The 141185-nt window shown below is 40.8% G+C and overlaps 7 protein-coding genes and 3 pseudogenes across 61 annotated transcripts; 5 read left to right on the forward strand and 5 right to left on the reverse strand.

Moving 5' to 3' along the window:
• Positions 1-9211: 9211 nt before the first annotated feature.
• Positions 9212-17216, reverse strand: LOC145525267 (tripartite motif-containing protein 6-like; annotated as a pseudogene).
• Positions 17217-25372: 8156 nt separating this feature from the next.
• LOC145525645 (small ubiquitin-related modifier 2-like) lies at positions 25373-28874 on the forward strand (annotated as a pseudogene). Its single transcript, XR_014068354.1, has 2 exons — positions 25373-28281; positions 28696-28874. The product of XR_014068354.1 is annotated as a small ubiquitin-related modifier 2-like (transcript).
• Positions 28875-31749: 2875 nt separating this feature from the next.
• Positions 31750-45848, reverse strand: TRIM34 (tripartite motif containing 34). 8 transcript variants are annotated; one of them, XM_081539159.1, is made up of 8 exons: positions 45806-45848; positions 38110-38589; positions 37402-37497; positions 36282-36512; positions 35165-35187; positions 33607-33707; positions 33293-33319; positions 31750-33028 (listed from the first exon to the last, which is right to left on the reverse strand). In XM_081539159.1, the coding sequence occupies exons 2-8, from the start codon at positions 38527-38529 to the stop codon at positions 32457-32459; spliced, it is 1470 nt and encodes a 489-aa protein (XP_081395285.1). In that variant the 5' UTR covers positions 38530-38589; positions 45806-45848; the 3' UTR covers positions 31750-32456. The 8 variants fall into 8 exon arrangements, with proteins under 8 accessions (XP_081395285.1, XP_081395286.1, XP_081395288.1 ...); XM_081539160.1 differs by having other exon boundaries at positions 45731-45848; XM_081539162.1 differs by having other exon boundaries at positions 45543-45848.
• Positions 45849-50010: 4162 nt separating this feature from the next.
• LOC145525644 (TIR domain-containing adapter molecule 2-like) lies at positions 50011-50692 on the forward strand (annotated as a pseudogene).
• Positions 50693-55356: 4664 nt separating this feature from the next.
• LOC145525643 (olfactory receptor 52B4-like) lies at positions 55357-56301 on the reverse strand. Its single transcript, XM_081539168.1, has one exon. The coding sequence runs from the start codon at positions 56299-56301 to the stop codon at positions 55357-55359; it is 945 nt and encodes a 314-aa protein (XP_081395294.1).
• Positions 56302-61968: 5667 nt separating this feature from the next.
• LOC145525641 (tripartite motif-containing protein 6-like) lies at positions 61969-83358 on the reverse strand. 47 transcript variants are annotated; one of them, XM_081539135.1, is made up of 8 exons: positions 82938-83358; positions 71370-71859; positions 70784-70879; positions 69877-70107; positions 65693-65715; positions 63471-63571; positions 63183-63209; positions 61969-62991 (listed from the first exon to the last, which is right to left on the reverse strand). In XM_081539135.1, exons 2-8 carry the CDS (start codon positions 71790-71792, stop codon positions 62429-62431), a joined length of 1464 nt encoding a protein of 487 aa, XP_081395261.1. In that variant the 5' UTR covers positions 71793-71859; positions 82938-83358; the 3' UTR covers positions 61969-62428. The 47 variants fall into 47 exon arrangements, 31 of the variants coding, with proteins under 31 accessions (XP_081395261.1, XP_081395252.1, XP_081395259.1 ...); XM_081539126.1 differs by lacking the exon at positions 82938-83358 and adding an exon at positions 82776-82846; XM_081539133.1 differs by lacking the exon at positions 82938-83358 and adding an exon at positions 82702-82846.
• Positions 83359-93481: 10123 nt separating this feature from the next.
• Positions 93482-94492, reverse strand: OR52B6 (olfactory receptor family 52 subfamily B member 6). Its single transcript, XM_081541317.1, has one exon. The coding sequence runs from the start codon at positions 94490-94492 to the stop codon at positions 93482-93484; it is 1011 nt and encodes a 336-aa protein (XP_081397443.1).
• A 14808-nt stretch (positions 94493-109300) lies between these two features.
• Positions 109301-110248, forward strand: LOC145525646 (olfactory receptor 52H1-like). The gene has a single exon (XM_081539170.1). The coding sequence runs from the start codon at positions 109301-109303 to the stop codon at positions 110246-110248; it is 948 nt and encodes a 315-aa protein (XP_081395296.1).
• An 11246-nt stretch (positions 110249-121494) lies between these two features.
• On the forward strand, positions 121495-122442 carry LOC145526338 (olfactory receptor 52H1). Its single transcript, XM_081541779.1, has one exon. The coding sequence runs from the start codon at positions 121495-121497 to the stop codon at positions 122440-122442; it is 948 nt and encodes a 315-aa protein (XP_081397905.1).
• A 3058-nt stretch (positions 122443-125500) lies between these two features.
• LOC145525647 (olfactory receptor 52B2-like) lies at positions 125501-130493 on the forward strand. The gene has a single exon (XM_081539171.1). It carries the CDS (start codon positions 129969-129971, stop codon positions 130491-130493), a length of 525 nt encoding a protein of 174 aa, XP_081395297.1. The 5' UTR covers positions 125501-129968.
• Positions 130494-141185: the final 10692 nt, after the last annotated feature.

A 141185-nucleotide genomic window follows, 5' to 3' on the forward strand; every position in this document is an offset into this window, starting at 1 on the left:
ATGTCCTGTTCCATATTAAGGAGCTGTCAGGAGGAGGGATTAAAGTACCCCCTTTTCTCCAGTGAAGACCCACACGGAGGGCTCCCTTGAGGCAATAACACTAGCATGTTCTCCCCTGGCCTGTGTCCACCAGCTGAAGTAAGTGAATGTGGACAGTCTGTCTTATTAAGTCATGTTGGAGGAAATGGCTCAACAAATCTGAAATCACTCAGGTGGTCAGTCGGAGGGGCAATCACAAAGCAGTAGTTCATTGACACTGACATTCAGAAGCTGGATGCTATATGGCCAAAATGACATTTTTCCTAAATAGGTTTTAAAAGATTAAACTGTAGGAGGGTTATTTGTTGGGCAATGTCATCTAATACTGTTTATCACATAATCCTTAGAGTCATAAAATGAAGCAGGAAAACTAGTTTGATGGTTAATTTTGTGTGTTAATACTGACTGGTCATTTGTGTCAGACATTGTTTCTGGGTGTGTCTGTGTGGGTGTCATTTCCAGATGAGATTAGAATTAGATCTGTGGACTCAGTAGTCTACCGTCCCCAGGGTGGGTGAGTATCATCATTCAATTTGCTGAGGGACTAGAAAAGAACAAACATTTGGAAGAAGGAAGAATTTGCTCTTCCTGTTCCTGCCTGCATGCTAGAGCTGAGATGCAGCTCTTCTATGGTCTTCAGACTAGATTGTATGTGGCCCCAAGCTTCAGACTGGGACTGAGTTACATAGATTTCCAGTCTGCAGATGGCAGGACTGGAATTTCTCAAACTCTATAATTATGTGAGCCAATTCCTTATACTTAAGCACTTTCAAATAAATATTTATGATGAAGATAGATAGATAGTCTGCTTCTCTGAAATACCCTAACACAGTGAAGAAAATATTCTGTTTTTTCTTCACAGCGACAAACTGTAATAACGATAATGATAACGACACAGATCAACAGCAATTTCAAAAGACGTGAGCCAAAGAGCGTTATTTTTGGTGTGTGTGTGTGTGTGTGTGTGTGTGATATTGAGTTGCATGAACTGTTTAAAAATTTTAAACATTTAGTTCAGTTCAGTCAAAGGCTTAGTTGTGCCCAACTCTCTGCGACCCCAAGGACTACAGCACGCCAGGCTTCAAGGTCCATCAGAATTCCCAGAACTTAAACTCACGTCCATTGAGTCAGTGACGTCATCCAACCATCTCATCCTCTGTCGTCCCCTTCTCCTCCCTCCCTCATCTTTCCCAGCATCAGAGTCTTTTCAAATGAGTCAGTTCTTCACATCAGGTGGCCAAAATATTAGAGTTTCAGCTTCAGCATCAGTCCTTCCAATGAATATTCAAGACTGATTTCATTTAGGATTGACTGGGTTGATCTCTTTGCAGTCCAAGGGACTCTCAAGAGTCTTCTCCAACACCACAGTTCAAAAGCATCAATTCTTCGGCACTCAGCTTTCTTTATAGTCCAATGCTCACGTCCGTACATGACTATTGGAAAAACCAAAACTTTGACTAAACGGATCTTTGTCAGCAAAATAATGTCTATGCTTTTCAATATGCTGTCTAGGTTGGTCATAACTTTCCATCCAAGGAGTAAGTGTCTTTTAATTTCATGGCTGTGGTCACCATCTGCTGTGATTTTGGAGCCCAAGAAAATAAAGTCTGTCACTGTTTCCATTGTTTCCCCATCAAGTGATAGGACTGGATGCCATAATTTTAGTATTCTGAATGTTGAGTTTTAAGCCAACTTTTTCACTCTCTTCTTTCACTTTCATCAACAGACTTTTCAGTTCTTCTTCACTTTCTGCCATAAGGGTGGTGTCATCTGCATATCTGAGGTTATTGATATTTCTCCCAGCAATCTTGATTCCAGCTTACACTTTATCCAGCCTAGCATTTTGCACGATATATTCTGCATGTAAGTTAAATAAGCAGGGTGACAATAGACAGCCTTGACATATCCCTTTCCTGATTTAGAACCAGTCTGTTGTTCCATGTCCAGTTCTAACTGTTGCTTCTTGACCTGCATACAGGTTTCTCAGGAGGCAGGTCCAGTGGTCTGGTATTCCCATCTCTTTAAGAATTTTCCACACTTTGTTGTTATCCACACAGTCAAAGGCTTTGGCATAGTCAATAAAGCAGAAATAGATGTTTTCCTGGAATTCTCTTGCTTTTTCGATGATCCAATGGATGTTGCCAATTTGATCGCTGGTTACTCTGCCTGTTTTAAATCCAGCTTGAACACCTGGAAGTTCATGATTCACGTACTGTTGAAGACTGACTTGGAGAATTTGGAGCATTACTTTACTAGTGTCTGAGATGAGTGCAATTGTGCAATAGTTTGAACATTCTTCGGCATTGCCTTTCTTTGGGATTGGAATGCAAACTGACCTTTTCCAGTCCTGTGGCCACTGCTGAATTTTCCAAATTAGTTGGCTTATTGGGTGCAGCATTTTAACAGCATCATCTTTTAAGATTTGAAATAGCTCAACTGGAATTCCATCACCTCCACTAGCTTTTTTCATAGTGATGCTATGAACAAGTAAGGCCTACTTGACTTCACATTCCAGAATGTCTGGCTCTAGGTGAACGATAACACCACCGTGGTTGGCTGGGTCATGAAGATCTTCTTTGTATAGTTCTTCTGAGTATTCTTGACACCTCTTCTTAATATCTTCTGCTTCTGTTAGGTCCATATCATTTCTGTCCTTTATTGAGCCCATCTTTGCATGAAATGTTCCCTTGGTATCTCTAATTTTCTTGAAGAGATCTCTAGTCTTTCCCATTCTATTGTTTTGCTCTATTTCTTTGCATTGATTGCTGAGGAAGGCTTTTTTGTCTCTCCTTGCTATTCTTTGGAACTCTGCATTCAAATGGGTATATGTTTCCTTTACTCCTTTGCCTTTTGCTTCTCTTCTTTCTCAGTTATTTGTAAGGCCTCCTCAAATAACCATTTTGCCTTTTTGCATTTCTTTTTCTTGGGAATTGTCTTGATTACTGCCTCATGTACAATATCATGAACCTCCATCCATAGTTCTTCAGGCACTCTGTCTATCCGATCTAATCCCTTGAATCTGTTTGTCACTTCCACTGTATAATTGTAAGGGATTTGATTTAGGTCATACCTGAATGGTCTAGTGGTTTTCACTATGTTCTTCAATTTAAATCTGAATTTAACAATAAGGTGTTCATGATGAGCCACAGTCAGCTCCCAGTCGTCTTTGCTGACTATATGATGCTACTCCATCTTTGGCTGCAAAGAATATAACCAATCTGATTTTGGTATTGACCATCTGGTGATGTCTATGTGTAGAGTCTTCTCTTGTGCTGTTGGAAGAGGATGTTTGCTGTGACTAGTGTGTTCTCTTGGCAAAACTTTGTTAACCTTTGACCTGTTTTGTTTTGTACTCCAAGGCCAAATTTGCCTATAACTCCAGGTATCTTTTGACTTTGTACTTTTGCATTCCAGTCCCCTATAATGAAAAAGACATCCTTTTTGGGTGTTAGTTATAGAAAGTCTTGTAGGTCTCCATAGAACCATTCAACTTCAGCTTCTTTAGCATTACTCTTTGGGGCATAGACTTGGATTACCATGATATTGAATGGTTTGCCTTGGAAAAGAACAGAGATCATTCTGTCATTTTTGAGATTGCATCCAAGTACTGCCTTTCGGACTCTTTTGTTAACTATGATGGTTATTCCATTTCTTCTAAGGGATTCTTGCCCACAGTAGTAGATATAATGGTCATCTGAGTTAAATTCATCCATTCTAGTCCATTTTAGTTCACTGATTCCTAAACAGTCTATGTTCACTCTTGCCATTTCCTGTTTGACCACTTCCAATTTGCCTTGATACATGGACCTAACATTCCAGGTTCCTATACAATATTGCTCTTTACAGCATCAGACTTTCCTTCCATCACCAGTCACATCCACAATTGAGCGTCGTTTTTGCTTTTGCTGCGTTTCTTCATTCTTTCTGGAGTTATTTCTCCACTTATCTCCAATAGCATATTGGGCACCTACCGACCTGGGGAGTTCACCTTTCAGTGTCCTATCTTTTTACCTTTTCATACTGTTCAGGGGTTCTCAAGGCAAGAATGGTGAAGTATTTTGCCATTCCCTTCTCTAGTGGACCACATTTTGTCAGAACTCTCCACCATGATCCATCCATCTTGGGTATAGTTTCATTGAGTTAAACAAGGCTGTGGTCCATGTGATCTTTAACACAGTATTATTCATTTCGCTTGCAAATTTTTCTCCCATTCAGTAGGTCATCTTCACTTTGTCAAATATTTCTTTCACTAAGTGTGCAAATGCTTTTAAGTTTAATTCAATCTTATTTGTTTATTTCTACATTTATTCCTTTGCCTTCAGAGATTAATCCAAAAATATATTGCTATGATTTAGGTCAGTGATCTAAGTACATTTTCTTCTATGAGTTTTATGGTTGCAGGACTTATATTTAGAATTAACTCAAATATATTTAAATTTAATTTAGATATATTTTAATTCTATTCAAGAAAATTAGAGATACCAAGGGAACATTTCATTCAAAGATGGGCTCAATAAAGCACAGAAATGGTATGGACCTAACAGAACCGGAAGATATTAAGAAGAGGTGGCAGGAATACACAGAAGAACTGTACAAAAAAGATCTTCATGACCCAGATAATCACGATGGTGTGATCCCTCACCTAGAGCCAGAAATTCTGGAATGTGAAGTCAAGTGGGCCTTAGTAAGCATCACTACAAACAAAGCTAGTGGAGGTGATGGAATTCCAGTTGAGCTATTTCAAATCCTGAAAGATGGCACTGTGAAAGTGCTGCACTCAATATGCCAGCAAATTTGGAAAACCCAGCAGTGGCCACAGGACTGGAAAAGGTCAGTTTTCATTCCAATCCCAAGGAAAGGCAATGCCGAAGAATGTTCAAACTACCGCACAATAGCACTCATCTCACACACTAGTAAAGTAATGCTCAAAATTGCCCAAGCCAGGCTTCAGCAATACGTGAACTGTGAACTTCCAGATATTCAAGCTGGTTTTAGAAAAGGCAGAGGAACCAGAGATCAAATCGCCAACATCCATTGGATCATCAAAAAAGCAAGAGATTTTCAGAAAAACATCTATTTCTGCTTTATTGACTATGCCAAAGCCTTTGACTGTGTGGATCACAATAAACTGTGGAAAATTCTGAAAGAGATGGGAATACCAGACCACCTGACCTGCCTCTTGAGAAACCTGTATGCAGGTCGGGAAGCAACAGTTAGAACTGAACATGGAACAACAGACTGGTTCCAAATAGGAAAAGGAGTACGTCAAGGCTGTATATTGTCACCCTGCTTATTTAACTTAGATGCAGAATACATCATGAGAAACGCTGGGCTGGAGGAACTACAAGCTGGAATCAAGATTGCCGGGAGAAATATCAATAACCCCAGATATGCAGATGACACCACCCTTATGGCAGAAAGTGAAGAAGAACTAAAGAGCTTCTTGATGAAAGTGAAAGAGGAGAGTGAAAAAGTTGGCTTAAAGCTCAACATTCAGAAGACTAAGATCATGGCATCTGGTCCCATCGCTTCATGGCAAATAGTTAGGGAAACAGTGGAAACAGCGGCTGACTTTATTTTTTTGGGCTCCAAAATCACTGCAGATGGTGATTGCAGCCATGAAACTTAAAGGCGCTTACTCCTTGGAAGGAAAGTTATGACCAACCTAGACAGCATATTAAAAAATAGAGATATTACTTTGCCAACAAAGGTCCATATAGTCAAGGCTATGATTTTTCCAGTAGTCATGTATGGTTGTGAGAGTTGGAGTATAAAGAAAGCTGAGCACCAAAGAATTGATGCTTTTGAACTGTAGTGTTGGAGTAGACTCTTGAGAGTCCCTTGGCCTGCAAGGAGATCCAACCAGTTCATCCTAAAGGAGATCCGTTCTGGGTATTCATTGGTAGGAGTGATGTTGAAGCTGAAACTCCAATACTTTGGCCACCTGATGCGAAGAGCTGATTCATTTGAAAAGACCCTGATGCTGGCAAAAATTGAGGGCAGGAGGAGAAGGGGGCGACAGAGGATAAGATGGTTGTATGGCATCACCAACTCAATGGACATGGGTTTGGGTGGACTCCGGGAGTTGGCGATGGACAGAGAGCCCTGGTGTGCTGTGGTTCATGGGGTCACAAAGAGTCAGACACCACTGAGCAACTGAACTGAATGAAACTGAATTCTATTTAAAATATAATTATATATTTTATATAAATATAATTTTATTTATATTTATATTTAATTAAAAATATTAAGACATATTTAAATAGATTACATTTATTCTATTTTGAGTTTGCTTTTGTATACAGTGGGAGGAAATGTTCAGTTTTCATTCTCTTTTGTGAAGGTCTCCAGTTTTCCCAGTTCCAGTTACTGAAGAGGTTCCAAGATACCTTCTTCGGCCTCTTAGTAAGAAAAAAACATGTGACTGGAGCAATTTATAAATGTCTTATTCTTTTTAGCATAGGGCTTCATTTCTGGGTCCAGGAACCCCTGTTAAAAGTGAATGCCCCTCTGTGTGCAGATCTTTTCTATTGTATATAAAAATTCAGGTCCTCTTTTCTCATAACTAGTTACTTCCTTCTGAAATGGAGAACTCGGCATTCCAGTAAATGAAACAGTATCAATGCCCCTGGAGAGTCATTTATCAACAATTCCAGAGTACAGATTTTCTTAGTGAGTCAGAGCCCCAGTCATTGTAGCAATGGGAAGACAGGAAGGCAGGAGTCAAAGGAAATATTTAAGAGACCAATTTTCTTTTGTTTCTGAGGATGAGGGCTAAGTCATGGTTGTGTACATACATACACAGACACAGAAACTGGAAAATTCCTCCTTAGAAACCCTTGTCAAATCACAAGCCATCCAAAAGTAGGAAGTTGAGAATTCTTAAGAACATAGAGGGATAAGAGAAGATTCACTTGATCCACTTTAAAAAAAAACACAACTGACTCCATTTGGATTAAAATTTCCAAAAGACATGGGGATCCCACCAAGCCCTGAATGAACATCCACTGAAGAGGTTCGGTTCAGTTCAGTCGCTCAGTCATGTCCGACTCTTTGTGACCCCATGGACTGCAGCAGGCCAGGCTTCCCTGTTCATCACCAACTCCCGGAGTTTACTCAAACTCATGTCCATTGAGCTGGTGATGCCATCCAACCATCTCATCTTTTGTCGTCCCTTTCTCTTCTTGCCTTCAATCTTTCCTAGCATCAGGGTCTTTTCAAATGAGTCAGCTCTTCGCATGAGGTGGCCAAAGTATTGGAGCTTCAGCTTCAACATCAGTCCTTCCAATGAACATTCAGGTCTGATTTCCTTTAGGATGAACTGGTTGGATCTTCTTGCAGTCCAAGGGACTCTCAAGAGTCTTCTCCAACACAACAGTTCAAAAGCATCCATTCTTTGGCGCTTAGCTTTCCTTATAGTCCAACTCTCACATCCATACATGACTACTGGAAAAACCATAGCCTTGACTAGATGGACCTTTGTTGGCAAAGTAATGTCTCTGCTTTTTAATATGCTGTTTAGGTTGATCACAACTTTTCTTCCAAGGAGTAAGCATCTTTTTATTTCTTGGCTGCAGTCACCATCTGCAGTGATTTTGAAGCCCCCCAAAATGAAGTCTGCCACTGTTTCCACTGTTTCTCCACTGAAGAGGTAAATCCCCTCTTATCTCATACTTTTCCCTTTATTCCTGAGAACTTTCAACTCATTAAAAAGTAAGGCTGACCAGGACACACAGATACCTGCCTAAACCAGTGTTAAGAAATCTCACAGTTACACATCTGAGTCTTAATGGATCACTGTGAATGGCAACTTTGGGGCAAACAGAGCCCATACTGAAATTTGATTTCAAAGAAATAGAATTGTGCACACTTTTTTAAAAAAAATTAATGAAGGCAGCTAGCCAGAAACATTTATTTAAAAATTAGGTAAGATTTAAATAAAATTGTAATTCTTTAATCGATGCATTCTGTTTCTAAAGCATAGAAAGGATCATAATATTAAGAATAAGCTTATATATATTCTGAAAATAACTTATTTCAGTCACAATGAGAAGGAACTAGAAAATGAGTAAACATTATATTAGATTACCTTTTGTGCTAGAAGTTACAGAAGTTATTGCAAACATTGTATTGTTTAATATGCAATACTAATTAGGTAAATTCTGTATAACTTTTTTTTTTTTACAAATAAGATCCTAAATCTAGTAGAATTTAGTTTACTTAATAAGATCAAGTATGTAGCAATACTGAAATGATAATAAAACTATAACTGTAATCCCACAAACACAAACAGACACACACACATAGGCACACATGTTTTTCTATGACAGGCAGAGTTGGAATAGTCTTGACAGCAGCACAAAGGTGATCTAGGATCTCAAAAATGAGGTGTCAGTAAGAAGAATCTTTGTGTCCCTCAAAGCACAGACCTGTTTAATGAGACACTGACACAGGTTGTATTTTTCAGCATTTAATAGATCAAATATTTATTATTAAGTTGAGACACTTAAGATGCTTTATACTTGATATAATTTATCTTCTGATAATAATCTTATGTATTGTATAGTTTTTATATCTATCAAGATTACATTAAGAAAATAAACACAGCATTTAGGGATGTATTCTAGGTCACACTACCAACATGTGAAGAGACAGGACTTGAAATAAGATACTCTGGGCATAAAACTTCCACTCTTAGTACATATCATTTATGATGTTTTTTTTCTTAATTCCTTGATGAATAAGGGACAGAATGAAAAAAGTGAGACACTGCTTAGGACTCATCCTTTAGTGAATGACTCCTATACTAGGTCTTTGATAATATACCAAAAATTGTTGAAAAGCTTTCCTTCATCTTCTTAGTCACTTACTGAGAAATGATTGTAAAAATTTGGCAGAGGCGGTTCCTTGATAAAAATCATAATTTATGGGGGCATCCGTCATTTCTCTTGGAGTATGGAAAATGGTGAATTAAGATTTTCCCTGAATGCAAACGTAATGTCAAGAAAAACATGATAAAAGGCAAATCATAAACCCTATTGATGAATGATGAACAATCACACAGGAAAGACAGGAGGGTGCATAGAAAAAGTTAAAAATGGTGCAGATAAGCTCCAATGTATTAGATGTACCCATAGTGTGAGACTCTACAGAGAAGTGAGTGTGAGAAGGTTCAAGAGTTTGGCGAGCACAGAGTCATGGGGCATCACATTTCAAAGGATTGAAATATGGATAATTCCAATAAGGGAAAGATGAAGAGAATTTATAGACGAAAAGCCCATGGTTTTTGATTTTTAGAAATAAGAGAGTTCCAGCATTATAGTCTAGGAAAACCCCAATACGACAGGCAGGTACACTCAGGGAGAGGGTTAAAATCAAGGGATCTGAGGAGGAAGACTCATCAAAAGCATTATGTACAGAATCATGATTTAACCCATTTTTAGTAGCCATTTTTAAGCTGGTATCTCGAGTAAACATTTTGACAAACTTCACTGATTTTAAGTGGAAATGTTATATTGTTGATAGTTTGATGGAAGTTTTTACCATATGCCTCTATGTCCCATGTAAAATATGTTGAACCTAGACTAAATATAGACCAGCTTTGGCTACCATATACCCTCAGGACCCAGGTATGTTTCTCTGACACATCTACCTCCCAGTAACATCTCCCTGTTGTGATAACTGGGGATCCTAGGGCACTGTAATCTTCAAAGTCAACATTCTGAGATGTATTACTTCGTTCCAAATTGCAGACATATCTCACTTGCATCCGATCCTCAGAAATGGCAACATTTGGATTACTTGTGAAAGGATTCAAGGTCACCTGAACTGTAGAAAAATTACAGGGTAAGGTGAGGGCTATGATATTGTTTGCTTTGTGACATTGTAAAAGGGATCTATAGAATAACTTGAGTGAAAAAACATGTTTGTGTGTGTTGGGAGTGAAAACATGAGGCTTAAAATGAGATCTACTAGAAAGTAAAAAATTCTAAAAGATGATGAAAACAGGTGGTTGGATTACACTGTGATGTCTCCTTACCCCAGCAGAGTTGCCTATCTCTTAGCTCTGAAATGATAAAAATGCATAATATTAAATATAAGCAAAGGAGTTAGCACTGAAACGTATTTTCTTTCAGATTATGGGGAAGGTTATGCTTAGGTAGTAAACCAGTGAAAGAGAGGATGAACCAAGTCCCTGCTCACTCCCCATAAATATGCCCACATCATCAGCACAACGTATTTGGACTTCACTGACTCTATCCACACCTAGGAATTGGAGCCTTCTTGCCATTCTCCCTCCATCACAAGAATACCACATACATCCACTTGGGTAGCACTCTTTACCATTAAACATTCACAGTATCTCTCTCAGATCAGGAGCTTGAAACTCTCCTTTGTTCCTTGGAAAAAGTTTTTGGCTTCATAGCAATGAAGTTCTCACTCCTGGAGAAAATAAAAATTGACCCACACATGTCTACTTATCCTTCTAAAACCACTGACTTGCAATATTTTCACCACTTTGATGCACTAGAGTGGTCTTCCCTGGAGACACTTGGAAAGGATGGAGTGGATGACTGACACCTTGGAGTCAGGAGAAATGTGCTCATGGCCACCTTCTTAGTTACACTTTGTCTGCCATGGGAAGGTCTTGACTGTCAGAAGGAAAGTTTCTTCCTTCCAAAATGAAATCATTAACTACTCCCTCTTTATCACCATTAGATTATATGAAATTATATGAAATAATACATTTATCAAAATAAATCATCCATACCTAAAAATTTTAACTTGTGGAAAAGTAACTGCATAAATATGTGTTCTGAGGGAGATTTCAGAAAGTGAGTTTGCAGAAGCCGGCTCCTGGGTGTTTGAGATATATTAGGTGTGAGAACACACTGTCTAGAGTCCTCATGTCTTCAAAGGAGGCTCCCTAATACAAAGGCCCTCAGAATGCTCTGAGATTTCACAATCACTGGGAATAATTACAAACCCTGGGGAAAGAAGACAGTATGGATACTAAATGAAGAGTGGTCAGAATTTTATGTGTATGTAAAGATCTTGATGCTGCCATGTAGGGGTGCAAATTCAAGCACAAGGATGCTGTCTTTCCATTCTGGCTTCTGGAGTATGTGACCAAGATGGATCAATGATTTGTAGCAAGGCAAAATATTCCTTAAGATTCATGTCTGGTTTTGGAAATCCGTGTAGAAAGGTATAGAAGGATCTGGTCTCTTCCATACCCAGGGAAAAATTTACATATAAAGAAACTGTCTCCAATTCTAGGTGTTTGACAGGTAAAAAAGATTCAACCTTCCCATCATAAGTCAAGCACATACTAAATATGGGAACCTGAGTTGCATAGTGACACAGAGTGTGAATTAAATTTATGAAGTAATGGGGAATTGACACCCCAATGCTTTATTCCTAACAGTGACACTGACCCAAACTCTGCAACTTCTTAAAACCAAATTTCTCTACTATAGTATCTGATCCATTTTCAATGTTTATAGCACAATCTAGCCATGATTGCTGAACAGAAGTTTAAAGTAAATCTATGCTCTGTTTTTGTGTCCTGAGCATGGTTTTATCTTAATTAACCATCAGATAACTCTAGTAGCTTTACATAATGTTCTCAGTACAAAATGACCATCTCTGGTTTCCCATACTTTTCATGATGGCATTCACATCCTAGTGAGAAAAGAGAAAACGTGAGTCAAGAAGTAATAGCTTCCCCACTTACAAAGCTTATTCTCATCCTCATCAGTCCTGATTGTGGGAATAGAGATAGTCTCCATGTAACAGTTGAAAAGTAAAAACAAAAGTGAAGCCAGTCATTCCAGAAGACTCATGTGATGTTGTCAAGTTTCCAAAAAAGATAAAAAAGCCCCAACGCTGATGGAAGCAAGAGGCTTCTAGTTACCTGGAGATTAGACATATTTATGGGAAAAACGAGAGACCTGTAATTCTGATGACCCATGAGATGATTTGAAGAAATCGTGGTTCTTTCATTTATTCAACAAAACTGAAGTGATATACTATTGTAGGCCAAGCATTAAACTAGGTTTTGAATAATCAAACATGAAAATATAATTCTAATATTCCTCAAGTCATTTATATGGCTTTTGTTGAGGGTACAAACAAACAAATGTAGTAATATAGGTGTTTTTATGTCTCCCTTCTTATTTTACATACTACCTATTAGTGACGTCTTCCACTCCCTTAAATTCAGCATACACACGTGAGCAGTTGGTTTCCAATTCTTTATTGTTACTCAACTTTGTCTTTTAAATGCATATTAATATATTCATTAGTAAATGAGCCACAGGAATCAGTACTTTTGAATGTCTAATATGTAACATTATTTACCAACCAAGTTGTCTTCTCTGTTACTCCATTTTCATAATGTTACCAGTATGCACTCACTGTCCAAAAACTAGAGCATTTACCTGCACTTTAGTCTCTACTGAGTCTGTTTAATCAGTTCCTTAATATTTTTTAGCCATCTAACCTTCTTATCACATTTAATGTTTTTATTTCTTTGAACTGGTGTGTACCACTGTATTTAATCTCTTTTGCTTCAGATTTATTTCCCCTATGTCACCAAAAACTAGGACAACATCTCAGTCTCAAAGAAAAAAGAAAATTCCCTCTGCATTATGGCTATTTTGTATATGTGACAAAAATCAAATTAAACTAGAATAGAGAAAGAATCCCAGGTGGTATTAGTGGTAAGAATCTGACTGCAATGTAGGAGACATGGAAGGCTAGGGTTCAATCCCTGGGTCAAAGATCCCCTGGAGAAAAAATGGCAACCCACTCCAGTATTCCTCCCTGGAGAACGCCATGGACAGAGGAGTCTGGTGGGCTGCAGTCCATGGGGTCCCAAAGAACCAGCATGACTTAGCCCACACACAGCACAGACAAAGGATAAAGGATGGGGTGGGGGTGATTGCAGTTTTAATTTTAGTTTAATTTGAAACTCAAACATTGTCCTCAGAATCTGATCTGTGTCTTTCTCCAGTTCTATTTATTCAATCTGTATTGACCTCCCTCAGTTTCTGAAGGAAACATAAACCTCCTGATTAAACTCTTGAAGTTCTCTTCCAGTTATAGCAAAGCATTTGAATGCCTTCAGCCCTTAGCCTATAGCATCAGATGCCAATATTAAAAGCACCACTGTGTAGTTGCTGGAAGGAAATGAAGCCATGCTGCAGGAGTTTCTATTTTTACTGAAACTAAGTTTATATTAATCTGAAGTAGAACAGGATAGGATGGGAAATATATTGTAATTACTGAAGCAACCACCAAGTAAAACCTAAAGAAATACAATGAGAAAATAGGAAAACAAAATTTTATATGAGAAATATCTGTTTAACACAAAAGAAGGTAATTAAGGAGAAAAAGAAAAATGAAAACTACAGTAGCCCAATAGAAGGCAAACAGCAAAATACTACGTTTAAATATAAACATATCAATAATTGCATTAAATGTCAGGTATTAATGCCTCAATTGAAATTAGAAATTGTTGACCTGGATAACAAGCAAAATTCAAATACTGCTATGTATAAGAGACGTAATCAAAGCACAAAAGCTCAAAAGTAAAAAAGATTACCTGCAAGCAGTAATCAAAAAACAGGTCAAACATTTATATTAATATTAGACAAGATAGACTTTAAGATAAATATTATGAGAGAATGAGAAGGAAATGTTATGATAAAAAGTTCAGTGCATTAAACAAATAAACCGATTGTAAATGCACCTAACAGCAGAGCTTCAAAGCATTCAAAGCAAAAACAAAAGGAGAAAAACATGATTCCATAATAATAGTTTCAGATTTCTATAGCTCAGTCTCGATAATGAGAGAACAGCCTGTATGGAAAACCTTCAAATTGATAGAAGACATGCACCATATTATCAACCAAATTGACCCAAGTGACAACTACAGACCATATTACCCAATGAATGAGGAACACATCATTTTTTTTTAATTCATAACAAAAATTTTTCTGAACGTCCAGTATCTTAGGTCATAAACAAATGTCAATAAACTTAAAAGTTTGAACTAATGAAAAGCATATTTCTCTGATTACCACAGAATTACAGCTGAAATCCAGAGCAGAAGTGAAACTCAAAAATGACCAAGTATTTTGTCATTAACAACACACTTTAAAAATCCAAGGTTTAACAAACAAACCAAATAAGAAAACTGCAAAGAAAATTTGCCAATAACTTGAGTTGAATAAAGATTAAAGGTAAACAATCAAAATGTTTAAAATATAATTAATTAAATGCACCTATATCATTAAACACTATATCGGAAGAAATGTTCTCAAATCAGTGATCTAAGTTTCCAATTCAAGAAACTAGGAAAAAAAGAGTAAATTAAACTAGCACTCTCTCTCACACACACACACACACACACACACACACGCACAAATATATCTACACATATACAGAGAAAATGGTAAATATAAGAGTAGAAATAAATAAATAATAAAAGCTTTAAAATAGACAAAATAGTGAAAGAATATGTTTTTTAAATCAATAAATTAACAGAGCATAACTAAACTGATCAAGAAAAAAGTGAAAAAGCAAATTACCAAAATCAGGCATAAAAGAAGAGACATTACTGTGAATATTATAGAAATTTAGGGGATAATAAAGAATTACTATAACTAATTTTATGCCTACAAACCATACAACTTAGAATAGACAAATCCCTACAAAGAGATAAAAAAACTGACTCCAGGATTGTACAAGATCTAAATAATCCTAAAACAAGTGGAATATTTTAAACACTTTAAACAACAAATAACCAGAGTGAGATAGTTTCTTTAGTGAATTCCATTGAATACTTACAGAATAAATAAGAATTTTTCAAAAATTTTCTTCAGAAAAAGAGAAAGTGGGAAAAAAGCTCAAGAGGTTGAGGAGAAAGAAAAAGCCTCTTGTCATCTGAAATGAATTTGTCTGTGGAAAAGCTGGAACATGTAGAGGGATCTGATAAATGCTTAATAGTAGATCACAGATAACAGGAGCCTTTAGAAAACCATCAAACACAATGAATCTTCTCTCCACAAAGTTCTGCACCGAACATTTTATTCTTAAAAAAGAATAAAAATTTCCCTTGTTATTCCTGCATTCGATTCCTGCATTGACTTCTTCTTACAGTCTCTGAAATAGATGCAGGGAAGGGAGGCTGTAGGTTCAAAAGCAACCTTAGTGACAACAGCAGAAAGACACAACAACACAGAAGAGAAGGAAAATTTCTCTTCATTTTCCTCATGTCTCAGATGCTGAGGCTTCTTCCCCAGTCTTGCCTGCATCATCTCAATGGTTGACCTCTGCAACTGATGCTCCACATCTGAGATGAGATCTCTCACCAACTGGCTCTGCTGGACCAGCTCATTCTCAGAGTCAGCCAGGTTATGTAGACCAGCCTCCTCCTCAGTCTTCAGATTTTGCATTTCCTTCACCTCCTCACTGTCCAGGATGTCTCTCAGGTTTTTAAACTCTGTCTGAATATTTTCTCTTTCATGCTGTATTTGATTCTTCAGGAATGAGAAAGAGAGAGAGAGAGAGAAAGAGGAACACTTCTTGGGGAACATGACTTTTCCTGGTTTTTTTTTGTCTCCATCACATTTCAAAATAATGGCCTCAAGTCTGCATTACTGAGGTCAACTCTGAGTCCAAATGGAATCCTTGGGGGTATGACTCAGACATTACACAGCTGTCCAGGACACTTATGCCTCCTTGCATTACTCCTGACCCCTTCCCTCTACCCTCTGCCAAAAAGTTAACACTGAGGACGAACCAAGAGCCATTGCCAGGTGTCTCCCCAGGACTAATAGACAGGACAGGAATGGAATATGAAATTCCCTAATCATCCTCACAAGAGAGTCCCTCTATAGGAATACCTCCCTTCCACTATCTGTGTTCATTTGTGATATATTCACTTTTCAGCAATCATTCCTATCAGGGAAAGGACAAAGCAAAGGACAAGTCAAATGACACAGCTATCAGGGAACAAAGAGAAAGGCAGCTCCTTGTGACCAATCCAAGGTCTTGCCCAGATGTCTTAACTCCTTCAGGAAGTATCTCCTCATACCTTCCAGGTAGAAATCTCTTCTTGAATTTCATCTTCCAACAGCTCAACTTTCTGCTGTTCCCCTTTAATCTCTCCAAAGATTCCTGGAGTTTCCCCTGTGAGAAAAGAATCACACCAGAGTCAAGTTATGGGCTTTCTCACCATCACTGTAGAGGATAAATGAGGAAAAATGAGTCTGATTTCCAAGGAGAATAGATTTTGCAGAAACTGAGAGCAGCATTTAGAATCTGTGATTTGGAAAGAAAAAATTGAGGTAGGATATGTGCCCTTTATGACTCAAACAGTAAAAGTCACTATACACTTGCCAAGAGAAGATTGATTCCTTTTATTCTAGAAGAAATCTGATCCTGCAGCAGGGAAACATCTTACACATTAATCCAGCAAGTGTCTTAGTTACTCCTCCTGTTCAAAGGGGTAATGAGAGCTTCTCCTAGGTACCAGATCTCCATGTATTAACACAAAGAACATGAATGTCTACTTCTGGCATAGAGTTATAACGTCACAATTGGGGGAATGCGCAGAAATATTTCTCAGACATCAGAAGGTGGGCATAGGAAGAGAAGAGATCATAGGCCTCAGGTTCTTGGTGGCCAGGTAATTAAAGTTCAATGCAAAATAGACCTTTTCCCTAAATTACCAGTTTCTTAGCAGTCTTCCCTCTGTTTTGATCTCTTACCTGGTACTTCTGGACAACCTCCTCCATGAGGAATGTGTGGTGACTACAGTGCTCCCGAGACCGCTCACAAAGCCAGAAAATGACCTTCCCATCTTTCTCACAGAAGAGCAGGAGTTTCTCTCTTGCTCCTCCAGGCTCACCTTGAAATCTCTGAACCTCTCTACTTATGTTGGCCAGGTGCCAATTAGGCCTCAGGTTCCCAAGCTCGTGACAGGTTCTGCACACAGGGAAGCTACACTCTCTCTTTTGCCTGATCATGGACCCCTTGTTGTTTACAGTGATGCAAGCTTGGCACAAAGTGTGACCACAGTTAAGGCTCAGGGGTTCTATCAGAAGCTTCAGGCAAATGGGGCAGGTCATCTCCTCTTGTAGGTTCACCAGTTTTCCTGAAGCCATGGTAACTTTTCCCCTGCTCCTACCTGTCCTGACTTCTGAGGGTTCTCTTGTTCACAGATCCTTGCATGATTGGGAAAGATAATTGGAGTAGAGTAAGAAAGGCAGAAATACATGACACTAGTTGCTGTTTATAAATCAAATACAGGCCAAGGTCAAATTATTGAAGGATAGAAAAAGAAACATTCAGAAACAAGGATCCCAGTGACCTGACCAAAAGAACATTTCATAATAATGTTAAACACTTTACTATCAGTTCATATCATGTGACAAATTCCATCCATATCTGTGCAGTGATTCTCGCTATTTAATTTTACTCAACAAAAGTTGTCCTGATACCTTTTCTACTAAGATACTTTGTGACCCACCATCCATCCTACTTTTTCTTTCCCATGCCCAAGAACATCCTCGATATCAAAAAGCTGAAAACTCTTAAAGCCTCTGGGCTTTTATATCCACTCTTCTCTCAGCATTGGATGCTGCCATTGATATCAGTATGACTCTCATACTTCAGTAAACTCTCTCCTAACCAGGCAATCCTAAAGGAAATCAGTCCTAAACATTCACTGGAAAGACTGATGCTGAAGCTGAAGCTCCAATACTTAAGCCACCTGAGGCGAAGAACTGACTCATTAGAAAAGACTCTGACGCTGGGAAAAATTGAAGGCATGAGAAGGGGACAACAGAGGATGAGGTGGTTGGACGGCATCACGGACTCGATGGGCATGTGTTTGAGCAAGCTCCAGGAGTTGATGATGGACAGGGAAGCCTGGAGAGCTGCAGTCCATGGGGTCGCAAAGAGTTAGACATGACTGAGTGACTGACCTGAACTGAACTGAACTGAACTGAAACTCTCTCCTCACATATTCTCTCATCACAAAGACCTGCTCTAACTAAATTACTTACATTGTAACCATTGCCATCATTTGCTGTACATTTACAATGATTTCCAGGCTTCCCTGGCAGCCCAGCTGGTAAAGAATTCACCTGCAGTGCAGGACACCTTGTTCAATTCCTAGGTAGGGAAGATCCACTGGAGAAAGGATAGGCACCCACTCCGGTATTCTTGGGCTTCCCTGGTGGCTCAACTGGTAAAGAATCCACCTGCAATGTGGGACACCTGAGTGCAATCCCTGGGTTGGGAAACTCCCCTAGAGAAGGAAATGGCTGCCCACTCCAGTATTTTGGCCAGGAGAATTCCATGGACTGTATAGTCCATGGGGTTGCAAAGAGTCGGACATGACTGAGCAACTTTCACACACAATGATTTCCCATTTCATCATGACATAATATACAACAATGTGTTTGTATATACATAAGAGAAAATCCTTTATCTGATGTGTAAATGGAGATGACTTACAATGATCATGTATCTTCAATACACAAAATGAAGTTGAACCTAATATATTAGGTGCCCTCCTTCAGAGACCTATCTCCTACCCCACTGAGTGAAACAAAAGAAAAGAGATTTCATGAACCTAGTTAACACTCAAGAGCAATGTGTAGTATGGAAATGAAGACATAGAAACCAGCTGGGAACCTCTGCAAAGTCTTGACTATGTAAAGAGTGATTTCACCTTGACCTGAAAATATGTCAAGGATATTGATAGAAATCTAACTATGTATTTGTATGAGGATGGTGCAGAAGGAGTTAGTATAAATAGATCCATAGGATCACAGAAGTCAGATATTTAAAAGCATATAAACACTGATGAAATGAATATCAGTCCTGAGGGAAAAACCCTCAAAATATTAGGCCAGATCATTCAACTAATTATCACTGATGAAGAATTATGTGCTGGTAACAGGGCTAATATTTATACAAAGTAAGATAAATGTAAAAAGAGGAACTAAATCACTGCACACTTGACATTCACCTGGAAAGTAAGAATAAATCAAACTTTAGTCATATGTTTGTGTATATATTTCATATGTATCTACATATTCATAAAAGAGCAGGTGTAAAAAAATGGTAGTATAGAGACATACATGTTAGATTTTAAATAATGGGGTAAATAGGGATTATCCAAATATTTCCACTAGGAAACATAAGGTCTGAACTTAAAGTTGAGGAAGAAGAAATAAATATGCAATGAGAAAGTGGAAAAATGTTTAGGTGGAGGAAATGATCTGTTCCTAGGAGACATAACATCTTACATAGGTTACTAAATGCCTGTGTGATTGGTGGGCATAAAACTGCTAGGATCTTGGTGGTGGCTCAGTTGGTAAAGAATCTGCTACAATGCAAGAGGCCCAAGTTCAATCATGGGTCGGGAAGATCCCTTAACCCACTCCAATATTCTTGCCTGGAGAATTCTGTGGACAGGGGAGCCCAGTCGGCTACAGTCCATGGGGTTGCAAAGAGCTGGAAATGTCTTAGCGATTAACACTTTCACTTGGGATTGCAAGAGGCTGAAGTGACATTAAATATGATATTTCCTAAAATATGTAACATTTAGGGGCCCATCTCCATGGGTCAGGAGAAGTTATTAATGTTTTGCCATCAGAGAAGAGTAGGAGCATGACCAGCTATGCCCTTGGGCTGTGAGATGTTGGATGGACACAGTGTGAAATTGGGAAGATCAGGTAGGATGCAGGCACAACTCCTCAGGAGAGAGATGATGATAGCTGGAGGGACAGAGTAATGAAGGAAAGGGAGGGCAGCAGATAAAAGTGAGAGAGAAGAGCAGGTAAGAGGACAAGATTGGGAGTTGGAGGAGATATGTGGGAATGGGGTTAGCATCAGTCTTGGACTCCATCCTGTACAGATAATATTGACTTACTACTCTCCTAAGTGGTGTGTATGTGTCTTTTATTTTCTGGGAAACCTACAACAAAGTGGAAGGTCAGCAGTCAAGGTCACATTATTGATAGCAAAATTGAGCGAGTGAGTGAATGAAGTCACTCAGTCATGTCCGGCTCTTTGTGACCCCATGGACTGTAGCCCACCAGCCTCCTCAATCCATGGAATTTTTTAGGCAAGAGTACTGGAGTGGGTTGCCGTTTCCTTCTCCAGGGGATCTTCCTGACCCAGGGATCGAAACTGGGTCTCCCGCATCACGGGCAGATGCCTTATCGTCTGAGCCACCAGGGAATCAGTCTGAGGTAAAGTGCATTTCCTACAAGAGGGCGCAGCAACCCACTCCAGTATTCTTGCCCGGAGAATCCCGTGGACAAAGGAGCCTGATGGGCTACAGTGCATAGGGTCACATAGAGTCGGACATGACTGAAGCAACTTTGCATGCAAAGTGCATTTGGGGCTAGGAAGACTTTATATAGACCTTGAATGCCAATTAGTAAGCACACACCTTATTTTTCACAAAAGGATTGTGACTCTTATCAACAAATATGTCTCTTTTGTGTCCCTGGAAGCTGGTGTTCATAGTCTTTTGCAAGGTAATCAGTCCTTTGCAGCACGAGGTTTATCCCACGAATGAGAATTTCAAATATATCCAATCTAGTTTGGTTCCTTACAAAGCTGAGATGATGGGGATGTCATACCTCCTATCAGGACCATTTCTGAGAGCTCACCTGAAACACTCATGCTCAGTGATGTATCTCTTAATACCTTCAGCTAAGCTTAGTAAACCTTATATTTTATGCCTTATGAGGTAAAGTGGGTGGAATTTGTGATCCATATTGGAAATCACTGCTGGAGGTCAGTCAGATGGGGTATCACGGAGTGGTAGCACAGTGAAGCTCACTCCTAAGCCTGGATTCACTATGGCCCTGTAATTATAGCCTAGACTCAGAAGTTCTGTCAGGGACTTGAGGAAAATGGGGCTGTGAAGCAATAAAGGAAAATAAAGAAGATCTCAAAAGACAGTCCTTGTCTTGATGATTGCCAAAGTTTGATGGCAAAAGTAAGCTCTCCAGTATAAGAGAAACAATAAGTTGCTGTGTAGGACTGACTGCTCATAGTGGAGAGTTCTGAGAAAACATGGTCCCACTGGGAGAGGGAATGGCAAGCCAATCTAGTATTCCTGTCACAAGAACTGCATGAACATGAATAGGATGAAAAGGCAAAAAATATGACACTGGAAGATGAGCCCCCGAGATCAGAAGGTGTCCAATACACTACTGGGGAAGAGTGGAGGGCAATTACTAATAGCTCTAGAAAGAATGAAGTAGCTGGGCCAAAGAAGAAACAGCACTTAGCTGTGGATGGCTCTGGTGGTGAAATTAAAGTCTGATGCTATAAAGAACAATATGGCATAGCCACCGGGAATGTTAGGTCCATGAATCAAGGGAAACGGGACACGGTCAAGCAGGAGATGGCAAGAGTGAATATCAACATCTTAGGAATCAGTGAATTGAAATGGAAGGGAATGGGCAAATTTAATTCAGATGACTATTGTGCCTACTACTGTGGGCAAGAATCACTTAGAAGAAATGTAGTATCCCTCATAGTCAACAAAAGAGTCTAAAATGCAGTACTTGGGTACAATCTCAAAAATGACAGAAAGATCTCAGTTCATTTCCAAGGCAAACCTTTCAACATCACAGTAATCCAAGTCTATGCCCCCAACCACTGATGCAGAAGAAACTGCAGTTTTACCGGTTCTAGGAAGACTTCCAAGACCTTCTAGAACTAACAGCAAAAAGATGTCCTGTTCATCATAGGGGATTGGAATTCAAAAGTAGGAACTCAAGAGATAACTGGAATAACAAGCAAGTTTGACCTTGGAGTACAAAATGAAACAAGGCAATGACTAACAGTTTTGTCAATAGAACACACTGGTCATAGCACACATCCTTTTCCAGCAACACAATAAACAATCTACAAATTCCCATCACAAAATCATTAATACCAAAATCAGATTGATTATATTCAATAGACATGAGTTTGAGTAAGCTCTGGGAGTTGGTGATGGACAGGAAAGCCTGGCATGCTGCAGTCCATGCAGACACAAAGAGCCAGACATGACTGAGCAACTGAACTGAACTGAATATTCTTTCAGCTGAAGATGGAGAAGCTCTATACAATCAGACAAAACAAGATATGGAGCTGACTGTGGCTCAGATCAACATCTTCTTATTGTGAAATTCAGACTTAAATTGAAGAAAGTAGGGAAAATCACTAGGCCATTTGGGTATGACCTAAATAAAATCTTTTATGATTATACAATGAAAGTGATGAATAGATTCAAGGGATTAGATCTGGTAGACAGAGTGCCTGAAGAACTATGGACAGCAGTTCACAACATTGTAGAGGAGGCAGTGACCAAAAGCATCCCAAAGAAAAAGAAATGCAAGAAGGCAAAGAATTTGTCTGAGGAGGCTTTACAAATAGCTGAGAAAAGAAGAGAAGTGTAAAGCAAGGAGGAAAAGGAAAGATATACCCAACTGAATGCAGAGTTCCAGAGAATAACAAGGCGAGATAAGAAGGCCTTCCTCAATAAACAAGGCAAAGAAGTAGAGGAAAACAATAGAATGGGAAAGATGAGAGATCTCTTCAAGAAAATCGGAGATATCAAGGGAAAATTTCATGCAAAGATGGGCATGATAAAGGACAGAAATGGTAAGGACCTAACAGAGGCAAAAGAGATTAAGAGGAGGTGGCAAAAATACACAGAACTGTACAAAAAATGTCAGGACAACCTCGCTGGTGTGGTCCCTCACCTAGAGTCAGAAATCCTGGAACGTGAAGTCAAGTGGGCCTTAGGAAGCATTACCACAAACAAAGCTAGTGCGGGTAATGGAATTCCAGCTGAGCTATTTAAAATCCTAAAAGATGATGCTGTTAAATTGCTACACTCAGTATGTCAACAAATTTGGAAAATTCAACACTGGCCACAAGATTGGAAAGGTCAGTTTTCCTTCTAATCCCAAAGAAGGACAATGCCAAAGAATGTTCAAACTACCTTACAATTGCACTCATTTCACACGCTAGCAAGGTTATGCTCAAAATCCTTCAAGCTAGGCTTCAGCAGTACATCATCCAAGAACTTTCAGATGTACAAGCTGCTTTAGAAAAGGCAGAGGAACCAGAGATCAAATTTCCAATATTCACTGCATCATAGAAAAAGCAAGAGAATTCCAGAAAAACATCTACTACTGCTTCACTGACTACACTAAAGCCATTGATTGTGTGGATCACAACAAACTGTGGAAAATTCTTAAAGAGATGGGAATACCAGACCACCTTACCTGCCTCCTAAGAAACCTCTTGTGGGTCAAGAAGCAACAGTTAGAACCTTACATGGAAAAATGGACTGGTTCAAAATTGGGAAAGGAGTATGTCAAGGCTGTATATCGTCACCCTGCTTGTGTAACTTACATGCAGATTGAATCATGTGAAATGCCAGACTGGATGAATCACAAACTTGAATCAAGATTTCTGGGAGAGATATCAATAATCTCAGATATGCAGATGATACCACTCTATGGCAGAAAATGAAGAGGAACTAAAGAGCCTTTTAATGAAGTTTAAAGAGGAGAGTGGAAAAAGTGGCTTAAAATTCAGCATTGAAAAAAACTAAGATCACAGCATCTTGTCCAATCACTTCATTGCAAATAGATGGGGAAAAAGTAGAAACAGTGACAGATTTCATTTTCTTGGGCTCCAAAATCACTGCAGATGGTAACTGCAGCCACAAAATTAAAAGACACTTGTTCCTTGAAAGAAAAACTATGACAAACCTAGACAGTGTATTAAAAAGCAGATACATTACTTTGCCAACAAAGTCTATATAGTCAAATGGCTTTTTCAGTAGTCATGTATGGATGTGAGAGTTCAATCATAAAGAAGGCTGAGCACCAAAGAACTTATGCTTTTGAACTGTGGGGCTGGAGAAGACTCTTGAGAGTCCCTTGGACTGCAAGGAAATCAAACCAGTCAATCCTAAAGGAAATCAACCCTGAATGTTCATTGGAAAAGCTGATGCTGAAGCTGAAGCTCCAATACTTTGGCTACCTGATATGAAGAGCCAACTCATTGAAGACTCGGATGCTGGGAAAGATTGAAGACAAAAAGAGAAGAGGGCGGCAGAGGATGAGATGGCTAGATAGCATCACTGACTCAATGGACATGAATCTGAACAAACTCTGACAGGTGAGCTTGGAGTGCTGCAGGCCATCAGGTCACAAAGAGTCAGACACAACTTAGTGACTAAACAACAACAACAATGGTAGAGATACAAAAAACAGCCTAGAAGTCATGTACGGCTTACCTCTGGCTGAAAATTCTATGACCCAGATGGGGCTCTGATGAATAACAAAATCAGAGGTAATCATTATATCACTTTATTACTGAAGCTGTGATCCAAACATGGTTGTAGGACCTCCAATTATTTCTCATCCCATTCAAGATCCAACCAATTTTGAGATGTACCAAGAGCTGATAGAGAAGGGCGGATCAGAGCATGCATTCTTCCACATAGTCACAGAATTTATTTTACCTGCAGCACTCTAAGGCCTTAATGTCAAAGCTGCTGAAGCACAACAGACATGGAAGGAACTAGTCTTTACACATGAAGAATGACCTCACCACTCACTAAGCACTGACCCAAGGACACACCAGCAATCAGAGAGACAGATGTAGGAACATGAGTGGCATCTGCCTGATAATATTTCAGATGTTTGCACCTTACAAGTTGGTCATTTGACATCTGATCTCATGAGAATATAAATACCTTAGGGGTTACAATCTATATTTGTTAACTCTAACAATAATTATGTAAAAGTTCAAACAGGAAATTTATAGACAGAACTTTCTTCTTTTGTGATTGTAGTAAAACTGTTTCTCTAAGTACAATAAAACCACAAATTATGGATATTGTTTGGAAAGAGTCATTTTTCCTACAGAGTTGGAAAGTGAAATTGTGCTTTGTTTTATTTCCCAGGCTTTCATCTACTATTATTTAATATAAACTCATTGCAATACTAATAAAATAAAATCTGAAACAGTAAACTAACAAATCAGTTCTGACACCCTGTAGTAACCAGTCTGACAGGTGACATGTATGAGCTCAGAAAACAAGGGTCTAACACTGACCAAGGCTGAGAGGGAATAAGAAATATGTAGCAGAGATGATAATCTCCAACGTCAACCTTGATGAAGTAAGATTCGGTCAGAAAAGGGGAAGTCCTGGTGAGGAAAGAGATTTGACTTGTGTCTCTGTCCCTGGGTACAGTGGGTATAGCTGGACTTTCTTTTTTTTTAATTTATTTATTTATCTATTTTTTTACTTTACAATATTGTATTGGTTTTGCCATACATTGACATGAATCCACCATGGGTGTACATGTGTTCCCCTTCCAGAACCCCCACTCCCACATCCCTTCCCATCCCATCCCTCTGGGTCATCCTGGTGCACCAGCCCCGAGCACCCTGTATCATGCATCGAACCTGGGCTGGCGATTTGTTTCACATATGATAATTTACATACTTCAGTGCCATTCTCCCATATCATCCCTCCCTCGCCCTCTCCCATAGAGTCCAAAATACAGTTCTATACATCTGTGTCTCTTTTTCTGTCTCATATACAGGGTTATCTTTACCGATTTACTAAATTCCATATATGTGTGTTAGTATACTGTATTGGTGTTTTTCTTTATGGCTTACTTCACTCTGTATAATAGGTTCCAGTTTCATCCACCTCATTAGAACTGATTCGAATGTATTCTTTTTAACGGCTGAGTAATATTCCATTGTGTATATGTACCACAGCTTCCTTATCCATTTGTCTGCTGATGGACATCTGGGTTGCTTCCATGTCCTGGCTATTATAAACAGTGCTGTGATGAACATTGGGGTACACATGTCTCTTTCAATTCTGGTTTCCTCAGTGTGTATGCCCAGCAGTGGGATTGCTGGGTCATACAGCAGTTCTATTTCCAGTTTTTTGAGGAATCTCCACACTGTTCTCCATAGTGGCTGTACTAGTTTGCATTCCCACCAACAGTGTAATAGGGCTCCCTTTTCTCCACACCCTCTCCAACATTTATTGCTTGTGGGCTTTTGGATAGCAGCCATTCTGACTGGCATGAAATGGTACCTCATTGTGGTTTTGATTTATATTTCTCTGATAATGAGTGATGTTGAACATCTTTTCATGTGTTTGTTAGCCATCTGTATGTCTTCTTTGGAGAAATGTCTGCTTAGTTCTTTGGCCCACTTTTTGATTGAGTTGTTCATTTTTTAGGAATTGAGCTGCAGGAATTGCTTGTATATTTTTGAGATTAATTCTTTGTCCGTTGCTTCATTTGCTATTATTTTCTCCCATTCTGAAGGCTGTCTTTTCACCTTGCTTATAGTTTCCTTTGTTGTGCAGAAGCTTTTAATTTTAATTAGGTCCATTTGTTTATTTTTGCTTTTATTTCCAATATTCTGGGAGGTGGGTCATAGCTGGACTTTCTATAAGGAAGAAGGGGAATAAACACAGAGGCACCTCTAACTTACTTCCATTTTGGGTCTCATGATATGGTTATAATCATGCTTCTCTGACATCTTTTAATATCACGAACACCAATCAAGTAAGAAGATTTTAAAAGTTAAATTTAGATATCACTGTTGTTAATGTTAGATGCTTCCACACATCACTTCTAGAAATTCTTTCCAGGTGTTGCTCTTGCCCCTGATCTCTCAGCTGAGCTGGTTCTGGGTGGCAGATCGGGCTCAAAGAGAAGCATGAGCAGGTTAGGGATGTAAGGAAGTGCAGCAGTTCCCTGTGTCTGGACCAGTGAATACCACAGAAGAGAGTCTGCCAGCTGTCACATCATCAGACCTCTGAGCACAGACAGGCAGAGGCCATGAGAATTTATTGATACAGTGATGCAGAAATACTACAGTGATACCCTGATAAAAATTAAAATAGCAGGACTCAAAGACCCCTTGGCCTTTGTTCTTATTGCTGTTAGAAGGGATTTTCTACCTCTTGAAAAATCAGGGATCCTGACTGACCTCAGAAAGGTGCAGTTGAAACTGACAGAATGGGAAGGAGTTGTGGGGAGATTTCAGTCTTGAGAAATAAACAGTCCCTCAAGGAACAAATCAAGCCTTTCTCTTCTTCCAACCCCCCTTCTCCTAAGACTTCCCCTCCCCCAGACTGATCTTCAGTCAGCGCTCTCAGCAGGAAGCCTGCAGGCTGGGCCATTTCCCCCTTTAGAACAGCTTCCAGACCTCTAACTAAACTCACCCAAGCAGATTCCATTTTTTCTTTTGTCAGTCTCCAACTCTGCCCTCCACAAACCACTCAGCTATCCTCAGACAAGAATGGAGAAGTTGTGATTCCTTGGAGAAGGGTGAAGACAGGCCCTGGACAGATGTGTTCGGGATTCACTCACCTCACCAGGGGCCTGACCTCCACTATGATGACCCCAAGTAGAAGATGAGGGGAAATGAAAGCTAAATTCTGGGGGGTGGGGTCTGGACAGGAAAGGAGGAGAGAAACTATAGACCAGTAAGAGGCGTCCACATAGGGCCCCTGGGAAAAGACAAGGCTTTTATGCCTTCGCCTCCTGGGTCAGTGAGTGCATTTTATTCCTATCTCAGCTCTTGTCTTAGAAGCTGTTCTCAAGTCTCTTCAAAGTAATCAATCCTTTGGAAAACCAGACTTCCTGAGCACCACAGTTTCACACACTCACCTTGTCTTATTTCCTTACTAATGAGCTGTCAGGAGGAAGGAGAAAAGTACCCGCTTTTCCCCAGTGAGGACCCCCACTGAGGGCTCCCCTGAGGCAGCAACACTGAACATGCTCTCCCCTGGTGGCCTGCATCCACCAGCTGAAGTAAGTGAATCTGGCCAGTCTGTCCTATTAGGTCATGTTAGAGGAAATGGCTCAACAAATCTGAAATCACTAGGTGGTCATTCAAAGGGGCAATCACAGAGCGGTAGTTCACTGATGCTGACATTCAGAAGCTGGATGCTATATGGCCAAAATGACATTTTTTCTAGCCTCAAAAAGATTACAGAAATCTTTTGTGAAGCGGAAGCTGAGGAGACTCCAGTGCTCAACATGATAGACAAAAAGTCCAAGGAAGATGTCAAGACTGAGAACATCAATCACATTTATTTGAAGGTGGTGGGGCAGGATGGTTCTGTGGTGCGGTTTAAGATTGAGAGGCATACAATGAAGGAGAGTTACACGGCTCAAAATAGCCTGGACTTAAAACTCCCCTCTGGGTCCTCCCCACCATTCTATGCAAAACAAAGAACTCTCTCACTGGAAGAAAAAATGGACTTTAAGGTAGATTACACCCAGCTCCCAGCCAGTCCCAGCCTCTGGCCAATCTCCAGAATTCCTTGCCCCAGCCGTTTAAGAGATAACTAATCCGAACAACTTTGGAGAAGAACAGGCCTCCTTAAGACAGTTGATTTCCACATATTTGCCTATATATACTTATCTTTTCTTGGGTTAGTGCAGCAGCTCACTAATCTGACTGCTGCCCCTTTTCGTCTCATTAAAGGTGATCTGTTCCTGTAAAATGCCGGTCTCATTCTTTTTCTGGACTTCGCCTACTCTAACGCTGTTACCCTACATACACTACATAGTAAACTAATGAAAGCCTATTGTGAATGACAAGATTTATTAATGGAGCAGATCAGATTCCAATTTGATGGGCAGCTAATCAATGAAACAGACACACCTGCACAGTCAGAGATGGAAGATGAAGATACAATTGACATATTCCAGCAGCAGGAAGGAAGTGTCTACTAAGAAGGGAACCTGCTACTTTACTCCAGAATTCTGTTCCTTCAGACCAAGAGGACATTGTCAGTTAGAAAACCACAATTTTGTCCCACCACATCCTGACCACTACAGTACAGTTTCTCTATTCTTTTGTTTCCCTCATGCCCATTCCTTTATTGTACTTGAAGTAACTGGTGTATGTGCACAAGCATGTTGCATTTTTTTAAACTAAATGGCCAATGGTATGTTTTGCTCAACATCAAACGGAGATGGGATGGGGAAAAATACTGATTCTGTGAAAACACCCCCTTTTCTCCATTAGTGGCATGCTCATCAGCTCTTATCTATGTACTCCAGTAAGTTATTTTGCTCTCACTGTTTAACAAACAAAAGAACAACATAAAAATTCTTGCTTACCTTGTTTGATTGGAGGATTTTAATGTTTTTCATTTATCACTGTAAAACCAAGAACAATTTTATAACTTTTTGTACATAGATGTTACAGGTAGAGCAATCTGTCTTTAAGTAGGGATAAATTACTCTAAAAGGAATGAATCCTGGATAGTTTTCCCTACGAGTCAAGCATCTTGTTGTTTAAATAAACTTGTTTAAAATGAAAAAAAAAGTAGATTCTTATTCATTCTTAACATGCATTTCTAGTCACAAAGAAAATTAATTGATAACAATTTGGATCAGTGCTTATATGCTGGGAGATTAAGTTATTACAAATATTCTATTATTTAATTCCCACAATAGGCCTATAAGGTAAGTCTTAGTACTTTTATTTCTTATGAAAAACTGAATCAGTTTAATTTTAATAAGAGCTACTAAGAATGATAATAAAATTTTATGTTATTTCAAAGCCCAAGCTCTTAACTGTCCACAGTGTTCCCCCACTATAACATGAGACCTATAAGAACACCCTAGCTATGAAATAGCTCAACTTAGTTTTAGCCATTATCACGACCTGCTCTTGCTTCATTAATGGCTCTCCCTCCTACTGTACATGCTAGGGAATCTGGCTTCTACCTCTTCTTGGGGAGTATTCTACTGAAAGAGCACCTGTGCTGGAGAAACACAGGCCTAGGCCTAATCATCCTGTCTTCTGCACTGTTAGCCATGAAACGTTGGGTGTACCTCATAAGTTTATGTATTCTTTTAATGACCTGATAGGAACTTGTTCTTTATATGATATTTTTGAAGATTAACTGGGATAAAGATAATCTATGTACATATGTATATTTATACACATAATTATATGTATGTGTACACATGTGCATGTGTGTATGAGTGTGTATATATATACCATTCCCAGATTACATGCTTTGTCATTCCACTGGGGCAGGGTACTCCCCTTCTATAATTTGATGTAGACTCTGTATAGTAGTCTGCTCTGATTTATAACATATACTTCTCAAAGAAAAGCTTGCTCCTTTGCTATCCTAGGTCAGTTTCTCATCATGAATTTGAAACTAGTTACAAAGAAAAAGAACAGAAAATAAAAGTACATGGTATGGCATATACTGTAGAATGTGTGTGTGTGTGTGTGTGTGTGTGTGTGTGTGTGTGTGTGTGTGTGTGTGTGTGTGCGCGCATGCTCAGTCCTGTCCGACTCTTTTTACTCCATGGACTGTAGCCTACCAGGCTCCTCTGTTCACGTAAATTTTTAAGCAAGAATACTGGATTGAGTTGCCATTTCCTCCTCCAGGGGATCTTCCCGACCCAGGAATCGAACCAGCATTAGATCTTTAGGTGGATCAAAAGGGTGGATTCTTTTCCACTGTGCCAACTGGGAAGCCCTATACTGTATTTTACCATAAGAGAAAGGCCTGAAAATCAAAGTCAAGTGAAGTCACTCAGTCATGTCCAACTCTTTGCAACCACATAGACTGCAGCCTACCAGGTGTCGGAACCGGCCGACGAGTCAACGTAGGCACGGACGCGGGATTCCTCGGCTGAGAAAAGAAAACAGACACAGACACACAGAGAGACACAGACATAGACACAGCGGGGGTTGAGAGGATCACTGCAACCTGTAATGCCAGTGATGCCTGTTTATTTTTACACACAGAATTTTATACCCTTATACCAGGAAATTCTTATACAATACTATCATTAAAAATCACCTGAATAACATGCATCAGAAATCACCTAAACAATATAAGTCTATTAATCAGGCTCCCATGATTTCCCCATGATTCTGTATCTCAGGATTCAGGTCATAAAAGCCATTTGTCCTGCGTCAGATGCGCTCCAGAAGGCTGCAAGGAGTTTCCCTAGTAAACAATAAGAGGTGGCGGGACAGAGAACTATGTCTGGACTTGACCCTTGAGTTAACAAAGGCAGCCCCAGCTCTCAGAGCAGAGCCTGCTTGTCAGGTTGCCCTGGACTTAACCCTTGAGTTAACAAGGCAATTTCCCAAAGCACGTCCTGCTCGCAGGTTGCCCCCCGCAACCAGGCTTCTCTGTCCGTGGGATTTTCCTGGCAAGGGTACTGGAGTGGGTTGTCATTTCCTTCTCCAGGGGATCTTCCCAACCCAGGAACTGAACCCAGGTCTTCCACATTGCAGGCAGATGCTTTACCCTCTGAGCCACCAGGGAAGCCCCTGAAAATCAAAAGGCTATCCTTAATAAGAACAGCTGTCCCTAGACATGGCTTCCTCTGCTAGACAGGTTTAAGAAATTCATACTTTTATATTTTTCTGACCCATTTTCAGTAAAGGGTCTTAAAAATGGTCCCATATAGAACAGCCTCAGTATAAAAATGTTCTATAAAACAAGATGGGAACTGGAGTGGTCTTGCTAGCCAAGTCTGGGAACTTGAAAAATGAGACTTGAGTAGGTCCATTATTGTTCATTTGAAGGGCACAAATACGTACACAGGACATTGACACAGCTTATACTTTTTAGTAATCATAGAGCAAATCTTTATTAAATTGTGCAAGACACTTCAATAGTTGTTTTACACTGAGTGACATTTGTTTTTACACGGTGATCTTAAGAGTTAGGCACAGTTTTAAACCCCAGTTTGTGTTTAAGGAAAAAGAAGATCAGAATTTTTTCATCATTACACACCTTGTAAAAGTCAAGACAGGATTAGAACTCCAACATTCTGAACATAAAATTGTCATTCTGTATACAAATATCGCTTATGTTTTCCTTTCTATGACCCTTTGATAAGCTGAGTGTGTCCTGGGCAACAGACATTTGCTCAAATACTTAGCTGATGGTAGTGGGTGGGGAGTGATTATAGATTGTCCTGGATATCATAGATGGTGGCAGACAGGCTTTGCCATGTTTCTTTAGGTTGGTGATCAAAAAAGAAATACAGGAGGATTATGAGGGCAAAGACATTATACCATTACTGTTTTGTCTTTAGAAGGGATTAGAGGTCTCTCTTTGAGAATACAAAAGAGAGTCAATGGGTAAATAAGCATGTCTGCTAACCCAAAGCAGATGCACTCTGCATCCCAAAGATGAGCACAAGTTCTAAAGTAGAGATGGGAGACTGGAAGGAAGAGATGGTGCGAATGGCTCAGATGGGCTCAGGTATAGAAGATGAAATCCAAGGCAAGGGTCACTATAAGAAGTGGGAGAGGGAACAGAAGTTTCAGGAACTTGGAGGGCACAGTGTCATGGGAGCCGGACAGTCCCAAGGATTGAAATATGGATAGGCATTCCGAGAAAAGTTGCACTTAGAGAACTTATAGATGAGTGACCCATGGTTTGTGACATTGAAAAATGAGACAGTGCCTGCTTCATAGTCTAGAAAAACACCAACATGACGGGGAGGAACAGTCATGGAAAGAGTCAAGACTCTTGAGTCAGGATGAGTGGTGGAAGAGTCCTCAAAGGCTTCATACCTAAATTTATCCTTTAACCCTATAACCCAGTAGCCAAATTGAGGTCTGTATATGGAGTAAGCATTTTCATAACTAGTGCTTCGTTGAACAGCAAACTTTATGTTACAGGAACGTATTCTACAGTATACCCCTAGGATCCAGGCAGTCTTCTTGGATACATCTATTTCCCAGTAGTGTTTCCCTGAGGAGAAATATTGGGAGCCCAAGATACCATAATTATAACACTTAACAGGCCATATTGGCACAGATAGCACTTGTCTCTGATCTTCTGAAAGGACAAGATTCAAATTTAGGTTGAATGGATTCAATGTGATGTCCACTGCAGAGGAAAAAAAAAAAATCAAAACATGCAACAAATATAGGGTAAGCTTATCCAGGGACATTACGAACAGGGAACTTGGGAATTGACTGTGAAGAACTTGTGTTGATGGACTGGGGAAAGGGGTTCAAACATTAGAGTGACATATTATTTGTATGTATCAGGAGGTGAACACGCAGGGCTATGACCAAATCTAATTGAAACTGCAAACTTCTGAAATGGGGTCAGAACACAGTAATTTGAAGACCCAATAAATCTTCTTACCCCAGTGGCACTGGACGCGTGTTAGCTCTGAAATGATAAAAGATTCGATGATGTTGATTGATGCAAGTGATTAAGCACTGATACCTACTTCTTTTCTAGGGTGGGGGCAGGGGGTAGGACCACTGTGAAGCTATGAAGTGGTGAATGAGAGGATGAACCAGAAACCTAGCCATTCTCCCTTTTATATAACCACATCCCTTTCAGCAATACCCCTTCTCTGAACACCCCCCTTCTTTCTACCCCAACATGTGCCCAAGTTTAGTCCCTGGCACCACAAGAATCCCATATCCACACTCCTGCCCTGGCTTCCTCACCTTTAAACATGCGCAGCATTCCATGCAGATCTGGAACACGGAATACATTCTTCAGTTTCTTGGAAACCGTTTTTGGCTTCTTCAGTGTCCAGATCTCACTCCTAGAGATGACAAAAATGTTGACCCTACATCTCTTACGTTCCATCCCTTTAATACCACTGCCTTCCTCTCCTTCCATGCATTGATGCACTTAAACCTTCCTCCCTGGGAAACCCAAGGAGAGGAGAAGTGATGTCTCTGAAACTGCAGACAAAAGAAATGTGCTCATGTCTACCTGCCCACTTAGGAAGAAGACCTTCACTTAAAAAAATAAAATAAAAAGCTGTCTCCTTCTAGAAATGGAATATATTAACCCTTCTTTTGATACTTCATGGAATGAATATGAAACTAGGTGAAATACTGTACAGGAAAGGCTTTTGCTACCTTGTGTTGTGCTGTGCTGTGCTTAGCAGCTCAGTCATGTCCGAATCTTTGTGACCCCATGGACTGCAGCCCACCAGGCTCTTCTGTCCATGGAGATTCTCCAAGCAAGAATACTAGAGTGAGTTGCCATGCTTTCCTCCAGAGTCTTCCCAACCCAGATCTCCCGCATTGCAGGTGGATTCTTTTACTGTCTGAATCACCAGGGAAACCCTTTGCTACCTCTAAAATGGTACTAATATGGAAAAGTCATCATACACAATGGGTCTCCCAGATGGACATTCCCGAAATGCAGATCAGTAGGGACGCTACAGATCCTGACTGTGGTATGAGTCTATTTTTGGAGAGCCTATAAGCCTGTGCCCTGGTTCAAAGCTTTACTTCCAGGGGTGTGGCCCACAAACAACATTGGAGATTTTTAGGAGTTCTGGGGAAAAGTTAAAAACTTCTGGCAAAGGAGAAGTTACGAATACTGAACTGAAAATGATTAGAACTTCATGTGTTTGTAAAGAATTCGGTGCTGCTAGATGAATCAGCAAACTTCAGACACAAAGACTACACTTTCCTATATGAGTTTCTAAAATGTGTGACTCGGAAAAGATTAATTATTGCCACCAGGCTCAAAACCAGTCACTTCAAGGCTCAGGTCTGCCTTTAGAAATCTCAAGAGAATCTTGTGGAATGACGTAGTCCCACTCTACTTCTATGTAGGCAAAATTTAAAACAAAACAAAACTTTTTTTTTTCCTCTTTAAAGCTGACCTGCATAACTGTTTTAGGGCTTGACAAGGCCCATGTGCTAACACAAGCACTAGTGAAATAAAGAAACCAAAGAAGGACAGAGGGTGAATTAAATGAGTGAAGTCACAAGAGTCTAACAGTAAAATCCCTTATCCTCTTTACCCTTACAGGTCCTAACTCTGTGAATTCCAACTACTGAATTCATTAACATAGAATCCGGCTCATTCTCAAAAGATATAGAACACTAAAATCCTCATCTATGACCACAATTTAAAATAATACTACATCACAATTTCATTGTTTGGGGAGATTTTTCATTCTGATTGGCCAGATAACTCTCATGGCTACAAACATTTCTTCATACCACATGAGCATGACTCCTGATCACCCATACGCACCATTTCATGAATCCACTCGTGTCCTAGGAGGAAAAGAGAAAACACAAGTCAAGGAGATTAAATAAAACAGCAGGATTAAGGAAACAAAGAATAGGAAAACTATAGAGAAAAACAGAGCAGTCAAAATTGTTTGAAATTATTTGAAAAAATCAATAAAATAGATAACCCTTTAGCTAGATATCTCAAGAAAAGAATACATAGGAGGCAAATTACTCGAACAAGAATTAAAGAAGAGACAATATTACTGAATTAACAGAAATTAAAAGATTATAAAGGCTATGAAAAATTGTATACCAACAAATTAGATAATGTAAATTAAATGGACAAATTCCTTTAAACACAAAAACTATCCACACTGATTCACAGAGAAATAGAAAAACTGAATAGACCTAAAACATGTAGAGATTGGACTGGAAATCAAAAACTTTCTCCAAAGGAAAGTCCAGGTCTAGATGGCTTCACTGGTGAATTCTGATAGTTTTAAAGACAAAGTATACAAATACTTCACAAATTCTTCCAAAAAATAGAAGAGGAGGAAACACTTCCCAACTCACTCCATGAGGCCAATACTATTCTGATACTAAAATGAGACAAAGATACTACAAGAAAGTAAACTACAGGCTAATATCTCTTATGAATATAGACATGAAACTTTTTCAACAAAACACTGGAGAATTTAATCCAGCAAAATATAAAAGATTATACATCATGCGTGCATGCATGCTGAGTTGATTCAGTCGTGTCTGATTCTTTCTGACTCTATGGGCTGTAGCCTCCCAGGCTCCTCTGTCCATGGGATTCTCCAGGCAAGAATACTGGAGTAGGTTGCCATTCCCGAGATCAAACCCAGATCTATTATGTCTCCTGCATTGGCAGGCAGGTTCTTTACCACTAGTGCCACCTGGGAAGCCCCATCATACATCATAGTCAATTTGAATTTATCCCAGAAATGCCAGGTAGCTTCAACATTAGAAAAGCCATCAATATGAGTGAAAATAACCTTGATAAATATTTCAAAGGAGCCTCTTAGTGTCAACAACAGGATTGGAACCCAAGGACACAGATGAGAAGGTAACTGACACAGGTTCAGAACCTCAGGTTGGATGGCCCTCCTCACCTGCAGCAGCTCCACAGTTGACCATTCACTGCGGCGCTCCAGATCTGAGATGAGCTCCTTCAGCAGCTGGCCCTGCTGAACCAGCTCAGCCTCAGCCACAGCCAAGCTATCCAGGGTATTCTTCTCCTCTTCCTCCAATTTCTGTAGTTCTCTTCGCTCCTCACTATCCAGGATGCTTCTAAGCTGATTAAACTCTGTTTGTATCCTTTGTCTCTCAGTCTGAATCTGATACTGTAAGGTTGGACAAGGCGGAGAGGGAATGAATCTGTCAGCTGTGGAGCCTACTGTGTAAGGGATTAGGAGCCAGAAAAATATTTTTCAAGGGCTTCTTACCAGGAGGGGAGTTAAAGTAGGCAAGCAATTTTGAAGAAAGCTCAGCTCTTTTTTTTTTTTCCTTTTTCTATTATTTTCCCTTCAGTACAAATCAAAAAGGTCTCAGACAGTCTTATCTGCCAACCCTGGGCCAAAATGTAAAACCTGAGTGAGGTTTGAGTTGTGGATAGCTGTCCTAGACACCCATGCCTCCCTGCATTACTACAGTCCCTAAGTTTGAACCTTGAGAAAAAGCTCAGTCTTTTGCCCATTGTCTTCCACTGAAGGTGTCAGAGACTTGCAAGAGGAATGGAAGACAGAATTCTCTAGCCTTCTTCACCATAGAGGGCTTCCCTGGTGGCTCAGTGGCAAAGAACATGTGTGCAATGGAGGAGACTCAGGAGACTTGTTTTCAGTCCCTGGGACAGGAAAATCCCCTGTGAAGGGAATGGCAACCCATTCCAGTATTCTTGCCTGGAGAATCTCATGGACAGAGGAGCCTGGCGGGCTACAGTCCGTAGGGTTGCAAAGAGTCGGACACGACTGAAGCAACTGAGCACAGCATAGACTCGCCATAAAGTCAGTCTTCATGCTGAATCCCAAAACTCTGTGTATGTTTGAAACATATCCACTCTCTAGCCCCTACTTCCCACAGGGAAAGGACAAAGGAGAGAACAAATAAGATGGCACCTGGACTCATTCAATGCCAGGCAACAAGAGGAAGGGGCTTCCTCATGATTAGGACAGGAGGACAGATAGTTGTGCCAACTCCTAACTCAGAAATCCATTAGGAAGAGTCTCCTCCCACCTTCCAGGAAGTTCTCTCTTCTCTGATGTCAGCTTCCAACTTCTCAGCCTTCTGCTGCTCCTCCCTCAGCCTTGTCAGAGCTGCCTGGAGCATCTCCTATAAGGGAGGAACCACATCAGCATCAAATTTTGGGCTTTTCCAGCACCTGGACAGAGAAGAAACAGGGAAGAAATCATGCTGATCTCATAAGCGACCAGTTTTTGGAAACCAGTTTGAATCTGATCATTAAAATCGATGACATGGGATGGAAGAAAATCTGAGAAGGTAAAGGCATTGTTTATTCCTAAGTGGTGAAAGTCCCTATCCTTGCCAATTCCTCTTTTTTTTAGAGTAATTATTGATTCTGCTCTGGCAAGGAATGTTCTTTTTTCTCATTGACACTCTTTCTATGTCCAACCCACAATCTTCAACAGCACCCATTCTGCTGAGAGCTAATCTCAGCAACTAGAGCTAATCTGGTGAAGGAATTACCAGTCAATACAACAAAAGAGACAAGAAAATCTCTCACTTTCGGCCAAGAGTCTATACTTTTGGCTCCTCCTTTATGTAACTAAAGAAAAACACAGAAATATCCTTCAAACATTGGAAGTTGAGCATACTGTAAGAGACATACATTGGAGATAACAGAGCTCACTACTATGGTGCCAAACAGAGCAAATGAAAAGGTGAGATTTTCCACCAAGTACTAATTTCCATCCTGGGCCCTACCTGACTTTCCTTGACTGCCTCTTCCGCGATGAATATGTGGTGACCATGGTGCTCCTGAGATCGTTCACAAAGTCGACAAATGACTTTTCTATCCTCCTTACAGAAGAGTAGGAGTTTCTCTTCGTGGTGCACACAGAGACCTGTCTTCTGCCCCTCCTTTGGGCTCAACTTGACCGTTCTGAGTCTCTCCACTATGTTGGCCAGATGCAGATTATGCCATAGGTTTCCAGGTGAGTACCGGGTACCACACACAGGACAGCTGCTGTCCCCTCCTAGGCTGGTGTCTTTCTCCTTGTTGTCGGTGATGCAAGTCTGGCAGAAGCTGTGACCACAGCCTAGACTTAGGGGTTCTGTTAAAAGCTCCTGGCAGATGGGACAGGATACCTCTTTCTGTAGGTTCACCACAATATTTAAAGCCATAGCAGCTGCTCCCTGGCTTCCTCCTGTCCAAACTTCTGGAGCTCTTCTTGCTTAAGGATTCTGGGATGGATAGGCAGATTGAAAAGAGAGATGTAAGACTGGCATAGATAAAAAAGATTTCAATCATGCAGACATTAAAGACTGATTAAGACTGAAATACTGAAGAACAAGAAAGAACAAATGGAATTTAATGGCCTGGGAAAGCCACTAATGCCTCAGGGCTTTTGCAGTTTTCTTTTCTTTCACCCTACAATGATCCTTCCCTTGATATTTTCATGACTTCCTGTTATGCTTCATTTGACTCCCTCCCTACATGGCCCCTCCTTTGAAGGGCCTTATGTGATTAACTCATCTGCAGCACAAGCATCACTACATCACTTTGTGTGCACTTACCATCTTTTTCTTATTATCACTGTATAATATATGATAACTTTCTTGAAGTATCCTACTCCGAAAATGCAATCCGTGTAGATTAGGCACTTGTTTTTATTCACTGCTGTATCCCTAATGCCTAGTACAGATAGGAACATAAAGTTTGATGTATACATAAAGGATTTTCTCACTTCTCCAGAGGGAATTAGACCTTTTGAAAAAAAAAATCAGCATTTCCTCTTTTCTTTCCATTAATTAGCTGTTCTCCTATGGGTGAGCTTTAGGACCACAGATAGGTTTCCAGTGAAGATTTATCTATGGATCAATCAATCGATTTTTCCATCTGTCTCTCCCAACATACCTTTCCATAAGGAGTCCTTCCACATACTTATACTCACTCCCCAGAGACACTCACAGAAAGAGTAAACATTATAAGAGGAAAGTAATTTTATGACTAACAATTGTCTCAGTTCAGTTCCGTCGCTCAGTTGGATCTGATCCTTTGCGACTCCATGGACTGCAGCACACCAGGCCTCCATGTCCAACACCAACTGCCGAGTTTACTCAAACTCACGTCCATTGAGTCGGTGATGCCATCCAACCATCTCATCCTTTGTCGTCCCCTTCTCCTTCCACCTTCAATCTTTCCCAGCATCGGGGTCTTTTCCAAGGAGTGAGTTCTTTGCATCAGGTGGCCAAAGTATTGGAGTTTCAGCTTCAGCATCAGTCCTTCCAATGAATGTTCAGGACTGATTTCCTTTAGGATAGACAGGCTAGATTTCCTTGCAGTCCAAGAGACTCTCAAGAGTCTTCTCCAACACCACACTTCAAAAGCATCAATTCTTCAGCACTCAGCCCTCCTTATAGTCCAACTCTCACATCCATACATGACTACTAGAAAAACCATAGCTTTGACTAGATGGGCCTTTGTTGGCAAAGTAATGTCTCTGCTTTTTAATATGCTGTCTAGGTTGGTCACAACTTATCTTCCGAGGAGTAAGAGTCTTTTAATTTCATGCCTGCAGTCACCATCTGCAGTGATTTTGGAGCCCCCCAAAATAAAGTCTGTCACTGTTTCCACTGTTTCCCCATCTATTTCCCATGAAGTGATGGGACCAGATGCCATGATCTTAATTCAGTTTTCTGAATGTTGAGCTTTAAGCCAACTTTTTCCCTCTCCTCTTTCACTTTCATCAAGAGGCTCTTTAGTTCTTCTTCACTTTCTGCCATAAGGGTGGTGTCACCTGCATATCTGAGGTTATTGCTATTTCTCCTGGCAATCTTGATTCCAGCTTGTGCTTCCTTCAGCCCAGTGTTTCTCTTGATGTACTTGCATCTAAGTTAACTAAGCAGGGTGACAATATACAGCCTTGACGTACTCCTTTCCCTATTTGGAACCAGTCTATTGTTCCATGTCCAGTTCTAACTGTTGCTTCCTGACCTGCATACAGATTTCTCAAGAGGCAGGTCAGGTGGTCTGATATTCCCATCTCTTGAAGAATTTTCTAGAGTTTATTGTGATCCACATAGTCAAAGGCTTTGACATAGTCAATAAAGCAGAAGTAGATGTTTTTCTGGAACTCTCTTGTTTTTTAGATGATGCAACAGATGTTGGCAATTTGATCTCTGGTTCCTCTGCTTTTTCTAAATCTAACTTGAACATCTGGAAGTACACGATTTACGTACTGTTGAAGCCTGGCTTGGAGAATTTTGAGCATTACTTTACTAGCGTGTGAGATGAGTGCAATTGTGCGGTAGTTTGAGCATTCTTTGGCATTATCTTTCTTTGGGATTGTAATGCAAACTGACCTTTTCCAGTCCTGTGGCCACTGCTGAGTTTTCCAAATTTGCTGACATATCGAGTGCAGCACTTTCACAGCATCATCAGTTAGGATTTGAAATAGCGCAATTGGAATTCCATCACCTCCACTAGCTTTGTTCGTAGTGATGTTTCCAGGCCCATTTGACTTCGCATTCCAGGATGTCTGGCTCTAGGTGAGTGATCATACAATTGTGGTTATCTGAGTCATGAAGATCTTTTTTGTATATTCTGGGTATTCTGGTTATTCTTGCCACATTTTCTTAATATCTTCTGCTTCTGTTAGGTCCACACCATCTCTGTCCTTTATTGAGCCCATCTTTGCATGAAATGTTCCCTTGATATCTCTAATTTTCTTGAAGAGATCTCTAGTCTTTCCCAATCTGTTGTTTTCCTCTATTTCTTTGCAATGATCACTGAGGAAGGCTTTCTTATCTCTCCTTGCTATTCTTTGGAACTCTGCATTCAAATGGGTATATCTTTCCTTTTCTCCTTTGCCTTTTGCTTCTCTTCTTTTCACAGCTATTTGTAACAATTGTCTAGACAGTTAGAATTTACAAATCACTTTAACCTATTTATTCTGCATACAAAAATCCTTGTGAAATGAGTACTTCCTTTATTCAGATGCATAAATAGAATCAAGTGACTTACAGAGATCATTCAAATCAACAAGTTGAATCGGGGTGAATATAGTGTCTTCAAGGTCCTCTTTCAGAGGCCTGCCAGGTGTGATAAACATTATCACCTAGAGGTATATATTTTTGAGAAATCAAATAATTTTCCAAACAGGAGAATATCAAAGTATTGCCACTGAATAAGTAAGATTTGAATGGAAAGCTGAATGATGAGAAGGGAACATGAAATGAGAGGAAAAAAATATTTTAGAGAGAAGGAGTCACATATATGAATGTCCTGTTAGTGAAAGGCACAGCATCTTTGACCTGCTTTAAAATGTCAGCCTGACTGGAATGCAGAGAGCTGCTAGGCTTTCGGCATTGCAAGAGGCCAGAAGGGACCAGAAATTTTACACTTCCTACATGATGTTAAGTCTCCTTCCAAAGAGCTGAGGTTCAATGATGGAAGTTTGTAGGACAAGTTGATGGAAATAGAGAGAAGCAGAAGAGAGTGAGAGATGAGACAAAATGACAGGCTTGGGAGTTAGAGATTGTGTATATGGGAATGAAGGATTATCATCAGGCTTAAGTCTTTTCTTCCTGTAAAAAGGAAGACATTGGCATTACCTTCTCCTAGTTTTTTATTTTTGCTATTTTTGGTAAACAGATACCTCAGCTTCCTCAAAGAAGTTGTGACTCTTCTAATGAAATAATCACCTATAGGGTCCTGGAAGCTATGCTTCTGGTTCTTATAAGGTAATCAGTCTGTTGGCACAAAACTTACTTAAACTACGTTAGTTTCATACATGTCCACCTGATCTTGTTCTCTTGCAAATGACCTGAAGAGAGCGATAACGTACCTACTATACCACAACATGGTCCCTCACCGATAGCCCACCAGAGGGAGCCATACTGACTTCTGGGTCTCCTCTCCTCTATGCCCGTGCTAGGCTAAGTGAACCTGGTTGATTTCTGTCCTGCTAAGATACATGAGAGAGAATGGCAAACCAAACCTGAAACTGGTGCTAGTGGTCAGTCAGAGGTCCTACTACAGAGTGCTAGCATGGCGATGCCGACTCTCAGAACCTGGACTCATGTACGAGGAACTGTGAAGCAAAAAATTACAAAGATAAAAATAAAGGAATATCTCAGTAGATATTAATATCTTGGAACTTGCTACGGTGGATTTTTTTTATCCTCTATGTAGATACATTCACTTGCTTGAATGTGAGCTTATTTGAAAATAAGGTCTTTGCAGATGTAATCAAGTTGAGATGAGATTATACTGATACAAAGTGGGCTCTAAACACAATGGCCAATATCCTTTAAGAAGACGAGAGGACACACAGACACACTGGAAAGAAGGCCATGTGACAATGGTGGCAGAGATTGGAGTAGTACAGCCGCAAGGCAAGAAATGCCTAGGATTGCTGAAAACCACCAGAAACTAGGAGATGAACATGGAATAGATTCCCCCTTGGAGCCTACAGAAAAGAAACAACTCTACCACCACTTTGATTTTGGACTTCTAGCCTCCTGAACTGTGAGAAAATAAATTTCTGTTCTTTTAACAACCTATTTTGTGATACATTTTTCTTTGTGACAGTCCTAGGAAACTAATGCAGTTGCAAAGGTTTGATATTGAAACAAAGATCTGAGGGATTCATAAACAATAAACTTACCCTTGTTCTAAAGAATCTGGGAGAGGGGCATGATGAAAGCTGTAAGGAGATAAATGTAGGTCTAGAAATCTGTCCACTTCACCAATCATCCATAAAGTGAACCTAGTGAGAAGTAAAGCTGCTGGGTATAATCTAGCCAATGGTAGAGATACTGAAAATTGTCCAAAGGCTATATGTTGTTAACTCCTGGCTACAGTGACTATGTGTCAGATCAGGCTCTGATAACGGGCAAGACCAGGGGTTTACATAATATGACATTGTCCATCCTAGCTTACAACTGAAGCTATGAGCCAACATTGGCATGATATGTTTTCATTCTATTCAGAATCCACTCAATACTGAGAAACACTAAGAGGAGGGAAGAGTAGAATATGCATTCTACTGTGGGATTTTGGACCTCCTGTTTAGAGTTTGGCTGCAAGGAACTGATGTCAAAGCGGATGCCACCATAATGGCTGCAAAAGGAGAAAGGTGTAGAGGAGCCAGAGCCCCCAAACATGGGCAGTGAACCAACCAAGACCCAAGAATGACCCAAGACCCCAGCAGCCATCTTTCAAGGACATGGAAAAGGGAATACAAGAAGTATCTACCTGATAGAACTCCCAGGTCAGATGGTTGCCATGGTGTCAAATGAATGCATCCTACACTTGAGTCTTCTCCTAATATCTGGATTCATGATATTGTAAACTCTATGCTTCTCTGCAGATTAGACAGTAAAATCAAAGTGTCTCTAGAAAGTGGAGTGCAGGGAAGGATGGCCCTAGGAGCTTCTAGGCAACATCCCAGACACTCTTCTGGGTTTCCTGAGTCAGGAACTACCAATGAGAAAAGCAGGCCTTTAAGTATCTCACATTTGTAAGATTGTGCTCAATTATCTTTTCACAGGGAGGCCTTTGGGACTTCCCTATTGGTCCAGTGGTTGACTCCACCTTCCAATGCAAGGGGTGCAAGTTCGGTCCCTGGTTGGGGAACCTAGGTCCTACATGCCACAGGGTGTGACCAAAATTTGTGAAAAATAAATCAATGAGGCTTCAAGATCACTACTTAAATTTGCAAGACCTTTACTGGGTCTTTGCAGATCCCTCAGCCTGAGTCAACATTTAAACAGTGTTCCTCCATAATATTAATCATCTTCTTATATACTACATTAGTTTTGTTTGTTTACAATCTCTTTCCAGCTATAATGCAAGCTACTATATGAATTTAACATTTTTTGTATGTTGAATGGATATTCATTGTACTTTTAAAAGCCAGCAGGCTTCTTTAGTTCCTATGAACTATATTTTAAAAATAAATGAATAAATCCATTTTCCTCCTATTTATTGCGCCTTATTTTTGACCCTGAGAAGACAATTGTTATCTGGGCAGAAGTGGATCCTATTCAAGAGTAAGGCATAGACTCACAGAAAGGCAGTAACAATGACTTCTGAAAAGTGAGCACACAGAACAGAGTGGCCATGTATCAGAATGTGAGTAAGATATCAATCCTTGTGTATATGTAGCACAGTTTCTTTATCCATTCTTCTATCAATGGACATTAAGGTCCCACTCTATGGCACAGGAAACTATACTCAATATCCTATGATAAACCAAATGGAAAGGCATATAAGAAGATAATATGTATGTATAACTGGATCATTTTTCTGCCTAGCAACACAACATTGTAAATCAACTACACTTCAATAAAATAAATTTTAAAATAAAAAAATAAGATAGGATAATAACAATAAAAAAGATATCAATCACTGTGAAATGCAAGCTTAAGATGGGACATCCTTAGTGTCAAGAGCAAACTTCTTGGTAAGACTACTGAGTCTTTGGGCTCCTTCTGAGCAATAATCAACTCCTTATTAATTAGTGGTCAACAACAACAACAAAATAAGTAATTGAGGAGCAATCACTGCAAAGGTGTGCCTAAGTGGAAGAAGAAGGAAGAAAAGCTCCAAGGCAGGAGAGACTACTGAAGAGAGAGTAGCGGGTCTATTCAGGGAAGTACAAGCAGATTCCTGAGACTTGACCTCAGCGGGACACAAGATAAGTAGAAGCCACAGAGGTGGACAGTTGTCATAACATCTAACCTGCCATCCTCAGGCAGGACAGAAGCTGAAGGGACGTCAGGAGGGCCACAGACAGCCCCTCAGTGGTGCCGGGAGGAGGGTGAAAGGATCAACTTCAACATTGCCCCTGTCCACTCTCCCAAGGCTCCATTTGTCTGATGCTCCATACAAGAAGCTGGGGCTTCACACAGTTGGAAAACAGGGACCTCCTTCACCAGCTTTTCTTCTGAGGAGGTGGAGGTGAGCAGATTTTCTGTTCATCTCTTTATGAGAGAGACACACACACACAGACACACACACAGAGAAAGATACACAGACACAGAAACACAGGGAGAGAGGATTCTATTTCCTCTCAGGAAGGTAGACAATCAAAGCTATGGTATAGGAAAGATATGCGGATGAACTCAGTCTGGAAAAATGAGTGCTCCTCCAGGAAACAAGCAAGGCCCTCTACCTCTTCCACACTCACTTCTTTCCAGGCTGTTCCTTCTCTAGATTCAGAGCTGCCATCTGTCTGCACTCAGCAGGAAGCCTGCAAGTTGGCCTTTTTCACCTTCGGAGCAAGCCTGGGCCACAATCTAAACTCATCCAATTTCGCCTAGTACTTTCCTTCCAGAGTCTCCAGCCCTCTGTGCCTCCACAAACCTCCCCACACACCTTCAGCTTGCAGAGAAGACTCTTGGTTTTAGTGGTGAAGAAAAGCAGGAGCAATCATGGTCAGAATTCACTCACCAAACAGGGCTCAGTCTGCATGAAGCAGTTTCTTATGAGATCTGGCAGAGAAACGAAAGTGAAATCTTGGCCTGGCAGGAAGAGGAAGAGGGAAGGAACTCTGGGTCAAGTTGGCAGCGGTCCCTTAGGGCCACTGGAGACAAATTTGGTTGTGGGGGATGCTACTGCCATCTAGTGGACAGAGACCAGGGATACAGCCAACCATTCTATAATGCACATGATGACTCCCACAGCAGTGTCCTGTCCAAAATGCTGAGGTTGAGAAGCTCTGTTTAGCCATCTCTGTTTCCTAGACCAGCTAGAAATGGAGCATCTCCACCATTTTCATAATTGTGCACAGCCCCTCAATCAATCTACCATTTAAAAAAAATACTTATTTATTTGGCTGTGATATATCTTAGTTGTGGCATGTGGGGATGTCAGGGATGTCTTCAGTCTTCATTGCGGTACGTAGGACCTAGTCCCCTGACCAGGGATCGAACCTGGGCCACCTGCTTTGGGAGTACAGAGTCTTAACCACTGGACTACCAGGAAAGTCCCCCAGTCAACCAATTTGAATCAACCCTTCCTGTCCAGTGTTCTACTTGCTCCCCAAAAGCATTACACCATCTCCTGGGAGATGGGAGCTGAAACCACACGTGATGGGAATAACCATGAGCAAAGAAGCCCCTATCAAAAGTCTCCCACCTTCTTGGTCACAGGATAATCCTAGCACATTATGTCTCCATGAAAAGTTTTATTTATTTATTTAGCTTTATTGAGGAAATACAATTAAAGGACTAATTTTTTTTTTACTTTTTTTAAAAAAAAATCCCTTTTAAAAAATGTATTTATTTTATTTATTTTTGGTGACACTGGATCTTTGTTGGTGTGTGTGGGCTTCCTCTAGTTGCAGTGAGTGGGGGCTACTCTTCATTTTAGCTCATAGGCTTTCGTGGTAGCTCTTATTGCAGAGCACAGGCTCTAGATGCATGGGCTTCAGTAGTTACAGTATGCAGACTCAGTAGTTGTGACTCGTGGGCTCTAGAGCATGGACTCAATAGTTGTGGCACATGGGCTTAGTTGCTCTGCAGCATGTGGAACCTTACTGAACTGGGGATCGAAACAGTGTCCCCTGCATCAGCAGGTGGATTCTTACCCACTGCACCACAAGAGAAGTCCCTAGGCTAATTTTTTGTGCTGTATTCATTGAGGACATCCTGGGTTCTCCTATACTCTTGGAAAACTTATTACATAAGAAAAAATATCATCCTTGGAAACTGCTTTCCAAGGTGTAATTATCCCTTCTGCCCTTTCCCATCTTCTGACTCATACTTAGAGATGAAGGACAAATCCAATACAGAAAGAGAGTCCCCCAAATTGTTGAAATTTTAACAACTTTCTTGTAAAAATTTCTGTATCCATTATAGGTGGACCTATCTTTGACCACTTTTAAGAAATTGATTATTCCTTTAATAAAATCAATAGACAACAAGTTATAGAGTTAGATAAATAGATCAGTAGTTATGACCTATGTTTCACGCTGACACATGCTATTTTTTACATCCAAATAAGACTTAGAGCTGTATATTGTCACCCTGCTTATTTAACTTAGATGCAGAGTACATCATGAGAAATGCTGGGCTGGAAGAAACACAAGCTGGAATCAAGATTGCCAGGAGAAATATCAACAACCTCAGATATGTGGATGACACCATCCTTATGGCAGAAAGCGAAGAAGAACTAAAGAGCCTCTTGATGAAAGTGAAAGAGGAGAGGGAAAAAGTTGGCTTAAAGCTCAACGTTCAGAAAACTAAGATCATGGCATCTGGTCCCATCACTTCATGGGAAATGGATGGGGAAACAGTGGAAACAGTGTCAGACTTTATTTTGGGGGGCTCCAAAATCACTGCTGATGGTGATTGCAGCCATGAAATTAAAAGACGCTTGCTCCTTGGAAGGAAGGTTATGGCCAACCTAGCTAGCATATTTAAAAGCGGAGACATTACTTTGCCAACAAAAGTCCGTCTAGTCAAGCCTATGGTTTTTCCAGTGGTCATGTATGGATGTGAGAGTTGGACTATGAAGAAAGCTGAGCACCAAAGAATTGATGCTTTTGAACTGTGGTATTGGAGAAGACTCTTGAGAGTCCCTTGGACTGCAAGGAGATCCAACCAGTTCATCCTAAAGGAAATCAGTCCTGTATATTCATTGGAAGGACTGATGTTGAAGCTGAAACTCCAATACTTTGGCCACCTCATGCAAAGAGTTGACTCATTGGAAAAGACCCTAATGCTGGGTAGGATCGTGGGCAGGAGGAGAAGGGGACGACAGAGGATGAGATGGTTGGATGGCATCACTGACTCGATGGACATGGGTTTGGGTAGACTCCGGGAGTTGGTGATGGACAGAGAGGCCTGGCGTGCTGCAATTCATGGGGTCGCAAAGAGTTGGACACGACTGAACGACTGAACTGAACTGAACTGAACACTTAGAGCAAAAGAAAAAAGTACTTAGGTATAAAGCTAGAAAACTATGGATAGAATATGTATGCTGAAAATTAGGGAGTGCTGATAAAAGGAAGCATATAAATGGAGAGGCATAACAGACTTACGAATTTGAAGACTCAACATAAGGGAGATCAGATATCAATTTTTACAGAATATATACATATATATTTAATAAAATTCTATCAAAATCTCAGCAAGAATTTTTGTAGATATAGATACACTTATTCCAATATTTATAAGGAAAGAAAAATAGGCTTAAAATATTTAAAACAATTAAAGAAAAACTAACGTGTGAGGAGTCACTGTACTTCATGTTAAAGGTTAATATTTCGCTATGTTAACCAAAATAGTTGTTATTGGCAGGATAATAGACACATAGATCAATGGAACAAATGACAAAAAACAAAAATAGACTTACACAAATATGCCCAGCTGATTTTGGACAAAGGGACAAATGGAATTTATTGGAGAAATAATTGCTTTTGTCAACAAATTGTGCTGAACCAATGAACATCCAAAGGAAAAAAATAAATAAATATGAGTTTTGACCTAAATTTAACCCCTTATACAAAAATTAATTCAAAGTTGATCACAGACTTAAATATAAAATAAATATTCATAAACATTTAGAAAAATTTTGTAAGAAGTAAAATCCCTAGAAACTAGAACTAGGTAAAGAGTTTTCAGGTGACACCAAAAGCCTAACTCATAAAAGCAAAAATAAATAAATTAGACTTATCAACTTAAAAAACTTTAAGAAGTCTTAAGAATTAAAAACATTTACTCTGAGAAAGTCTCTGTTAAGATGAAAAGACAAGCTACAGGCTGGGGAAACCCATCTGCAAACCATACATGTGACAAATGCCTTTTATTTAGATTATATTGAAAAAAAAAACCTCCCTAAACTTAACAGTTAAAAAGAAAAAAAAGAATCCAGTTAAAAAACAGGCAATGGGACTTCCCTGGTGGTCCAGTGGCTAAGACTCCATGCTCCCAAGGCAGGGGGCCCAGGTTTAATCCCTGACCAGGGAACTAGATCCCACAGGCTGCAACTAAGAATTCTCATGCTGCAACCAAAGATACCACATACTGCAAGGGAGATCGAATATCCCACGTGCCACAGCTAAGATCTGGTAGAGCCCTAAAAAAAAAAAAAAAAAAAAAAAAAAAACAGGCAAAATACATGCACTGACATTTCACTGAAGAGGAGTATTCAGATGACAAACAAGAACATGAAAAATGTACATCATTAACATTTAGAAATATGCAAATTAAAACTACAATGAAAAACAAACTAACTGAAATAAAAAATAGTGATGACACCAAATGTTGGTGAAGAAACGGAAGATCTGAATCACTCATGCACTGCTGGTGGGAATATATTAAAATAGAGCCACTCAGGAAAACAGTCTGGTGTCTTCTTATAAAAATAAATAAAAACTTATCCTACAACACAGAATTGTGTGCTTGAGCATTTACTCTAGAGAAATAAAAACTTACATTTAATTATTTATTAATGATAATTAATCTCTAATTACTTCAGAATAAAAAGCTTTTTAAAAAAATTGCTGAATGTGAAATAAAGATATCTCAAGGCGTAGCGCTCGGCAGGCGAGGGAGACGTCGCCGCGGGGCTGCGGAGCTGCACGCCTCCCCGAACGAAATGAAATGCTGAGAAATAAATACAGCTTTCCTCTTCTGACTCGGATCTTTATAATGAATATCGGAAAGTCTAAAACGGATCCCTGCCATCTTTCTCTGCCTTGGGGTAAAAGCCAGAGTGTGGATACTAGTCAAAGCCATCACACGTCGGATTCCAAGCAATCTGAAGACATCGCCCTGCACGGTGACGCTGTGTGCAGCAGTACTGCAGAGACGCCAGCGCGGGAGCAGGAGGGAGTGGAGGAGAGCCCAGAAGAGGACTCAGAAGGAGAGGTGTTCCTCAAATTTGCGATACTGCACGCTGAAGAAGACAGGCGAAGCCCTCCAGGTGCAGAGTCTGCTGGAAAATGACTTCGGCATCAAACCTGGAATCATCTTTGCCGAGATGCCATGTGACAGATGATGCTGTCAACGGGTCTGCCTGGACTATCTTACTGTTGACCGGAAACTTCTTAAGGGAGACCTGGTGTAAGTTCCTGTTCTATTCGGTCCCTCATGAACTCCGCTAACAGGCAGCACAAGTACAACTCCGTCATCCCCCTGCGGCCCCTGAACAAGCAAGCCCCTGCCCCGAGAGAGAACTCCCTTTGCTCTGCGAACCGTCAACGCCCTGGAGGAAGAAAGTCGTGGCTTTCCTCCCCAGGTGGAAAGGATTTTTCAGGACTCTGTGTACAGGATACAGCAAGCTATATGGAAAGAGACCAGAAATACAGTACAAAGGCAATTTGTTGCCTGAGACAGCACACACAACACACGGCAGACTCTTGGTTTGTAAAAGAAAGGACTTATTTTCACTTGCGAAAACAAGTTCCTAGGAGAAGTTTCAATGAAAGAGAACCTTCCTCTTACAGAAACCTGTGGAGCCCAATAAAGATGAATTTCTGCAGTACAGTCTGTAGAATTGTGGTCCTTGTTGATGTTTCCATAAACTGGAAATCATCAGAGTTTCCAGAACTCTGTTTCCTCTCAGTTTTCCTGGTTCATGATGCTACAAAGGATATTTTAAATTCATCTTCCTTATATTGATCTTGAACAAAAACTTACAGACATTTAAAAAATGCAATTAATTACCCTTTGATTTTGTTCTCAAAGGACACACAGGAAAAAACGACCTTGAGAGATCTGACCAGCCTCCCTTTCGAGGTACCTGTCACAGATGTTGTAATGAAGCACTCCGGGTGTTGTCACCCAGACACAGGGACAGCCAGGCTAGAACATTTAGAATGCTGAGTGCTGATAAATGTGAAACCCAAAACAGATGCGGCAATGGTGGGGCTCCTTAAAGAATCCAGTCAAAAGGCTTTCCCTTTCTGCTGCAATGTACATATTTGCAGGCAATTCCCACCACATTTGTTGGTACTATGGTAGGGGACTCCGTGCCTGGCGTAGACATGACCCCTGGAGCCAGAAGCTCTCTATGTTGGTCATCGGCTGTGACCAGGACTTTATTTGAAGAGTTTCTGAAAGGTGTATGTATGGCCAGATGTTCTCCTTTAAAATCAATAACCTCTCCTTTGTAAGCAGTTAAAAATTTCTGTCTCACACAGTGCTTTATCAAGGAAATATTTCTCAGTAGCCGGAGTGTGTGTGTGTGTGTGTGTGTGTGTGTGTGTGTGTGTGTGTGTGTGTGTGTGTGTGTGTGTGTGTGTGTGTGTGTGTGTGTGTGTGTGTGTGTGTGTGTGTGTGCGCGCGCGCGCATGCGTGTTGTAGATTACTTTCAGACTTGAAGTGGGAAATGCATTTTACAGTTTCTTGTCCCACAATGATAGCGAATCAGAGGCTCCAAGCAGATCAGTTCCTTTCTTTCACAGCCCTTCTGCCCCAGCTGAGGTTGAGGGAGAACTATCAAGTGCAGACCAGGAATGGGAAAGTGTGAGTCCCATCATGCTGTAATGAGAAAAGCACCCGATAGGGTATCAGAGCACCTGGTTTTTGTCCAGTCTTTTTCACCGAGGAGGAATGTGACCGTGGGCAAGCTACTTACCCTCCTTCATCTGTGAAAAGAAAGGATTGGATTGATAAATCTGCAAAGGGCATTGTCCTCTCCCAGAATGTGAACAACTAGGAACCAGAAAAGGGAACAAGCAAATGATAGAATTTTATAATGTGATTTATAATTTAATAGATGCAGGAGGCTTCATGTATATGCTCACAATGAAAGGATGTTGTATATGTTTATAGCATAATTGACTTCTAATGCTACCCATTATGCTTTCACAGTCACAGAAAAATATTACAATGCATGCTTACTTAGATTTTTTTTAATTAAAAAAATTTTTTTCTAGAGACCTTTGCTGAAGAAACATTCTGCCCTATTTTTCTTTCTCTTTATCCCCACTTCTCCTCCATATCCCCTTGCTAACACTGGGGTTTGCTCACAGCTTTCTGCAGTCCGCCTCTTGACAGTCATGAATCAACATGTTTCATAATCTTGCAAGTAAGTCAGACCTCCCCCGCTACTAGTACTTATTAAAGATAAGACTCTTCTCATTGCGTGGTGACTTAAAAGTTCCCTTCTGTCATAGTAGCTGACTACTCACTTTTCTTTTTCAGTTCTAATAAGATTTTTTTTTTTGCCATACTGCCTCCTGTATCTCCAGTTTCATATACAAATAAAACATTACCCACTCACCCTTGCCTTTCTGCCTGCCAAAGTTGGAGCAATTGATGATGTTTTTTAAATAAAAGTTTTTCTTCTTTAAAAAAAAAGATATCTTAAGACAAACAAAAATATAATTATTATTATACATCAAATACATACAACACTATATGCCTGACACCATTCTAAGCACTTTACATATATTAGCCTATTTAATCTTCATATGAACTCCATAATGCTGATTAAATAATCCTAATTTAAGAATGAGGAAGTGAAAGTAGACAGATGTGAATAATACTCAAAGCCTCAAAGCTTTTAAGCTTAAGGAGAATTTTCTGTGAGTAACCAATAAAAAAAGACACAAGAGAAAAGACTTACACATAGCTATTAATATTTAAAACAGTTTATAAAAATATTAACAATAAACTAAAAACAGGCAAATACTCAAAACTTGACAGTGAAAACACAGAGTATTATGTTATCTGTAAAAAATAATAAAGAGCAATAAGGACAACATAAAGTTTTCAGGACTTCAATGGGCAAAAGCAGAAACAATCAGAACCATTTCAGAGATTTAGTAGCCAAGAAAACAAACTTGACAATAGAAAAAGATTTGTTCCTGCCTTTGCCATTTCCCTAGTAGATTTCCACTTCCTCATCTGTAATACTGTTTTAAGGGGTCCAAATGAAGAAGGTGTGAGGTAATGTCCACAAAATGCTTAGCATGGAGCTGTAACACAAGTCATCAACAAATAGTAGCTATCATTACTTCATAAGATGAAATATGACTCTCCAATAGAGGTTTAATCTCAATAGCAATTAAAAATAAATCAAAATTATAGTACAATATCATTTTTGTTCTTTTGTTCTTGAAAATGAAAATACTCAGCCTCATTATCAGTGCAGAAAGATACATTATGAATCTTTTCTGAGAGTAATTTTATAGGATTCATTAAAAATCCAATCAATCCACAACAGCATTTCTGAGACTTTATTCTTAAAACAAAAATTGAAAGCTTAGTTATGTTCAGAGAAGTCTTATATATACAGTTAAAAATGGAAAGCTCTAAATATCCAATAATATTGAAACTGTATGAAATTACATATCCGTGGAACAAAGAATGTAAGGTGGGATAACAAAGAAAAGCTATCCTTGGTTTTCTCCTGACTAGGAATTTTTAAAAATATTTTTGCTGTTTCCCAACTGTCTTATATCAAGCATTTGCATTTTATATTAAAAGACAATACTTAAAATAACTTATTTAGAACACACCTGGACTGTATACTTAAATAACAAATTGAATGAGACTTAAATTTGTGAATATATAGTCATAATACCAGGTAAAAGGATTTAAAAAGGGAATGCTTGGTTAAATAAGTTATTGTAAAACCCTGCAATGAAATACTATATAAAGATAGTAATGGGTTTATAAATTCATAAACATTGGAAATTAATAGGACATCAAAGACCACTGTTAACATGAGGATTGAAAACCCATACCAGATGTTCACTCAAATGTCATTACAAGCATACTTGGTCAAGCCAATATGTTCACAGTAGGAGTGTGGAATGACATTATTTTGGCAAAAAGTCAAGCTTTTTGTTGACTTTTGTTCCCAGTATCAGCAATGTTCTGCCAGAAAAAAAAGGTAAGTTATAGACCATGTATATAGTATCAACCTTCCCTGGTGGCTCAGATGGTAAAGTGTCTGCCTGCAGTGTGGGAGACCTGGGTTCGATCCCTGGGTTGGGAAGATCTCCTGGAGAAGGAAATGGCAACCCACTCCAGTACTCTTGCCTGGAAAATTCCATGGATGGAGGAGCCTGGTAGGCTACAATCCATGGGGTCGCAAAGAGTCGGACACAACTGAGTGACTTCACTATCACTACTATATAGTATCATCCATAATCTACACATCTACACATGTATCATAATATTTCCTTATAGCACAAGGATAGATAAAGCTAAAAATAGATTCAGAAGGAAATAAAGTACAGATACATATTAAGATGTAGATTTAGGTATAGATGGAGACAGACATATAAGTATATAGATACAGATGTACAACTATAGAAAAAAATTTTAATGATAAAATTGCTTGAGGGCTGTTAAGTTTATGAGTCCATGAGTTTCATTTCATGTTTTTTTTTTCTAATGTTTTCTACAAAAACTATAGATTTTAGTCAAATAAGTATTAAAATAGAACTATGTACAATATGTTATTTTTCTTAGATCATTCTCAATCTCCTCAGTCTCCTTAAGTTGTTCTACAAAATATAAAACACACGTTTATATTTACATCCTCTGATTATAGACATGCATGTCTATAATTATGATATAATAGCAATAACTGTAAAATCCAAGAATCACCGATTCTAAGAATGTCATGTAGCTAGAATGAGAGACACTGAGGCATAGAGGTTTGTATGTAAAAGAGGTTTGTCTCAGAGTGGGAGAAACTCGGTTAGGTGCAGCCGAGAAAAATCCCAAGCTAGAGCACTGTTCTCACTTCATCTAATTCTGAAGGTTATACTATCGTGTCATTAAGGATAGATGACTTCTGAAAATTGATCCGTCCTGTTCCAGGGTCTTTGAAGGAGGTTACTTACTTAGTCAAACATGGCTTCCCTCTGCCGGGTTGTCTTGACAACAGAAGACTAAAGTCTGCAATCTCGTGGTGAACTTGTTCTTAGACAGGACTCGCTGAGCTATTTCCTAGTGTTTCAGCTGATCCCTCCCACCACTTCCATAGACTTCACAGATAGCTAGCGATTCTGAAAACTCACACTTATGCTACAGTTATTTCTGTTTTATAAACAACACATGAGCTACCTGCTCCCAGATTTGCTTGGTCCTGATCCCATAAATGATGGGATTCAGCATAGGTGGAGCAAGCATGCAGACATTAGCCAACAAGATGTGGATATGAGGTGGAATGTGGCGGCCAAACCTCTGAGTCAGGATTGTGAAGATTCCAGGCCCGTAAAAGAGAATGATGACACAGACATGGGAGCCACACGTGTTGAGAGCCTTGTGACAAGCATCTTGGGAAGGGATGTGGAAGACAGCATGGAGAATCAGAATGTAAGAAACAAAAATTAATAGGACATCTAAGACCACTGTTAACATAAGGATAGAAAACCCATACCAGATGTTCACTCGAATGTCATTACAAGCATATTTGGCCAAGCCAATATGTTCACAATAGGTGTGTGGAATGACATTGTTTTGGCAAAAAGTCAACCTTTTCAAAAGAAATATTATGGGGAAAATTGTACAATAACTTCTCAGAAAGGCAATCACACCGATTTTCCCAGTCAGTGTGTGTGTAAGAATAGTTGTATATCTCAGAGGGTAGCATATGGCAATGTAGCGGTCAAATGCCATCACTAGCAAGATTCCTGACTCAGAGATGAAGGTGGAATGGATGAAGAAAAGTTGAGTGATGCAGCGATCCAGGGAGATCTCCCTCACATTGAACCAGAAAATGGCCAAGGCCTGAGGGATTGTGCATGTGGAGAGGACAAGGTCTGCTCCAGCCAGCATGCAAAGGAAGAGGTACATGGGTTCATGGAGGCTCCGTTCCATGAAGATAATGAAGATGAGCAGGCTGTTCCCAAGCAGGGCGATGACATAGGAAATGAAGAAGGGGATGGAAATCCATATGTGCTGGTCCTCAAGGCCAGGGATGCCCAGCAAGTGGAAGACTGTGTGGCTAACACTGCTGTGGTTAGAAGCAGTCATACCTGGAGCAGATGACATGGGACTGCACTTCCTGTTCACAGAGACTGAGGAAAATATATATTCTTTAATATATTTATTAAGAGGAATCATACAAATACCCTCCAGTATTGTTGCCTGGAGAATTCTATGGACAGAGGAGTCCAGCAGGCTACAGTCCAAGGAGTCGCAAGAGTCAGACACGACTTAACTAAACCACTACCACCATACAAACACACTTTGTGACAAATATACCAGGAGCTTTTGGCCTATCTCACACTCTCCATCTTTTTTGAACATGCAAATCATAGGAAATAGGCAAAGGTGAAAGGATATGTTCTGCACGCCATTGAGTGATAACCAACTACACTTACCTCCAACTAAACAAAGAGATGCTATTATATGTATTTCTCTTTCAAAGAGAAAATTTAAGTACAAGGAAGAAATCAGTATTCATGTCTGATAAACCTGTTAACATATTGATACTTGAACTTGACCTTGAAATGATGAGCTTATCATAAATTATGAATGAAAAGTAAAACATAATAGCTCAACACAAGGTAAATATATAGATTACTGCAATAAAGGAAGCTCCTGGAACACTTCCAGCACATAGTAACAGGTAGTTAAGATTTTCATAGGGGATTGTACAGGCAGATACCCATGATTGTTAAAGGCCTTGATCACAACTTACACTTAGACTTCATCTTTTACGTGAGGAGTAGCCATTAGATGTCTTGAAGCAAGTAGTGTACGACAATTATTCTAGTTTAGAATGATTACTTGTGAAAGTTTATCAGTACTTGACTGAAGAGTCTGGTGCTAAAAGATTATTCATATTCCAGAAGTAGAATGGATCTAAATATAATAAAGCCACAAAAAATCACTGATATTTATTAAGCATTGCTTTATACCAGGGATTGTAGTATGCAGGTTACATGTTATGAATTCTTTATGTAGGGAGTAGAAATATACTCGAGGAAGTGGATGTTATCTCTGTTTCACACCTAAGAAAAGCAAGACTCAGAGACTATGGATCACCTGTCAAATTTCACAATCAACAATTGATAGAAATGAATTTAAAATCTTCTGACTTCACTACCTTCAGTTTGTTTACTAGTGAAGGGAGTCACGAAAGTTTTAAGGGGTTACATAGACAGGGTTTCCATGGCAGAGATGAGGCACCCCTGATGTTCCCACCTTAAAGGGCTAAACGTAGAAATAAATGAAGTTGGAAAAAGAAAGAATTTATTGCTGGAGGGCAGGGGGTTGCAGTAGTTGGAATTTGGAAGATTCTTCAGTTAATAGAAATGAACATATGATTTCATCAATTACTTCCTACTAAACACTTTTCTTCATTCGTGAGCTTAATCATTCAACAAGTACATTTTGAGCAGTGACTACATTTCAGGCATCATACCAGGTGCCTGAGTCCTATTTGGACAGATGATTTGAGAGAATGGTGGATATGTAAGCAGATGAATTTTGTAAAATGTTCCAGGTGTAATGGACCCAGATGATACTTCTGAGAAGACAGCCATGGCAATCCACCTTTCACAGAATGAAGAGAAATGGAGCTAAACAATGAATATCCTCTTCTTGGGGTTTCTGAGAATATTTAAGGGATGTCTTAAAATACCTAGCTCCGTGGCTAAGGTATATTTTATGCTCATTATTTCTTCCACTCTAGCTCCTCCTCTTGGTGCCCCTGATTTATCATTCTGGGGAGGAAAATTGGCTCCTTAGTTTTCATATTTTTCAAGATTCCCTGTTTCCTCAAAGCTCCTGAAAATATCTGGTACAGGGTAGGTGACCACAGTCTTCTGCCATTCTCAGGGCTCCTTTCATAGTTTTCCAAGAGGGGACTATAGTCTAAGTAAATATGTTTTCTGTTTTCTTATCTTTCATCTAATTATTAGGATATTTGTTACTTATTGAATTGTTTCTCATTATTTACCACACTTCAGTATCCTTCCATCTAGCCCCTACATGCTCTCAACATCCCTTTCCAGATTCCATTCCCCACATCTGCTATATCAGATCTGCACCTCTGGTCTTTACCATTCCTTGTCCACATGTATCAATAGTCTCCAAGAGTCCTGTCCCTGCTGGCCTGTCTGGGACATGACACTGGCCCAGTCCTTACCTGGGTCTTTCCTGGTGGCTCAAATGGTAAAGAATCTGCTGCAATGCAGGAGACCTGTATTTAATCCCTGAGTCGGGAGGATCTCCTGAAGAAGGGAATGGCAACCCACTCCAGTATTCTTGCCTGAAGAATTCCATGGACAGAGGAGCCTGGTGAGCTAGTCCATGGGGTCTCAGAGCTGGACATGATAGAGCAAGTAACACACACACACACACACAGTCCTTCCTTGATTCTGGAAAACAACCCACTCAACAGATGTTATTCACTCACCAGCCTTTGGCTGAGACTACAGAATCAGACAGATCTGTTATGTGACGGGTCAGGAGTAGGGCTGTTTATCTTCCTTTGTGGAGCCCTTGAGGGAAGCACATCAGGACTCCAGGGACAGAGCTGTCTCTGCCAGCCTCACCCTCTTCCCAAGTGGGGTAAATCTCTATAACCATTGCCTATCTGCCCCTCTTCTACTCCTCTTCATTTTTGCTTTTCTCAGGTTGCTCTGATATAAAAGCTTTTTCCACCTAATCCAGCCTGCTACAGGCTCAATTAATATGAAATCTACTTTCAACAGGAATATAAATAGTTGTAATTTGAATGCACCAATGATTTTTAAGGTTTTGCTAGTCATGAAAAGGATTCCATTGAAGTTATAAAATATTCATCCCGAGTTTTTATAAGTTTCAAATTTGAGTCATGAATTATGTTTAACTATTACCTGAGGCAACATAACAGTGCATGCTTAACAGTTCATAGAAGAGTCATGAGTCTTTATTAACTTGGACATTTGCATTTCGTTTCCCTGCCTCCTTTAACTGCATTGAATATTTTCAATTTATGTTAATTTTTAATTTGATTGTGATGTATCTAGATGTAGCGTTATTTTGTTTGTAAATTTATGATTTTTACCTAATATGCCATATTTCAGTAATAATTACTTCCAGAATTTTGTCTCATTCTCTCATTTCACTTTGGGATCTCAACTACATGTGATCTTATGATATGGTTGCATTATTATCAAAGAATCTTTTCATTTTTTTCTTTCTTCTTTAGTTGGGTAATTCTATTCATAAATCTTAAGGTTAATTACTGGAAACACAATTACCTTGGTCAAACAATAACTGCATTTGTATATTAGTTTTACTAGATATTGAAAATTCCCTCATAGTAACTGCACCATTTTTGATTGTTACTAGCAATGCATAGGGGCTTCCTTAATGGCTCAGTGATAAAAGAATCTGCTTGCAATGAGGAAGATGTGGGTTCAATCCCAGTCAGGAAGAGCCCTTGCAGAAGAAAACGGCAACCTACTCCAGTAAGTGTCTTTTTTCTCATCTTTCCAGCAGAGTGTATTGTCAAGCTTTTGAACATTTATCAACCTGCTACTTTACCAGATGTGGTTGACCATGTACAAAAATGGCTGTCAATCATTGTTCCATCTACTGTACACACATGCCACTCCCCTATACACGAGCAGCAGCCTACTCTCCAACCACTGAATTAGAGATGGCCTTGTGAGTTGCTTTGATCAACAGGATAACTTTGAAGCGATGTGTGAATTCCAGGGCATATGGACCTTGTAGCTTTCATTTGCCTTCTTGGAACCCAGTAGCCATTCAGAAAGCTTAGGATAGCCAAATAAAAGACCATGTGGACAGAGATCATAATGAGGTCAATCAAGGCACAACAGCACATGTGACTGCAAAAGATATAGAATAGTGAAAGCAAATTTGGAAAAGAACAAAAGATGGAAAACTTAATACTAACTTATTTCAAGATATATTATGAAACCATAATAATCAATACATACAATACTGATATCAAGATAGATAAATAGATAAATGGGAAAGGACAGAATCCAGAAAAAGATGCACATATCTATGATCAACTGAGACATGACAAAGCTACAAAGCCAATTCAATGGAAAAGGATGTCTTTTCCACATATAGTGTTTGGAATGATTGGATCCATATACAAAGACAAGGATTTTGACACATACCTTGCACTATTTTCTTTTTTAAATTTCAAAGCGGTTCATAGACTTAGTATAAAATCTAAACTTCTAGAAAACTAAAGAAAAATTCTTTGTGATCTTTTGTTAGGAAAGTTCTTAGATAAAACATAAAAATCAAGATCCATAAAAGAAAAACTTGCTAATTTGGACATTATTAAAATTAAGAATTCATCCTCTTTGAAAGACTCTTAATAAATAGAGTAAATAAATACAAAAGACAAATACTAGAAGATATATGTAAAGCATATATATATAATGAGAAACATATCAAGAATGTATAAAAAACTCTCAAAACTCAGTAATGAGAAAATAAGCAACAATTTAAAAAAATGATCAAAGACTTGGAAAGACACTTCATCAAAAAAAATACATAGTTGACAAAAAGAAAGAAAAATAAGATATTCAGCATCCCTAGACATTAGAGAAATTCAGATTAAAGCCACAATGAGATACTTCACTACATACATCTATTAAAACACTTAAAATTAAAGGCAAACAAAATCAAGTTATAGCAAGGATGTAAAATCACTTCGATAATGAGAAAACAGATGTTAAATGATATTACTTTGGAAAATAGTTTGGCAGTTTAAAAAAAAAATTAACCATACACTACCTACCATACAATTGAACTATTTTACTACTGTGAATGAGTGCATGGGTGCTAAGTCGCTTCAGACATGTCTGACTCTGCAATCCCATGGACTGTATAGCCAGCCAGGCTCCTCTGTCCATGGGATTCTCCAGGTAAGAATATTAAGAGTGGGTAGCCATTCCCTTCTCCAGGGGATCTTCCCGACCGAGGGATCGAACCCAGGTCATCTGCATGGCAGGCAGATTCTTCACCTCTTGAGCCACTTGGGAAGCGAAGCCCATTATCATTGCTATATATACTGTGAAAGATATTAAGATACTTCACATTATTTTTTTGAACTGTCTTCAAAATCTTAGCGTGCAATTTATATGTATGATACATCTCAATTCAGACAAGTGTGCAAGACCCACCAGAACCTCTTGGCTACAATAATGGACAGCCAAGCTCTTGATATTCACTCCTTGATATTTGTTTCCATCCTCACAGCCACCTCATCATAATTTTATAGTTGGCTCAAAAAGCATACAGCACCTATCTACCAAAGGCACTTATTCACAAGCTGTTCATGAACATAAAGAAAAGGCGATTTGGAGAAACTAGAAGAAATCATTCTCTTCCTAAAAGTGCTTTATATTGATTATCTTCTCTTTACATTTTCCCCACAACCTGGCAGAAAAATCTGTATTGGATTGGTCATTTTCCTCTTCTCCCCTGTTTTTATTTCAATGCATTTAGAGTAATTTAAAAAAATTTTTCAATTAGTACCTTAGATTTTTAAAATCCATGAAGTTTGTAGTGAAAATTGAAGTTAGAACCTTCCTTTAAATTGAATTTAAAACCACCAAAATTAACGTTTTAGCACTCAATCCTATATACTTACACAAAAAAACACTCAATGGATTTTAGCACTCAATTCGATCTATACTTACACAAAAAACCAAGCAATTTCTTTGCTCATATATTGCATTTTATAAAAGCTGACAACAATGTTACAGGAATATAAAGTTACAGGGCAATTTATTTCATAAACAGAGATGAAAACAAAATCTAAACAACATATGAGCAAAAACAAATCCAGTATTGCCTATGAATTATAGTAGTGGTTTATTCCAGAAATTTGTGTTGGTTTTAAAAACGAAAACAAATCAATATACTCAGTAACAGAATAAAAATGACATGTAATCATCTCAGTAATTATAGACACAATATATGTTGAAACTCAATTTTCCATTCAGTACATAAATGGACAACAAATAGAACCGTATTTCCTAATACTGCATCAACAAAGAACAATCTTCACCAAACAGTCAACAGGAGAGAAGTGAGAACACAGGAAAATGAAGGTAAGAAAGGATAAACTGAGATGCAGAAGAGACTTGCAGTACAGGGTATAAACTCAGAAAGTTTAAGAGCTTGGGCGACGCAGAGTCATTGGGGACACACAGTTGCAAGGATTAAAATACGGACAAAGGGTTGTAGGAAAGTAATACTTAGAGAAGGTGTAGATGGGGAAGCCATGGTTGGTGACATTGTAAAAGGAGACTGTGCCAGCATCATAGTCTAAGAACACACCAACTCGGCGAGGGGGCACTGTCATGGATAAGAGCAGGGAACTGGACGATTCCTCATAGGCTCTGTATTCATGCTTGTGATGTAATCCAATCACCCAGTACCCACTTTGAGGCTGGTATCGGGAGTAAACATTCCGATTGCTTGCAAACTGGTTGAAAGAGAAAGCAGGTCCCATTGAATCACTGCACACTCCCAGGATCCAGTCAGTTTTCTTGGCCACATCTACTTCCCAGTAATGCTTCCCTGAGGAGAAGTGCTGAGAGCCCAGGACACCACTGCCATAATGCTCTTCCAGATGAGACCCGGACAGCTGAGCGCCCACAAATCGCACCTGCCTCCGGTTCTTAGCCAGGACAAGATTTAAATTAGCCGTGTGTGGATTCAGGGTCACATCCACTGTGGGAGAAAAGTACAGCATCAGCAGAGGATGGGTACATGGTCTTATGACTCTGAGAAGAGGAAACACAGGTTATGAGTGGGAGGAAATGGAGCTGGGTGGTGGGGGGAAGAGCGACACCTCATATCTGAGAGTGTGTGTGGCTATGAGTGGGGAGGATAAGCTTAAAGAGGCCACAGTTTCTACTTACCCCAGTAGCTCTGGACATCTGTCAGCTCTGTAACGACAAAGAGTCAATCACATCAGCAGTCTCAGGTCTGCTGTCTCTCCCTTACCTGGGTGAGGTTTGTTCAGGGAATTCTCTACGGTTGTGAACTGGCCACTTCACTCCCCTTTTAAGTATGAATCGCATCTTCCTCAGCATATTGTGTTGCTCCCTCTGCCACTGTTCCCAAATACCAACCACGCCCTCCATCCTTCTCATTTCCTACCACTACCACAATCCCCCATCCAAACTCTGTTCCCTGAAACTCCTCACCTCTAAACACTCGCAGCATCTTTTTCAGATCTGGAGCTCGAAACATACTCTTCAGCTTGGTGGGGAGAGCCTCTGGCTTCCTAAGGGTCCAGAACTCACTCCTAGAGAGAAAAGACATTACAAAACTCCAACACTGCTAAACTTGGGTGCCTCTAACTCCTGTGTCCCAGGCCCACTGGTGAACTTCAACATTCTTTCCTAAAGAAAATTAGCATCATTCTGCAAAGAGCTCTGGCATAGGAGCCAGAAGACCTGGACTAAAAACTAGCTTCTCACCATATGTGTACATGTTGATAAGATTTTCACGCTTTTTTTTATGACTGTGTAGTACCTACATCTGGGTTTCCCAGGTGGCACTAGTAGTAAAGAATCAGCCTGCCAATGCAGGAGATGCATCAAACACAGGTTTGCTTCCTGGGTTGGAAAGATCCCCTGGAGGAGGGCATGGCAACCTGCTCCAGTATTCTTGCCTGGAGAATCCCATGGACAGAGGAGCCTGGCGGGCTACAGTCCATGGGGTTGCACAGAGTTGGACATGACTGAGCACAGTCACAAGAATAGTATCTATATCTGTCTCTGTATCTTTATCTATCTATTAATATCTACACCACATCTTTTTTATTCAGTCAACTGTTGATGAACACTTAGGATGCGTCTTCATCTTGGCGGTTGTAAATAGTGCTGCAATGAATACTGGGGTGCACGTATCTTTTGTACAGAATGGGGAATATGGCCAATATTCTATAATAACTTTAAATGGAGTATAATGTATAAAAATATTGACTCACTATGCGGTACACCTTAAACTAATATACTCTTTTGAATCAACTATACAACAATTTTTTAAAAAGTTGATAGGATTTATCCCTCAAAGCCTCGTTTTAGTTTCTTTGTTTGATTTGTTGTTTTGTTTCGTGAAATACAACAATTTTCCCTTCTTTGTCTGCATCCTAGAGATTGTATGCATGCTAAGTCATTAAGTCGTGTCCGACTCTTTGCAACCTCATGGACTGTAGCCTGCCAGGCTACTCTGTCCATGGGATTCTCCAGGCAAGAATACTGGAGTGGGTTGCTATTTCCTCCTCCAGGGGACCTTCCTGACCCAGGGATTGAACCCACATCTCCTGCATTGGCAGACATATTCTTTACCTCTTGAGCCACTTGGGAAGCCCAGAGACTGTATAATATTAAATAAAATAATGGCTGGGAAATTTTTGCTACCTCTAAAAAAGACACAAAATATTGAAAACATCAGTGACTTCTTAGAGAGTCTACAGGTATCTGTGTGGACAGGCAGGACATCAGGACCTGCTATGGGGCTTTCAGAGTTATCAGATGAAGGGTTCCCTCTGATGAGTCTGTGGTTTAGGTCTTAATGTCTTACAGATGCCTAGGGAGAAAGACCTTTAGAACAGCCCCTTAGTCTCTGGGAATGTTACCTCAGTTGGAGAAAGGAGATGTCCTCACCTCCAGACTGAGAGTGAAAACTCCAAAGAGACAACAGGCTCCACAGGTCACTTGTCTGTAGGAGCCTCAAGGTACCAGGTATGTGGGCAACTTTAGGGGTCACCTTGAAGAATGAAATTCTAGAGTATGTGATACAGAATATGTTTTTGTTCCAGGGACAAAGCCACTATTTTCAAGACCTCGGTCTATGTTTTTACTGTAACTAAAAAAAATGGTAGTCTAAGGAAAACTTGGTAGCAAGGTATGGACTGTTTCAAAGCTAAGAGAGAAAGGGAAATTTAAGTAGAGGTCCCTAGAGCTGATTCCTGAACCCTGAAAAAAAAAATGCAAATGGGAAATTTCCCTCTAATAAAGTATATGGGCAAAGAAAATCGCTGTGTATTTTCAGGTAGCTATAAAGTACTGGAATCAGGGCTGGAAGCAGGTATACAGAGGTTTGTTCTATCACAAGGTACAAGGTGAATCAGTGATACTGTAATCCTTGATTAAGGACACCGCCGTCCTCAATTTGTGAACTACCACAACCCGATTTCTCCTAACATAGAAACCAACCCATTCCCTTTATTCTGGAGGACCCCAAATTCTCATGATAAGCAATTCAAGACACCACATTCCTAAATCGTCCCTGCCTGGTGACTTTTTTTCCTTTCTCATTGACTGCAAGATAACTCTACTGTAGGAACATCCCACTCTTCCTAACAGGGTATAGGAATCTTTCATCAACCCAAGAGAACCACCTCATGTTCTACACATACCTTTTCGCAACATCACTCACATCCTAGAAAAGAAAGAGAAAGGTTAAGAGAAGGAGTAATAGACCTTGTCCTCTACTACAGCCACATCCATGTCTATCATCCCACCTTCACCACCCCATGATATGTTGGGGACAGAGATGATCTAATATGGAGGCCACAAAGTAGAGGTAAGAACTTAAAGCAGATTCTCCCTGAGGCCCTATCCAGGCATATCAGGAAATGATTCAACTCATGCCATAGTGCATTGATTTTTATAACTGTGTGTGTATGTGTGTGATGTTATATATGTACATCATCTATTATTTGCCAGGCACTATGCCTGGTCCTAGATGCTCTTACATGATTAAGTCCTAATTTCTGTGATCTAGATGCTTACATCCCGGTTGCTGAGGACACAAGACCTTAAATGCGGCTGTTTCTCAAATCCCACCTCCACTAACCCTCTATGTTGCCTTGCTGACTTTGTATTTTTCTTGATTTCAAGACACACAACTGTTGATGATGCTCACATTTCTTTTATACACCCCAGTACATGAGTCACAGGCTTCCCTAATGACTCAGTGGTAAAGAATCTACCTGCCAATGCAGGAGGTGTGGGTTCAATCCCCTGGGTCAGGAAGATCCCCTGGGGAAGGAAATGGCAACCCATTCCAGTATTCCTGCCTGGGAAATCCCATAGACAGAGAAGCCTGGCAGGCTAAAGTTCATGGGGTCACAAAGAGCCAGACACGACTTAACGACTAAAACAACAACGTAAGCCACAGGAACCACAATTTCAAGATGCCTGAAAGAAAACTTACTTTTTCTGCAACCATAAAGTCTCCTCTGTTACTTTCCATCTTTTTCAATGACATCAGCATTCAGTCACCAAATGTAGACAAAGTACTGTCCTAAAAACTGATAGTCACTTCAACATCCCATCTTAGACCAAAGTAGTCCATTTCACACCCTTAACTTCTTTTAGCCATTGCTCTTTACTATCATCACTACCACTGCCTGATTCATTTGAGTAGAATTATCTCATGGCCTCTTAATTGATCTTCCTAACTTCTGCTCTATACACTTCAATTCAGTAGAAGAAAAGGCCAATGGTCTGATCTGTGCAATACAAGAATAACTATTTTCATAGTAGTGGAGCTATTTTTGGTTGTATCTTGTAAAAACACAACTCAAACCGGCTTGAATATGTAAAGTGGCAGATGTAGATTCAGGTTTGTAACAATTTTTTTTTTGGCCATATCACACTGCATGTAGGATCTTAAGTTTCTTGACCAGAGATTGAACCTGCATCCCCTGCAGTGGAAGCATGGAGTCTTAACCACTGGACTACCAGGGGAGTCCCAAGACTGTATTAATCTTAAGGCATACTTATAATAAGACACTCAAATGATCAAGTCAGGGTGCCACTCCATGCCTCTTGCTCTTAGCTTAGCTTTATTCTCAGGGTTCACATTTTAAAACTTGAAAGCTGCAGGCGTATATCCAGCTGTCAAATCTTCATGGGCAACGATGTTAAACAGATATGGAAAAGAGAAGGAGCACTTGTCTGTGATGGGCAAGTTCTGCGAAAATTGACTAAGATAACACTCTAGTTAAAATGACCATTGGGTGTTCTGGGTACAAGAGTCGAGCAGGTGCCTCAACTAACTATTAAACAAACTGATTATCCATTTGTACTTATGAAGCAATGATTCCAGTTTGAGGACACTTGTAAAGGGATTAGAATAAGTGGGGTTAGAAGCAAGTATTAGGGCAACCCAACATCAAAGATGAAGAAAAAAGCAAGAAGAATAAGCTAAAGACATGAAACCAGAAGCAGTGAATGAGGAAAAGCTCCAAGAGGTGGAAAATAACTACCCCATGACCCCATGACCCCAATACAAACTACCCCATGATCTCAATACGAACAGAGCTAGTGGAGGTGATCGAATTCCAGCTGAGTTATTTCAAATTCTAAAAGATGATGCTGTGAAAGTGCTGCACTCAATATGCCAGCAAATTTGGAAAACTCAGCAGTGGCCATAGGACTGGAAAAGGTCAGTTTTCATTCCAATCCCAAAGAAAGGCAAAGGCAAAGAATGCTCAAACTACCGCACAATTGCACTCATCTCACATGCTAGTAAAGTAATACTCAAAATTCTCCAAGCCAGGTTTCAACAGTACGTGAACCATGAAATTCCAGATGTTCAAGATGGATTTAGAATAGGCAGAGGAACCACAGATCAAATTGCCAACACCCGCTGGATCATTGAAAAAGCAATAGAGTTCTAGAAGAACATCTACTTCTGCTTTATTGACTATGCCAAAGCCTTTGACTGTGTGGACCACAACAAACTGCGGAAAAATCTGAAAGAGATGGGAATACCAGACCACCTGATCTCCCTCTTGAGAAATCTGTAGGCAGGTCAGGAAGCAACAGTTAGATCTGGACATGGAACAACAGACTGGTTCCAAATAGGGAAAGAAGTACGTCAAGGCTGTATATTGTCACCCTGCTTATTTAACTTAGATGCAGAGTACATCATGAGAAACACTGGGCTGGATGAAGTACAAGCTGGAATCAAGATTGCTGGGAGAAATATCAATAACCTCAGATATGCATATGACACCACCGTTATGGCAGAAAGCGAAGAAGAACTAAAGAGCCTCTTGATAAGAGTGAAAGAAGAGAGTGAAAAAGTTGGCTTAAAACTCAACATTCAGAAAACTAAGATCATGGCACCTGGTCCCATCACTTCATGGCAAATAGATGGGGAAACAGTGCAAACAGTGTCAGACTTTATTTTTGGGGGCTCCAAAATCACTGCAGATGGTGATTGCAGCCATGAAATTAAGAAGAAACTTAAGAAGAAACTTTCCTTGGAAGAAAAGTTATGACCAACCTAGACAGCATGTTAAAAAGCAGAGACATTACTTTGCCAACAAAGGTCCGTCTAGTCAAAGCTATGGTTTTTCCAGTAGTCATGTGTGGATGTGAGAGCTGGACTATAAAGAAAGCTGAGTGCCGAAGAATTGATGCTTTTGAACTGTGGTGCTGGAGAAGACTCTTGAGAAGACTCTTGAGAGTCCCTTGGATTGCAAGGAGATCCAACCAGTCCATCCTAAAGGAAATCAGTCCTGAATAATCATTGGAAGGACTTATGCTGAAGCTGAAACTCTAATACTTGGCCACCTGATGTGAAGAACTGATTCATTTAAAAAGACCCTGATCCCTGATGCTGGAAAAGATTGAAGGCAGGAGAAGAAGGGGACGACAGAGGATGACATGGTTGGAAGGCATCACCGACTCAATGGACATGAGTTTGAGTAATGTCGGGAAGTTGGCGATGGACAGGGAGGCCGGCGTGCTGGGGTCACAGAGTCGGACACGACTGAGCGCCTGAACTGAACTGAACTGACCCCAATACTAGGGACCAAGAATAAGTAAAGAAATGATTATTCCACTAGGAAAGACAGCAAGAGGAAAGCAAGAAACCAAACAGAAAATAAGGAACAGCCTGAAGGTTTCAGAATGTCTCAAGGTACATCCTGCTTCAACTTAACAGTCACACTATTCACTCTATGAAGAAACAGCCACTCAGATTTCCATCTCAGTTCAAATCTCTCTATCAGATATCTGTATTTGACAGCTTGCACCCTCCCAGTCTATATACACAGAGACCAGCGTTCTTTCTTTGTACCTCAAAAGCTCTGTTTGAACTTCTATTACAACATGTTCAATGATTCTGTCCTACAGAAGAGAATCACAGCAAAGAAGGGCTGGTGATTACACAAAAAATCTCTAGAGTACTTGAGTTTGGTTGTGTATGCCTGTGACTAATCCAGGTGAAAGGAACCTGACCAATCCCAACACAGCATCAGAGGTCAATAGTACCAAGACTGAGAAATGATGCTATAAAATATCACTCACTATACAAGATCTTTGACACGTATTAAATGAACTTTGGGACTATCCTTTATACATAGGAAATAAAAATGAGACAATCCCTTATCATTTGTACTTTTAATTACCCTGTGCTTTATCCATGGATAAACCTTGAGCTGTCTAATAGCGAAGAGGCACTATATGATCAAAGGAAATTTTTTTCTTTCCTCCACCAGGATAGGAGTCCCACATCAGAAGGGAAGGAAAGTTATTTTCTCTTGGTCTTGACTCAAATCACGGGCCCCTTTCCCATTCTTACCTGCAGGAGCTCTGTTGCTGACCCCTGACAGCGGCGCTCCAGGTCTGAGATGAGCTCTCTCAGGGACTGGCTCTGCTGAACCAGCTCAACCTCAGCTTCTGCTATGATGTTCAGCCCCCTCCTCTCCTCCTCCTCCAGCTTCTTTAGCTGTCGCTGCTCCTCTTTGTCCAGGATGCTCCTCAACTGATCAAACTGTTTCTGGATCCTGTGTCTCTCAGGTTCCATCTGATTCTTAAGGAACATGGAAAAGAAAGAGGCTGCTAGTCTGCTGAGCTGAGGGTCTCCTGTATAAGGGGTGGAGGCGTAGGGGAGGCAGGCTCAGCACTGTTTTCCTGGAAGGTCTCACTGGGTTGGAGGAGCAAATGGGGGAGTAGGACCTGCAGAACCTGCTCTTTCCTCCTGCTCTCCCTTCAGCTCTTCTCAGACTACTGGTCCCAGGCTGCCTTATCTAGGCTTCTAAGATAGAGATTTTGATTCCTGGGGGTGGTTCAGATTCTAAACACCCTCCCTGGCCTGTCAGGACTTGGCATCAGCCTCCTCTTCCAGTTTTTAATATCGATATAGGAATGACTGGCCTATGCCTAACCTATTTTTCCAACTTTTGAAACTATGGAACAAGGTCCAGAATCCTTAATTAAGGGCTGCCAATGACTATGGTTATTTTCCCAAATGATTATCTTCAGAAACCGAGATTCCCTTTGATATGTTCATTTCTATTCCCCCTTCTTGCCCTCTTACTCTGCACCAAGAACAATACCCTTGCTTGGAAGGCTTGCAGTGAAGAACTGGGCAAAGGAAAGCTTATCTAGCCAAACTGGGGAACAGACAAAACCGGGTCTCCTTTGCCCTCAGCTCCCATGCCCTGGCTTGATTTCTTCTCCAGGGCACCTTCAGAAGAATCTCTTACCTTCCAGGATGTCCTCTTCTCTCTGATAACAGCTGTTAATTTCTCGGCTTCCTGCTGCTCTTGCCTCAGCTTCTTCAGAGACTCCTGGAACTTCTCCTGGAAGAAACACATCAAGTCAAGTAGGGTCAAGTGTCAAACTGTCTCAGTGCTGAGACATGGAATGAATAGGGGGAGAGATTATGCTGCCCTCAGGAGATGCCTGCCCTGGAATGAAAAACTGAGAAGGTCAAAGTTATCTTTTACAAACAAGGGATGGAAACCAGTGAGAATAGGCACATTCTCTTTTCTGCGGGGGAACCACCTGACCATGAATCACTTTAAGTTCTTTACTCTCACTGCCAATATATCCCCTGCACTCAACCTGTCTAGCCCCCTGCTGGCCTTCAGCAGCAGTCTCTACTTATGCAGAGCCAATTGTGGTAAGCAAGAAAGAGACAGTTTCTGCTCTTGGTCAGAAGGGCTTTTTCTAGGTTCACCCTCTAGGTAAATGGGAGGACTACAAAGTAATGAGATTAGAGCATAAAGAAAAGTTAAAATCTACCAGGCAGTCTGTTCCTGCCTGTTTTCCCTCCACCTGGGCTCCCACCTGGTACTCCTGGGCTATCTCCTCCATGAGGAACGTGTGGTGACCACGGTGATCCTGAGACCGCTCGCAAAGCCAGCAAATGAGCTTCCCATCCTCCTCACAGAAAAGCTGGAGTTTCTCTCCATGGTGCGCACAAAGAATCACCTTCAGCTGCTTCCCTGAGCCCAACACCACCTCCCTGAGCCTCTCGGCTATGTTGGCCAGGTGCCGATTGGGCCGCAGGTTTCCAAGCCAGTAGCTGGTCTGGCACACGGGACACCTGCTCTGCCCCTCTTGGCCAGGCATGGACTCCTTGTTGTTTGCAGTGATGCAGGCTTGGCAGAAGCTGTGTCCACAGTCTATGCTCAGGGGTTCAGTCAGGAGCTCCAGGCAGATGGGGCAAGTCACTTCATCTTGGATGTCCACCAGGACTGCTGAAGTCATTGTAGCCACTTTCCTGGCCTCTGCCTGCCCAGCCCTGACTTCTAAGGTGCTTCTTGCGTTTAGAATCCTGGGCAGATGGGCAAACAAAAAAGAGTTCAGGGTAAGAAATGAGGGAGACAAAGGGAGACTGACTGTTCTGGATAAAGATGTCAAGCACTGCGGTAATGGGAACTTCTCATTCTAACTTCAAACATGTTCTTTGCCCCTGCCTCACATTAGACATCAATTTGCACCCTCATTATAGCAATGAGGTCCTCATTATAGCAATAAGACAATTTCCTTTTACTCACTGGATAAAAGGACAATGAGATCCTGGAGAGAAGTGGCCTTGGGTGAGTCACAATCTGTTTAACCTTTTCTCAGCCCACCAACAGACATCCTCAATGTTTAAAGCACCAGAACATGCTGTTGCCTCAGGATGTTTGCACTTGCTGTTCCTACTGCAAGGAAGCCCCTTCAACCTGGTATCCACCTGACTCTCTGACTTCCTTCAACTCTCTCCCTACATCTTTCCTTACCAGAAGGGTTTCCTCTGTCAAGCCTAGCTAAGGCACAGCCACCCACATCATCACTCTCCATATACTCAATGGCTTGATTTTTCTTTTTATTACCACCTAATACATTTCTTTTGGGGGGATTCCCTGGTGGCTCAGTGGTAAAGAACCTGCCTGCCAATTCAAGAGATGCAAGTTCGATCCCTGGGTCAGGAAGATCCCCTGGAGAAGGAAATAGCAATCCCCTTTAGTGTTCTTGCCTGGAAATCCCATGGACAGAGGAGGTGGGTTACAGTTCACGGGGTCACAAAGAATCAGACATGACTAAGCAACTAAACAACAATACGCATCTTTAACTGTCTGAATCCTCCCACTGGAATATAAGCTCCATGAGATCAGAGACTGTTTTGTTTATTACTGAATGAGTTCAGTGCCTGACACACAGGTCCTCAACTTTTGATGAAGAAAACTAGAACCTCCTCATCTCTCCATAGATGCTTAGATCCTTCTCGTCAGCTTCTTCACCTTTGTTTGCCATCATGCTGGCACAGCTCTCCAGGTTCTAATCTCCAAATTCAAATGTTATCATTTATTGGGAAGACACAACCACCTTCTAACAGAGCTTTACACAGAGCCCTCTCACCTCTCACGGTCACTTTCCCAGAAAAACCCAAAGAAATGACAATGATCACAACAGGGTGATGTCATATTTTTACAACCAACATTTTTATAACCAGTTGTGATTTCAAAACCACATTCCCCTGCTTTATCCCTCATAGGAAAACTATGAATAAATTATTTTTGGCCTTTTGATAAACAGAGAAAGTAAGTGACTTTATAAAAATCATACAGCTTATAAATCACAGACCCAGAAACACTTCTCATGTCCAGAGTTCAAAGCTCCATCCTCAATTTTGTAACTTTAATGCCAAAGATGGTGGTGTGTGTGTGTTAGTGCTTAGTTATGTCCGACTCTTTGTGACCCCATGGACTGTAGCCTGCCAGGCTCTTCTGTCCATGGAATTCTCCAGGCAAGAATACTGGAGTGGATTGCCATTTCCTTCTCCAGGAAAGATAGTGTTCAGTTCAGTTCAGTTGCTCAGTTGTGTCCAACTCTTTGCAACCCCATAGACTGCAAAGATGGTCTTATGGGTGCTCAAAGTCTGGCATAGACCTGGTGCTTTGGGGACGAGACTTTACCAGGCCTGTCCAAAACTCTAGCAGGAGACTTAAGGGGTCCATGTGAATGAGAGAGGAAGAGACAGGTGGGCAGTTGAAGTCGCATATGCTCTAGGGATAGGATAATTCACTGAGAGCAGACCTAGGCAGAAGTATGCAGGTGGGGTGTTTGGGACAAAGAGGTCTTATAGCATTTGGGGAAAGTATTTCAGAGCCTTGTCTATCTCAACGAAAGTAAGCCATGCCGTGTGGGGCCACCCAAGACGGATGGGTCATGATGGAGAGGTCTGACAGAATGTGGTCCACTGGAGAAGGGCATGGCAAACCACTTCAGTATTCTTGCCTTGAGAATCCCATGAACAGTGTGAAAAGGCAAAAAGATAGGACACTGAAAGATGAACTCCCCAGGTCAGTAGTTGCCCAATATGCTACTGGAGCTCAGTGGAGAAATAACTCCAGAAAGAATGATGGGATGGAGCCAAAGCAAAAACAATACCCAGCTGTGGATGTGGCTGTGGCTGGTGATAGACGCAAAGTCCAATGCTGTAAAGAGCAATATTGCATAGGAACCTGGAATGTTAGGTCCATGAATCAAGGTAAATTGGAAGTGGTCAAACAGGAGATGGCAAGAGTGGACATCGACATTCTAGGAATCAGCGAACTAAGATGGACTGGAATGGGTGAATTTAACTCAGGTGACCATTATATCTACTACTGTGGGCAAGAATCCCTTAGAAGAAATGGAGTAGCCATCGTGGTCAACAAGAGAGTCCGAAAGGCAGTACTTGGATGCAATCTCAAAAACGATAGAATGATCTCTGTTCGTTTCCAAGGCAAATCATTCAATATCACAGTAATCCAAGTCTATGCCCTGACCAGTAACGGCGAAGAAGCTGAAGTTGAACGGTTCTATGAAGACCTACAAGACCTTCTAGAACTAACACCCAAAAAAAATGTCCTTTTCATTATAGGGGACTGGAATGTAAAAGTAGGAAATCAGGAAACACCTGGCATAACAGGCAAATTTCACCTTGGAGTACAGAATGAAGCAGGGCAAAGGCTAATAGAGTTTTGCCAAGAGAACACACTGGTAATAGCAAACACCCTCTTCCAACAACACAAGAGAAGAGTCTACACGTGGACATCACCAGATGGTCAACACCGAAATCAGACTGATTATATTCTTTGCAGCCAAAGATGGAGAAGCTCTATACAGTCAGCAAAAACAAGACCGGGAGCAGACTGGCTCAGATCATGAACTGCTTATTGCCAAATTCAGACTTAAATTGAAGAAAGTAGGGAAAACCACTAGTCCATTCAGGTATGACCTAGATCAAATCCCTTATGAGTATACAGTAGAAGTGACAAATAGATTTAAGGGACTAGATCTGATAGATAGAGTGCCTGATGAACTATGGACAGAGGTTCGTGACATTGCACAGGAGACAGGGATCAAGACAATTCCCATGGAAAACAAATGCAAAAAAAGCAAAATGGCTGTCTGAGGAGGCCTTACAGATAGCTGGGAAGAGAAGAGAAGCGAAAAGCAAAGAAGAAAAGGAAAGATATTCCCATCTGAATGCAGAGTTCCAAAGAATAGCAAGGAGAGATAAGAAAGCCTTCCTCAGCAATCAATGCAAAGAAATAGAGGAAAACAACAGATTGGGAAAGACTAGAGATCTCTTCAAGAAAATTAGAGATACCAAAGGAACATTTCATGCAAAGATAGGCTCGATAAAGGACAGAAATGGTATGGACCTAAGAGAAGCAGAAGATATTAAGAAGAGGTGGCAAGAAGACACAGAAGAACTGTACAAAAAAGATCTTCACGACCCAGATAATCACAATGGTGTGGTCACTCACCTAGAGCCAGACATCCTGGAATGTGAAGTCAAGCGGGCCTTAGAAAGCATCACTACGAACAAAGCTAGTGGAGGTGATGGAATTCCAGTTGAGCTATTTCAAATCCTGAAAGATGATGCTGTGAAAGTGCTGCACTCGATATGCCAGCAAATTTGGAAAACTCAGCAGTGGCCACAGAACTGGAAAAGGTCAGTTTTCGTTGCAATCCCAAAGAAAGGCAATGCCAAAGAATGCTCAAACTACCGCACAATTGCACTCATCTCACATGCTAGTAAAGTAATGCTCCAAATTCTCCAAGCCAGGCTTCAGCAATACGTGAACCGTGAACTTCCAGATGTTCAAGCTGGTTTTAGAAAAGGCAGAGGAACCACAGATCAAATTGCCAATATCTGCTGGATCATCAGAAAAGCAAGAGAGTTCCAGAAAAACATCTATTTCTGCTTTATTGACTATGCCAAAGCCTTTGACTGTGTGGATCACAATAAACTGTGGAAAATTCTGAAAGAGATGGGAATACCAGACCATCTGACCTGTCTCTTGAGAAACCTGTATGCAGGTCAGGAAGCAACAGTTAGAACTGGACATGGAACAACAGACTGGTTCCAAATAGGGAAAGGAGTATGTCAAGGCTGTATATTGTCACCTTGCTTATTTAACTTAGATGCAGAGTACATCATGAGAAACGCTGGGCTGGAAGAAACACAAGCTGGAATCAAGATTGCCGGGAGAAATATCAATAACCTCAGATATGCAGATGACACCACCCTTATGGCAGAAAGCGAAGAAGAACTCAAGAGCCTCTTGATGAAAGTGAAAGAGGAGAGGGAAAAAGTTGGCTTAAAGCTCAACGTTCAGAAAACTAAGATCATGGCATCTGGTCCCATCACTTCATGGGAAATAGATGGGGAAACAGTGGAAACAGTGTCAGACTTTATTTTTGGGGGCTCCAAAATCACTGCTGATGGTGATTGCAGCCATGAAATTAAAACACGCTTACTCCTTGGAAGGAATGTTATGGCCAACCTAGATAGCATATTTAAAAGCAGAGACATTACTTTGCCAACAAAAGTCCGTCTAGTCAAGGCTATGGTTTTTCCAGTGGTCATGTATGGATGTGAGAGTTGGACGGTGAAGAAAGCTGAGCGCTGCAGAATTGATGCTTTTGAACTGTGGTGTTGGAGAAGACTCTTGAGAGTCCCTTGGACTGCAAGGAGATCCAATCAATCCATCCTAAAGGAGATCAGTCCTGGGTGTTCATTGGAAGGACTGATGTTGATGCTGAAACTCCAATAATTTGGCCACCTCATGTGAAGAGTTGACTCACTGGAAAAGAACCTAATGCTGGGTAGGATTGGGAGCAGGAGGAGAAGGGGACTACAGAGGATGAGATGGTTGGATGGCATCACTGACTCGATGGACATGGGTTTGGGTTAACTCCGGGAGTTGGTGATGGACAGGGAGGCCTGGCGTGCTGCAATTCATGGGGTCGCAGAGTCGGACATGACTGAGCAACTGAAGTGAACTGAACTGAATAGGAGAAAAGGATAAAAATGGAGGAAAAAGAGGAATGAAGAATTGATGCCTTTAATAACATGGATGAGCTGTGAAAACATGCTAAGTGAGTAAAACCAGATACAAAAATCACATATTATATAACTCCTTTTATAAGCAATGTCTAGGACTTCCTTGGTGGCACAGTAGATAAGAATTCACCTGACAATGCAGGAGACACAGGTTCAATCCGTGGTCCAAGAAGATTATACATGCAGTGGAGCAAAGTCCATGTGCCACAATTATTGAGCCCGTGCGCTAGAGATCACATGCCACAACTGAGCTTGTATGCTGCAACTACCAAAGCCGATGTACCTAAGAGCCTGTGCTCCACAACAAGAGAAGTCACCACAATGAGAAGCCTGCACACCAAAACGAAGAGTAACCCTCATTTGCTGCAACTAGAGAAAGCCCACGCAAAAGCAATGAAGACCCAGTGCTGTATAAATAAATAAAATTTAAAAATAACCTGGAGTAGGCAAATCTACAGACACATAAAGTAGATTAGTGGTTGCCAAGAGTTGGTGGGATGGAGAATAGAGAATGACTACTAATGTGTTTGGAGTCACTTTGGGGGGTGATGAAAATATTCTGGAATTAAGACAGTGGTGCTAGTGAACACCTTTGTGATTAAAAAAAAAAACACCTTACTGGTATACCTTGAAAGGGTAAATTTTATGGTATATGAACTGTATCTCAATTTAAAAAAATTATATGACAGGACAAAAAAGAGACGCTATCTTGTGACTTCTGGTTCAGAGCTCTCCTAACTGCACAGCTTTACACAAGGCAGCTATGGGAAAAGACCTAAGAGTCAAGCACAGTGCTGTAGTTGATATGGGGAGATAGGGATAGTTGAAATAAATCCTGTACAAGGAAGTGTACCACTCAGACTTTGAGCAGGAAACACATCCTCTTTTGAACACATAGCAAAGACAATCATCATTAATGCAAGCAAGTATGTACACATGAAGTTATTTGTTGCAAGGGACAGTGGAAGACAAAAAATAATCATAGAGACCATTTTCTGATTGCTTTTTATGTGAGAGGCAATGGCTGAACTTTTTACAGGAGTTATATAACCTAAGCCCATAATAACGCAATCAGATAAATGTAACAACACGTTTTTGTTTTTTTACAAATGTGAAAAGTGAACTTCTTAAAAAGCTATTCAATTATCAAAGGTCTTGGAATGAATAACTGATGAAGCAAAGGTTATAATCCAGTTTTATGCAAATCCAAACCTCAGTTGTTGTCTGGTCCTTAAAAGAAGAGAATGTTTCTTTTATGCACCCCCCACCCCTCCTGCAAAGGCACTCAGATCACAAAGTGGCTTAGCTTGTTTCTACCCACTCCTGACTGGTGCTTGTCTCATTTTTCAGCTGTCCTGATTCAGCAGCATAGTTCCCTTCTTCTGATGTTTGAAAGCATCCTACAGCACTTCCTAAGCTATCTGCAGGCTCCTTCTCCAGCCCTGCTCTGCTTCATTCCTCACAGCACATCCCTGGGACTTCATGCTTCCCTTTCCCTGACAGCATGAGATGAGAAGAGAAGGTAATGCCAACTGGGGTAACATAGATGCAGCTCTGAATCCTCAATTTGTCTGTCTCTGGTTCTGGAACACTGGGGTAATTCCTGATCTGAGATGTGGTTTTGTGAATTGCTGATGACAAGTCCTCCCTTATAGCACACTTGTCATAAATTACCTGAGCCTGTATAGAAGAGTCTCAGTAAAAACTGGTTGTTACTACATTTATATCACCATTGCTTGCCAATCCTTTAGTGCTCTGCCCTATTACCATGATGAAAAGAACCTCTTTGATATTTTTACCAGGAACAGGGATACAGCAAAATCTGATGAATGGATAGCTCTATATAAATATTTGTTACAAGGATGAACGCATCACTTTCTCACCCCTTTTATATATTCCTCCTACTTTTGGACCTAGGGGGAAAAATCCACTATCTCAAGTCATTACAAGATTTAATAAGATGGCATTTAAGGACAAGGTGAGAAAGCTGGACCTGGCCCAGTCTTTTTTCCGTGCCTCACATAAGGGTTAGTTAGGGAAGCTAGTAGCTTCTCTGATGAGACAACTCAAGATACTTTGGAACTGACCCTAACTTTATTTTTTGTCTGTGCTTAATTAATATAGATGTCCTCATTGAAAAATATCTTCTCATTCTTGAAAGTTTTCAGTCATTAAATTATATCACTGTTGTCTTAAATCTCATAATTTTAAAGACATTTAAAATTATGTATTTATAGTGTTCCAGCATTGAATCACTCATTGGAAACCACATGTTCCACTTGCTTATACAGGAATGGGCCTAGGAGTCTAGTTTGGGTCACCAAAGAGCCAGCTGACAAAGGCACTGCCTACTTGAAGGTATACTACCTCTGATTCCAGCTGTGACTCTCATGTACAAGGTAGGCCACAGGGTGACTGAGAACAGATATAATTCCATAATGTTTCTTGACTGGCCCACAGCAAAGGTGGATGTACACTGTTGTACAACATGCTCAGTGTGGGCAAAATTTAAGAAAACAAAATCTGTTAGCTAGGCAGCAGCAGGAAACTGATGGAATTAAACCAAGGTATGCATTGTTTTGCAGAAACTAACCATTATGTTGCAAACAGTTCCAAATACCAGATGTTTCACAAAGGTTACAGTGCATTCCAATCAACAAGATAACCACAGTGTGAGCAAACAACCAAGCACCTGTTTGCTTGCCATCTTCTACATGGAAGATCAAGCCTGCCATTTCATGAATAGCCATGCACCCCAGACACAAAATTTCCCTGATCCAGCTGTTCAGAAAGACAGTTTTTGAGAGCTTCTCCCTGTCTCCTTACTTGTCACAAGTAAGAAACATTTCTACTTTAATCAGTAGTTGGTGGTCCATTGGCTATGCACCCCAAGTGATGGACCCATTGAATCTGGTGACAGGTCCTGTAATTGACATCAATTTTCCCCTCTTGAGGGTGTTAAAAATTAGAATTAAAAAAATATCAAGTTGCCTGCCAGTAACAAGACCTTACAGAAGAAAGAGCCTGAGAAAGTGCCCCAGACCAAGAAAACAATCTGTGAGATAAGTAAGGTGAGTACAAGGCATTGCTAGGGATCTAGTGAGCTGAAACCATGACCTCAGTGCATATTACCAAACAATAAAATGGATGTACTAATATATACAACAAAATAAATCTCAAAAGAATTATGCAAAATGAAAGAAACGAGACAGCAAGGATAAGGTGCTATATGATTTCATTTATATGAAATCCTAAAAACGACAAAAAAAACTCTACTATTTGAGAACAGACTAGTGGATAACAGTGCCCGGGGCTGTCAGAAGGGGATGAATTACAAAGGAACACAAAAAAAATTTGGAGGTTGATGGAAATCCCCCATATCTATCATGACTGTGTTGCTTGGACAACTATATATGGTCAAACCTGATGGAACTGTAGGCTTAAAATTGCTATCTTATTAAATGTAAATGACAACTCAGTAGAGCTAACAAAAAATAGAAGAAATGCAATGAGAAAAACTGAGGCTTAATTTTCTGATCTTCTGAGCACAAGTTAGAAACGTGTTGTCAAGCATGGTAGCCACATGTGGCTACTGAGCACTTGAGATGTGGCTAATTGGAAATGAGATGTTTTAAGTATAAAATACACACCGGACTTCAAAGATTTGGTAAGAAAAAATAATCTAAAACATTTCATTAATGGATTTTTAAATATTGATTACAATGTCTAAATATATTTTGGGAGCAGGAAGTTAAATATATTAAAATCAGTTTCTTCTGTTTTAATGAGGCTAATAGAAAAATTTAAATTATATATGTGGCCCTATAATTCTATATAACTTTTCCATCTAATGCTCTACTTGAGATATTCAAGGCTGAGTAAGATTCTGGAATAGAAAAGATTATGTAAGAGTTGATGTCTCTTGTCATGAAGTTGAAGCTGGGGAAAGGAAGAAAACAGACTTAGCTAACATTCAGTTATAAAGGGTTTGAGTGAGCCCTCCCCACATCCCATTAGGCCCTTCACCAATGGCTACTGCTCAATGCAGCCCAAATGACACAAGAAAAGCCCACAGAGTCCTATGTCTCAAGAGCAGTGTGGGTGGCAGAGAAATGAGTCCTGCTGTGTGAGCGCAGATACCAGAGCCTAAGGGGAAGAGCTCTGAAGATCAAATTAGCAAATGAAAGTGAAAGTCCGGTCCAACTCTTTGCGACCCCATGGACTGTAGCTTGCCAGGCTCCTCAGTCTGTGAGAATTCTCCAGGCAAGAATAATGGAGTGGATTGCCATGACCTCCACCAGGGGATCTTTCCCACCCAGGGATCGAATCTGCTCTTATGTCTCTCCTGCATTGACAGGCGGGTTCTTCACCACTAGCAACACCTGGGAAGCCCAAATTAGCAAATGAAAGAAGCCAAATCCAGGACTGGGTGGGACCAGTTACCTTAGCAGGAGCCTCCAGAAAATGGTCAAGTGGTCTGCTAACTTGCCTCACTGGAATCCAGAATTTCTGGGCCTCAGAGAGACCGATTCAGTATTTGCGTTTTAATAAGATCTCAGGCGATTCATATGCACATTAAGTCCTCAGAAGCTCTGCCTTAAATAGGGGAGCCTTCTTTCCAGGTAAATGCAATTTAGGGTGCAAAATGGAAAGGAGTGAAGGTGGGTAGGGAAGGGCAGGGAATGAACTGATACTTAGATCTGAAACATCTTTTAGAATGAAAGCTCACAACTCGATATTAAAACGGCTTTCAGAGTAAAGGTCAGTAAATCGGTATTCTTTCCAAAATTTTGATTTCGTACTTTTCTAAGGTAGGCGTTGAGTTTGATTAATACTTTTAGAGTATTTACGATTTTTTCAGGCACTCTCCTGTGTTTAAACTTCTGCCTCACTTAAACCTTACCAAAACTCTGGAATGTAAATATTACGCTGTCCATTATATAGATGGAAGAAGCTGAAGGTCAAGCAACAGGTAGGGAGCACACAGGCAGGGTCTAAGTGTCCGAGGCTGACGCTGAGCCGAGGCACTCTGGCCGCAGCTCCTATGCTCCTAACCACACATTTCTGTCTTCACGGACAGATTAAACGTTGTCTCTAATCTCGCTGAGCTCATTCGCAGTGAGGATGAGAAAGAAATAAAGATAAATTATCTGTATCATGAGCTCCACAAGGGAAGGGACCCCATTTCTTCTACCGCCCTGTCACTTCAAGTAAGTGGTCCAGCCACAGAGGGCAGACATCTCCGGGTGAAGGCCACGTAGAGGCTTCAGACAGTCAGGGCAAACGAAAGGCTTTTAAAATAGCTTCTGAAGAACAGACCACGCTCACTAAAAGGTCTTTTTTCCTGAGCTCAGCGAGGCGCCGCCCTGCCCGCTAAGGGGAAATTGCACGCAGCCCGCAGGTCCGACTGAGCGCGTCCGGAAAGCTCATCTCCCGACTCGCTCTGGGAGGAGTCAGGGCCTCAGGGGGTGGAGAGGTGGGGGTGGGGGCAGGATAAACCGTGCTCACTTCCTGGAGCAGGAAAGTGGAGATGGGGGGAGGGGGTGCTGACCTCTGGATCCAAGCCAGTCCCCAGGTCGGCCGTTATTCCCTAACGTCATTCTCTAACTCAGAGGTGACTCCCCGACATCCTTTAGCTTCCAGAATCAGGGTTGCATTATCACCACCTTTACACAGGCTACTCCCAGCTCCAAACGTGTCTCTTCCTCACTCCCTTCCTGAACTTGAGTCCTCTCAAAACTCCAGAGGTCTGCCTCACTCGGCCTCCACCCGCGAACACCCCCAACCAACCTGTAGGACGGGTCAAACTCTGAGCACTAGTGGGGACAGCGGCGGCTGGACAGAAAACGGATTCGCTCACCAACCTGCAATCTGTGACTTGGATCAGAGCCGAGGATTTACAGCTGCCGCCGCCGCCACCGAGGCAGAAAGGCTCAGGGGGAAAGGGGCGGGGGCGGGGCCGGGGGAGGAGATGCTGCTGATTTGTCCAGGGTCGCATCCAGCTTCAAGAAGGCGGTTCCGCTTACCGGTTGAACCGCAAATTGTGAGGCCTCAGTCAACTCCTGAAGGCCAGGGATGGTGCTTGTAGATTGTCTTCCGTTTGGCTTTCCGACCTCGTGTCAGTGTTAGTAACACTGAGTATACCTGTACTCCATACTAAAATATCAATTAAAATGTCTGAATAAAAGTATCTATAAAGTTATACGAATAAGGAAAGATAACAATTTGGCGTTATAATGACGTGCTTTGCAAAAAGATCATTAAAGTTTATCAATTTAAAATTACGAATATAATTGGAACTTGTATTACAGATAAAACGTTGTATCTAATTTTAATCGGTATAACTGAGAAACTGTAAATGCTTCTTCTTAGGTCCTTAGGAATACAAGTAAGCTTTTTGAGGCTTCAGTAACTTCAACTGCAGGGGTTTAATAGCACAGCAATTCTGAGAAGACAAGAAAGGCTAAACTTTCTGCCCCAAGGAGACTGACTTGGTCTGGGAAGGCAGTTAGGGAAGGAGGGCCTGGACATAAGGGGGTGTCCAGATAAAAGAGCAGAGGGCTCTGTATTTTCTAGGTTTGTCCATGTTGTATCTTGTATGAGTGTTTTGTTCCTTTGATGCCTGAATAATACTCTATTGGATGGGTTTTTCACATTTTGTTCATCCATCAGTTTTTAGACATTTGGATTATTTTTACTTTTTGGCTGTTGTGAATAACGTGTTTTATGAATGTTCTTGTGCAAGTTTTTTCTTTATAAACATAGGCTTTTTATTTCTCTTGGGTATATACCTAAGAATAGAATTGCTGGATCATGTATTTACTTTTGTGAAGAAATTCCGGGCTGTTTCCCAAAGTGATTGTAATATTTTGCATTCCCACCAGCTTTGTAAGAAGGGTTCCAGTTTCTCCACATCTTTGCCAGTATACTTGTTATTATATGTTTTGTTTTCTATTATAATAACTTACTTTGTGTCAAGTGCTATCTCATCATTATTTTAATTTGCATTTCCCTAAGGACTAATAGTGTTTATCATCATTTCATACACTTTACTATCTGTGTACCTTTTTTGAGAAATGTCTATTCATGTCCTTGATCCTTTTTTTAATTGGGTTATTTGTCTTTTTCTGAGATTTTCATATATTCTAAATACAAGTCCTTTATGAGTTCTGTGATTTGTAAATATCTTCTACCATTCTAAGGGTAGTCTTTTCATTTTCTTGATTGCATCCTTTGATGATTAGATTTTTAATTTTGATGAAGTCCATTTTTTTTTTGTCACTTGTACTTTTGATGCAAAAGTACAACTCTATGAAGTTTTTGCCTAACCCAAAGTCATGAAGATTTTCTCCTATATTTTTTTCTAAAGATTTTATAATTTAACTCTTACACTTAGAGCTATGATCTATTTTAAGTTCATTTTTACTATGTGAGATAGAGGTTCTGTTTTATTCTTTTGAGTGTGGATAGTTTGTTGTTTCAGGAACATGTTCTTTCCTCATTGAATTGTGTTGACATTGTTGGGAAATCATTAAGGAGTTTTGTGTGTGTATGTGTGTGTGTGAAAGAGAGAGATGGTAGGGTGTAGTTGGGAATAAAATATTCTGAATGTCTAAATGTTATGTAAGAAAAGATCACCTGGCAGCACTGATCAGGTTGAAGAGGTCTGGAGGTAACAGACAATGCCTAAATCCAGGGAAAATAAATGTCTGCTGCTGCGGCTAAGTCGCGTCAGTCCTGTCCGACTCTATGCGACCCCATAGACGGCAGCCCACCAGGCTCCTCCGTCCCTGGGATTCTTCAGGCAAGAATACTGGAGTGGGTTGTCATTTCCTTCTCCAATGCATGCATGCATGCTAAGTCGCTTCAGTCGTGTCCGACTCTGTGCGACCCTATGGACAGCAGCCCACCAGGCTCCTCTGTCCACGGGATTCTCTAGGCAAGAATACTGGAGTGGGTTGCCATTTCCTTCTCCAAATAAATGTCTAATTGTTGCTTTAATTAGGAGGAAAATACCTTAACTAAATTCTATTGAGTATAGGTAGAAGACAATGAATTTGTTAATAATTGGTTTTCTCTTCCTGAAATTGATGACAAAGTGTAGGTGGAAATTAAGGATAAGTAAATAAAGATGTCCAGCCAGATCTTTTACTCTCACATCTTAATGAAGTCTATTAGGAAGAAAAGGTAAAATTAAGAGACGAAAAATACGAGTAAGAGAAATGTGAGCTGATATTCAAAGGAGCCCACTGAAGAAACATATTTCCAGGGAAAGTATCTTGAAGGAGCAGAGCAAAAAGCCAAAAAGATAGTTCAAGAGAGCCTTGATATTAACGAAGACCAGTATCTAGCAAGGAATAGATTCAAAAGAAGGATGATATCCAGCTCAGGAATTAGCTCAAAATTCATTTCCTCGAAAGCTTTTTTAAAACCTGAGGATTAATAAACCAAAGAGTTTATAACATTCCATTCAATACAACTTGCGTTTTTTCTGAATTGTTTTTCTTTTGAGAATAGCTACTCTAGAATTTCAAGGCAGAAGTTAACTGCTACTTTTAGAATGTCTTTTTATCTTTCAAGTTCTCCTAACAAGTTTTCCTTGATCTTTCTTATTTCCTTCACCCTATTCCACATTTTTGAACCCCGACTTTGTTCAAGCCCAATTCACCCACCCCCACCCCTTAAAAAGATATCTTCATGTGACTTTATAGATTCGATTTTTGCACTTGAAATTCAATTTATCACAGAGAAGTTAGTGAAAGGTGAAATATCTGCTTTATAAAGAAACTCAGACCCTCAATTTACATTTGTTTGCCTAAAATTAACTGGCAGATCAGGTAATGAATAGCTGTTGTCCTGTAATGTATCTGCTCATCTATTTCCTATTGTGTGTGTGTGTGTGTGTGCTAAGTCCCTTCAGTTGTGTCCAACTTTTTGCAACCCTATGTAGGGACTGTAGCTCATGAGCCTTCTCTGTCCAGGAGATTTTCCAGGCAAGGATACTGGAGTGGGTTGCATGCTCTCCTCCAGGGGATCTTCCCAACCCAGAGATCGAAGCCACGTCTCTTATGTCTCCTGCATTGGCAGGCAGATTCTTTACCACTAGCGCCACCTAGGAAGCACGATTAATAAATACCTATTCCATGGAGTTTGATTTTATTCTCTCAAAGGCAATGGAAAATGCAGTTATTTGTATTTCGGATAGATCTGAGAGTGGCTGGATAGTTGGGAACTTGGAAGTGCCCAATGCTGAAATCAAGGAGATCAATTCAGTGACTATTGAAACAGTCCAGATGAAACTAAACTAAAGCAGTAGAGTGAAAATATGAAGGAACTGATACAACAAGTTGCTAAGATGGAATGATTAGGCCCACTGACGGCAGCATATTGGAGGAAGGAAGAAGGAGGAATGTGAAATTGATTTTTTGTATTTAAAATTTTTTTGAAATATAGTTGATTTACAGTGTTGTGTTTCAGATGTACAGCAAAGTGATTCAGCCACATATATATATATATATGCTGTGCTGTGCTTAGTCTGTCAGTCATGTCCAACTCTTTGCAACCCCATAGACTGTAGGCTCCTATGTTCAAGGGCATTCTCCAGGAAAGAATACTGGAGAGGGTTGCCAAGCCTTCCTCCAGGGCATCCTCCCAACCCAGGGATTGAACCCAACTCTCCCATATTGCAGGCGGATTCTTTACTGTCTGAGCCACCAGGGAAGCCCATATATATAAATATATACACACACATATACGTATGTTTATATATATATATATATTCTTTTTTTACATTCCCCTCCATTATAGGTTATTAAGAGATATTTAGTGTGGTTCCCTGTAGGTCCTTGTTGGTTACCTATTATATATACAGTAGTGTGTATATTTTAACCCCAAATTTCTAAGATTGATTTTTGCATTAAGCTATTGGATAGACAGTGAAGCTGTTCACAAGGTGAGGAATTATGGAGACAAAGCAATTTTCTGGGGGAAAAAATGCACATTTGTTGTTGCTGTTTTTTAAACCAAACTAGCATATCTTGAATATCATTCAGATAAGATTAAAAAACTGAGTTCCAAGTAAAGTGTAGCCACTAGATTTTACTATAGATTTGTGAATCAACACACTGCACAAGTGCTCAAGCCACAGAATGCAATTATATCCCTAAGGAGTTATGTATGGAATGATAGGAAACAAAAGGCTGAAGAAGAACACATTGAACTCTTCAAGGCCAGGGATCGTTTCTGTATTCATATGTGTATACCTACAGTGTAGAATAATGTACTAATAATTATTCAGAATTAGCTTGTAGAAGGAAGTACATGACTTCCTTTTCAGGGATCAGATCACAGAAAGAAAATAATATAGACTCCTCTTTGTCTCCTACAAGCCTGTCAGGCTCTGCAACCTGGAGTTATTATTTTTTTATCTTCTCATGACCCTCTGTTAGTTCACTAGAATAATCTGCCTGGACCCTGATCTTGCCTTTATGACTGCAATACTAAACCTTTCTGAAAGGGGGCAGTGTTCTGTGATTTCTGGACTGAACCTGTTTTTCTTTTCTCCCACAGGACGGAAAAGTGTCCCAGAAAGGAATATATGGATGGGGTTGGGGTGGGAAGTGTCAGCCACTTTGTCTTGTGAACTATATCACAGTTCACAGAGAGCCCTTGTAGAAATCATAGGGTAGTGAAGATGCATTAATGAGCAGTTAGCAGATACAGGTCACTGAGCTGAGTATTAAGGATTCATGATCAGCAGGAGTGAGCAAATATCTATGGTAAGCAAGTTTGGCATGTTCTCAAAGTCAGTGGGGAATGTGGAGTAAGAAGAGTCTCAGAATTGGTGATTCTTTTTCTGTGTCCTCACATTACTTTTATTATTGAAAATGTGGTTATTGGGCTACAGGAACTGCAGTCTGAGCCATTAAATTCTGCCTGTTGATTTCATCATTGGGGTGCTTTGACTCACATGTCTTTTCAAATTCTGAACCACTCTGTGGTGGTGGTTTAGTAGCTAAGTCGTGTCAGACTCTTGTGATCCCATGGCCTGTAGCCTGCTAGGCTCCTCTGTCCATGTGACTGTCCAGGCAAGAATACTGAAATGGGTTGCCATTTCCTTCTCCAGGGGATCTTCACGACGCAGGAATCAAACGCAGGTGCCCTGCACTGCAGGCAGATTCTTTACCGACTGAGCTTTGAGAGAAGCCCTATTCTGAGGGAACCATTCTGGGAGTTGTAGTATTATGACCCAAGCTTTCCATCACTGTCGAAAGAACTCAAGTCTTGCCCTCAGGCCATATAAGATCCATATCCTAGATCATGGAATTTCTAGAGTTTTTCCACACTTAGTCACTCACTATAAAAGCCTCTCCTGTGGAGTTGTTGCCAGGCTAGTGAGATTGTCCTTCTCTGACTTCTTTTAACTCTTCCTCTACTTACCAGAATGACAGGGTGATTTGTCCTCTATGACGCTTTGGCTTTAGTTGAGGAGGCAAAGACTATGTTCCTTTGAACTATAGGAAAGACTTGAGACAAATTGAACTCTAGAATACTGAGAATTGTACTGCTCTTCAACAAGATGTTCTGCACTTATTATATCCAGAGTCTTCAAGAAGTAAAACCAAGACAGATTGATATCTGATACAATGGTGTGCTAATATAGTGTATCAGTTATCTCCTGAGTCAGACCTAAGAGACAGTAGGGAAAAAGGTATCTCTTTTTCGGTAGTATATGGTATACAAATTATATTTCAATAAAGTGCTAATTTAAATTTAAAAAAAAGAAAAGAAACTGGACTCTTGCAGCAGAAAGAGAAAGAAATGCGAGCTGCTGGCCTCTCAGTCTCCTCTTATCTCTTGACTGAATTCCTTTTTTCAAGGAATGAATGCCTTAATCCAAGAAGCTGCCGCTCCCATCCCATTTAGCTTCCTGGGCCAGGGTCTGGTGGACAATGGCCTTTGCACAACCACTTCATGGCCAGAGATCAGCTTTTCTATGCTTTCTCCACAAACTTGGGTTACATTTTAAACCTGCAAAATTCTCTACACATCTCTATCCAACATCAGCCAACTACTGAAGTCTGGTGGGGGAGGCAAAACCCTTTGAACGGAGGATGAAAGCCACCTGGCTTCACTCGCCTATACCTACCTGCATGTGCAGAAGAGAACAGAAAGGAAGAAAAGCTTCTGGGGCTGGGGAAGTGGCAGGAGGAGCCAGAAAAACCTCCTATAAAATCGATTCAAATACATTCAGTCATTCCAAGTCTCGAATGCTGCACCACCAGTCAGAAAGTGCGAAGAGGAAGAAATGTGTGTTCTAAGCAAGAAAGAACTGTATCAGGATTTTAAAGAACAGTGCATGCGTCCGTGCTAAGTTGCTTCAGTCATGTCTGACTCTTTGCCATCCTGTGGACTGTAGCCTGCCAGGCTCCTCTGTCCATGGGATTCTCTAGGAAAGAATACTGGAGTGGGTTGCCATGCCACCCTCCAGGGGATCTTCCCCACCCGGGGATCAAACCCATATTTCTTATGTCTCCTGTATTGACAGGCAAGTTCTTTACCACTAGCACTACCCGGGAAGCCCCATTAAGCTATACACTCATCATTTATTATTTGTATGATATTGACCATGTTATTTTACTTTTTTATTAAGTTGAGATTCACAAAACATAAGATTCACCACTTTACAGTGTGCAATTTAGTGGTTTTTAGTATATGTGGGAAGCCGTTAAAGATTAGCAGGCTTCAATAATACAAGAGGCCAATAGATAGTGATATTGAGGTCTCAGCCTCAGTGATCTTTACTTTTCCATCACAATTTAAAACAAAAACATGGGTACTCACCAATTAAAAATAATTAGGAGAATTGAACTGAAGCATAATTGAGGTGTATTAAATAATAAGTTAAGCTTCCCTGGTGGTTCAGTGGTAAAGAATCCGCCTGCTAATGCAGGAGCCACAGAAGACATGGGTTCAGTCCCAGGGTAGAGAAGATCCCCTGGAGGAGGAAATGGCAACCCGCTCCAGCACTCTTGCTGGGATAATCCCATGGACAGAGGAGCCTGATGGGCTACAGTTCATGGGGTCACAAAGAGTCAGACACAACTGAACACACATGCTTTTGCTGTGGAGCACGGGCTCTAGAGCAGGTGGGCTTCAGTAGTTGTGGCACACGGGCTTAGTTGCCTACAGCATGTCTGGATCTTCCCGGACCAGGGATTGAACCAGAGCCTGTGGCACTGCAAAGCAGATTGTTACCCAGTGAAGCACCAGGGAAGCCCTCAGAGATTTTTAAATGTATTTAATATTGATATTTCAAAATTATATTTGTTTGAAATCAATTATTGTAAACATTAGGTTAAAACAGTAAACTAAATTTTTTTGATTCTTGTTTTCTCCTTTTTTCTCATTAGAAGAACGAAATTGGAGTTTATTTCATGAAACATATAATATATATAATCAAGACAACCTTATATTAATTATGAGATAATGAGCTATTGAGTTGGACGAGCTATTAATTAAAGCAACAATACAAGTAAAGCTATTTTGTAAAGCATTTATTTTATGCAAAGTACTATTAAATCATATATATGTGAATATATACATATATGTATATCTCATATACATACTATATAATATATATTTCTCATCAAATCATTAGGAGAAAAGTACTATTAGTATTTTCCTTTTAAATATGAGAAAGTTGAGATATAGAGAGGTGAAGTAACTCACCCAAAGTCACAAAAATAATACGCAGAAGATTCAGAATTCTAACATCCAGAACCCAAAACTTCTCCTGTTTTCTCCTAAACATGATAAATGCTAATAATTTCTTTCTATAATTCTCATTATATTGTCTTCAGGATGCAGAAAGTGTTGTGGAAAGGAAAATGAGAAAAAATGAACTGAGCATTCATTGAATGCTTACTATAATAAATATATTTTTTAGTAGTCATGTATGGATGTGAGATTTGGACCATAAAGAAAGCTGAGCATGGAAGAATTGATGCTTTTGGACTGTGGTTTTGGAGAAGACTCTTGAGAGTCCCTTGGACTGCAAGGAGATCAAACCAGTCCATCCTAAAGGAAATCAGTCCTGAAAATTCATTGAAAGGATTGATGCTGAAGCTGAAACTTCAATACTTTGGCCACCTGATGTGAAGAGCTGACTCCTTAGAAAAGACCCTGATGCTGGGAAAGATTGAAGGAAGGAGGAGAAGGGGATGACAGAGGATGAAATGGTTGGATGGCATTACCAACTCGATGGACATGAGTTTGAGCAAGCTCTGGGATTTGGTGATGGACAGGGAAGCCTGGCATGCTGCAGGCAATGGGGTCGCAAAGAGTCAGACATGACTGAGCAATTGAACTGAACTGTTTATATCATCTTCATCTTCTTTACATATGAGTAGAAAATGAAGTTCACTGGGACTATGCAACATCTAGAATTCATTGAGTAAGTAGTAGATCCTGGCTTTAACTCACTATCTTGGCACCTAGCACAGTCCTTTCTTCTACTTGACATTGAATCCCAGGGCTGAGAAGAGCTCACTCAAAGAAGAATAAATGTTGAGCATAAGTGTGATGTTAAAAAATCTTTAAAATGCAAATTTTATGCACATACACACATATTACATAATTGCTGTGTATAGGTGCTCATGTTTGGAGCAACAGTGATAGCACCTTTCAAAATAACCTCTTTCCTCAAGGAAAGCATTCTAGACAGGGTATAAAGTCACCAACATTAAAAAGAAAAACTCTAATAAACAAGAAATATTCTCAGGACCCAACAAAATAGTGATTCAGATGAAAAGAGTAAAGAATCTGCCCGCCAAAGCAGGAGACACAAAAGATGCAAATTTGATGCTTGGGTCAGGAAGATCCCCTGGAAGAGGAAATGGCAACCCACTCCAGTGTTCTTGCCAGGAAAATCCCATGGACAGAGGAAGCTGGCAGGCTACAGTACATGGGGTTGCAAAGAGTAGGACACCACTGAGCACAAGACATATAATGAGTTATTAAAGAATATGTAAGTCTCTGTCTATCATGTAAGAGTAAGTATTTGACTTATTTTAATCATGAGTATAATTTTCAAATACAAAACATATTCAGATGGAAAAGACTACTCTGTTCCTATACAATTATCTACATTTTGAGGAAAGCTCTGTCTGGAACAGGTAAAAGTGGCCCAGGCTTATTTGATAAAAGTTTTTGAAATGGTATTTTCATATTTGAAGTGAAGTGAAGTGAAAGTAGTTCAGTCGTGTCTGACTCTTTGTGACCCTATGGACTGAATTCTCTAGGCCAAAATACTGGATTGGGTACCTTTCCCTTCTCCAGGGCATCTTCCCAACCCAGGGATCAAACCCAGGTCTCCCACATTGCAGGCAGATTCTTTACCAGCTGAGCCACATTTAGCTGGTGATAAATGGATGTTTTTACTTCACCTACTATGATGCTGTGTTAGCAACTCTGAACTTGGGTATTTAAACATGAGTAATTATAGACATGTATGCTGCTGCTGCTGCTAAGTCGCTTCAGTCGTGTCCGACTCTGTGCGACCCCATAGACGGCAGCCCACCAGGCTCCCCCGTCCCTGGGATTCTCCAGGCAAGAATACTGGAGTGGGTTGCCATTTCCTTCTCCAGTGCATGAAAGGGAAAAGTGAAAGTGAAGTCGCTCAGTCGTGTCCGACTCTTAGCGACCCCATGGACTGTAGCCTACCAGGCTCCTCCATCCATGGGATTTTCCAGGCAAGAGTACTGGAGTGGGGTGCCATTGCCTTCTCCGTATAGACATGTATAGCTGATAATAAAAATAAATATCTGAAGGGACTGTGAGTTTATAAGCATGACAGTTCTCAGGGGTTCCCATTGTGAGGAAGAGTTGAACTGGAAAATCTAAATGAAAAAATTATATGTATGATTAATTACCACATCAAGGAGAAAATGAAAGTAGATAAAGAGAAAAGTCCTATTTATATGACAGATTCCAGGTAAGTTAGAGCATTTCCCCTAATTAGATTTTCCTTGAGATAGAGGGGAATCACGAGTTATTTGAATAATAGATGAAAGAAAGGGGGTTGGATATTACTATAGATTTCTAAGAAATTAGTCAAATGTGGATTTGAGTAGAACATGTATTTACATAATTGGAATATGGATGATAATAACACAGGGATAAATGGAAGATGTAGAGATGAGGAGAGGATGAATATAGAATAATTAATATGTATGCTAAGTCGCTTCAGTCGTGTCCGACTCTGTGCGACCCCATAGATGGCAGCTCACCAGGCTCTGCCGTCCCTAGGATTCTCCAGGCAAGAATACTGGAGTGGGTTGCCATTTCCTTCTCCAGTGCATGAAAGGGAAAAGTGAAAGTGAAGTCGCTCAGTCGTGTCCGACTCTTAGCGACCCCATGGACTGCAGCCTACCAGGCTCCTCCATCCATGGGATTTTCCAGGCAAGAGTACTGGAGTGGGGTGCCATTGCCTTCTCTGCATTAATATATTAATATTAATATACATTAATATGTATAGAAAGGAATTAAGTTGAGGTCAAGTTGGGAGCATTTATTTAGATTCTTTGACAAGATTTGAAAACATCTGTTTAGCCCCTTCCAAAATCTGCTTGGTCCTCACTCCATAAATAATGGGATTGAGCATAGGTGGAATGACCACATAGAGATTGGCCAGGAGGATATGGACATAGCGTGGGATGTGTCTCCCACCAAACCTATAGGCAAAGACAGAAAAGAGGGCAGGGATGTAGAAGAGTAGGATGACACAGATGTGGGAACCACAAGTGCTCAGAGCTTTGGATCGGGCATCTTGAGAAGAGAGGTGGAAGACAGCTCGGAGGATGTGAATGTAGGAAACAGCAATAAGGATAATGTCCAGGCCAGTGGAGAGTAGAGCAGCTGCCAACCCATACCAGACGTTGATGGAGATATCAGAACAGGACAGACGGGCAATGCCCATGTGCTCACAAAATGTGTGTGTAATGATATTGACCCGGCAGTAGTGCAGGCGCTTGAGGAGAAAGATAGATGGAAACATGATGACGAAGCTGCGGGCCAGTGTGGCAGCCACAACCTTCCCAATGGCTGTGCTGGTGAGGATTGTGGCATATCTCAAAGGGGAGCAGATGGCCACATAGCGGTCAAAGGCCATGGCCAGGAGGACTGCAGACTCAGCGACAAAAAGGAAGTGGATGAAGAACATCTGGGTTAGGCAGCCATCAAAGGAAATGTGGGTAGAACTTAGCCAGAAGTTGGCCAGGGCTTTGGGCATGGTGGATGTGGAGAGTAAGACATCAGTACTGGCCAACATGGACAGGAATATGTACATGGGCTCATGCAGGCTTGGCTGGGAGAGGATGACACAAATTAAAATGCCGTTGCCTGCCAGAGCAGCTACGTACATGGTGCAGAAGGGGATGGAGAGCCAGATGTGTAGGTGCTCCAGCCCAGGGATGCCAAGAAGGAAGCAGCCTGCCAGGCGAGTATCAGAGTTGTTCACAGCGGCTGTGTTGTTAGAAGACAAAAAGGCCATAATTTTCTGCAGAGATCTCACCTGTGCCATAGGGGAAAAATAGCTTCAGACTTTGTATTTATTAGCAGAGTGCATATGAAGGTTTGCAATCAGCCACAAGGTCTGCACACACTCACAGATCCTACACCCATGATGGGTTCTGCGCACATGCATATTCTCTATAGAAAATCTCACCCAATGTCAGTGCAAAGTACACAGCTCTAGATCCTGTCCACAGACAGTCTCAGTATCATTTCAGACCCTCTACTCCATTCAGCTATAAGACTTTCAGGCATCTTCAGAGTTTGAAAACATTGTGGCTCTGCAGTGTGGTGCTAATACCTAGAATATGGAGGAAGGTGTGGAGCTGTGGAGCAATACTTCTCAAAGTGCCATCCCCAGGCCAGCATCGTCGGCATCACCAGGGAACTTGCAGGTTCTTGGACCATACCACACACCTAATGAATCAGAAACTGGAGCAGTGGTCTCTATTTTAGCAAGATCACAAGGTGATTCTGATTACAGCTAACGTTTGTGAACCGATGTTGTAAGAATGTCTTTACTTTCTTCTCTCTCTAGTCTAGATGTCTATCTCACAGGACTGATGACTTCTCCGTCCCAGTCAGTTTCTGATGCATTCTCTGTGAAAATACTCAAACTTCAACTAAATCTAACTGTGTTTCCCTCAACTCACATAGTCAGTTTAGTCACTCAGTCGTGTCCGACTTAAGAGTCGACCCCATAGACTGCAGTATGCCAGGCGTCCCTGTCCATCATCAGCTCCCGGAGCTTACTCAAACTCATTGAGTCGGTGATGCCATCCAACCATCTCATCCTCTGTTGTCCCCTTCTCCTCCCACCTTTAATCATTCCCAGCATCAGAGTCTTTTCAAATGAGTCAGCTCTTCACATCAGGTGGCCAAAGTATTGGAGTTTCAGCTTTAGCATCAGTCCTTGCAATGAACATTCAGGACAGATTTCTTTTAGGATGGACTGTTTGGATCTCCTTGCTGTCCAAGGGACTCTCAAGAGCCTTCTCCAGCAACACAGTTCAAAAGCATCAATTCTTTGGTGCTCAGCTTTCTTTATAGTCTAACTCTCACATCCATACATGACTACTGGAAAAACCAAAGCTTTAACTAGTCAGGATGTGAAGAAAATGACACAATCATATCAGTGGTCTTTAACATGTTAGACCACTTGCCTCCCTCAGTCCTATTAAATTATTCTCAAGACTATAAAACTTTTAACTGCTGCCCAAATTCCTCCCTATCAGCTGAATATCCCTCCTACCTAACTGAAACTTAAAAGACTGTCAGGAGCCAACTCATCTTACTATCCACTCCTGTAAATTTGTCTTATCTCTGTAAGCGTCCGTGTCTCCTTTCCTCCACTCTCAGAGGAAGCAGTGATGATGTCTCTTTTGCATTTCAATGTCTCCTCTCTTAGAGCTATATTTTACTTTACCTAGGCACGAGAAAGCTCCTTTATCTATGTATTTGTTTATGTATTTATTTAGAGAGTACAAAGACAATATAAATCAATTATATTTTTATACTAGCAGCAAACAGCTATAAGACTAAATTGAAAATTTTCTTTTTATATTTAACTCAAATTTTCAAAGCCTCTGCACTAAGAATTGCAAAATATTGCTAGAAGAATTTTTTTTTAATGTAAATAAATGGAGAGGTATAGAGTTTCCCTGGTAGCTCAGCTGGTAAAGAATCTGCCTGTAATGCAGGAGACCCTGGTTCGATTCCTGGGTTAGGATGATCCCCTGGCAAAGGGATAGGCTATACACTCCAATATTCTTGGGCTTTCCTGGTGGCTCAGACAGTAAAGAATCTGCCTGCAATGCGGGAGACCTGGGTTCAATCCCTGGGTTGGGAAGATCTCCTGGAGGAGGGCATGGCAACCCACTCCAGTGTTCTTTCCTGGAGAATCCCCATGGACAGTGGAGCCCAGCAGACTGCAGCCCATGGGGTCGCAAAGAGTCAGACATGACTGAGAAGTGTACCATGTACACAGAATGGAAAACCCAATTGATTGTTAAAACATCAATTTTCTCAAAATAAATATATAGCTTTAAATTTAATTTTCCAGCTTTATTGAGGTATAATCAACAAATAAAAATGGTGTATATTTAAAGTATACAACATGATAACATGTGTATACAATATGAAATGATTGCTACAACCAAGTTAGTTAACATACCCATTCATTACCTCACACAGTTGCCATTTTAATTTTGTGCCTTATCTCAAGTAATTTTTGAAACAAGCTGGATACACATACACACACACCAGAAAACCCACAAAACCCCCATAAATATATGCATATGTGGGGCTTCCCTGGTGGTTCAGATGGTAAAGAATCTGCCTTCAAGGCAAGAGACCCAGGTTTGATTCCTGGGTAGGGAAAATCCCCTGGAGGAGGAAATGGCTGCCCAGTCCAGCATTCTTGCTTGGAGAATTCTATGGACAGAGGAACCTGGCATGTTACAGTCCATGTGGTCACAAAGAGTCAGACATGACTGAAGTGACTTAGTGCGTGTGTATGCATATGTATACTTGCATGCATGCTAAGTCACTTCAATCATGTCCAACTCTTTGTGACTCTATGGACTGTAACCCGTCAGGCTCCTCTGTGCATGGGATTCTCCAGGCAAGAATACTGGAGTGGGTTGCCATGCCCTCCTCCAAGGGATCTTATTGACCCAAGGATCGAACCTGAGTCTCTTATATTTCCAGCACTGGCAGGCAAGCAGGCAGGTTCTTTACCACTAGTGCCACCTGGGAGACCCATATACATGTGTGTATGTATGTATGTGTATATATATATATATATATGTAAAGTATGTATGTGTATTTTCAAGAATAATTTCCCCATCTAATCTCTGAATCAACCTTCTTTCCTACCTTCTCAGGGACTTTGTTACATCAGTTATCCCTTCTCTTATTTATCAGTAGTTACTCCTAATTTCCTGAATCATTATTATTTATGAACATTCATATGTTGTTAGTCTTCAAAGCAAACAAGAAACTTAACAGCTACAGTAAAATTTCTTATTCACTTAGCCTGTCTCACTACTTTCTGTTTTGTCTCCTTTTCTTCAAAATCACGCTTTTCATTAGATGCTTCTTTTGGCTTTGATGTCTTTACCCTCCACTGGTTCTTCTCTTGCCCCTGACCTTTCTTTCTAGTCCTCATGAAGGGCTCTTCTGTCCTTGAAGAAGGGATTGGTGTTGGTACTTTCAATGGATGTCTCTATGCTCCCCTTACTCTTCAATCTACCTGGCCAATTTTGTCACCTGCCTTAGGTTTATTTACTCTGCTTGTGGTAAGACATCCCAAATGTATAGCTGCCATTTATATTGCTTTCCAGGCTCCAGATCTAATTATTCGAAGACCTCCCATCTGGTATCCTAGCCTTTAGTCCTTCTAGTCTCTAAACCTGTCTCCATAAATAAATTATATTTCCTAAAGTTAATTTTGAGTACTCTGCTTACTTCATCACTGATAATAATTTCCCATTGCCTAACAGAATCATGGTCTATGCTTTCTCCACTGATACTGGTCAAGATGCATGTCTCTGAAGTGCCTCTTCTTTCTTGGTGGTCTTTTATAATTCCACTCCCTCTATCTCCATCCTCCCTTTTAATCTAGCCAGTTTAAATATCTCATTCAAGAAGACTTTTCTCATTTCCCAAGACTGGGTTATGTACTTCCTCTGTACTCCTGTATTCCCCTGTAGTTATGTATTCTTCTCTCTAGGATTTATCACACTGAAACATTTGAGCCTCAGTATATTATCAGCTCCCTAAGGATCAGGGCTGTATCTTATTCACTGATGTCTGAGATAGAGTTGACATGTAGCGAATGTTAAAGGAAAACAAGAGAATATGTAAGTTTCCACCCACTCAGCCACGGAAGTTCACACCATGAAGGACACAAGCAAATATTGTAAAAATCACGGATTTATCATCATAGATCTTCTGTGCTCACATTCTTCCCTTGTCTGTAATGTGCATTACTCACTGTGCTCATTCTTTCTACAGCATCATTCCACATGCTCATCCTCTACTACATGCACCCACCTTTGTCAGTCACATCAGCACCTGCACAAAATTTTCTTCTCTCATTTCAGTTCCCCTTCTAACAGGCAGACTCTGTTCACATTATCTATCATTCATTTATGTGATTTCTGTTTCCTTCTAATTCAGGTACTCACTGCTGTTGCCACATCCCCAAACCAAGCAACCAAGCAAACCAGATCAACTCCAAGCACTCTGCTTAAAGTTGTCTCTCTAGCAACCTCTGTTTTCAGAACTTTCACTTTTAAAAGAGCTGATTTCCATTTCCTTGCCCACTGATTCCTGCTTCTGTCGTCTTTGGCAAAATTACAAGAAAAAGTATCCCTTATATATCAATGAATTTTTCCCCACCTGTTTTTGAATCCTTTATCTGACTGCTCTTTCCAGGAAATTTGTCCTTTTTAAGTGGTCCCCCAAATGCAGCAAAATAAATTTTTGTTTTTCCTTAATGTCTGAGGATAGAACCTCTCTATCATTTATGATTCTTGCATCATCCTCGGGAACCAAGGATCACTTAGTCATCTACCTCTCTATCCTTACCTAGAAAGTGACCTTCCAAACTGCCTTTCTCTCTTCTGACTTCCCAGGAAAACACAATTCACTCCAGCTACTCTAGACATCTTTTTTTCCCCATCAGTCCTCTACTCCTCCTTGAACACAGCCACAGAAATTTCCACTTACCTGGGTCCTCTTCTGCATCCATGCCTTCATATTAATAGCCTTCTCTCCATCCTGAAATATCTAATTCAAACTTACTTTCTCAATGGCACCTTCTCAGACTCACAGTTGCTTCAGTATTTCATATACAACTTAAGCTTCTTTAATATATAGAATTGAAGCTCACACTTTGCCTCATATGGTGTTTATTCCCTTGTCTCCTTTGGGAGCACAGATTCTCCTCCCTTTGTGTCATTCCTTTCCTCAGCTCCAACTTTATACTGATACCATTTGGACCAATATGCCTCTGCTCAACATGAGGATCTAAGGCACATAGGAATATGGCCTAGAGCCAGATGGAAGAGAGCCATTGACAGATGATCTGGGCATCTAAGAGGTGGTGGTCAGCACCAACTCGGAGGCTCTTACCCTGAATGTTTCATTGAACTTGTTTTTGTATTACCCATTCCAATACTAGATCTCTTTCGCACTTTAATCCTACCCCTTCTCTCTCTCTTTCCATTGTCCTTCCTAAAGCATTTCCTCTTAGGCTTCTTTTATTCATCACCTTTCTGTTTTCAAATCCTTGTTTGTACCTCACCTTAGTGCTTTCTCTTCACTCCTTCACTGTCTCTAAAAATCTAGCATATTCATCCTAAAAGAAAGGGTATGTAGTGATTGTTGCCTTTTTCTTGCTCATTCAAAAATCTGACAAAGGGGAATTACCTGGCATTCCTGTGGTTAGGATGCAGTGCTTCCACTTCAGGGGGCCAGGTGGGTTTGATCCCTGGTCAGGGAACTAGAATGTGGCCAAAATTAAAAATTTTGTTAAATGTATATTGTGTGTGTGTTTTTTTAAATCTGACAAGGCTTGACCCTTTCTTTGAGTTAGCATTTTAACTCAGGAGAGGAAGGAATTGTGTCCTCTTACCATGAGAAGCTATCAGTAGTTACAATAAAACAGTGGGTGTGCCATACTGTGGGAGTCCAGAGGCTAAAAGAATAATTCTGCTTGGTATTTCTAAGAGAGGCTTCACAGAGTGTCAAATTGCAGTTCGAACTGTAAAGGATGAGTGTGTGCGTACATTTGTGTGTGGGGGGCATGTGTATGAGGTTATTGTGGGTGGTGCTTGAGATGATGAAGGTGAAAAGACTTTCCAAATGAAATAGTACTTAGGTGAATTTGGATAGAAGGGTAAGAGTGGAATTAGAATACTAGAAATAAAGCAGAGATAGCAGAAACTAGCATTCAGGAGGTAGGAAATAATATTAATCTGTCTTAAGATCTTCCAAATTTAGAATGACTCCTTTTTTGGAGCCAAGATTTACTTAATTTTATTTGTTAATTGAGATAAAATTCACCTTTTTAAAATATACAATTCAGGGGCTTTTAGTATATTCACTAGGTTTGTTGAATCATGGCCCCTATTCCCAGAACATTTCCTATACCCTGCAAATAATTGACATGCTTGAGAGTAGTCACAGCTCAGACCTTATTCCTGTCAGTTCCTGGAAACACTAATTTGTTTTTGATAGGTTTACCTATTCTGGACATTTTGGAGAACAAAGAGTCTTGTAATTAACAATAAGATATTATTAACATCTTACGTTAGTATGACACATTTGTTATAATCATTGAGCCAATATTGATGCATTAGTATTAATTAAGGTAAATATGTGGCTCAGATCATGAACTGCTTATTACCAAATTCAGACTTAAATTGAAGAAAGTAGGGAAAACCACTAGTCCATTCAGGTATGACCTAGATCAAATCCCTTATGAGTATACAGTAGAAGTGACAAATAGATTTAAGGGACTAGATCTGATAGAGTGCCTGATGAACTATGGACAGAGGTTTGTGACATTGTACAGGAGACAGGGATCAAGACCATCCCCATGGAAAAGAAATGCAAAAAAAGCAAAATGGCTGTCTGAGGAGGCCTTACAGATAGCTGAGAAGAGAAGAGAAGTGAAAAGCAAAGGAGAAAAGGAAAGATATTCCCATCTCAATGCAGAGTTCCAAAGAATAGCAAGGAGAGATAAGAAAGCCTTCCTCAGCGATCAGTGCAAAGAAATAGAGGAAAACAACAGATTGGGAAAGACTAGAGATCTCTTCAAGAAAATTAGAGATACCAAAGGAACATTTCATGCAAAGATAGGCTCGATAAAGGACAGAAATGGTATGGACCTAACAGAAGCAGAAGATATTAAGAAGAGGTGGCAAGAATACACAGAAGAACTGTACAAAAAAGATCTTCACGACCCAGATAACCACAATGGTGTGATCACTCACCTAGAGCCAGACATCCTGGAACGTGAAGTCAAGTGGGCCTTAAGAAGCATCACTATGAACAAAGCTAGTGGAGGGGATGGAATTCCAGTTGAGCTATTTCAAATCCTGAAAGATGATGCTGTGAAAGTGCTGCACTCGATATGTCAGCAAATTTGGAAAACTCAGCAGTAGCCACAGGACTGGAAAAGGTCAGTTTTCGTTCCAATCCAGTTTTCGTTCCAAAGAAAGGCAATGCCAAAGAATGCTCAAACTACTGCACAATTGCACTCATCTCACATGCTAGTAAAGTGATGCTCAAAATTCTCCAAGCCAGGCTTCAGCAATACGTGAACCGTGAACTTCCAGATGTTCAAGCTGGTTTTAGAAAAGGCAGAGGAACCAGAGATCAAATTGCCAATATCCGCTGGATCATCGGAAAAGCAAGAGAGTTCCAGAAAAACATCGATTTCTGCTTTATTGACTATGCCAAAGCCTTTGACTGTGTGGATCACAATAAACTGTGGAAAATTCTGAAAGAGATGGGCATACCAGACCATCTGACCTGTCTCTTGAGAAACCTGTATGCGGGTCAGGAAGCAACAGTTAGAACTGGATATGGAACAGACTGGTTCCAAATAGGGAAAGGAGTACGTCAAGGCTGTATATTGTCACCCTGCTTATTTAACTTAGATGCAGAGTACATCATGAGAAACGCTGGGCTGGAAGAAACACAAGCTGGAATCAAGATTGCTGGGAGAAATATCAATAACCTCAGATATGCAGATGACACCACCCTTATGGCAGAAAGCGAAGAAGAACTCAAGAGCCTCTTGATGAAAGTGAAAGAGGAGAGTGAAAAAGTTGGCTTAAAGCTCAACGTTCAGAAAACTAAGATCATGGCATCTCGTCCCATCACTTCGTGGGAAATAGATGGGGAAACAGTGGAAACAGTGTCAGACTTTATTTTTTGTGGCTCCAAAATCACTGCTGATGGTGATTGCAGCCATGAAATTAAAAGACGCTTACTCCTTGGAAGGAAGGTTATGGCCAACCTAGCTAGCATATTTAAAAGCGGAGACATTACTTTGCCAACAAAAGTCTGTCTAGTCAAGGCTATGGTTTTTCCAGTGGTCATGTATGGATGTGAGAGTTGGACGGTGAAGAAAGCTGAGCGCTGCAGAATTGATGCTTTTGAACTGTGGTGTTGGAGAAGACTCTTGAGAGTCCCTTGGACTGCAAGGAGATCCAACCAGTCCATCCTAAAGGAGATCAGTCCTGGGTATTCATTGGAAGGTCTGATGTTGAAGCTGAAACTCCAATAATTTGGCCACCTCATGTGAAGAGTTGACTCATTGGAAAAGACCCTAATGCTGGGTAGGATTGTGGGCAGGAGGAGAAGGGGACGACAGAGGATGAGATGGTTGGATGGCATCACTGACTCGATGGACATGGGTTTGGGTAGACTCCGGGAGTTGGTGATGGACAGGGAGGCCTGGTGTGCTGTGATTCATGGGGTCACAAAAAGTCAGACACGACTGAGCAACTGAACTGAACTGAAACATTTTCTGCAGAAATGACAATTACATTTCTATTTTAGAAAGATTATTATGGGTTATTGGTCTTCTTAGGTGGTGCTAATGGTAAAGAACTACTCACCGATGCAGAAGAAATAAGAGATGTGAGTTCTATCCCTGGGTCAGGAAGATTCCCTGGAGGAGAGCATGGCAACCCACTCCAGTATTTTTGCCTGGAGAATCACATGGACAGAGGAGTCTGACAGGCTACAGTCCACAGGGTCTCACAGAGTCGGACACGACTGAATTGACTTAGCATAGCATGTTACAGCTTCAGAGGAGAGGATAGATTGGTGGGGTGGAATTGAATTTTAGATCAATGAGGGCCCAATAACAGAAGCAACGAGAGACAGAAGAGTGGTTATTGAAGAAGGAACGTGATTCTAAAGTATTTTGAAGTAGACTTCAAAATCAGCAGGGCTGGCAAGTTTATGTGTAAGGAGTTTTATATGAAAGCTCAAGTGTTTGATCAAGATGAATGATTTGTGATAACTCGGCTATTCTCTTTTTAGGTGTCAGAAAGAAGAGTCCATGTTTATTCTATAAATCTATTTACATTTTATGAAAATAACCTTTGAAAATTTATAGCATAAACAAAATATCACTCAAAGACATGCAAGTTCTCTGAAACACACACAAAACACACACACTCACACACAAAAAATACAGAGAGTATCTCTGTAGAAGACTTTCCCAGCCATTTTGAAAGCCCCAGGAGATTCTGCTCCCTGAGACACCGCTTGTCCAGGAAGATCTGAGCCTGCAGGGACTCAGTCCATCCCAACCTTTGGGACCTCAGAACTTCATGAACTAGACCATCTGGGAAGAGCCTCACTGTGCCTCCCACAAGTCAACAATTGGATTAGTGTCTGCTGTACCTCAGGGGCCCACCAGCCTCTATGTCCCCTCCGAAATCCCAGGAAGAGAAAGAAGATCGGCCCCTTAAGGGTGCTGTTTCTGTCCATTCTTATGAAGGAGCTGGGGATTGGTGAGTCTTGGTGTGGGGGCAGGGCAGATGTGATTGGAAAGCCAGAGTCATGACTCAGCCAGATCCTGGGGCAGACTGACTGAAGGACACGCAGAGGCCCTGAGAGGAGGAACAAGAAGAGACAAGGTGGGCTCAGTCCGCATTTCCCTATGAGACAGTCCACAGGCTAGGGAGCCAGAGTATGAAGTCTAAGGATTAAAATGAGGATGGAGAAACAAAACAAAGGGAGCAAGCAGGACTGGAGCTGTCATGCAGGCAATTCAATAGCCGAACCAAAATGGTCTAAGAACTAGGATCCAGAACACTGGACTGGCACTCTGGATTTTCTGTGATTTGACACTTTCTGCCATATCTGTGCATTTGCCTCTATTTGTTGTCATAATGATATTACATACTAGTTGCTATTTATTGAGAGCCTACTATTTTCCAGTCATTGAGGTGAGGATGTTTCTCCTGTAGAAAATCTCTTCAGAAAAATACTATGAGGAAACAGGCATTTTAAAGAAATCAAATAACGTGTTAAGTATAATGAAAAAAGAGGCACAGATTAAGTGCAAATTCAGGACACTTGACTCTAAAATCAGAGTTCTTAAGCAGTGTCTGTACTGTGACTTTGTGAAGACTTTCCCTATGATTCCATGTGCTTCTGGGTATATGTGCAAAAATATGTTGTGTGTTTGTCAGTTAATTAATTAACCCATTATTTTAGCCATTTGTTCATTAACGTGCACTTTAATGAATACAGGGTGAATAGAATAAAGGTGGGATGGGGAGTGATGTGGCTGAACATACACAAAGGACCCATGGCAAGCAAGAGCTTGTGTGTGTGCAGTGACTTAAACTTTACTCATTTATTCAGTAAAACTTACAGGTTTAATAAAAATTAAGCTAGAATAAGGAGATAAAGCTATGAATATGAAAATCTTTACCCTCAAGAAAGATAGATGATAGGCAAGTAAATGCAATAAATTCTGATACAGCCTTCCAAAAGGCTTATGTACATGGTTCTCTGGGTGTGAATAAAAAGACTCAGTCTTTTTTTTTTTCTCTTAATTTTTAAAATTTATTTATTTAGGGCTATGCTTGGTCTTCCTAGCTGCATGGACTTTCCACTATACATGATTTTCAGTTATCAGTTCAGTTCAGTCACTCAGTCATGTCCAACTCTTTGCAACCCATGGACTGTGGCACACCAGGCTCCCCTGTCCATCACCAACTCCTGGAGCTTACTCAAACTCTTGTCCATTGAGTCGGTGATGCCATCCAACCATCTCATCCTCTGTTATCCCCTTCTCCTCCTGCCTTCAATCTTTCTCAGCATCAGGGTCTTTTCCAGTGAGTCAGTTCTTTGAATCAGGTGTCCAAAGTATTGGAGTTTCAGCTTCAGCATCAGTCCTTCCAATGAATATTCAGGACTGATTTCCTTTAGGATGGACTGGTTGGATCTCCTTGCCATCCAAGGGACTCTCAAGAGTCTTCTCCAACACCACAGTTCAAAAGTGTCAATTCTTCGGCACTCAGCTTTCTTTATGGTCCAACTCTCACATCCATACATGACGACTGGAAAAACCATAGCCTTGACTAGACGGACCTTTGTTGGCAAAGTAATGTCTCTGCTTTTTAGTATGCTGTCTAGGGTGTCTATACATGATTTATATCTGAAAGTGAAAATGTTAGTCACTCAGTCATGTCCGACCCTTTGCGACCCCATGGACTATAGACTGCCAGGCTCCCCTGTCTGTGCAATTCTCTAAGCAAGAATACTGGAGTGGATTGCCATTCCCTTCTCCAGGGGATCTTTTCGATCCAGAGATTGAACCTGTGTCTCCCGCATCGCACGCAGATTCTTTATCATTTGAGCCACAAGGGAATATCTAATGGTTCTAATTTCTCTATGAAGTAAAATAACACATTATCTGTTGAGAAAGAGGAATTTGGGGATGGTGAATGTGTTTAAAAGAGAGTAGGGAAAAAAGCCAGAGAATTCCCTGGTGGTCCAGTGGTTAGGGCTCTTTGCTTTTACTACTAATGGCCTGGGTTCAATCCCTAGTCAGGCAGCTAAGATTCCACATGGTGTAGCCAAAAAAAAGTCATACAGGGAGACTGAGTTGTACAAGATCATGTTGTTGGACAATTGGGCAGTGTTGAGGATTAAGTTTAAGGCTGATGATTATGAAATTTGGGGAACACAAATATGCTTAACTAAGAAGTATTTTTCCATCATGACCTAGAGTACTTACTAGGTTTTTTAATCAAGGAATTGTATTTTGCCATTTATATATCATGGAAGCTCAGTGGAGCGAGAGCAGCAAAATATTTTAAGAGAGTAGTTGAAATGATGACTCGTAGATGTTAAACTACATAAAGAGGGATGCAAAGACACATGGATACTGAAGGAATGATAGTGACAAAGCCAGTGCTGTAGAGGCATTGAGGTTCTTAAGGAACAGATTGGTAATAGGTGACTCACATCATAGGACAGATATAAAACCATATTTGTGATTTACGAGGTTAGTCAATCTGGGGTTACAATACTTCAAAGATATGGCCCTAGAATTGGGTAGGCTGATCATCAGTAACAAAATAAATTCATCCAGCATGATGCTGTGCTACTTTGAGGGGAAAGTTTTGGGTAGGTAAAGGGCAAGGATATTAAACTTGTTGCAGATAATAGCCAGATATATATTTTCAAATAATCAAGGGAATTACAAGGAAGTCTGTGACAGATAATAATAAGAAAATAAAAAAGTTGGGTGAATGAATAGGTTGTTTCTAATAAACATTTATGCTAAATGAGTACTAAGAATGGATATCTATAGGCAGTGTGACTTACACCTTCACTTAGGAGTGTTCCTTTTAATAGTGCAAAGTATTTGTTTTTTCATTTAATACATTGAAAGGTAAGCTTTACTTTTTCTTATTTTCATTTTGTAAAGTTTGTGTTCTTTGTCTATAACGTTGTCTGATGTTCCCCAGTTTATCCTTTTGTTTTACCCTTTCTGGGTACTTTGCTTTAGATCTTTTTCATGTGAGCAACATATAATCAGATTTTATTTTAAAAGAGTTCATTGATACCTATGCTTTTAAGTATAGGAATTCAGAAATCTACATTTACAAAAGTTTTAATTTTATTTATATTATTTTTGGCTGTGCTGATCTTCGTTGCTGTGTCAGCCTTTCTCTAGTTGTGGTAAGCGGAGTCTATTCTTGTGTTGTGGAGTACCAGGCTCTAGGGCATGCAGGCTTCTGTAGTTGCAGCACATGGGCTCAGTAGTTGTGGCTCGTGGACTCTAGAGCACAGGCTTAATAGGTGTGGTGCAGGAGTTTAGATACTCCAGGGCATGTGAGATCTTCATGGACCACGGATCAGACCCATGTCTTCCGCATTGGTAGGCAGATTCTTTACCACTGAACCACAAGGGAAGCCCCAGACATCTACATTTTAAATCATAAGTGATGTGCTCAATATTACACTAATTTGCTATATGCTTTCAGTTTTCTGTTTTCTTTATGTCTAAGTCTTTTGCTATACAGATGTCATGTATATACAATTTTCCATAGACTGTATAGAGAATTTTGGTCATATACACAGGAGTCTAGGAAATGACTGCTCGAGTTTGAGCCCCAGCTCTGTGATTTCCTCACTGTGTGGCAGTGGCAAGTTACTTAACTCTCTCTGCTTCAGTTTCTATATCTTTAAAATGTGGATAACGCTTTTATCTATCTCATTGTTAAGAGGAGTATAGAAATGATTTCATGTAGAGAGCTTTAGTTTTGTGTAGTATAATGAAAGTTCTCAAAAAATGTTAACTCTTACTATGGTAGTAGTAGTGTTAGTTGCTCTGTTGTGTCTGACTCTTCCCGACCCCATGGACTGTAGTCTCCCAGGCTCCTCTGTCCATGGACTTCTCCAGATAAGAATACTGGAGTGGATTGCCATTTCCTTCTCCAAAGGAAAAGAACTCTTACTATAGAGGTTGTTTATTTGCTTTTATCTTGGCTCAGAATTTAGAATATATAAATTTTATATTTTTTCCACTAGAAATCATCTCTGTCTTTATCAAAAGCACCTTTGAAATAACTGCCTTATTAAATCCTAAGGGTGGGTTGGAGGCTGGCTACATATCTTTCTCATATTATCCTCCATGGTGAGACATTAAACACAACCTCAGAGCACATTATGGTCTGCAAATCCCAAGACTTTCTAGAGTCAGGGAAATCATTGCAACTACAATAGGGTTGGTGTGTCAAATTACAGTTCTAGGTTTATGTCTTTCGTTAAACTCTACACTCACTACCTCTTCTCAATTCTTCTCATCTAACAGAGTATTAAAGAAGTCACCTGAGGTAGAGCATTGTTGTCTGTGGACTTTAATGTTCTTGGCTCTGCCAGTTACTAAAGATGAGATCTTGGGTACTATAGCACTCAGAGTTTTAGTTTCTGTTAAAAGAAAATTAGGAGAATAAAAATAATCTCAGACAATTGTTCTAAATGAGGTAATACTTTATGAGACTGGTCTATGGGAGGAGTCTGTCATGATAAATTGCCTCCTATTTTTCCAGTTGAAATGCCTTACTTTTTGGGACTTTCCTGGTGGCACAATATATAAGAATCCTCCTGCCAATGCAGAGGACACATGTTTGATCCCTGGTCTGGGAAGATTCCACATGCCTTGGAGCAACTAAGCCCATGTGCCACAACTATTGACCTTGGGCTCTAGAGCCCAGGAACCGCAAATACTGAGCCCACATGCTGCAAATACCAAAGCCCGTGCACCTTAGATCCCATGGTCCACAACAAGAGAAGCGACCGCAATGAGAAGCCCATGCACCACAGCTAGGAGTAGCCCCCATTTGCCACAACTAAAGAAAGCCCATGAGCAGCCACAACTAAAGAAAGACTGTGAGCAGCAACAAAGAGCCAGCACAGCCCAAAATAAAAAATAAGTAAATAATTTTTTAATAATGCCTTACTTTTCTAATTTTCTTTTTTCTCAGATTATAGTTAGATTATTTTTCTCTATACTCATATCTATACAGCAACACATTATATTAACCTAGGGAAAACTCAGTCATTAAAACTGAAACAGCATTTTATGCAGTTTGAAGAAGACTTTGGAGAGACCTGGTGCTTAGTATCAGGAGTACTAGTATTTTAGACTCTTTTTAGAGAAGATAAGCATTGCTCTTAATAGCAAAGGGAGGTTGTTTCTTGGCATATGTTAATTATATACAATTTGTTTTAGGACACAGAACCTGTTAATCAGATTTCAATGGCCACATACAACCTAACTGGCTACAGCATGGGTGCCTTTACCCTTTTGGGCATCCCTGGACTTGAGCAGTACCACGTCTGGATCAGCATCCCCTTCTGCCTCATCTACCTTGTGGCCATTGTGGGTAATAGTATCCTTCTCTACCTCATTGCAATGGAGCACAGTCTTCATGCACCCATGTTCTTTTTCCTTTCCATGCTGGCTATTACTGATCTTATACTGTCTACCACCTGTGTTCCAAAATCTCTGAGCATCTTCTGGTTTGGTCCCCAGGAAATCAGCTTTCCTGGCTGTCTCACACAATTATTCTTTCTGCACTACAGCTTTGTTCTGGACTCAGCTATACTGCTGGCCATGGCATTTGACCGCTATGTGGCCATTTGTTCACCCTTGAGATACACCACTAGTCTGACCCCCAGGAACATTGTCAAAATTGCTGTAGGGATCTCCTTCAGAAGCTTCTGTGTTTTTGTCCCATGTGTTTTCCTTGTAAATCATCTACCCTTCTGCAGGACACATAACATCCCTCACACATACTGCGAGCACATAGGTGTTGCTCGACTAGCCTGTGCTGACATCTCCATCAATATCTGGTATGGGTTTTGTGTTCCCATCATGACAGTGATTATAGATGTGATTCTAATTGCTGTCTCCTACATTCTTATCCTCTGTGCTGTATTTCGCCTCCCTTCTCAGGATGCTCGCCAGAAGGCCCTAGGCACCTGTGGTTCCCACATCTGTGTCATCCTAATGTTCTATATACCAGCGTTCTTCTCCATCCTTGCACATCGCTTTGGACACAATGTCCCTCGGACCTTTCACATTGTGTTTGCCAACCTCTATGTTATCATCCCACCTGCACTCAACCCTATCGTCTACGGAGTAAAGACTAAGCAGATACGAGAGAAAGTCATTCTTCTGCTCTTACCTAAGAGGTCCTATTGATACATGCCTGAAGTCTAGGGGGCAGGGGCAAGTCCCTAGTCCACCTTAAAGACTAAATCTGTCACTTTGACCCCAGAGAAGGGACTGATAAAAAAGTTTTTTATTAATCAAAAGTGTGATATTTTGTTTCTTTATTATTTTAGGCAGAAATCTTCTCTGCCATTCCAGTTACAAAAACCAAATTTTTAGTCTAGGAAATGTTTTGATTTTAGGAATCAAAAAAAATTCAATTTCTTTTTATTTCTTCAAGCTGATTATAAAACTTTAAATGAAAATAATAAAATAATCAGCATCTTTTTTTCTCTATAAAGATATTTTTAAAGAATCTGATTTTTTTCAGATTTATATATCATAGTAGTTTCTACAACTTGCAGAGCAAAGGACTTCTACCATGATGACTCTGCGAGGTTCTGGATTTTTAGTTTGGATACTTCAGTCCATTTCTGGATGGCATCAAGTATGGATTCTGGCATGTTCTTGGTGCATAAGCAATGTTTATCTAGAAAAAATGGCGAATAATCATGAATGACTAAATTGAGAGTGCAGATGTTTATTTTAGATCAAGGGAGAAGGTGATGATGAAACCCAAAGCTCATTTTTCACTCAGTCTCATGAAAAAACCAAGCAAGTTGGGATGGGTACAGTCCTCTAAGTAGGAATATACAGAGGAAGCTTAATTCCCACTGCCAATAAGATGAAAAAGCATGTACAGATTAAGATGTGTTTTGAAACTTGACCAATCAGAAACATTGCTAGCTCTGAGTCTCTTCTTCATTCTTATATCCCAAACTAAATGTAGTCTGATGCCAAAAATGTATCTCTGTTTATATTATTCATCATCTTTTCAATTGCAGTATGCTTAATTTGGTTATAGTGAGTCATTCAGTCACTAAATCAGTCAAGGAATAACTATTTTTGGTGTTTGATGGGTGCCAATGGTAGCTGATGTCTGATATCCTCCCATATTTACTGTGACCTTAAATCCTACTGCTTTTTGTAGACAACTTCTAGATTCATCAGTCGAGAGTGAGCATTCCTTCCCCTTACCACAGAGGGTCAAACACTCATCACTCTTCATCTGAATCAAAATATCAGAGTTCTACATGGTTTCTCAAATTCTAGATTGCGTTCTCACCTTGATGTTACCCCTTCACTCACATGTCACTAGATTTACATTTCTATGTAATTCTCAACATAGAATTTTAGTATGAAAGATACACTCTTTGGACTCAGAGACTCAAGTTTGCATGTTCTTTTTACTATGGGACACAGGCACATATGTTGTTTCCAAAATTATTTGCAGAATAAAAATACTATGAAGTATAAGTAGCAGAGAAAGTAAAGGTAAAATGAAAAAAACCAGAGAAAGATATTTTTTAAAAAATAAAAAAGATAGCTAATACAGTTTCCATATACCATGAATTCCCATTCTCTTATTGCACATGGGTCAAGAATTCAGTTCTAGGTTATGTGAGAGTTAAGCATGATTTAGTTGCATAATTCACAGTGTCTATAAATTACAAGCCAGTCAAGTGTTCAGAGAAGTAAAACTACTTACTTCTGAAAGGAAGAGCAGAAAGCAGTATCTTCAGAGACTTCTTAGAGAAAAGGCACCAAGTTATGTAATTAATCACATTTTTTTTGAATATGTAATTTCATGGAATTCTTCAGTCCCTTATTCCAGTACAGATCATTAGAACACCTTAACTTACCATTTAATAATAGCTAAAAATTTAGTGAGGACGTAATATAATGCTAGTCTCTTTAAGCCTGGTTTAGTCCATATATTCTGGGGCATTCAGAGTACTAAGTGGACACTGCTACTGCTGCTGCTGCTGCTGCTGCTAAGTGGCTTCAGTCGTGTCCGACTCTGTGCAACCCCATAGACGGCAGCCCACCAGCCTCCCCCGTCCCTGGGATTCTCCAGGAAAGAACAATGGAGTGGGTTGCCATTTCCTTCTCCAATGCACGAAAGTGAAAAGTGAAAGTGAAGTCGCTCAGTCGTGTCCGACTCTTAGCGACCCCATGGACTGTAGCCTACCAGGCTCCTCCGTCCATGGGATTTCCCAGGCAAGAGTACTGGAGTGGGGTGCCATTGCTAGCAATCATTATTCATTCATTCAACAATGTTTAGCAAAATGCTTGACACAAAATTTAATATCTGAAACACTGAGCTAGGTATTGTTTTCATCATATTGAACAAAATCAATATGTTCCCCATTTAGTGGAAATTGTAATCCAGTGATGGAAACAAGCCTCGATCATATAAACACCCAAATGAACATGTAATTTCAGATTGCATTAGGTTTTAAAACGGACAGAAACTAACCCAAATGTTAAAAGCAGTGCCTTTGGAGAGAGACTATCAAAGGAAAGCAGCTTCAAATTAGGCTTTTTGGAAGGCCCTACCTGAAAGAAATAAAATTTTCTCTAAGAACAATGAGAATCATGAGAAGTCAGGCAAGCAGGGGAAGGTGGATGGCATGATTTAAGCAGAGGAGGTGAAATATCTGTACACTGAAAACTATAAAACATTGATAAAAGTAATGAAGACACAAACACCAGTTTCCCCATTACCCAAAAGTAGAACATTTCTATAAAACTTTGCATAAGCCAAAATGACTTAAAGCAAAAATTACCTTAAGACACATCTTGCCAACAGATACATTAAAATAAGTTGAGATACAGCATAGCTGCTCACTGACACAGTTCAAAGTTATGATGACTTGATGCTGAGATACTGAAGAGTAATTCCTGGGAAAGGAGATTGGTAGTATCACTCTGGCTGCTCTGGGCGTGCACTGTTCTATAATATCTGGTTGCAAAACAAAAATGTTGAACATGATTCTTGCTTTTCACTTTTCTTTTCACAATACAATAGTTCTCTTCAGACTTCTTTCAGTTAATGAAAATAGTTACTAAAGTAAGTCTTTTGTAAAAGTAAAGGGGTATGAAGCAAACTTTCAAAAAGTGAGGAATACCTGTAAATGGAAAGATATCTTATATTCTTGCATGGGGAGAATGAATATTGTTAAAGTCTTCATGCAACCCAAAGCCATCTGCAGATTCAATACAATCTTTATCAAGATTCTAATGGCATTTTTCAGAAATATACGAAAAATCATCCTAAAATTTGTATGAAACCACAAAAGACCTGAAGAGCCGAAGCAATCTAAAGAAGGAAGAACAAAGCTGGAGACAACACAATTCCTGATTTCAAACTATAAAGCAATAATAATCAAAACTGTACAGTAATTATAGAATGGTACAAAAACAGACACATGGATTAATTGAACAGATAAGAAAGCCAAGAAATAAGTCCTTGCATATATGGTCCACAAGGGCACCAATAGAGAAAGGATGTTGCTGTTATTGTTTAGTGGCTAAGTCATGTCCATCTCTTGAGACCTCATGTAATACAGCCCGCTGGGCTCCTCTGTCCATGGGATTTTCCAGGCAAGAATACTGGAGTGGGTTGCCATTTCCTCCTTCAGAGCATCTTCCTGACCCAGGGATTGAACCTGCCTCTCCTGTGTCTCCTGCATGAGCTGGCAGATTCTTTACAGCTGTGCCACCAGGGAAAGGATAGTCTGTTTAATAAATGGTATTGGAAAAACAATATCCACAAGCAAAATAATAAAACTGGATTCTGATATTAAATCATTCACAAAACTGAACTCAAAATAGATTGTTTTAAACGTATGAGCATAAATTATAAAATTCCTAGTAGCAAACATAGGGAAAAAGCACTTGTACATTTATCTTGACAATGGTTTTTTGGATGATAGCCAAAGCACAGGTAAAATTGGCAAAAATAAATAAGTGAGATTACACACACACAATGAAATATTGTTCAGCCACAAGAAAGAAGAAAATTTTACCATTTGTGATCTACACAGATGAAAGGTGTTGCGCTAAGTGAAATTAGCCATACAGAAAAAGAGAAAAATACTGTGTGGTTTCACTTATATGTGAAATAATTTTTTTTTTCTTTAAGTTGAACACATAGAAACAGAGAGTTACAGTGGGGATTGGGGGCATGGGGGGGATGTTGATCAAAGGGTTCAAAGTTTCAGTTATAAGCTTGTATATAAACAAGCTCTGGAGATCTAACGTGCAATATTATGACTGTAGTTAATATACTGTATTGTATACTTGAATTTTGCTAAGGGAGTAAGCTGTAAATATTTTCACCACACACACACACACACACACATACATACACACAAATATGTAACATTATGGATGTGTTAATTAACTTGATTGTGGTAAATACTTAATAATGTATATTATATCAAGCTACCATGATATATACTTCAAATATATACAATATGTTTTTGGCCACATGGCACAGCTTGCTGGATTTTAGTTCCCCAACCAGATTGAACCTGGGCCATGGCAGTGAAAGCCCAGAGTCCTAACAAGTGGACCACTAAGGACTTCCCTAAATATGTACAATTTTATTTGTCAACTATACCTGAACAAAACTGGGAAAAAGGAAAAGTAGACATTTATGGATGAATAAACTTGCTTATTATTTTTATGTCATACATAAAATATATGCTTGTTTTTTGAAAAAACAAAAGGGATTAGTGTGTATAAAGACACAGTTGAAAAAAGGCTCAGCGTTTTAAAGGAACTGGAAACTGATGGGGGTGGGGTGGGTGTAGGTAGAGGGAATAACAAAAAGTGAGACTGCAGAAGATAGAAAAATCCAGATCATTTCAGAAGTTTGTTTAATATTCTAATAAAAATGTAAAGCTATAGGAATTTTAAGTAAGGTGGCAACAAAGCCCCAAATTGTATTATAAAACATTATATATAAATCTTTTGTTTTAATGATGGAGTTTGTGATAGTTTTGAGGGAGGAATGGAGGCGGAGGTCACCGGATAAAACAGCCACCCATTCTCATGCACTATAACCCTGGATGTGGGCATCGTTTGTGACCAAAGAAAAACCTACCCCCTTCAGTAGCCTGATGAAAAGGCACAGCCAATGTCAATTAGAAACAACCCAATAGAATACCTGTCTCTGGGGCTGAGTCCTTGTGAAATAACTCTGATTCACAGAGTTATTTTGTTGTACAAAATAGCTAAGTGGGAGTCCAAGTAATTGATAGGGGCCAAAATTAACATGTAAAAAATAATAAAACAGGATAAGGAAATTTCCACTTTCATTTAATTGCTTAATCTCTTAATCATTTAAAAAAAGAGTAACACAATTTCAAGTTAAAGAAATTGTTAATGTATGATAGTAATTAACTTTTGGAGACTTTCATTTTAAAATAGTTGATTTGTACTCCTGTAAGTAGCAGGATCAGTTATCTATTAAGGCAGCTCTCCTAGATCATGCTAACAGAACCGTAAGATTTGTATGTAAAATAATAGTTGGTGTTTTGCTGTTATTTAAGTTGGGATAAAGGATGGGATGTAATTCAAATTTTTAGGGTGTGAATTATAAATAAGGAGGGCAGGGACACCAGAGTATATTCCTATTTTAATTCAGTAAAAATCAATAACTGATTCACTAGAAAACTCTTTTTATTACATCAGGTTATGGAAACATTAAGTTGTAAGTTCTACATAACATTTTGTAAGGACCAAGTGTTCATATAAAACTCACTTAATCTACCTATAAACAGTTCTTTTGCACTTAATGAATAGCCAGAAATGACAGTTGTCTTCATAAAGGTACAGATGACACCAAAGGTAAGATTTGGAATTTTCGGTGACTTTAACGTACATACTTTTCTTATATGAATTCTGGTTCAAGAAAATTCGACTTACAGTACCTCAGAGAAAACTCTGGTAGGCATTTGACTGATGTTTTCAATAGTCTTTCAATGTTATATATAAAAAAATAGCCATTGAAAATGGAATTATTTGTACTCAGTGTCCAACCAGAAGGAAACCTGCGTAGGGATGAGATAAAAGCAAAGATATGAGCAATTTTAAAGTTCACTTGCAGAGTTATTGCTGAATATCTTTGTAAACTTAAGACAGAAAGACTAGATTCACCAAACTCAGGAAAATTGACCTGGCCCTTAGAGTTGTAGGAGAAACGCCTCCTAGTTCTAAATTGAGATCTGAGCCCCGAGAATGCCTGACAGTATCAACAGGCAGATCTAAGGAAGACAGAGTGAGAATGGATTCAGAAGATGTTTAAGAGGAAACAGTATTATACAATAATTTGGTTAAAAAATTCATGTAAGTAGAGAGGTGTGACAATTGCAGAGCTTAGGAACATTGAAAGGAATAGGTTGGGGATGTTACAAATGCAGTCTGGGACATAATAGTTTTGAATCTAAAGTGGGATATTTAGCCAAAGAAGTTCCAAATAGGATGCCCTCTTTGATACTCAAAAACCATCCTCATGTTGTCCTCATGTTGTAGTTTCGACCAACTTTCCTGTGTTCCAGTTTTTATGCTCTCATCTACGTATATATGGGTTCTCCGGGAGGAAATAAAAGGCTCAAAAATTCATTGTAGAGTTTAGGAATGCAGATCCTGGGGCCTCACTCTGAAAAGCTGTGTTAGATTACCTGAAGTGAGCCATCTCATCCTTCCAACAGGTCCACTGTGAGTCCGCCACTGTGCTAAGCATTTTCACAGGCACTGTCCCTCTTTTTTGTCCTAATCTGTCAATCTTTAAACGAGATCTTCTGATCTTGGATTTCCTCGCCAAGATCTTAGAGGCCATACATGCTCAGCTGGGGACTCTTTGTGAGCTCATGAACTGTATGTAACCTGCCAAGCCCCTCTATTTAATGGGATTTCCTAGGCAACAGTACTGGAGTGGGTTGCCGTTTCCTTCTCTAGGGGATCTTTCCAACCCACAGATCGAACCTGGGTCTCCTGCTTTGGCATTGGCAGGCAGATTCTTTATCACTGAGCCACCAAGAAAGCCATAATCTTGAGAAGTAGGGACTATATTAGATGTCAATTTTCTATTCAAAGTCATTTATATGGTTAGGGCATGACCTCGAAACCTAGGTGGTCTGATCGGTGGACACACATGGCCACATACCCATAGGCACAGAGCTCACATGCAAATGTAACAACAAAAACATACCCTGAGGCAGTGTTAGCTCGCAGACCCAGGTAGGGTTAATATAGTCTCCTTTATACTCTCCCCTTGAGAGTGAGGAGAGAAGGTGTTAGAGTCCCTCAGGCCCTAATTTTTTACCTCTTCCCCTCATTGAACAACGACCAGGAAAAAATAAATAAATAGGGAGATCAACCTGTCTCTCAGTCCTTTCCTTCCTCCTCCACTTTTTTCTTTGGCTTATGTGTCTGGTCCTCTTGTAGATTTTCTGTGTGTCTATCACCATAATCTTTCTTCTCTCCATTTGACCCAATAACCAAACTTGGTGAGTGTTGGTTATTTCAAGGGGGTTGGTTGGAATTAGGAGAGAAAGATAGAGTGAATGAAAAGCTCAGGGTTCCATTTTCTAGGAGTCACAGACCAAGCACTACAACTTTCTTTCCCAAGCAACTCAGATTTTTAAGCTGGGTTTATGGTCTCCTGTACTTGGATATATGCTCTAAATGATTAGAACAGATAAACATCTGGATTAAGAATGGCTATGGTAAGTGCTGTTCAGGCAACTTCTGTTAGATATGTGCAAGGACCCACAGCCCTAACTTGAGAAGTAGTTTTAAGTGTTTGGATACTCTTGTTAGTTTTTATGCATCTGTCTATTTCTGTTTTCTTCTTCACTGTGTGATCTGACTGTTGGGGATAGTCCGGGTGATATAAAATATAATCCAATAAAAAAGTAAATCTTATTGTATGCTTACTATGTGTCAGACACTGGACTAAGGAGTGGTTTGAAGGGCATGTCTCATTTTGTCCTAAAAGTAACAAAGAATTAGAGATATTAGGCCCTTTTCAAAAATGAGGAATCCAATGATCACATAATTCAACTAAGTTTGCCCAAGTTCACACAGCTAGAAAATTATGAAATTGTGATTAAAACCTTCTGGTTCTACTGCCACTCTGTGCCAATATGCTATTGAAATAATATGGGTACATGTATGTGTGTGTGTGTGTATCTATCATAATCACATTTAGTCAAATCAATACTGATTATATCTTCTAATATCTAGTTTGTGTTCAAATTTCACCAATTATATGTTACCTCCTAGTTCTGGTTTATTTAAATAGAATTCAATCAAGAACTGCATTTGCTTGTGCATTCCCTTAAATTTATTTGACTTTAGAAAAGTATTTTCCTCCTCCAAGTACCCAACACTTGTAATGGCACTGACATGTTGAGAAGACCAGGCTGTTTGGTAGATTGCCCCACATTGTAGGTTTGTCTGAGCTGTGAAACGACAAGCCTCAGAACTAACTTTGTGTGCCCGTGTGTGTGTCTGTAAATGTTTCTGAGTGACTGTAGAAACATCTGTTGTGTTTGAGTTCCTGAAAATATAAAAACTAGAGAAGACCTTTCCTCACACATGTCTGAAGAAAAGATGATTTCAGACCAGCTGGAAGAGCGGTGATTCAGAGTATATGGTTTCCGGGTGCTGGTACCATGTATTGTTTGAGTATGTGAGCAGCACAGAAGAGGGATTTTCAACACAAAGTCTGCATAACCTAATTAAATCTCTACCATTGGCAATAGGTGAGTTTTAGGCCTCCAGTGGATAAGAGAGCTGGGTGAAGGTGGTGGCAGAGAACGCACACACTTAGCATATAAGGGGTTGGTCTGTGGGCCACTGTCTGAACTCTGCACTGTGTTCTCAGAACCCAGAACATATGAATTCCAGAGACACTAGAGGAGAGTTTGAGTTTCTATAAGAAGTGTAATTTTGTTTATAGATAAGGGAAGGTCAGAAAGAACAGAACACCTTATTTTTCTTTGGCAAAAGCAGAACAGTGAAGACACCAAGTGCTGGCTTGGGAGATGGAAGGTATGGTGAACTGGGCCTAAGAATGTGGTAAAAAGTGCCTGTAGGGATAAAGCTGAGCATGAGTTTTGACCTTGTCAGGTCAGGAGTCTGAGGCATGTGGCTATCACAAGCTTCCTCTTAGTGCTGATCCTGGAAGTCCCTGGCCTTGCTGTGTGGTTAGTTACCTCTAGAATAGAAATCATTTGCCACGTAGATGCATTACTGGATCAGGAAGGTTGAAGAACCTAGTATTTTTTTTGTGCGTAATGTTCATTTGTTCATTAATAATAATTTGAACAGCTGAGTCACAAACATCTTTGTCCTGCAAACAGTGGGAGTCTACGGCTGACCCGCCAACTTCTCTGCTCTCCTCTCCTGGCCTCAATGGAACAGATCATCTTTATTTCCACCTGGGAAGTGAATCAATTTTTATTCTATCTTTAAAGATTATAATCCATTTACAGTTATTACAAAATATTGGCTATATGGGGACTTCCCTGTTGGTCCAGTGGCTAAGACTTCGCTTTCCAATGCAGTGAATGTGGGTTTGATCCTTGGTCCAGAACTAAGATTCCACATGCCTCTCAGCCAAAAAACCAAAACAGAACAGAAGCAATATTGTAACAAACTAAAAACTTAAAAAATGGTCCACATAAGAAAAAATATTGGCTATTTTTTCCAGATTGTACAATATATCTTGTAACCTCTTATACCCAATAGCTTGTACCTCTCACTCCCCAACCATTATATTGCCCTTTCTCCTACTTCTCCACACTGGTAACCATTGGCTTCTTCTCTATATATGTGAGCCTGCTTCTTTTTTATTATATTCACAGCTTTGTTGTATTTTTTAAGCTCCACATATAAGTGATATCATACGGTGTTTGTCTTTCTCAGTCTGACTTATTTCACTTAGAATAGCACCTTCCAAGCCCATCCATGTTGCTTCAAATAGCAAAATTTCGAGGACCTACTCCTTAAAAGATTTATTCCCAGAGTAAAGACTTTGGTAATTTACAAAGAAAATGGCAATGATACAATCCATTTATGCAGTATTTTTTATATTATCCTTGGTGTTTGTTATAGCTGTGTATAGTGCGTGCATATGAGTGTATATGTGTAGTAATGTGCAGATATGTGTATGTTTGTGTGAGAGAGAGTGGGGAAGAGGGATTTCAGGTTTGTATAAGATTATATGTGGGTAAATATATGATGGTAAAATGTATGACAGAATGTGAGTATAGATCAAGGCATTCTTGAAATTTTAAGTACTAAGTATGTGTGTATCTAAGAGAGTATATGTTCTGCATTTGATAAGTCTATCAAATAGAATATGAATTTACAAAGAAATAATTCTTTAGGATAGAAATCTTGATCAAAACTGTTATTAACTCCAAAGCATTAGGTTAGTATAAAGCTGTAGAATTTACTGAGTTCTGGAAAACAGTGTTTTTGGAGGAATAAGAATCCGTGAGCTCAACTGTATGGGATTTTAAAATTTAAATTTAAGTTGCACCTGTTTCTCAGCATAGTATAGGAACTCAGACGGTGTTGGCTAACCTGAATTAGGATTTTGAATGGAAAAAAGTGATGTGGACTTCACAAATTGAAGAAGCACAGTCACCATGAAGCTTGAAAAGAGTGAATAATTGCCTGGGACAATGACAGAAGGAGTTGATATTAACTAACGATGTCCATGCATGCCTGCTAAGTTGCTTCAGTTGTGTCTGATTCCGTGTGACCCTATGGACTGTAGCCCACCAGGCTCCTCTGTCCATGGGATTCACCAGGCCAGAATATTGGAGCGGATTGCCATGCCCTCCTCCAGGGGATCTTCCCAGCTCAGGGATCGAACCTGGATCTCTTAAGTCTCTGGCATTGGCAGTCGACTTCTTTGCCACTAGTGACCCCTGGGAATCCCTTAATGATGTCCATAAAGTCATGTAAGCTATAATCCACCAACTCTTGGAAAAATATGTCCTGTAAATTGGTAGTTTGTAATAGAGGTACACTGCATAATCAAAAGAATGATTGATGCCAATATGGAAAACTGCCTGGAAAAGCTGTATAAATCATCAGACATGGCCAGAGTAAATAAGATAGTCTCTTTAGGAAAAGTAACTGTATGTTGCAATATATATGAGACTGTGTGATTTATGCATGTTACCTGCCAACTTCCTAACAATCTTTCTTCACTACAAAGGTATCTCACTTTGAATTATAATTAGACAGTCACTTTATTTTTTGGGATATATAATGAGCTGTTGGAAGTGAGAGTGATTCAAGTGAGCCTAACATTTATCACCCTCTGTCCTCAGAAACTGGGACTTGGGCCATCCTGGTCTGCCATGGTCCTTTTCAACCTGAGCAGTTACAACCCAGGACCCTTCATTCTGGTGGGGATCCCAGGCCTGGAACAAGCCCATGTGTGGATTGGGATTCCCTTCTGTATCATCTATATTGTAGCCATCGTGGGAAACTGCATCCTTCTCTACCTAATCTTGGTGGAGCGTAGCCTTCATGAACCCATGTTCTTCTTTCTCTCCATGCTGGCTATGACCGACCTCACCTTGTCCACAGTTGGTGTTCCTAAAACACTCAGTATCTTTTGGCTTGGGGCTCGAGAGATCACATTCCCAGGGTGCCTCACACAAGTGTTCTTCCTCCACTATAGCTTTGTCCTGGATTCAGCCATCTTGATGGCCATGGCATTTGACCGCTATGTGGCCATCTGTTCTCCCTTGAGATACAACACTATCTTGACCCCCAAGACCATCATCAGGATTGTGGTGGGAATCTCCTTTCGTAGTTTCTGCATCATCTTGCCAGTTGTATTCTTGCTCACACGACTGCCTTTCTGTAGGACACGCATCATACCGCACACATATTGTGAGCACATAGGTGTTGCCCGGCTCGCCTGTGTGGACATCTCCATCAACATCTGGTATGGCTTTTGCGTTCCCATCATGACAGTCATCTCAGATGTGATCCTCATTGCCGTTTCTTACACACTCATCCTTTGTGCTGTCTTCTGCCTCCCCTCCCAAGAAGCCCGACAGAAGGCCCTGGGCACCTGTGGTTCTCATGTCTGTGTCATCCTCATGTTTTATACACCTGCCTTTTTCTCCATCCTTGCTCACCGCTTTGGACACAATGTCTCCCACACTTTCCACATCCTGTTTGCCAACCTCTACATTGTTATCCCCCCTGCACTCAACCCCATTGTTTATGGCGTGAAGACCAAGCAGATCAGAGAAAAGGTCATCATTTTATTTTATAACAAGGGTACATTATAATGTTTCACTGTGCAATGGAAAAGTTAGGAGAAGTTTTTAACATATATTAATGTGTAAGAACTTTTTAAAAAGGCAAATGTTATTTAAAGTAAGAACAGTCTACAAGTGATTTTGTGTTTTATGACTGTTATGATTTATATGAAAGAAAGATTTTTATGTATTAAAAAACTCCTTGATGACATGATTGTTTTTGGAATATGAAATTGCGCAGGATACAATCTAGAAGAAGGAGGGGAAAACAGAGTGCTGAGTTAATCTAAATAGAAAATAGCAATAACAATTTAGAAATTGAAATTTGCAGTTATGGAGAGAGAAAAATATGTGAAATGGGACAAAGACTCTGAAGAAAAGAGATTAAAACTGAAAATATAAAATTGAAAATTTTTACTTAGAGGATTATTAGATGGATTTAGGACATTTTTAATAATATAAATTCTAATTATTGTCCATGTTATGCTTATGTAGTTCACTTTAAATGTCCAATCCTTAGACACCAAAGACCTTCCAGTACGAGTCTGTTATAAATAATGAGTTCTATCAGCATTGCTATAATAGGAATAAGAGAAAATACTTATCAATGCCATGGTTTTGGGGAAGGGAGAGTATGTTTTAGGCTCTAAGACATACTGATAAAGTGAACTTCAGAGATAGTGCCCAGGAAAAATGATCCCCTAAAACAGCTGGAGATCTGAGAAGGGAGCTGGACTTCCTACAGCCTTCCTATAATACATAGGTGAGAACTCAAGCCAATATGAAAGTAGAACAAAACAAAAAAAACAACAACATTGGCTGGAAGACTTATGGAGTTCTTATCTACAGAGTCTATTTCCTTGATTAAAAGACTCAATTGCAAAATACATTTCTTCAGTGAGGTGTGAGGATGAGAATGGGAAAACTACAGTAAAGTAATACATTCAAAGTAAGATGCACCCAAATGTCATAAGCATTAGAATTGAGAAAATACATGTTGTAATCAAAGAAAGACGTGGAGTTCTTTCAATATGTTTTTTTGAAAATTGTCTATTCAACCAGGAATTGCTTATTTAGTACCTAATATATTTCAAGTTTAGTCCTAAGCATTCAGGATAGATAATATGAAAGAGGCTCTGCTTTGCTTCTCTGGAGCTTATTTTCCAGGGAGAGTAACAAATAAGGAGCAAGAGAATAAATGTGTTACCTTCAAATAGTAATAAAATCATTAGAAAAACAAAACCAAATACAATGATGGACTAAAACTTGTTGAGAAAGACAATGGCAGAGAGAACAGCACATGCAAAGGCCCTGGGGCTGAAAACAGCTTGACATGAGCTGAGGCCAAAAACAAGATCTGTGTGATCACAACAGAGTGAGGTGGGATAGGAGGTGAGGGGTTAAGGGGCAGGACCAGATCCTGGGGGACTAGAATCATTCAGACTTCATTTTTAGAAGAGGAAACTGAAGCTCTTAGAGTGAAAATAACTTTTCCAAGGCACATGGCAAGGGAGTCATAAATGTGGAGCTAGAAAAGAATCTGCTAAGTCTTATTGATATTCCCACTTAATATAACATAACCTTACTCATGTGAAAACAGACTCCAGAGGAAGGTAAAAAAAACTATCTAGGAGAATCAGAGCCTGTTTTTATTGTTTTTGTATGCCAACTTGTGTTCGACTCTTTGAGACCCAATGAACTGCAGCCCTGCCAGGTTCTTTTGTTCATGGGACTTCCCAGGCAAGAATACTGGAGTGGGTTGCCATTTCCTTCTCTCAGCGATCGAGCCCTGGTCTCCTGTATCATCAGGCAGATTCTTTACCACTGAGCCAGCTGGGAAGCCCATTATTGTTTTTGTGAACTGTATTTATCTTTGATTAAGCCACAGTTGACTAAGTGAGTACTCTGTATTTTTGTGCCAGCTTGCTAAAAATGCTGTTGGATATCAAAAGAGATGATCTCTTATTCTTCTGGTTATTTACATCTCGCTGAGAACATGGATTTTTCCAAGAGATGATATTTTAAAAAGTTTACTGATGGAAAAGTAAATAAATAGAGACTGAGCTGAGATCACTTAAAAATACATACTTCTTTTATCCTGGTAGGAACTGGAACCTGTGGTTATTCACTGATAGGCACGAATGGCTCCCTTGGAAGCTTAATGACTTAGAAAAAACAACAAAGGAAGTGACTGTCTCCCTTTCCTTCTCCAGCCCTCTATCTTTGGACTAGTTATCTATTATACCTTTTCTAGCCTTCTCAGGAGAGTTTCTTTATTTTTATGACTTTATGCCTCTTTGCTGATAACTCCATATCTTAGTTTTCATATGTAAACTTTCTGATAAATTTCAATGCTTTCTTACCTCATAGGGTCAATATCAATATTAAAAGCAAAATGTAAGTGAGTGTGCTTTGCAGATTGCAAAACATCATTCTAACATTAGCTGTTATGTTAGTATTTTCACTAATTAACATTCTTATGTCAGACTCATCCTATTCAAACCCAAGCTCATCATTGTTATTTAAAATCCTCCCCTTTACTGTTTATAAGAGGAGAAAACTGGTTAAACCCTGATTTGCTCTTCTTTTAAGTTTAAATTTACTGTCCTAGCTGCTAATGTCTCTTTCTGGTGAGGTTGGTTATAAATATTCTATTCCATGTCAGATCATGAATGAAATTACATGTTCTGGTTTGGATGAAAAAAGAATAATTATGCAAAAATCATCAGGTGACTGTCTCACACATAAGTTGCCTTGTCCTGTATCTATTCCTTTTTGCAAATTCCCATCTCTTATATTAAAGATACCTGAAACTAGCACAACATTGTAAAGCAACTATACTCCAATAAAAATATTTTAAAAAGACATTACCAATAGAGGCATTATTTATTTTATCTTCCTACACTCAGAATTTAGAACTGGACTCTACAAATTGTTTAGTTGTTAGGCTATATCCGACTGTACATGAGATATTGTGAAATATCTTTCATTACTACATTCTATTAGGGTTTCCTAGGTGGAGCTAATGGTAAGGAGTCCGCCTGCCTGTGCAGGAGACATAAGAGACACTGGTTCTATCCCTGGGTTGGGAAGATCCCCTGGAGGAGGGCATGACAACCCACTCAAGTATTCTTGCCTGGAAAATCCCATGGACAGAGGATCCTGGCAGTCTACAATCCATAGGGTCGCAAAGAGTTGGACACAACTGAAGTGAGTTAGCACGTACTACAGTCTATTATGTACCTCTGAATGGAAGGATGCATTTTTTTGAGGAAGGGAAATGTTATGAAACTAATAATGTGTATTATTAGGGTCCAGAAGTGATGTGGATCCAGCAGAGTCTTTCCTCAGGATGACTCTTTCTAAGCCACACAGCCTTGAGTAATGCTGTATTAATTCTCCTTAACTAAATCACCCTGCTAGGTGATTTACTCCTGTTACTGTTATCTTCACAACCCCTACTTTGGGAAGATACATCAACCATCACAGCACAAAGGAAAAAAATCAAGATCAGGAGATTTAAGAAACTTATTCAAGACTACTTAGCAGTGGAATTTTATTCAAACCAGGTCTGCCTGATTCAAAAGCCCAGGCTCTTTCCACCCAGCTGGTTTGTCTCTTTATAGGAGGGGTAAGGCAGAAACAATGCTAAATCAAAATGACTGTCCTTGTCCATTTCTAGATGACAACTAGGCTTGTCATTTTTGTAGAGCATAGCTCATCTCCATCTGAGTTTGCTGCTGCCCATCCAATGGGTTTTCAGAGACCTCTCTGCTCAGTCTCTACCTTTGCCCAGGTTCTGAATCTATGGGGCATACAAACCCCAGGGACCAGGAAAGTCAGCATAGATGATTACAAATCTCTGCTAATTCCTCATTTACACCTCACAGCTATGACTAGCAGGTTCTCAATCCCTGTAGGGGCTCAGGGTCCATGGCCCTCTGAGGGGCACAGAGAAGAAATTCATAAATCCTTCTCATCCCCACCTGCTCTCTCCCAGGCTGACCATAGGAGCATCTTTGGAATCGCCTAGGTTCCGGGTGTGCTGACTGCTGAATGGATAAGCTGGAGCAACAGAGACTGAAGTGTTGGGTAGAGGGAGGCTGGATGCCTGTTCCTCATCTTTAATCTCTCTTTCACAACAAAGAGGTAAGAGAGTCCTGTTCCACCAATAGCATGAATTCATCAGCCAAGATCAGTCACGTCCTAGAAAGAGTTTGGGGGCTCTTGAAAAGGTATCTTTCCCAGATTTACTATATATTGAGCCTGATACTGAAAAGTCCCACTAAAGTGCCCATCCTAGAGGAGATGCTCCCAGAAGTGCCCCCCAACTTTTTTTTTGATCTGTTGTCCTCATTAGGTTTAATTACCCAATTGGATCATGATCATATCGTAGTCTCTCAAAGTGGAAATGAGGTGTTCAGACTTTTTCTCTGAGAACAACTTTGGGATGCACCGGAGAGTGCCTTGCAGCAGAAGGCCAGTGTGGACGTCAAGTTTGGGAACTGGGACTAAGGCACCCACCACTCCCTTTCGCCCGCTCACCATTCCTGAGCCAGAATAAAGTGAAAATGTGGAGGTGAGGGAGGAGGAGTTGGATTAGAAGACAATGCTTCCATATTCCTCATTTTATTTAGAAATGGTCTTGTATTCAAACTCCTTTGCTTGGGTCTGCTATTGGCAAAGGAAATTTTTTTCCTTTGGTCTAATCAGATCTAATCTGAATCTTTCAGTATCCTTTTAGCCCTCCTGCCTTTTTTTTCTAGACTCAAGGCCATTCTACTTTCAAATGGCCTTAGCTCAGTCCCTGCTCACCTTATTGTTTCAAGATTTGATAAAGGATCTTTTGTCAGATTGCGAAATTAACAACCAAGAATGCAGTAGAAAGGACCATGAGAAGAATGGATTCCAAGAGTTACAAGAGGGTTAAGGATAACAATATCAGTACTGCTTAACATATGCTTGGCATTTACTGTGTTTCAGCTACTACTGTACCTTATGTTATTGCTTTATACATGTTAATTATTAGCCCTGATTTAGAAACAAAGAAACTGAAGCATAGAGAAGTTGAGTATTTTGTTTAAAGTCACAGAGCTTTTGTGTGGCAGTACAAGGATTCAGTTTAGTTCAGTTCAGTCGCTCAGTCATGTCCGACTCTTTGCGACGCCATGAGCTGCAGCACGCCAGGCCTCCCTGTCCATCACCAACTCCCGGAGTCTACCCAAACCCATGTCCATCGAGTCAGTGATGCCATCCAACCATCTCATCCTCTGTCGTCCCCTTCTCCTCCTGCCCCCAATCCTACCCAGCATTAAGGTCTTTTCCAATGAGTCAACTCTTTGCATGAGGTGGCCAAAGTATTGGAGTTTCAACTTCAACATCAGTCTTTCCAATGAACACCCAGGAGTACAAGGATTGGAGACTGGGTAATCTGGCCTCAGGATAATTAACCACTGTGCTCAAGTGGGAATAAAGAGAAGAAAGGAAAATGTAACATGTTTTTCTCTCATTCTTATCTCCTCACAAATCAGGAAGGGGATTCCAAACTGTTTAAAGAAAGTTTCAAAGTGATTAACCAATTCACTCCCAAATCATATAAGAAACCTGAGGCTTGATACACAATGTTTGAATTCATATCTTGAACTCTTTCACACTCTGCCTTCTTTTTTTCTTAATGCTTCCCGCTACATTTTGTATGTTTTTTGATGTTCTACAGTTTGCTGGAGGGAATACCCTGTTATAACTTGGAGATGAGGAGCAGGACTTGGCAGGCAAAGTAGAACATACAGATGGAGGATAAGAAGGGTGCAGCTGTGCCTGCAGAGAACCCAACACAGAGCAGAGGCCGAGGCTAGAGGGTGGGAGGAGGGGGAGTCCCCCGCTTCCTCCTCTTCCCCTTCACTTAGCCAATGAAAGGGCATTGAAAGGGTAGAAGTGTGGGCTGTAGACGTGGAGGGAATGGTGTCTTTGGGATTTTTCCCAGAGGAAGTGGGCTAGTAGGGCCCACAGATCCTGACTCCAGGACTTTCTTATAGGGCCCCCATCTGGGAATGGATTGTGCTGGCTCTGTGATTTTGTGAGAGATGTTCTCAGGCCCTGAGGGAGTTGACATTCTCCTTCCCTTGTCAAGGCGGAGAATGCCCTGTGGGTCCTGGCACAAGTTTTCCAGGATCTAAAGGAGCCAGAAATCTCTGGTTTATACACACCCAAGGCTTCCATGTGGGAAAGTCTAGCCTGGTTTCTCACCTGCCTGTAATCTGCAGGAGTCAGTGTGGGGATGTGAGAGAATGTTCAAGAGGCATATTGCAGAGAAAGCTAGAGCAAACACAAATGGTGTGGAGCTTGACAGCTTCACCCAGGGTCAAACTTTGTTCTCTGCTCACCTGACTGAAACTCCTCAGGACCAGGTTAAGATATCAGTCACTTCGTCTCATAAAATTCAAGGGTATAACTTGGCCTCAGTCAGAACACGCAAAACCCAAGCTTGGCTCCTTCTTCCAGATTATTCTTTACCCACTTAAACCCAAGTAAGTAAAATCCTCCTCCCTCCACTATTTTAACATGACTACTAGTTGCCTTGTGGCATCTGATCCCAGTCCCTTCCACGGCAGCCCAAACTTGATGCTCTGCTGTGTCCTCAGTGAGATCAGAACTTCTCAGACTGAGTTTCTGTAGAACTAGAGGATGTCCCCCTGGACAAGGGACAGAAGAAAGAAGAACCACAAAGCAGAATCAGGGGATGGATATCTGCCCTGGTCAAAGAAGAAATTAAGTTCCATGAGCCAGGTATATACAGTTATGGTACATCAGAGCTGGGAGTTGGGGGAGGGATGCCAAAGGCCTTGGGCAGCTGGGAAAAAGTACTGGACAGACTGGAAGGACTGTGATGTTGGGACAGTGGGTCTGAGTTAATTAAGTGTCCTCTGGAAAAGGATCTAGGAAGATGAGTTTTATCTAAGCTTTGTCATTGAATGGAGTAGAAAATGGCCATTCCATATTTCCTTCCTTCTGATTGATATCTCCCCCAGGGTGGAGGGAGCACAGATACTTAATCCCTTTAACATCAGTGAATATTAAAGGGATTAGGGTTAGATAACAGGAATGACTTTTTCTGGGACAGGTGATCAGGAAAAGCATATTCCAACATCTCCATCAGCATATTCCAATCATCATCTGGGTTGATGAAGAGACATTTGATCCAGAGAAGACTGTTGGAAGAGCATCTTTAGTCAGATGAGTTTTGATTCAAATTCCAGTTCCTTTATGTACCAGATGTATGACTTGAAGTAAGTTTTTTAGCTTCTCAGAAACCAATTCCTTGATCCCTCACACAGAGGGGAACATTGACAAACTCACAGACAATTAGGGACTTTGTAGGTCAGTGTGTGCCAAAGCCCTAGAACAGTGCCTGACACAAAGATAGCTCTCAGCAAATGCTGTAGCATCCTCAGTCCCCATCCTCACCTCCACCTGTCTAAAATCTCTGTAGACCTGGTGATTACCTCGGAAAGACCTCTTTTGTTTCCTGCAGTGACAGAGCCAAGTGGAACCAGGACATGGGGCTGGATCCCACACTGCCTGCTCTCAACCAGACCTGGCTCATCTCGGGGCCTTGGACCTTTGTCCTGCTGGGGGTACCTGGAATGGAGGCCTTGCATGCCTGGCTTTCTGTGCCTGTGTGCCTGCTGTACCTGGCAGCTCTAGTGGGGAACGTCCTTCTTCTGGGGCTGGTGGCAGCTGACAAGGCACTTCGGAGACCCATGTACCAGTTACTGGGGCTTCTGGCAGCAGCTGACTTGGTTCTGGCTACATCCACAGTGCCCAAAGCTCTGGCTGTGCTGTGGGGCCTGTCAGGTGAGATCTCCTTCCAGGCCTGCCTGGCCCAGCTCTTTGTTGCCCACGTGGCCTTCATTGCTGAGTCCTCGGTGCTGTTGGCCATGGCCGTGGACCGCTACGTGGCCATATGCCAGCCTCTGCGCTTTGGGGCGCTGCTGACTCAGCGCGTGGTAGGCCTCGTGGCTGTAGCTGCTGTGACCCGTGGGGCCTGTGTCATGGCACCCCCGGTGGCCCTGCTCCAGTGACTGCCTTGCTGTGGGCAGCGGGCCCTGCCCCACACCTACTGCGAGCACATGGGCGTGGCTTGGCTGGCCTGTGGCGATACGCGCCCAAACGTCTGGTACGGACTGGCCACCACGCTGCTCTCTCCAGTCCTGGACCTAGGGCTCATCGGTGCTTCCTACGCCCTCATTCTCCGCGCGGTCTGTCACCTGCCCTCCCATGGCGCCCGGCGCAAGGCCCTGGGCACCTGCGGGGCCCACGCCAGTGTCATCACCCTCTTCTACACACCCGCCCTCTTCTCCTTCCTGGCTCACCGTTTCGGCCGCCACACGGTGCCCAGCCATGTCCACATCCTCCTGGCTAACCTCTACGTGGTGGTGCCCCCTGCCCTCAATCCCGTGGTCTACGGAGTGCGGACCCAGCAGATCGCTCAGAGGCTCAGGTGCTTGTTTCGGCTCCGCTGGGCAGGACCAGTGAGAGATGTGGGCCCTGAGAGGGCTTCCCCCAGGAACAAATGAGCACCCTGTTTTCTGCAGCATTTTCCCTCAGCTGATCAAGCTGGCCTGCTCTCACCAAGGCATCTCCATCACCTGCCACTAGGTGGCCCTATGCTCACCCCGCCCTATTCCCATAAAGGGAGAGGGGGTGGTACTGAGCGCACATTGAACTGACCTCTCCCTGCCTGAGTCTGCCATGCCAAGGCTATTCCTCCTCTTTCTAACCCTGTATGATCTCCATAGATGCCTGGCACACAGTGGGCCTGGATTTTGGCAGACAAGGAGGCCCAGGACTCAGGCTGGTCATCAGGGTCTTGTCTTTTTCTATCACTCTGTCCAGCCAGAACCGGATGAGTGAAAGCGAGGTGGGTCTGAATGGGGCCTGTGTACAGGGTGTGACACTGAGCAGGAACTCTGTTGGCTGAAGGGATGAAGATGGAGGAAGCTGAAGAAATGTCACGATAGGAATAAAATGGAGCTCAGCTCTGGAAACTGACACAGTTTCTGACCTGGGTGATTCATATCTAAATCTTGAGAGACATTGTCTCTGGGGGCAGAAGGGAATGGACAATACTGTGGCTGCGTCCCTCAGGTGCTTCCTCACTTTACTCAGAGGCTTCTCCTGCTTTTCTGTCTAGTACCACACATCAGCTTTAGTTGACTAAATACAGGGAGAAGACCCAGCGGCACATGTTGTCCTGTTTCACACTCTATTTCTTCTTCCACTTTTCTTTCCTCCCCAAAGCTTTATTAACATCTACCTGGACACTGATTCTGGATAGGTTTTCCACTTCATGCAACTTAGAGCTTTCAACTCATTCCTCTCTTATCTCCCTAACCTTTATGGTCTCTGTGGACCCCATGCTTATAGCAAGGCCCGGCCAGCGGAGTTGATGGAAGATGGATCCCTGGCCTTAATCAGAGAGCCAGAGGATGATAATCTGTAAGTGAGATTGAGGGTATGATCCCTCATTGAAGATTTCCCAACAGAGCCCTGGGCATGTCTTTCCGGACTTATACATTCACCTAAGCTCTTGGATCCTTTCCTTAAAAGGGGAAGTGGTTTCTCCTTAAACTAAAGCAGTCTTCCCAGACATGCAGCTTGGCCCTCATCCAAGAGTGCATGGCTCAGTAAATGAAGTCAATAGGAAGACCATAGTCTCCTCTGAAAAGAACCCATCTCAAGGCCCCCACAGGATATCTTAGGCTTGCCTTAATCTGTTTGGGCCAGAGGGCCCAGCAGGGCTGATCAGATCTCAGCTTGGAATGGATGAGAAAGACCATGTTTTTAGTGAGAAACTTATTCCCACCCCATCTTTGGAGGCACCTGTCTGGCTGTCAGAGCCCTTTTCTTCCATACCCTACCCCCAGATCCTCCCCACACCCTCACTTACTCTCAGTGCCTTCAGATGTCCAAACCTGGACCCCTCCTTCTGGGACTGTTTACCCTGACCAGAGATAGAGCCTAGGGAAGTTCAAAGGTCTTACTCCACTTCTACAGCTAGTGCAAGAGGCAGCCTATCCCAGCCCTCCTGACCATGATGCTGTGGCTGTCCCAGGTGTCCCCAGAACAGCCTCAGGTATAGGTGGAGGGGAGAAACGTCACGAGCAAGTAGAGATAGGGCTCTGTGCTTTGGGATCGCTTTCTCCATTGCCCTGATCCTTTACAAGAAGCTACAGGTTGTGGGAGAAAGTGAAGGTGGAGAGACCTAAGGACACATGAAAGGGATATGAGATACCCTGCCTGCTCTGACTATCCCTTGGTTTGGGTGGGCATAGAGTGAGAGAGGGAAACAAGGAGGGAGGGGACAGAGAGAAGGATTCTGCTTTGTACCCCTGCCGTTTTCTGAGGCCCTGTCTTTTGCAGGGGTCTTCTGCCCCTTCCTTGAGCTCAGGATGCTGGGCATAAAGGAGGCTCCCTGGGCTATTGTAGGCTATGTAATTTCTGCTTCATCATCTGAAAAAGACAAGCTACTGGGCTAAGGTTACAAGCTGAAGACATAGCCAGATTAACTACCAGGGCCATAGAAGCTTTGGGTGTGACTATTCAGAGAACAGTGGCCACACATGTTAATTTTTAAAGGTTCTGTAAGGAAGCTCTAGCTGGCACCACAGGCCTAACCAACAATTTGGGAAGGAGTCTTCCATCTAGTGCTGGTCCATCTAGCTTCAAAGTGAGACTGGAGAGATGAACATAGGGAATTATAATAACTAACATAAATGACTTCAGAGTCTTTTTTTAAATTGGAGTATACCTGCTTTACACTGCTGTGTTAGTTTCTGCTGTACAACAAAGTGAATCAGCTATATGTATACATGTATACTCTCCATCTTAGATGGCCCCCCTCCCCATCCCACCCTTCTAGATCATCACAGAGCACAGAGCTGAGCTCTTTGGGCTATGTAGCAGGTTCCCACTAGCTATCTATTTTACACATGGTAGTGTATTTACTCAATCCCAATCTCTTAATTCATCCCACCCTCCCCTTCCCGCATTGTCTCTATATGTCTACATCTCTATTCTTGCCCTGGAAATAGGTTCATCTGTACCATTCTTCTAAATTCCATATATGTATGTGTCAGTATATGATATTTGTTTTGCTCTTTCTGACTTACTTCATTCTGTATGACAATCTCTACGTCCATCCATGTCTCTGCAAATGGCACAATTTTTTTCCTTTTTATGGCTGAGTAGCACTGATTGTATATATGTACCACACCTTCTTTATCCATTCATCTGTCGGTGGACATTTAGGCTGCTTCCATGTCCTGGCTATTGCAAATAGTGCTGCAGTGAACACTGGAGTACATGTGTCTTTTGGCGTTATGGTTTTCTCAGGGTATATGCTCAGTAGTGAAACTGCTGGGTCATATGGTAGTTTAACAAACATAGTCTTTACATATATTTATAATTCTTAAAATGAAAGTAATCATCCTCATTTACACACAAGGACACTGGGACACAGAGAAACTAAGTGATTTACACAGTGTCATGGAGCCAGATGTAGAACCCAGTTGAACTGGCTCTGAAGTCAGTGGGTTTGGACTCTGAGTGACAATGTAAGTCAGATGCTAGGCAAGGGAGAGAAGACCTCTAGATACTCATCTCTCATCCCTAGAAACTTCTCCTCTCTCCCTATTCTGCTGAGGCAAGAGAGCTGCCTCTCACACTCACCATGTCTGCTACATAACACACCTCCCTTAACAGAGCTCGGAGCTCTGCTCCTCAGGAGTAAAAGTAACAGGGCCTAGACCTGGGGGCACTTGTAGGCTGGTCACCTACTAATCATGCCGTTTAGTAAAGTTGTTTTTTAGATTCTCAGCACCTCAGTTCATTCAGCTATAAAATGTCAATTACAAGTCATACCTTGTCACCTTCTTGTGAATTCTAAGTGCTGCACAGACTCTGGTGCCCCACGGTGCTGTTAATATTCACTTTCCGTCTTTGCCAGTGTAGAACTCCTGCCATCTTCAAGACAAAGTGAAGTTGTGGGAATGTACTAAAACTCTATAACGGGGTTACTGAAGCCCTTACACTTGATAACTTTCAGTGAATGGTGTTGGATTCATGATCTCTGAAGAAGAAGATTTATCTTCAGGACCAGGGACCAGGCTTGATCACTCAAGAGCTTTTGTGTAGCAGAGTTTTATGAAAGTATGAAAAGGGACAGAGAAACCTTCTGACATAGACATCAGAAGGGGCACGGAGAGTGCCCTACTTGCTAGTCTTAGCAAGGGAGCTATATACTTTTTAAATTGGTTGTTACAGTAAATCAGAAGAATGTCTCAAGATTGTAAAGGTTTTACCAGACCCACTCCCACAATATACATTTTAAGATAATGGGATTAGAACTAAAAATAGAAAGATTTTACCAGACCTCCCACAACATACACTTTAGGATGACAGGATTATTCACAAGATTCTTCAGAAGAACAAACATTTCCTCAAGCAGAGTACATTGTTGTCACATAATCATGGGTACAGAGTTTAAGGGAAAACGTATCCTTGAGCAAGATGAGTTGTTCTGTTGTGCAATCATCAGCTATGGAATTAAAGAAAAAGACCTTTGTCCCTTTCTCCTCCTTGAGAACTCCAGACCCCTATCTCCTCCTCAAGAGCCTCAGACCCCTTTCTCCTCCTTGGGGACCCCAGATTTCTTATCAACCTGCCTAGGAATTGACTCTCTCATACTGGTCCCCTAACACTTTTTTTTTCAGACCAGCTTTCCACTCGTCTACAGAGTATCAATATCGTGGTAATCCAAGTCTATGCCCCAACCAGTAATGCTGAAGAAGCTGAAGTTGAGCCCCAACCAGTAATGCTGAAGAAGCTGAAGTTGAACGGTTCTATGAAGACCTACAAGACCTTTTAGAACTAACACCCAAAAAAGATGTCCTTTTCATTATAGGGGACTGGAATGCAAAAGTAGGAAGTCAAGAAACACCTGGAGTAACAGGCAAATTTGGCCTTGGAGTACAAAATGAGGCAGGGCAAAGGCTAATAGAGTTTTGCCAAGAGAATGCACTGGTCATAGCAAACACCCTATTCCAACAACACAAGAGAAGACTCTACACATGGACATCACCAGATGGTCAATACAAAAATCAGATTGATTATATTCTTTGCAGCCAGAGATGGAGAAGCTCTATACAGTCAGCAGATACAAGACCAGGAGCTCACTATGGCTCAGATCATGAACTTTATATTACCAAATTCAGACTGAAATTGAATAAAGTGGAGAAAACCACTAGACCATTCAGATATGACCTAAATCAAATCCCTTACAATTATCCAATGAGAGTGAGAAATAGATTTAAGGGACTAGATCTGATAGATAGAGTGCCTGATGAACATAGTCAAGGCTATGGTTTTTCCAGTAGTCATGTATGGATGTGAGAGTTGGACTATGAAGAAAGCTGAGTGCTGAAGAATTGATGCTTTTGAACTGTGGTGTTGGAGAAGATTCTTGAGAGTCCCTTGGACTACAAGGAGATCCAACCAGTCCATCCTAAAGGAGATCAGTTCTGAGTGTTCATTGCAAGGACTGATGTTGAAGCTGAAACTCCAATATTTTGCCCACCTAATGCAAAGAACTGACTCATTTGAAAAGACTCTGATGCTGGGAAAGATTGAAGGAAGGAGGAGAAGGGAACGACAGAGGATGAGATGGTTGGATGGCCTCACCGACTCTAAGGATATGAGTTAGGATAGACTTCTGGAGTTGGTGATGGACAGAGAGGCCTGTCGTTCTGCAGTCCATGGGGTTGCAAAGAGTCGGACATGACTGAGTGGCTGAACTGAATTGAACTGACAGAGCATCAGGAAAAAGTCTGCTTCTGTTACGTGAAGATCCAACTAGTACATGAAGTAGGGTGAGAGTGGCCCTACCAATAAGAGCTGGAAAGGAACTGCACTTTAATTCCAAGAAATCAAGGCAAGGATCTCTCAAACCTATGACAGAAGGATGTCTAGATAGTCAAGAGCAAATTCCTATGCGGAGAAAGGTCTCAGTCACTTCAGAGCAGAGTCAGCCTTCTCTCCCACATTTTATGTTTAATGTACTAGTGGCCATGTTTTCCAATGGCTGAGTAGTGTGGATGAGGATGGCTTATGCCATGGTGTGGTTTACCTGCCGAACTACCTCATCCCCCTGCAGCAGCTGGAGCAACTACAAAGTATAGCCCAGAAGCTTATGGGCATGTATGAGCAGGAGCTGTCCAAGGTGAGTGCTGGAGCCTCAAGTTGGGGCTGCCAAACTGTAAGTTATACAAGCACAGCCTCTCCTGGACCCAGCATGGGTATGAGCCTGGATGATAGACGAAGAGCTGAGGATGGATCTTGAGTACTGTTTTGGGATCCTCACTGGTCGTATTTTATAGAAAGGCTTATGCAAGAAGTACTTTCTATGTTAATGAATAAATTAATGGCTAGAATCCACTGGGAAATGGAAAGAGCATATAGAACAAGAGGAGGCTTGGAAATGGAAGGACCAGTACAAAGGAGGGGCTTTCCTGGTGGCTCAGATGGTAAAGAATCTGCCTGTAATGCAGGAGACCTGGGAGACAGGAAAATTTGAGCTGAAAAGTTAAAATAGGGGCAATATGTTGAGAGACTTGTAAGCCAGGCCAGTGAGCTTGGAATTGGTGCTGTGGGATGTGTGAATAAAAATATTGCATCAGCAGTGTGATATGGGCAGTCGCTTTCTGTAATGGTTACTCGTGGACCTTCTGGGAAAGGCTGTTGGAATAGGATCAGATTGCAAGCTATGAGTCAGTGCATTCCTGAGAGTGGGGCTATAACCAGATAAAAGAAGAGAGAATGTGGGTGGTGAAGGAACAAGAGCTTTTTTTTTTTTTTCAGTGAAAAGAATCTGAGTGTCCTCAGCTATGAGATGGGGATAGCACCTTGGGCTCACCTCGAGGGCTCTTATTGGAAGCAAATTAAGTGGCAGATATGAGGGTATTTTGTAGACTGTGTGGCGCCAGGAGGATGAGCCACAGTGTTCACCCCTCCATGTCCAGGTCAGTGAGCATGCATTTGCCACTGAAGATCAGAGTAACCAGTCCTTGGAGATGAACCACATCCTAGAACCCAGGAATCCTGCTGCCCTTGCTGCCTCCTGTGAGACTCCAGCTTTCACTCTGCTGTGCCTGGAGCTGGAGGGAGCCCAGGAGTTGGTGATCCAGCTTAAAGTCAGGGGAGAAGTGGGTGGGACTAGGGACCTCCTCTATCAACTGGAGAGCCAGGTATGTGGATGGATGAATAAATATTTGTTGCCTCTACAGCCTTCCATTTTATCTAATCTCAAAAATCTGACAGTTTCCAAAATCTCTTCTTTCTGGGGAAGAAAACTCTGAGCTGAGAAATAAGGGAAACTGAGTTCAGTTCCGAGTAACACACTGTGACCCACATCCCTGGCTCTGCATTTCCATAGGTAGCTAATGCCAACCTCACACTCAGGCTTCTGGCTGACTCTGATCAGTGCAGTTTTCATGCTGTCCACCAAGACATGGATGTCCTCGAGAGCCAGCTAAGGGAGTTTGAGAGTGAGAAGGAACAAGAAAAAACCACCAGCCACCTTGGTTCACCCCTGTACCCTAGTGAGGCCTCAGACTGAATTTCCCAAGGTCTCCTCTCCCCAGGGGCAGAGTTGGGGATGCAGGGTTCACTATGGTGTACTGAGGGGACTGAAAGGTGGGCAGTAAACATCTTGATGGAGAATAAGGCTTTCATTTTCTTGTTTGGTATGTCTCAATGGGATGCAGACTGAGACAGATACACTCTTGAAAGTAAGCATACCCATACACAGACATATAAACACACTCATAATCAAGAGTCGGACACAACTGAGTGACTAAGCACAGTACAACAATCAGACATATACACTAACCTTTATTCTGGCAAATCATTTCTCTTATACATATATAAATGCATTCAAGTATATGGACACTCACTCAAATGCACATGTAGTTATTATACTTTCATAGTCTGATTCTGGTGTGCTATATGCTTCACTCCTAGCTCATACCTTACTTGAACTCTTCTCTAGGTTCCTGTGCCCACGGAGGCCTCCAGAAAGTCAGCAAACCCTTTGTGGTAGTGGTTTAGTCACTAAGTCGTGTCTGACTCTTGTGACCCCCTGGACCTTAACCCGCCAGGCTCCTCTGCCCATGGGATTCTCCAGGCAAGAATACTGGAGTGGGTTGCCATTTTCTTCTCATGGGGATCTTCCCAACCCAGGAATTGAACCCAGGTCTCCTGCATTGCAGGCATATTCTTTACCAACTGAGCTATGAGGGAAGTCTGTCAAACCCCTCGTGGTACAGCTTAATTGGAGAGACTTCTTGTACAAGACAAGTGCCTGAGGCCAAGACTCAATACCCAGCCCAAACTCTTCCCTCTACTGGGTGGCCCCTCTGCCTGCAGATGCCAGGTGAGCCCAGGATAATTTCTCTTCCACAACAAGGTTTATTCCAAAGGAGTCCTACTGTACCCTAAATGCAGGTTTCTTTGTGGCCCCAGCTCAGCTTCCTCTCTCTATTTTAAGCATGCCCCTGGATATTCTTAGCCAAGGCCTAACAGGTCACTTCCTAATGTTCCTTTCATGGGTTAAGGATGGTGCAGACTGCCCCAAGCTTCCTTCATAAACCCACTGTCTGGAATTTCTAATCCAATCATAATCCAAAGCAGTTGTATCCCCAGCCTGGTCTTATCTCAAGAACAAATTCTGCTATACCCAAGGCTCTTTAAACTTTCCTTACAGTGCTTTTACTATAATTAATGAGATAATGCATGTATAGTGCCCATTGTGGAGAAGGCAATGGCACCCCACTCCAGTACTCTTGCCTGGAAAATCCCATGGATGGAGGAGCCTCGTAGACTGCAGTCCATGGGTTCGTGAAGAGTCGGACATGACTGAACGACTTCAATTTCACTTTTCACCTTCATGCATTGGAGAAGGAAATGGCAACCCACTCCAGTGTTCTTGCTTGGAGAATCCCAGGGATGGGGGAGCCTGGTGGCCTGCCATCTATGGGGTCACGCCGAGTCGGACATGACTGAAGCGACTTAGCAGCAGCAGCAGCAGCAGTGCCCATTGGGCATCATTGCAGTTGATTTTAATATTATTACTGTTACCACATTTTTTTTTTTTTTACAGATATGTGTTGTCATAATATATTGTAGGTAAAAGAAGAGAGATTACAAGTCAATTCTGGTTGACTCCCAAAGCCCCAACTGTTAGGACACTCACTTGGTCTTTTTATTCTTAGTATTTTATTTATTTATCTATTTGGTTGCATCGAGTCTTAGCTGGGATCTTTCGTTGTGGCTCTTGTGCTCAGTAGTTGTCGTGTACAGGCTTAGCTGCCTCAGGGCATGTGGAATCACAGTTCCCTGACCAGGGATCAAACCCACGTCCCCTGAATTAAAAGGCAGATTCTTAACCACTGGACCACCAGGGAAGTCCCAGACTTCTCTCTTTCTCTCTCTTTTTTTTAAACCTTTTTTAACCCTGATGATCTTGGTGTGAGGCTTGGCCTAGGTACTTTGACTACTATTAGCTAACAAATCCTACGAAGATCTGGTACTGCTGCAGAACTATGAGGAGAGGAATATGGGCTATGGCGATGGCAGTGGCAATACTCTGTACAAGAACTTCTTGTACTTCAACTACTATGGCACAGCCGACATGGCCAAGGTGGACCTTGCTTCTAACACCCTGGTGCTACAATATCTGCTGTCCAGTGCCACCTACAACAACTGCTTCTCCTATGCTGGTGTGCCCTGGAAGGATTTATATCTTGCTAGTGATGATAAGGGGCTGTGGGTGCTCTATGCCACTGAGGTGGCCGAGGGTTACCTGGTTGTAAGTCATTTCAATGCCAGCACTCTACAGGTAGAGAAAACCTGGCACACCAGCCAGTACAAACCAGCCGTGCCAGGGACCTTCGTGGCTAGCAGGGTGCTATATGCCTTATGCCCACTGAGCACCGGCCAAGAAGAGACTTTTTTATGCTTTTGATACCACCACGGAGTGGGAGTGCTGTCTCAGCATCAGGTTGGATAAGATGCTAGAAACACCATAAGGCATTAATTACTAACCTTCTGATCACTGGTTCTATGTCTACAGTGATGGTTTCCTGAATACTTATGACTTTGGCTTCCCGGAACTGAAGCATAGGTTACCAAGACCACCAACCAAAACGCCCTTTGGGGCTGGGCACCTCCCAAAGCTGTCAAACTGAAAAAACCCTCCAGACCCTGAGACCTCAGGGCAGAGGATTTATAGAAGTGTGGCCTTCTTACCCTCCAGGTGGACCATTCCTCAAAATGGCCATCAGCTCTAATGATTGGGATACATTGATTATATCTAGTTAGTTCTTGACAATAAATATCTCAATCAGCACATTAAAGGTCTCTTTAATAGTGGTATGGGGCGATCTGATTAAAGTTTCATTGGGAAATTTTATCTCTTTATTTATTTATTTATTTTTTGAAATTTTACCTCTTTACCAGAAACCTAGTGTTGTAGGAGCTGGATTCATAGTTTTTAAAACAAATCTCATCTGTGTTTTGAAAACTGTGATTCCAGCTCCTCCAGTTGTAGGAGTCTGTTGAGTTAGGTTTAGAATTCTCCACATCTGAGGCTGAGATCCTCTGGTTCCAGTGCTGAAGATCCAAGGGAGTTGATCATTAAAGTGAGACACGGAAGTTTC

The sequence above is a fragment of the Giraffa tippelskirchi genome, chromosome 11 (assembly GCF_054371585.1).
Source record: "Giraffa tippelskirchi isolate mGirTip1 chromosome 11, T2T-mGirTip1v1.2.pri, whole genome shotgun sequence".
Lineage (NCBI taxonomy): Eukaryota > Metazoa > Chordata > Mammalia > Artiodactyla > Giraffidae > Giraffa > Giraffa tippelskirchi.

Excerpts from the sequence above, each read along its gene's own strand:
- LOC145525646 (XM_081539170.1), top strand. The coding sequence starts at position 109,301 with ATGGCCACATACAACCTAACTGGCTACAGCATGGGTGCCTTTACCCTT.
- TRIM34 (XM_081539159.1), bottom strand. The coding sequence starts at position 38,529 with ATGGCTTTAAATATTGTGGTGAACCTACAGAAAGAGGTATCCTGTCCC. Across the intron at positions 35,188-36,281 it reads CAACTGTGGAGCTGCTGCAG|GACACGAGTGGATTCATGAA; the intron begins GTGAGGAGGGCC and ends TTTTCCTCCTAG. Across the intron at positions 33,029-33,292 it reads ACGCGTCCAGTGCCACTGGG|TGGACATCACATTGAATCCA; the intron begins GTAAGAAGATTT and ends TTTCCTCTGCAG.
- LOC145526338 (XM_081541779.1), top strand. The coding sequence starts at position 121,495 with ATGGTCCTTTTCAACCTGAGCAGTTACAACCCAGGACCCTTCATTCTG.
- LOC145525643 (XM_081539168.1), bottom strand. The coding sequence starts at position 56,301 with ATGACTGCTTCTAACCACAGCAGTGTTAGCCACACAGTCTTCCACTTG.
- LOC145525647 (XM_081539171.1), top strand. The coding sequence starts at position 129,969 with ATGGGGCTGGATCCCACACTGCCTGCTCTCAACCAGACCTGGCTCATC.
- OR52B6 (XM_081541317.1), bottom strand. The coding sequence starts at position 94,492 with ATGGCACAGGTGAGATCTCTGCAGAAAATTATGGCCTTTTTGTCTTCT.
- LOC145525641 (XM_081539124.1), bottom strand. The coding sequence starts at position 71,792 with ATGACTTCAGCAGTCCTGGTGGACATCCAAGATGAAGTGACTTGCCCC. Across the intron at positions 63,604-69,876 it reads CAGCAACAGAGCTCCTGCAG|TGTTGGAGTTTTGTAATGTC; the intron begins GTAAGAATGGGA and ends CAAGTTTAGCAG. Across the intron at positions 62,992-63,182 it reads AGATGTCCAGAGCTACTGGG|TGGATGTGACCCTGAATCCA; the intron begins GTAAGTAGAAAC and ends TTTCTCCCACAG.